The following is a 144,179-nucleotide window of genomic DNA, read 5'->3' as shown; positions in this document are numbered from 1 at the left end:
ATATATACGAAAACCCTATATTTAGTTGAGTTACGGTGATAAACTGATAGTCACGTAAATTTAAACCCTAGCTGGCAGGTACATATATATACATCCTTAGTTCCTTACAGATATGCAAATGCAGTTACTGAAATTTATAATACGTGATGCAGCTCACTCTAATAGATTGTTTCCATGATCGATGTACACCGGTCACCAGGTCGTCAGCTAGTTTGCATCCCTGAACTCTGCCTAAAGCTTCTCCCTGGTGTCTGGATTTCTTGATATGGCAATCGAACACCTAGCTCTGCCGATGACGACGTAAGACATAAGACGGTGGTCCTTCAATCCTTCATTGTATTTCGCTACGTACCTACCGTATATCTCTGGATTTCCTGATCCAGTTACAAACCTAAACCTTGATATAATAAAGTATCATCATCTTATTGTACGTTTTAGGTGTTGTCCCTCTCTTGGATACGCATGGATAGTTATATCTTACTGATCGAAGCATGCGATAACCGCGAAGTAATAACTTTGCAAGTAGAAGGAGATTCATCTGATTCACCGCAAAACAGAGCAACGGAACATTCGGCCGGGGAAACAGAAAGAGAGAGGGAAAAGAGGAAAGGTGCAGCTAGAAAAGTCATAAAGGGAAAACAGAAAGGCCATGGAAATGAAATTAAGCGAAGATGATAATACAGAGCCTTTTGTCTCATTGAACACAAAAACTGACCTTCTGTGTGCTTGTTTCTTGGAGTTTTGGTGTGTACGTATTTGATTATTTCTCTCGACCAACGTACAATAAAATGCTTAAAAGCCAGAACATTGTGTATATATTATTTGTGTTTAATTTGTGCCTCCATTATGGAATCTGTTATTTTCTTTTAGCTTCTGCTACGTACATTGTAGTCGGGCAAAAATATCATATTGCACAAAAGTGTAAAATGTCACCCAATGTCATCTCACTCGTATCTACTAATGGATTAGAGTATAATTATTTCGAGTTTGAGTCATTCAAGACAAAATATGTCTCTTAATTACAATTATTTGTTACAAGGGAACACACTTTGATTCCACTGATAAAGAAACCGATATGAGTTTGTATGTTTTTGTAGCTACACCCAGAATTTTATGATGGATTGTCTACGTACCCTGGAGGGGATCAAACCACTTATAGTTCAAGAATTCCAATGAGTGAATGACTCAATGAAGGGCTTTGATTTTGAATTTGGAATATTGTTTATGATGTGGTTGCATCTAGATTATTGATATGAGCACAAAGTGCTACGTTTATAATGCTTATTTACCTCATTCTAACTCTTGTTTTATCCTTTATTCTTATGTTATTGAGTCATTGAGCAATTTATGTGTTAAGGGAGAGTCTTAACCCGATTATGTGTTATCTTTATGAAAGAAACACAAGTTTAACTTTCCTATTCTTTTCAGGAAAGACAATTCTAATATGGACATGGAAAGATATCTCATCAAGATCAAATAGTGCAAATCGACGTTTGAGATGGATATTTGGATGATAAATTTGTGCAAAACAAATCAGAATTTAAAGGTCAAAGAAGATATGTATTAAAGTCAAATCATACAAGAATCTAGAAATCTGTCAGTGCACGTCATCCAATTTTGACAGACTCCCGAGGACAACTCAGGATGAATCAGAAAACGTGTCATATATGGATAGAAATCTATTTGATTCTAGTTTAATATGCCGTTACAATCACTTCAATAACTATTTTCTAGAGAGAGTTATGCCGAAAATATTACACTGAGGTACTTTGGGTTTTGCTGAATTATCTCAACCATTGATCTTCATTTAATCCAAGGGTTGTGAGAAAAAGTTGGAGTCATATCTTTTCCTTTATATTAGAGCACGAATTCAGAAGAAGGGGGGGGGTCGTCAATCTTGCACCAAAAAGAAGTCAAAGCTCTAGCCTAGACACCATTCTTCCACCACCAAACACATAGGTCGAAACTCCACCATTCTACCGTCTTCTCTACTCTAAAGCTCGAAGCCAAGGACGTTCATTCATAAAAGAAGGAAGCTACTGCATTCTCTTTGCTTGAAGCCTCGAAGAAATATTGTAAAGTGTAACTCTATAGTTTATCTCTTGTTTCGAACCTTATGATATTTGTTGTGTGATTGAGTTTTGTTGTTAGGTTTAGTTCTAAATTTTCTATTACTTCTTATATAATGAATTATTTTCAGATTTGTAAAGTTAGACTTTGTTTCTTATTCAATGATTCATGTATGCCATGAGTTTATCTTTTTATGACTTAATGATTTTCAATCTTGTGCTTATGCTATATGCTCTTCAATGTCCTAAGTACAATTTGCATATAGAATTCACCTTTAGTGCTATTCTTAACGTGTTAGGTAAGCAACATGCTTAATATGTTAGTAATCACTAAGTGATAACCAGAATCAGTTTGTTATCTAAGATAACCTAAGTAATTAGCTAAGAGATTGAATCACAAGTAGTATGATTGAGAATTACATGTTAACGTGTTAATTTCTATGCCCTAAGTAAGAGATTGCATGTTCATGTTTCCATTTAGAGATGCCATAAGTAATCTATTTCGATGCTAAGTTGTTACTTGTAAATTCTAGATTTTCCTCTAAGGCTCGGCATATATGTGTTAAGAATGAGAATGCGTTGTTTGTTTTGTATAATTTGTTTGGTTATTTTCAGGGCCGGCCCTTGGGGAGTGTAGCCAGTGCGCTTACACTGAGCCCATGACAAAATTCAACTTTTTTTTCTTATTTATCAATAATTCAATTGAATATATTTAAAATATATATAATCATCATTTTCAGCCTTCATAATTGAATTGTTCTAAGAAAATCTCACTATTTTCATTCTTTCATCTTCTTATCTCTTAAATTCTTGATCTTATTCCTTAGGCAAATTGCAAGAATCAAAGAGTTTGATTTCATAAAAAAATTGATTAAGGGCCTTTTTTTCCGCACTGGGCTCAAATCCCTCAGGATCGGCCCTGGTTATTTTCTGTATGGATTGATTGACCATGTGTATATATGTATAATTATTTTTTGTTTTATTTTTCTTTATTTCGAAAGCCAAAATGTAAAATCTTTAAACCCAGTCCTTGATACTTAATTTATAGATCTACCCTGGCATTAGATCCATGGCTTGTAACGATACTCTGCTTGCTTATACTACTAATGTTGTTTTACATGGTTTTATTGATGGCTTTAAATACGCTTTATCAATTATTTGATTCTAGTTTGCCTACATACCCTTGCGGGATCAAACCACATGTGGTTTCAGGCTTTTGAGATTCCAATGGGTAGATGACCCATTTACTTGGAATTTGTGTTTTGTCGCATTTGTGAGGGTTTAAAGCCCTTAAGCTTGCTTTCAAGTATTTTTGGAATGATTTGTTTTTTCTAGTGTTTTGTGAATTTGGCTATTGACATCAGGAATTCGGATTGGCTGAAATTGACTGGTGGAGTCAGGAATTCGATTTTGAGATATGTGGTTGCATCTAGTGGGTCGCTAGATTGCCTACGTATCTCTTTGAAGGGATCAAACCGACTGTAGTTCATACATAAGCATTTGAGCTTTCTTGGTTTTGTATCAATAGGAATTTAGGTCTCAATCCATGTTGGACCTTGTCAAACTCTTTAAATGGGCCCAAATTTGAGGTGGGCTTTGAGCTTCAGGCCTGAGGATTTTGAGCCTGAATGGTATAAACCCGGCGTAAGTACTTTCTCCCGAAGTCTTTGTTCCTTTGTCTCGCTAGCTTCTTTTTGTCTTCATTTTTCTTTACCCAAAACTGTATAGGGGGTGTGATCGGAGATGGCAGCTCGCATATGTATTCATCAAACATAACTTCTCACCCATTGAAGCTTGCAATTGGCTTTATTGCTTCTGTGTGAGAATAGATAGGTGCAGACAGTACCCATTTGGCGTCTTAGCTTTGTGCACAACAAAATTGAAGTCTTCGGCCTAGTCTGCCTTGTTGTATGACTCCGAGGTTCCAATATTGATCAATTGAGAGCCTAGTGAGCTTTGTGCAAACACAACAAAAATAGCTTGGGGGCATAATTGCAGAAGTACATAAAAAATGGTGAGCTTCTCCATTTTTCTTTTGCTCGGGTTGCACTCCAGAACACCAACTGATATTGCTTGTCTTATTCTCTTCAAGAGAAAGCGATGATGGTATGAGTCATTATCTTCAATTTATAGAGAGGAAAAATGATGCCTGCCACATGTTCGATGAAAGGCCCAAGAGAATCTCTGCAACATTTCTTTGCTAGACTTTGGCAGAGGTAGCCGTCAATGACTTTCGTTCTTCCTTTGCTGAATTAATTATTTCAAGCTTCGCCCAATTATCTCATTCACTTCCATGAAATTTGATTGAAGTTTCTGAAACAAATAGGATAGCACCGCCCAGGCTTGACTGGGCTGGAGTCCAGGTGAGATTTCAGTCCAGAAACAAAAACCCAACCCTCCATTAAAAAAAATTAAACTAATCGATTGTACGAGGTCTCTCTCACTCTCTCACAGACGTTTTTCTTATGTTCTTCAGCTCTTCCCTCTACTCAACTACTTTTCTTTTAAATTATTCAAGTTTGTCACCACCACTCCCTGCCGCCGTGCTGCCAAAGGCCCGACCGCCCGAAGTTCTCTCTGCTCTCATCTACACTTATACCGTTCTACTGTAGAACTACATGTTTAGCTCGTCTCCAATTCTCCTCTAAGTTATTTTAAAATTGAATCAGATACTGATTAAAATAATTAGATACTGATTATTGAATGATTAGATACTGAAATTTAGTGAGTATATGGGTTTTTTTTTCACTTTGTTGGTTAAACAGATCTTATTGGAAATTCAGAATATGATTATATGAAATTGGGTGTTAGTATATTAGTCTTGTTACTGTCTTACTGAATGGCTGAATGAGATTATGATCAGAGATTGAGTATTTTATTTGCTTATTTGGGTTTGTTAAGATTGTAAGGAATTAGTGTTGGTATATGAGTGTGTTAGTTAAACTATCGATTTAGAATTATTGGGAATTTGGTGGTATGTTAGAGAATTGTCGAATGAGAGATTGAGTATCTGCCTATTTGGGTTTGTCTGTTAGTTAAGAACTTAAGATTATAGGGAATTAGGGAATGGTAGAAATATTTAGGTTTAATTGACCTTTAATTATATGAACTTCATACACTCTATGTTGTAAACCTGGAAAAAAATTTTTTTGCCTTCCGTCAAAGTTGTAGTGCACCCCATAAAATAAGATGCCGCCCTTGAAATTAGCCCAGATGACATTTCAATCCTGGATCTACCACTGATACAACCAAGTGAAGTTCTTTAAATAAATAAAATAGCACCCATGAATATAATTTGGCGGCACATCTTCACAACCTTTTGTCTTGTTGTCTCAATCAATTGTTAATTAAACCTTTTGTTTTATCTATAGCTCAATTAACATTCACATAACGCCCGTAGCAAGCCACCATCACACTCGTTTTTTCACCTCTCTTTAGTTTTGCCTGCTTTGTGCTATAATTCATATTGTTAACTCCGGGGTCTCTCTTCTTTATACAGGTACCAGTGACCATAGTGACATAATCTCACAGCAACATCAGGGCTCATAGTTTTTTTCTGATGGGTGAGGGTCATTATGTATGAGATTATTAGGAGTCCGGGTAGAGGTCTTTTGGCAATGGTGGTTTACAGTAAATGGCATGGTGCTTTAAGAGGGATCATGGATTTTGGGGCAGGTTGTTTGGTTGTGGTGGTTGACAGAGAGTCGGGATAGTGACAATGATGGATATTTGTGGTGTATTTTCTGTGTTTGGTTTTGTTGGATCATGAAAGAGTAACAAGATCAACATCGTGACCATAGAGTCATAGTAATCAGAACCACATAAAACAGAACCCAGAACCATAGTAACCAGTGACCATCATATCGTACCCATAGTGGCCAAGGTAACCAAGAGAACCATAGATTCGTTCGTTAAAAAAAAAACAAAAACAAAAAACCAAGAGAACACTTGAAATGAGTTAATTATATTGCTTGATCTCTCATTCACAAATTACACTTCATTATATAGGCTAATTCTAGCACTATTCTACCCACTAATTTCCACTAATTATGCCATGATTTACGGAGGGAATCACGGGCCATGATTCTCGGCCGAATTCACGCCGACACTCCCCCTCAAGTTGGTGCATACATATCAACCATGCCCAACTTGCTAAGTGAATCATAAAAGGCCTTTTTAGACACTCCTTTTGTGAGCACATCGGCAAGTTGCTCTTCTATAGAAACAAAAGGAAAACTGATGATCTTCGCGTCTAGCTTCTCCTTTATAAAGTGATGATCAACCTCCACATGTTTTGTACGATCATGTTGCACAGAATTATGGGAGATATCAATGGCTGCCTTGTTGTCACAGTATAGCTGCATAGCACATTCAGGCTTAATACCCAAATCTTGTAGCAAACTTCTAAGCCATAACAATTCGCACACTCTCTGAGCCATACCTCTGTATTCTGCTTCAGCACTAGATCGTGCTACCACATTTTGTTTCTTACTCTTCCATGTAACAAGATTACCTCCAACAAAGGTAAAGTACCCTGATGTGGATATCCGATCTGTAATATTTCCAGCCCAGTCTGCATCTGTGAAGCCACAAATTTCGAGGATATTATTGTGATTAGAGAACATTACTCCTCTCCCCGGAGCTGATTTTAAATACCTCAAAATCCTTACAACAGCATCCATGTGGTCCTCACTGGGATTATGCATGAATTGACTCACTACACTCACTGCATACGCAACATCTGGTCTGGTATGTGATAGATAAATTAGGCGTCCAACCAGCCTCTGATAACGAGTTTTGTCAGTAGGGACTTGATCTGGGTACTCTACTAACCGATGGTTCTGTTCAATAGGAGTATCAATGGGAGTGCAGTCCAACATACCTGTCTCTATTAGAAGATCAAGAATGTATTTCCTCTGACAAAGATAGATACCTTCATTTCCCCGGGCTACTTCAATGCCTAAAAAATACTTGAGTGTACCTAGATCCTTCATCTCAAACTCTTTGGCAAGCTGTTTCTGTAATCTATCCACCTCAACAGTATCATTTCTAGTAACTACCATATCATCAACATATATAATCAAGGCTGTTACCTTCTCTTGTTGATGTTTGAGAAATAACGTGTGGTCTGAATTACTCTGTCTGTAGCCAATTTTTCTCATGAATTGTGAGAATCTTCCGAACCAAGCACGAGGTGATTGTTTAAGACCATACAACGACTTTCTCAATCTGCATACAGAGGTAGTTGGAGAAGCGGCCACATATCCAGGCGGAAGATCCATGTATACTTCCTCTGTTAGTTCTCCATGAAGGAATGCATTTAACATCAAACTGCCTAAGTGGCCAGTTCAAGTTAGCAGCGATAGAGAGCAATACCCGGATAGTGTTTATCTTCACAACAGGTGCAAATGTCTCATCGTAGTCTATGCCATATGTCTGGGTGAACCCCTTCGCTACTAGGCGTGCTTTATACCGGCTTACTGACCCATCTGGATTATGCTTCACTGTAAACACCCAACGACATCCTACAGTCTTCTTGCCATATGGTGGAGGTACAAGTTCCCAAGTATTGTTTTTTTGTAATGCTTCCATCTCTTCCTCCATTGCTTTCCTCCATTTTGGATCTCCCAATGCATCCTGCACTTTGTTAGGTACTGATACAGTAGATATTTGATTCACAAATGACTCATATGACTTAGATAATCTTTTGGTAGATATAAAATTTGCCACCAGATACTTGGCTTTAGTCTGAAGGGTAGGTTCATTTTTTTTTGTTGGTTGACCCCGAGTATACCTATTTGGCAAAACATATTGTCTACTATTAGCCCCAATAGAATGACTAACCTCAGATAAGTGATCTTCTGTACCAGGAGAGCATTGGTCAGGGGTATAAACAGTTGTACGGGAGTCATGAGGGGCAGTTTTGTTGTCAGCTTCTGGTGCCTGAATCTCTCGAGTGATGACCTCCGGGGGTGCCTGTATGGCTGACACATTTGTAATCTTAACAGAACCTGTCACCATATCGACTGGCTCACTTGTCTCCCCCTCTCCATGATACAACTCTTCAAAATATGAATTCTCCTCCTAAAGAGCAGTATCAGAAGAGGGAAAATAACTCATGTCTTCAAAAAAGGTAACATCCATAGTGACATAGTACTTCCGGGTAGGGGGATGATAGCACCGGTACCCTTTCTGATGTACTCCGTACCCAACAAACACACATTTAACTGCCCGGGCATCCAACTTAGAACGCTGATGTTGGGGAAGATGAACAAAAGCAACACAACCGAAAACACGGGCAGGAAGATTATGAAAATAGGATAATGAGACATGAGATGCAAGCACCTCATATGGAACTTTCCCTTGAAGGACACGAGATGTAAGACGATTAATGAGGTGGGCGGAAGTAATGACAGCATCACCCCAAAGGTATTTAGGCATGTGGGCACTAAAAAGAATACACCGAGCCATATCAAGTAAATGACGATTTTTTCTTTTAGAGACCCCATTTTGCTCAGGTATGTAAGGACACGTTGTTTGATGAACAATTCTGTGTGTGTTAAGGAACTCCTGAAAGACATTATTCACATATTCCCTCCCATTATCAGAACGAAGAACTTGAATAGTGGCATTATATTGTGTTTGGACAGAGGCATGAAAGGCACGAAAAGCTGGAAAAACCTCATCTTTAGTTTTAAGAAGAACAATCCATGAAAGACGTGTGCAATCATCAATAAAAGACATAAAATAACGCATTCCTGACACAGTTGACTCCTTAGAGGGTCCCCAAATATCAGAATGAATTAATTCAAAAGGAAGAAAACTTTTAGGAGAAGTACTAGGGGAATAAGTAGATCGATGACTCTTGCCCAAAACACAGGTCTCACAACATAACAAAGACTCATCCACACTAATAAACAAAGAAGGCATGGATGTTTTCATAACACTAAAAGATGGATGCCCTAAGTGACGATGCCATAACCAAACTTCACTTAGCTTGTCAGAAGTGGAGAGTAAAGCGGTCCGAGACTGCCCCCCTGGTTTTTCCCCGGCGTATGTCAGATCCAGATGAAACAACCGGCCCCTCAGATACCCCTGACCAATTACCCGTCTGGTGAGAAGATCCTGAAATATCACATACATAGGAAAAAAAGTCACAGAGCACTGGGCGTCAGCGTTCAATTGGGGAACAGATATCAAATAATGTGATAAAGCAGGTACATAGAGTACATTATGAAGCTCTATGGTGGGAGTAATACAAACGGACCCTGTCCCTAACACCGGGAATGCCTCACCATTAGCATTAGTAACATAGGGTACGGGTGGAGGGGACAATACGGTAAAATAAGATTTTTCATAAGTCATATGATCAGATGCACCAGAATCAATAATCCATGTATCAAAACTAACATAGTGAGAAATATTGAAAGCCATACCAATTTGACCATGGCCAACGATGGAGGCTGTAGGTGCTCCTCCAGTAGTATGATGATCATGCCCAACCACATCATAGATATCTGGTTCTGGAACTAATTGAAGAGCTGCCTTTGGCTGTGGACGATGATTAGGCCGTTTAGGCCTAAGGTGTGGATATAATTTCCAACAGGTCGCACGAGCATGGTTAGTATCATGACAATAAGAGCAAGGAGGGCGGGGCTGATTCCCGAAGCCTGGTGGTGGTCCTTGTCGATGAAAGGGAGCGGAGGTGACTTGCGGAAGGGGTGGTGCAGGAGAACGAGCATGGACATTGAGACTGGAAACTACAGTCGGTGCCTGAAGAATACTCTCCTGCTGAGACTCATGCTTTCGGATATAGGTGAAAGCGGTGAGTAGGCTAGGCGGTGAGGTCATTCGGAGCAGTTCGCCTTTCGCACTGGTATGTTTGGCATCAAGACCTTTTAGGAAATGGTGAACTCGTTCAAGCTCCTTCTCCTTTTGGTACCAAACAATATCCTCTTGATTTTTAATCATGCAAGGACGTTTCACATCAATCTCAGCCTAAATATTCTTCAGTTTGGTGAAATAGTGCGCCACCGGTTGCCCATCCTGGTGAATGGCTAAAGCTGTGCACATTAACTCATGAACCTGTATGAAATCAGTCATTAGTATATAAGCCGGCTAGTGTCTCCCATATTGCCTGTGCAGTGGGACAGGCCTCTACCAGATCAATTATCTCATCATTCATAGCTTTCCACAAGACGGACATGACAAGACCATCGTCGTCGTCCCATCTAGTGTAGGCAACAATATCCGTAGGACTAGGAGCCTTAGTGACGCCGGTGACATGTCCCATTTTATGCATGCCTCGAAGATGAGCAGTCATGAGTCGTTTCCATTTACGGAAATTGGTGCCGTTTAGTTTGGCGCCCCCAAATGAACCACTGTCAGAACCCTTAACAGAGACTTCGAATGTCGGAATATCAGAGGTCTGAGAACCATCAGCTTCGTGTCCAGAATCCATGGAAAAGAAAAAGTGTAAAGGAGGCAGGAACAAAAGCACAGAAAAATGGAGAAGAATCTGCCGCCGATGCACTGAAACTGTCTGTGAAGATGCACTGACGGGTCGGGTCAGGTCAAACCGGGTCAGACTGAGCTGGGCTGGACCGGGTCGCACTGAGATGGGCTGGGCCGGGTCGCAACGAACTGGGCTGGGCCGAAAAACGGGTCGGGCAGGAGTATAACAGACCGTGTTGATGAAGAATCGTCGGGGCGGATCGGCGAGTTGCGACGTCGGGCGTGGAGCGGCAATGTCCGGGGAGGAGAGACAGCAGCAGCGGTGAATCCTCGGGGAGGTAGCAGTAGGAGCGGTCGGGGAGGCAGCAGCGGCGCCGAAGCAGCAGTCGGCGACGTCGGGAAGGCAGCGACGATGTCAGAGAGGGCCGGAGGGCAGCGGTGAGGCGCGGTATGGGAGGAGGCAGCTATGAGCACCCCGGTGATAACTGGCCGGAAAAAAAAAACGAGAAAAAGAAACCCAGAAAAACAGAGCACGAAGAGGCTCTGATACCAACTTGAAATGAGTTAATTATATTGCTTGATCTCTCATTCACAGATTACACTTCATTATATAGGCTAATTCTAGCACTATTCTACCCACTAATTTCCACTAATTATGCCGTAATTTATGGAGGGAATCACGGGCCGTGATTCTCGGCCGAATTCACGCCAACAAGAACCATAGTGATCATAGAACTAGTAACCAAAGAACCATAGTAGCCATAGTATCACGTAGCCAAGTAACAAGAGAACTAGAGTAGCCATAGTATCATAGAGAACCATAGTGTCAAGTCACCAAAGAACTGTAACCATAGAGCCAAGTCTCCGAAGAACAATCCGCAAGGGACTAGAGAACAGGAACAGTAACATGGAGCCGGATTATCCACAAGGGATTTGAGTAACCAGAGCAACAAGTAACCAGGTGATCTGCAAGGGGTTTGAGTAACCAAGTAACAAGTAACCAAGTAGCCATCCTCGAGGGATTTGAAAGGCAACAAAGCCTTGAGTATCAGAACAGAACAAGAGCCGGTAGAAAGAAGGAAGTCGTCATTCGAACCTTGTAGGTGACTATCTCCTCTTTTAATATGCTAGCTTTGATGTAGCTTGCGTTGGTGTCGACTGCGTCCTCCACGGTGCTCTGCTCTCCTATACGTCCTTCTGCCCCTTTCTTTTCTTTATGCCCCTTTTTATATAGTGCACAACTGAGCATGTAGAGTTCAAAGGAACTTCTCGTGTCTCTCATGTATTGAAACACTGATAATACAACTTATAAGGAGAACTTTCTTGTATGAATTGTAGTTGAACTCAATAACCTTGTGCGTGTCACAATTATCTTCTCAGCAAGAGTATGACGTGGGCTTTAGGCTTTTGTTCTTTTTTTCTTTATTTCGGCTTTTGTTCTTCTTTTTTTAATTTCATATTTTTTTCGGTTTCAACATACATGAAATACAGAAATGAAGTCAAACTAAATGTCTCATTAACATAACACAAGCTCATGAATACCAGCAAACTACGCCCAATAATGCCGAAGTATTGAAGTATCACTATCGATCATCCCAAATTGGAAACTATACATGGCTTGGACTACTGAACCATGGAATCCTGAACATATCTGGCACAAAATTGAAAACAAATTAGTTTTGGCAGGATGTGTTTGAATTTAGCTATGGTGGTGCCTATATACATAGAGTCCGCGCGTGTCGTCCGTTTTAATATTTCTTTTCACCTGAAGCTACAATCTAAGGCAATTGAATTTACACTCCGGATTTTACCATCCTCTCATTTAATTTAATGATTAAAGTTCTTATAATGACACAAAATGCTTGTTACAAACAGAAGTTAAGTTACTTAAAAAAGAAAGTAGAAGTGTTGATTGTAAAATAAAGAATGTGAATTTCAGTTCCGAAATGTAAATACTTTACGGATTCAAAACCACGATCTAATTAACTCTATCCGTAAAGCGAGTTTTAGAGGACCATACATGCATCATACTTCACACATCGCAACATCATTTCTATGTTACTGTGTCCATATATACTTTACCTAGCAACTTTCAGTACAAAAGGGAACTGAGCAAAGCAAAAGAAAAAGCCATGCAGTTGGTGCAATAATCGACTCCCCAGAATTTCTTGTTACTAATTTGCTTACTTAGTGATGCCTTCTCAAAATAAGCAATAGCCCGACCAAGCCAAGTAGGTTTATGAAAGCTTGATAGGTTTTTGGCTGTGTCAAATCAAAGAGAGTATGTGAGAGGTCCCAACTTCACAAAATTTTGGCTTCTTTCTCTCGCAAAGTAAGCATTTGGAACTTGGAAGCCTTACCCTAGCTTCCTCTCATTGATCTCTTTTCTTCATCAATTATTTTGTTCATCACCTTCATTCCTCCTCTGCTTTACTTCTCTCTCAATTTTCATTATCATGGTTGTTGTACTTCTGCTACTTACTTTAATTATCTCTTTATATTGTTTGTACTATACATGATCATTGAGAATATTCTATTAGGGCACAAGTCGAATAGGCGGCCTTCAAGATGGGGCTGTCATGTTATTGTATTTGTGACATGATTAAGCACAATTAGTGGCATTAGTACTAGTTAAATCATTTCTATATAATCAAAGTAGCTAGTCTATTATCCTAGCTGCCACCTTTGTAGCTTTTGGGATTTATAACTAAATTTGATCCAAGAATCACTATGTGCACTAAACATATTTTCTGCTTTGATTTAGACTTATCGTTTTCTATATAGAATCAAGGTGAGTTTGATCACCACTAATATTACCTTTTATCCACCAAGTTTCACATGGTTGATTTCCTTTGAATTCATTAACCTTTCTCAAATGTTACTTAATTATTTTCAGTGCATCACAACACAACATAAACAACAACATTCCATAACTCTAAAATAACAGAAATTCTTTATAGGTCTCCAAGAGCTTTAAAATTCTTGCAATAAAAAAGAGCAGCCACCCTTTCAGATTCAAACGTGTACATGCCACTGCGGCAACGTTCAGGTTTCTTTATATCTATACCAGTGACACCAGTTGGTTCCCCTTTCTTCCATTACGGTCAAAACCTGCAATCTCTATGTGCCTAATATTAAGGTCCTCCTTAAGAAAAATTCCAAATTCTTCTTCTTCTTCTTCTTTTAGGTTAATTGTGGGATCCAACACCATCATCAACAATTCATAATTGTCATGATCCAATTTATAGACATGAGGAACAAAACTCAGTAGTACGTAGCTAGCTAGTAGTAGTTCACCTTCACCCACCAAATCAAAAGGAGACTCATCAAAATGATCAAAAATATTTTGAAGTGGGTTCCTTTCTTATTTCAAGGTGGCTTCTCTTCTCAAAAGCACAAAACAAAAAGATCCTCAAACTCACAAATAGTAATTAGCACTGATCACATTGTTAAGGTAATAATGTGTCTCTCAAATGAAACATCAATTCCCTAAAATTTGTGAAATATAGCCACACTTGGATTTGATGTGATGTGGATATGAATATGAATATGAAAATGACCCCCCAAGATCAAATCATGCATGGATATGATGGATCCACGGGTTTTGTCCCTTTTTGTTAAGTTGTTGTGTTCCCTTGTCCATCAAGCTACCACCTGCCTATATCAAAGAATTTCATAGCTACTCTACTCAGTGAAAGGAGTAATCCAACTACCTCTTTGTCTCGCTAAATACATCTTCAAAGTAAAACGAGCATGTAAATTATGTTCATAATCCGAGTCCGTCTGATATATTTTCTCAAAAAAATTACCGGAAATCCACCAAAGTCTCAAAATTCAAATTCAAAATTGTACATAACAACTTAATGCTGGTGTTCCCGGTGAGTGAATCTCAAACCACTCCTTGAAATTATGCAGTTGACAATAAATAAACCATGTCTCTCTGAAGTGCCTTAGAATACACCCGGGAGTTCCCTTAACAGTGGATTTGGATTTGGTTCATATAGACCTACATGACCTTTGTTAATCATGGGGGAAAAAGAAAGAACACTTCAAATTTGGGGTCATAGTTATCAAATTTTACTATTATTAGGGGTGTTAAAAATTTGGGCCAAGAAAGAAAAGCAGTAACTATAAATTCGATATTAATATTTATTTAATCTCTGTTCAATCTTCTACAGCTTTGACTAGTGTACTGTTTTTTTTTTCTCTCTGCAACTCTCTCTCGGACACCCCACCCCCTTCCTTCTTTCCTTCCCTAAATTCCTTCTCACTTTTTCTCTCTCCTCTGTTTCCTCCGTCACCCTCTCCGACGTCGTTTCTTCACTTCCCGCCGGCAACTCCAATTTCCAAAAGCTTCTCCGCTCAGCTCTCGCCTGAGCCCGCCGCTTCCAGGTCTGCTCGCAAATGGCGGCGTTAGGGTTCCGGCTAGGCAGATCTGCGAGGCGCGCTGCTGACGAGTGTGCGGCCTGAGAAAGAGAGAGAGAGAGAGAGAGGTGGTGGTGGAAGTGAGGGGTTTGTTGATGGTAGAGTACGGCGGAGGCGAGAGAGAGAGTAGGAAGAAGGTAGATGATGAACGGAGCTCCGGCGAGGGATCGGAGAGGGTGGTGGCGTTACGGTGATTTCACTCACATGGAATGGCAGATCTTGTTAGCTACGGCAACGCCAACCGTGACATTGACCAGGTCTCGAACGCATTTTCTCCCTAGTCTTTTTTGATTCTCATTTCTTCAACTCCTCTGTGTCTTAAATGTGAACAAATTTATTGATTTTTATTTTTCTTTTACATATTAGGTGGAGAATTCTGTACAAATTTAGCTATTTTAGCATCAATTTTTTTATTTACTTTTTGAATTTATAACTCGGAGAAGAGCTGGTTCATCATTTTCTGTTGAATGAGTTCAATAATGGGAGGTTTGTACTTTGTAGATAACAAAACAGGCGTCGATTTTTCGGCTTTGGTAGGTTTTTTTTTCCATGTGCATTTGTATTCACATTGTCCGTGTATTTGGTCCTTGGAAATGTATACTCAGATTTCAGGTCGACATATACCTTAGAATAGGTAGCAGTATAGGTAGTAATTTAGCAGACGAATACCTTAAAACAATGAACTTAGGAGTTGGTAGTCTCGGGACGAGAAGCAGTTAATGAAGAAGATAGTATGTTAGAAAGCTGTTTCGGGTTTGAATAAGGCTGCTGTGTTTTAACATTGTGATTTAAGATGAATGAGTCGAGTTCTTTGTAGTGATTTTTTTTTTCTTCTGAGAATCTTAGTACCGCAGTTTAAAAGATGCTTTCTTTTTTGGTTCCTGTTGTCATAAGTTTACAGCGTACTTAGTTATGTGCTGCCGGTACCTTTCTCATGGTTCTCAGTGATCTCCGAAATATGTGCAGGCAATAATTGCTTTGAAGAAGGGTGCTCAGCTACTGAAATATGGTCGTAAGGGAAAGCCTAAGTTTTGTCCGTTTCGACTTTCTAGCGTAAGTTTGTATCTAAAGCTTCTCTAAGGGCACCTTATTGAGTTTTATCATTAAATGATTTCTCTAGAAAGGGTTTGTAAGAAAACAGGATCTGCTGAAGAATAAGAGGTTAAAACAAAAGTAACCCCTTCCGGATTCATCTTCAATTTTCTATGAAAAATTAACTCCTTTTGATTTAAAAATACTCTTAATGGATAATTTAATCTGTTGGAGCTAATATATAACTCTCCAATACGATATTTTCATGAATTTGGAACCGAAATTGTGCATCTTTTAAGGTTTTGGGCATGTTTAATGTCCATTGCCTTTACCAGTAAGCTAAGTTCTGGATATCTACTTTTTATGTTTTGACATAATGATTAGTTAAAACTCATGTTGGGCCAGTGTGTTGTCATGACTTGTGGTTGTGTCTACTGTAATTTGATCCTCTGTTTACTCTTCAAATGCCTCACTTTCCACTTACAGCTATTTTTCATAATGGCAGGACGAATCATCTTTGATCTGGGTTTCGAGTAGTGGAGAAAGAAATTTGAAGTTAGCTTCTGTCTCGAGAATTATTCCTGGACAAAGAACTGTGAGATCCCATGCCATTTTAAAAAAAATTAATATATTTGAATAATTTGATATATTACTCATATACTTGATGCTTTACTATGTTTGAGTGTTTGACCAATGTGACTTAGTAAGTCTTATAGATGCTCTCATACTATTTGACATTTTCACAAATTTATGACAGGCCGTTTTCCAACGATATCTGCGTCCTGAGAAAGACTATTTATCCTTTTCTCTTATATATAATAACGGAAAGAGGTCCCTTGATCTGGTTAGTGGCCAAAGTTTAATATTTGAGCTGTACCTTCATTGTTGTTAATTCGAGAATTATTAATAAAAATAATAACATTTATTTTTTCTTTTTAGATCTGCAAGGATAAAGTTGAGGCAGAAGTGTGGATTGCTGGCGTCAAATCACTTATATCCTCTGGCAGAGGTGGTCGCTCCAAAATAGATGGATGGAGTGATGGAGGATTATACCTTGATGTAATTTACATACATTGATTGAAACCTTTATCTTTTATACTTTGTATGTTGTTCAGGATTATATGCATAAATATGCTGTTCACGGAACTGTTTAGCTGCAGTTGGGACACATAATGCCTTGGACACTTTTATTAATCAATCTTTTCCCAAAAAGAAATTCACGTCTATCAACTTAATTTAGTAGATAACTGGTTAAGTTGTTGATTTTAGCTCCTCTTTCCTTTTATTATATTTTTTCTTTTCTGAAGTTGCAGATCTCTTATAAATGAGTTTTATCCAACTATCTTTATCTTTATGATGTAGTTGATGTAAGTTGTTGTGGGATTTGCATGAATTGATTTTCTCAACACACACGCACACACTACATATGCATGCAGTTTCTGTTGAAAGTTTGGTTACTGTATGCTCTGTTATATTTTTGTAATCCAGCTGTTAAATAGGTGGTTTCTTATAATGCCCCTTGTTAAATCAATTTCAGGATAGCAAAGACTTGACATCAAATAGCCCTAGTGATAGTTCTATTAGTGGTACACGGGATATTGGCTCTCCTGAGATTTCTGTCAATTTCAAATCACATACTTCACCGAATAGTTTGCTGCCTGACAATTCTCCGGTCTCTGAAAGGTCGCATGTAGCATCAGACCAGACAAATATGCAGGTAAAAGGATCCAGTTCAGATGCATTTCGAGTAAGTGTTTCAAGTGCTCCCAGCACTTCAAGTCATGGTTCTGCACCCGATGATTGTGATGCTCTAGGTGATGTGTACATATGGGGTGAGGTCATTTGTGATAGTGTTGTTAAGATTGGAGCTGATAAAAATGTAAGTTATTCGAGTCCCCGGGCAGATGTGCTTGTTCCTAGGCCATTAGAGTGCAATGTTGTTTTAGATGTACATCATATAGCCTGTGGGGTCAAGCATGCAGCCTTGGTCACAAGACAAGGTGAAGTTTTTACATGGGGTGAAGAATCTGGGGGACGACTCGGCCATGGTGTGGGGAAGGATGTTGCGCAGCCTTGTCTAGTTGAATCTTTGGCAGCTACTAGTGTTGATTTTGCGGCATGTGGAGAATTTCATAGTTGTGCTGTTACAATGGCTGGGGAGCTTTATACATGGGGAGATGGTACACACAATGCTGGGCTGCTTGGTCATGGTTCTGATGTCAGTCACTGGATACCAAGGAGAATTTCAGGTCCTCTAGAGGGACTTCAAGTTGCTTCTGTATCTTGTGGTCCATGGCATACAGCCTTGGTGACATCAAATGGGAAACTTTTTACATTTGGCGATGGAACATTTGGCGTCTTAGGCCATGGAGACAGAGAAAATGTTTCATGTCCGAGAGAAGTAGATTCCCTATCAGGGTTGAGGACAATTGCTGTTGCATGTGGGGTATGGCACACTGCTGCTGTAGTGGAGGTTATTGCAACACAATCTAGTGCCAGTATTTCATCAGGTAAATTGTTTACTTGGGGTGATGGAGATAAGAATCGTCTTGGACATGGTGACAAGGAAGCCCGTCTTAAACCAACATGCGTTCCAGCCCTTATTGATTACAATTTTCACAAAATTGCTTGCGGACACAGTTTAACTGTTGGTTTGACAACATCAGGGCATGTATTTACAATGGGTAGTACTGTTTATGGTCAGCTCGGTAATCCCAATTCTGATGGAAAACTACCTTGCTTGGTGGATGACAAACTTTCTGGGGAATGTATTGAAGAAATTGCTTGTGGTGCATATCATGTAGCAGTTTTGACATCTAGAAATGAAGTTTATACATGGGGAAAAGGCGCTAATGGGAGGTTGGGGCATGGTGATATTGAGGATCGAAAGACACCTACTATGGTTGAAGGTTTAAAGGATAGACATGTGAAATACATTGGGTGTGGTTCACACTATACAGCAGCTATATGTCTTCACAAATGGGTATCTGGTGCTGAGCAGTCACAGTGCTCTGCTTGCAGACAGGCTTTTGGATTTACAAGGAAAAGGCATAATTGCTATAATTGTGGACTCGTGCACTGCCATTCATGTAGTTCCAGAAAAGCAACAAGAGCAGCACTGTCTCCTAATCCTGGTAAACCATATCGAGTTTGTGATTCTTGTTATGTGAAATTGAACAAGGTGTTAGAACCTGGTAGTAATAATAGAAAGAATGTTGTACCTCGCTTGTCTGGTGAGAACAAAGACAGATTGGACAAGGCTGACATAAGATTATACAAGTCTGCTGTACCTTCAAACGTGGATTTGATAAAGCAATTGGACAGCAAAGCAGCCAAGCAAGGAAAGAAAGCTGAGACATTCTCCCTTGTTCGCTCTTCTCAGACACCTTCGCTGTTGCAATTAAAGGATGTAGTTATGTCAGCTGCTGTTGATCTGAGACGAACAGTTCCCAAACCAGTCCTTACAACACCATCTGGAGTAAGTTCGAGGTCTGTGTCACCATTCTCAAGGAGACCAAGCCCTCCTCGTTTTGCAACTCCTGTTCCTACAACATCTGGACTTTCCTTCTCAAAAAGTATCGCAGATAGTTTGAAGAAAACTAATGAGCTTTTGAACCAGGAAGTGCTAAAGTTACGTTCACAGGTATAAAGCTATATTTATGCCGGACTTTTTGTTAATACTTTTTAGTCCTCGGACGATTAGGGCCTTTCATGCTTGAGTCATTATAATTTTTATATTATAACATTTTTTTCCTAAATATATGGAAAGGTTGATAGTCTGAGACAGAGATGTGAACTTCAAGAAGTAGAGCTTCAGAATTCAACAAAGAAAGCACAAGAAGCTATGGCAGTGGCTGCTGAGGAAGCTGCGAAATCTAAAGCGGCCAAAGAAGTTATAAAGTCACTAACCGCACAGGTCATTGCTTTATATACTCTTATGTTTCTGAGTTCATTAGTGGTCTTCAGTTGTGTGATTATTGGGTAAACAGTACATTTAGCTGGTCTTATTTAACTGTTGAATCAAATATAAGTAACTCTATTCAGAGAAGAATAGACATGACTGATATACCCATGGTTTATCTTAAGTTTTCATCTATAAATGAAGCTCTAGCAATTACAGGCCATACATGAGTTTTTCAGATTTGGCGTATACTTTGAACTTCAGATGATTTTTAATATATGCTGGCTGTCGTAGTGATTATCATCTATAATAATTTCAGCTCAAGGATTTGGCTGAAAGGCTGCCACCTGGGGTTTATGATACTGAGAGTATAAAGCAGGCATATCCATCTAATGGCTTGGAGCCAAATGGCATTCATAATCCAGATGGAGATAACCACTCAAGATCAAGTTCAATGAGCAATTCTTACTTAATTTCCTCCATGGGAATTGACTCAAATACAGTAAATGGAAGTCAAGGGCATACTCATTCACCCAGGGATTCCGTAGGCACGAATGAAACCAACCCACAACACAATAGAGAGCTGGTGACCTCCAACGGGATGGTAAATGCTGTAGATAGGCTGTCCAATGGTGGCGGATCATTTCAGTCAGTTAGTAATCTGTCAGTGACTGTTGATGGCAAGGATTCTGGGCCTTCCCAAGATGGGGAGAATGGCACGAGATCCAGGAATCCTGCTTTGGCCGTTAGTGGTAATGCGGTTGAGGCAGAATGGATCGAACAATATGAGCCTGGTGTTTACATAACTCTTGTGGCTCTCCGTGATGGAACTAGAGATCTCAAACGAGTGCGCTTCAGGTAATCTTGGATATCTATTTTATGGTTCATCATCGTTGAGTACCTCTTTGCGTCCGGCTTCTAATCTGATCATTCTCTTGTCTAGAGACCAAGGGTTGTGTGGCCCAAATATAAATTATTTCATTCCTTATTTTCATGAAAAGATTGCTCTAACAATATGTAAACGCATGTGCAGCCGCAGAAGATTTGGAGAGCACCAAGCAGAAATTTGGTGGTCCGAGAATCGCGAGAAAGTGTACGAGAAGTACAATGTCCGTGGATCAGACAAGTCTTCAGTTAATGGCTCAGCTGCACGTAGATCGGATGGAGCTCTCTCACCTGCATCCCAACAACCTTAGCAAGGAGGGAGGGAGGGAAGCCCTCCATTAACACATTTTGTATCATCTGATGGTATTTAAGGGCGGAGCAAGAGTCAGGTATCAAGGGAAGCAAAACACCTCTTTTGCCTTTTTTCTCTTTTTCACATTTTGAGGCTTTCCCATTTCCGCCCCATTTTATTTTTTCAAAATTTATTTCTGGGTTTCTACCCTTCATCACCGGTTGTCTTGTAGTGTATATAAACTCTTTATTTATGAGACAAATTCAGCCAAAGAAAGTTGTTGCTTTCACTTGCCCCTTAATTATTCTTTCTTGTCAATATAATTGTAGGGTTTTGTTTTTACTGTTAGCACTTGTATAATCTATTTGATAAGGTGACATGTATTCTAAACTTGCTGCAAATTGAGACATTATATTGCTTAAAGTTAACAGAGCATCACAGTGAAAAGCCCTGAACTTCCTTTCATGTAAGAAGAAAACGTGAAGGTTAAGGTAGAACTTAGAAAGATGAGCAAGCTATATCCCAAAAATATGGGCAATTTTTGAGTCCTCGTACAAAGAAAGAATCAGTCTTCACTACAGGAGTGGCTATGCCTGCAGTCCTATGCACACAGAATCACTAGCAAGACAACAGTGCTAGACAACCAGTTTGACAGTCTCCTTAGGATTTGGAGGTCAAAGTTTCTCAAACTCTGGAGGCAAAAACCTGAGGAGAATGATACCAGTTTGACGGCACCCAAGTTACACGTCTTTTTCTTCAAATCGATAGCAATTCAATTTTAATAACAAATAGATGACCCAGTAGGAAAACTCTTTTTTCTTAAAATATATGTTTAGCTATAGAATAAAGCGAGTTTGCTAACCTCTACCGACAACCAAAATTTCATGGAGAGTGAAAAGTGAAAATTGGTCAGAATGCTACAGTCACTTCAAGGCGTCAAGCTTCAAATAAATCCTGAAGGGGTCACAACCTTGGACCTATTGCATTTGAAAAATGACGGCGATCACGAGTTCTTACTCTAACTAATATTTCAAGGTCTCACATGACTCTCTCTTTCTTTCATTCCATGGTTGGTTTGAATTTAATGCATGATGTGAATGGCTTAACTAACCTGCTATAGCAACTATCTTATATTGTTGGTTATCCAAAAACGCAGTCACCAAATTAGACTTCAATGCTCGTCTTTGTGTAACTGGAAGAGACTCCAGTGTACTTGAATTTATGATCGATGCATATCTTTTGCATTACAAGTCAAGCGAAATTGGATATATTGTCTTCCCTTGTGTTTTTGAAAATGAAACGTTGCAATTTGCAAATGGAAGAAACTCCAAACATTACACGATAGATCGACCTCTGCAATGCTTCATTTCTTTCCCACGTATATCTAGTTTACTCTTTGAAAATGCATCTCCCTTCCAAAGAATAAGCAAGGCTTCGTTTGATATATAACATTTAACTCATAGAAGTAGGGTTGGTTGATCACTTTAAGAGTCTTCCGACTAAATTTACCGACCACATAAATTTCAGATACTAACTGTGATAAGAACCCCAAGATAAACGTGGTAAGGCAGTTTACAAATCGTATCATATAATTTATACACTCAAATCAGATAATCGAATGACATACAGCGAGATCATGACATGCCACCAATTGTGAGTAGTTTAATTTAAGATCACCTCAATCACTCTTTTCAATAGATTTTGGATGGATTTGCTTTCACTCAATCTTTAGAATATGCAGCAGTGCCAATGGTACATGAATTCAATAAGAGCAGCAAAATATAGGCACTTTACATATTTATTACACAGGTCTTGATACGATTCGATATTTAATTTTCCAATAAATATTTAGTACTATTTCTGCAAGATGGAAACAGACAATTTACGTACAGAAGCATCAGCTTTCGGTCTGAGTATTCATACAGTCTCAGAAGTGTTCCCTATATGTTTCACTACTACATTCATGAAAGATCCTTAGCAAGCTCTATGAAATTTCAAAGACAAAGTAACTATTGTGGGGAAATTACGTATCCATTACCATAAACCATGTACATTACCCTATCATCAATAGGATCATGATGAAGAAATATGATCCGAAGCCAGCTATAGATGAAGCAAATAATGATAAGGTATGAATTATGTATGAGAAGAATACTGATCTTCAAGGTGAGAGCTGTGAAGAGCTCTGTAAGCCAATACCGTTGTGCTCCCTTGAAGGACCCGATGGTGGGATAGGAGTCGACTTTGGCAAGAATGCGAAGAAACTACGGTGCATCACCGACGATGAATTCTCATCAGAGTTGTTGCTGTTGTTGGGCTTCTTCTTCAACACAACTTGGTTAGTACTCTCATCTAGAAGTAGGGCTCGAGAGCTTTGAGTGTTTCCAACCAGAAAGATGAGCATGACTAAAAGCAGCAACCATATCACAACCACAACACGATCACGTTGTTTCCCCATTTCACCAAATATAAGAGAAAGAAGGAAGAGGATCGAGCTGGTTTAAGAATGGTATAAACTACAAAGAATATGTAGTTAAGAATGCAGTATAAATAGAAACACAGCTAAAGCTATATATCTTTGTTTTCTGTTTTCCTTGGATTATGTTCGGTATGAGTGAAGTTATTATGGTAGGAAAATCAGGTGCAAAACAACGAGGGAATGTGGAAACATGAAGAAGTAAATGCAGCTCTAAAGGACTGGATCATGTGCCTTTAGATTTTGCTGTTGGCTGTGAAACTTCTGAGCTAAATTAAATATGGTAACATGGGGTAATAGTCTCTAAACGAGGTAGAACACAGATTTGAACGGGTCTTCAGGAGGTGTGTTTCTGACTCAGAGTCACCAAAGGTGTTGATAGAACGAAAAGGCCGAAAGGGCATGCAAAGAAGAAAGATAAAGAGCAACCAGAAGAAAGAAAAGAAATAAATTTTGGGACTTTGTTTCAGGGTTAGGTGAAGGTGTGGGGGCGTGGGGCTGTGTAGACATAAATGGCCGACTGAAGAACTGGAGGTTCTGTAACAGGCGTCATGTTTCTATGTTGATTGCTCAAGATAAGAACTACTGCTTGTTCCATACTTCCATAGCTATGGTATTGGTCTTTTCAGGATATGATGTCACCAGAAATTTCATATCAGAGAATTTCATTTCATGAGCTCCTTTTGAAACCTCCAAATCCTCACAACGTGTATGTAGATGACTAGTTTATTAGAAGTAAGTGAAAGAATTCACAATGCACTTGAACTATTCGTTCATGAAGGTTTGATTTTACTGAATATACTAAAATTCTGATACGAACTTATAGGAGACAATAGGGATCCAGTCGACAATAGAAAACACTTCCACACAAACAAATATATTACTTCATTCACAAGCAAGTAGCAAACGTACAACTCATGTAGTCATGTTCGATCGAGCAACCTTTCACTATATATATAATGCTATGATGGTTCTCTCTCCCTTTTATATTCCTGAATTCCATCAAACAAGTCTAAACAAGTTATGTCACCCCTTTCTTTAAAACACATTGCATTGTGGTTCTTTTATGTTGGGGTATACATAGCCAATAGGCCAACCATCGATTAGGGCTCACTTATCACTTTTGGGATTTCGACAAATAAATAGAGACAGGGTCTCATGTTGTGTTTTCAATTAACAACATGATAGATTAAGTGGCCCTCACTTCCTGTTTAAGAGTCAGATTGACAGAAAAAAAAAACTGAATCTTAAGTTTTCATTAAAGAGTAGGTTGTTTGTTCATAAGGAGAAGGGAAAACTGACGCAAAATGTATGTATGTATGTATATATACAGCCCTTCTTGGCTGCGGAGGTCCGCACCAAGATTTTGGTGCGGATTTCCATCTTTTTATCACTTTTTGATCAAATTTTCTCATCTCCACCGTTTAGTATCTAGATAATATTGTGTAGATCATCTCTGCAATATTTCAGCCAATATGGTAATCGTGAAGGCCCTTAAAATTGCGTTTTTCTGTTAAAAATATGAACGGTTCATGTTCGACATAATTCGGTCCGTCCATTTGTTATTCGATTTTGAGGGCCTTAACGATTACCAAATTGGCTGAAATTTTGCAGAGATGATCTACACAATATTATCTAGATACTAAACGGTGGAGATGAAAAACTTTGATCAAAAAGTGGTAAAAAGATGGAAATCTGCACCAAAATCATTGGTGCGGACCTCCGCATTTGAGAAAATCCGTATATATATATATATATAAAAGATCACAAGCGGACGCCAGCTCAAAATTGTTCAGATGGTGCAGATGGTGATGGTGATCGTGTGAATACCAAACCAGATCTCTGTCTTGAGCTTCCTCTTGCCAGTGAACTTCCGGTCGATGAGTATGAAGTCGAAAATAAGGAGTTTGAAGTTTCTGGTAAACTTACCGGCCCAGACCTCCGATTACCTCATCTTGGCCTTCACCCTTGATAGTGACGTCGTCCGAGATGTTTGTGGTCTCCGAGGATGGAACCAAAGTTTCCATTTGCACAAGTGGGAGCAATTTTGAGCCGGAGTCCGCACTTTTACTTAGTTGCGGACGTCCGCTTGTGATCCTTCTTATATATGTATATATATATATATATATATATATATAAGGCTATTCTAAAGAGGATGTCAACAACTCTCTTAAAGTGCAGACATCTTTGTTTTCTTAGTCATCATAGTCCCACGACGGCACCTCTCTTGACGGACGGTGTCCAGGCCTCCATTTGAAGATTCTTCTTGATAGTGGGAGCTATTAATTACCAATTTTATATCAGCCTTTGACCGATTTGAAATTTCAATCAAGGTTGCTGCCCAGAACCTTCGAACCTCGATTGAATTGGGTTCCATCTTCAATGAGATGTCTTTTGGGATGCCCATGGCCTCAATCCGGCAAGAGGAGTGTAGCCGTTGGCGCCAAATGCAGCTGAAGAAAGACGTTCGCACTTTTTCGGGTTTGCGGTAGTCCGCTTCTGAACCTCCCCATATATATATATATATATAAAATCCTATTGTACAAACAAAATCTCAAATTCTATGAATGCAAATTTTTTGACTGAAATGCGAATTCATAATTGTTAGCGGTGATATTATTATAAAAATATAGAATTTTAAATTTGAGAAACTTTTTGGTAATTAGTCTGATGTGAGGATACGTACCTAATTTTAGATTCAATCCATGCATCTTCACTTGTCTCCTACTACGTACAACAATAGTCCAATTACAATTTACAACAAAGCAAAAACCAGGTTAAATCCATACAATATTTTGGTTGATTGGAGATTCAGATCATATGAAAAGCGCGCAGTTAGAGCTTGACAATGAAAAAATGGTGTGAGAATTTGATTAGTGGACCTTACTGAGGTATAATGTAGGTTTTAAGGAATGAATGAGAGGAATTGAGAGCTGCATTAGGCTTGAAACAAGGCTCTGGAAGATGTATATTGAAGCAATCTAGTTGAGATGGATCTAGTTGAGGTTAAATCATAATCTCCTCAACGTGAATCCGGACGAAGCAAACTTGATCAGAACATTTCAAGACCTGTACCACTCAGCACGATCATAATTTATTATGAATACCTCAACTTAATTACATTGTTCTTCTTCTTAGGAGATCATCTTCATCTTCTTCTTCTAGCTTCTTCTATTCTTGCTTGGCTTGGAGGGGCAGAAACTGATAAGAGATATTGAGAACAGTTAAACTGACCAAATTATTCAAACTCAGAGTTCCAACATCAGATCTTCTTCCTGCCTCCATTTCTCCTCTTTCTCTTTCTCTTGTAACCCGCTTGACCATGTTGTAGTACTAGAAATATGTGATCATGAAGTCCAATATTGTGTTGGTACCGATTTTTTAGCACCAACGGGTCAACGATTGTTCCGTTGAAATCCAACATGTAAAGTGTTGGGGTTATTTTCTCGTAGTAGGCCTTCATTACCCTTCGATTAGTTTGACCTTATGTGTGATCCGGGTTGTCAACCTTGGGTGATTGAAAGTATGACACGGTGGTATGTGTTGTTTCCTGGTTCTCCAAGGAATGTGATAGGGAGTATGGCATAAGTGAAGTTGTGCCTTCGGCCTCCTTGGATGAGGTTGGCTACTTGGTCTTGAACACTACCTCCCTCACTCTAGTAGTGAAGTATATGAAAGCACAATCATTGTTGTCCACTCTCTTTGTTGGGCGAAGCCGATGTTTAGCCTTGGGCGTCCGACACTCGATGATGGGCATTGACCACTTGATAGCTGAGCTCCTCGACATGGTGTAGGGGTTTCTCCTTTTGATGATGAGTGTCTAACTCTCTTATCTGATGAAGTGGGTAGTTTCGCCTTGGATCTCCATCGACTAATGTTGAGCTTTCACACTCCGTGAAGCTGATGCTCGGCCTTAGTCATCCAACACTCGATGGTGGACGTTGACCTTCCTCGGTAGGTACACTACTGATATGTCCCTTTTTCGTCATCCGCCTGATGATAGTCATCTATCTTTCTCGGTAGGTGTTCTATTGATATCTTTGGCTTTGGTAGTCCCATGCCTAATGGTGCGTGGATCATCCGTGGTAGGTTGATGGCTGATGTGTTGGTCTTGGTCGTCCTCGGCTTGATGATGGGCGTTGATCGTCTTTGGCAAGTGGACCCTTGATATGTTGGTCTTGCATGTCTTCTGCCTGATGATGGGCGTCAATTGTCCTTGGTAGGTGGACGCATGACTCTTGTTGGAGCTTCATCGTGGTTGTGACCTACAAAAGTGAAGAGACGAAACGTCATTGGAAGACCAGCTCTAGGCCGGCCAAATGCTCTACGACGCCCAAGTCAGTGATGTGTTTGAACAATAAATAAAGATGTGAGGAGAAATATGTGATGCTTGAGTAGGGTTGGGTTAGCATGCCTGACTAGAGTGGATGAAGCACCGTCGACATACTGACAATGAAGGAGAGAGAGAGAGAGAGAGAGAGAGAGAGAGAGAGAGAGAGAGAGAGAGAGAGAGAGAGAGAGAGAGCTTGTGCATTTTAGCATGATTTTTGGGAGAGGAGAAGAAGTGGAGATTCAGCCTTAAGGCTTAGTATTTCTAGGAGAAGAGGTGGTTGACTGACGTAAAAAGATAGAGAGCATTGGCTCTTCCTAAAAATCAGGATGCCCGGCATGCTAACCTGACACTCCAAGGATGAGTCTGACATGATTGGTGGTAGGTGAGGACATGTGTCATGCGCTTGGGCCGAAAGTGTCCTTGAATCAAGCTCAACCATGCCTAGGTCCATGCTTGATGTCGGAGGTTGACACGTGGAAGGTTGGCTGATGTCACAATCATGTCGTCATCCTTGGTAGGTGACTGACGTCACATTTATGTTCAAGTAGCCATGCTTTGAGTCAGACTTAGCACATGAAGAAGTCGGTTGACTCTTGGTTCACTTGTATGTTACCAAGTGATTTGGTTGACGTCCAAGAAAGGTACGTTGAGGGTCAATGACCTGAGCTTTAGAGTTCGACCTCCTAGTCTTAATGGTTAACCTACTGACCTTGGAGATTGAGTCTCTAGACTCGACTACGCTCTAGTCTTATCATACGGTGAGTTAATTGCTTGGTGATAGTTCAAGGTTGAAGACTTGGTATATTGAGGATAGAGACGTGTAATGCTAAGCTAGGCAACTCACAATTATTTATTTCTGAGGATTCTCTTTATCTCACGAATAAAGATTTAATATCTTTGAAAAGTCAGAGTGCTACGTGCACTCTTTGACATTTCAACGCATCATACGTGTAATAGGTTAAAAAGTCAAATTTAATTGCCGAACCAAATTATGACATCAACACAATGCACCCTTAAAATTATGAAATTATTTTTTATAATTAATTTACTTTGTCGTGTTTGACTAATTATTAATTAATAATCTAGCTTCAAGCTCAAGATCAAGAACTGTTTTTCTTATTTGTGATGGCAAAAAAAAATATTGGAAACTAAAGAACAAAGCCTCTATTAACTCTTATTCATAGTTGGTCTATATAGAAGGTCGGAGACACATATATGAAGACAATAAAACTAAGTATAAGGAGAAGAGACGAAGAAGAAGAGGAAGAAAAAGTCAAAATTGTGCACATAATTAGCCTCTCTGTGTACTTAACAAAGCATAAAGCTAATGAGTGGAGATTAGTTTTGGACGTACTAATTTGTTTGTGGAATCTCGGAGAAAAGTTGATTGAGATCTTATGTCATAGAAAGGGCATCTACTTTGCTCATATATATATATATATATATATATATATATATTTAAGAATTTGGCATATCGGAGTCGTACCTCTTTATAAGTCATCTTTTCCGAGTGTTTGACGGTCTTCGTAGAGGGGTTGAATCTCTCAGCGCATGGTGTTGTATCCACAATGTTTCGAACTCGAGACTTTGCTTAAGCCACAACAATCTGTTACTACTACTGTATGCATCCGCTTGGTACTTTGCTCATATACTTTAAGTTCCTCATATCTTTACTCGATCCGGTGAATGATATTCGGACGTTGGTTGTCTAGTACGTATAGAGGAAACTTTGACATGTTCTTCGTGACATAATACGATCGATAGTCGATAGACTGCAGCCCATTGATGTTTATTTTGTCTAGTTAAACAACCCTCGTCATATTTTTACCTTGAGAGACAAGTTCTAATCCATACTCATACTGGGAACAAGTCGAACGACAATTACAAACACACCAGCACAGCAGAAAAAAATACACTGGGTGAAGCGAGTCTCCAGCCACAGCATCAAACTGTAAAATATGAATAAGAGATGGCGAAGAATTAACAAACCAGGTAATTAGGTACCCACGCATTTGTCTCTGCCTGAGCTTAAGTGAGCTACACTATAGCAGAATGGTTGATCACAGCCTCACAGGCCAACTTGGCAAAGCAGGGAAATCAACTATCTGAGCTCAAATAACATCTGTCAGAGGTAGTAAGCTCGATAAAATGGGAAGATTCTGATTCCAAACTTTGAATCTGGGCAGGGCGAAGAAGTCGGTAATCCACGAGTCTCTCATAGTCTCATACCTTTAAACTACTCTCAGTCTCTCACTCACTCGGTGCGCAGTCTTTTTTTTTTTTACAACAATTATGAACATAAATAAGTATTGATTTGCTTTTCTATTACTAGAAATTAGGGGCATATTATCAAAATGCCTTCGAGACAAAACCTAGTTTTGTTTGTGGACGTGTAGTTTGTATTATTTAGGTATGCTATTCAAGATCATCTCTGCAAAATTTCATCAAATTCAGTTATCGTTAAGGTATTGAAATTAGATTAAATTAATGAACGAATTAAATTTATTTAACGTAAACCGTTCATGTAAATCTCAATTTTGAAACCTCAAACTATTGTCAAATTGAATGAAATTTTGCAGAGATGATTTTGAATAGCATATTTCAATATTGAATCACTTCTGATGAAAAAATTTGATCGAAAAATGTGTTAAAATTGAAACTTCATTTTATAATTTCAGAGTGAATGTTCACTTTAAAATTGGACTATATATATATATATATACACGGAGAGGATCGAGAACGGACGTCTACACTGCACCAAAAGTGTGGACATCGGCAATTTCGAACACCGACAATAATGATGCGAATGGTGGCGGCTGGAGCTCTTTCGCCGGAACTTGTGAATCCGCCCATTATGGACGGTCCGCTAGCCTATATATATTCTTTCTTTTTTAATGCAAGAGGGGATGTTTACGTCTTTGGTATTATCGCGTGCAAATTAAGTCAGAAAGTAGAACCCGATTTATACTCCACAGTCGACCCCGATCAACAATATTCAAAGGTCTTCACTCTTCAATATTCCAAGATAGAGACGCTAGTAGTACCCGGCCCCTACACACAACTGACACAAGAGACTCGACCTCCCCCAATTACACAAGCAAGACATTGCAAACTCATTGATGTTTCATAGGAAGAAAAAACAATTAATTACACCTATAGTTTCATCAGAAGATTTAGTTTTGTACATAACTTTCAAATGGGTAGCTAATTTGTCCAGTTTGCGAACCAATATGCATAAAAACACTAACCCTGAGATCTTGAATCAAACATTCCCTATCCAAAACAGAATATATAACACAAAAATTCATGGCGATTCAGAGACCCTTAAGAAATCTGATCATGATATTATAGAAGACATTTCACTGATTTCAGAATCCATACAATGAACTATCTAGAGATTTGGGTATTTGGTTGGCAACATCGTGTAACAAATTTGCGGCGACTGTTTTACGAGTTAATCTATTATACATCAATGTATGTTATACATCTTACATCCAACGGTTGATAGCGGATATTATTTTTCTGACCCCATTTACAAAATAATATCGACCGTCGGATGTAAAATATATAACATACATTGATGTATACTAGAATTTTTCCTGTTTTACGCGAAAACAAACCCCAACTTTCAGACCAAAAAAAAAATAAAACAACTTAAATAAGCAACATAACTTCCCACTGCCGCAGGTCCACATTTGACCGACGACCATTACACACGTCTAAGTCAAAACGACGTTGTCATCTCCCTCTTCTTCTTCAAAACCCCAACCTCCCATCTCCGCCATTGTTGACTCCCCCAGAGTCACAGACCGTCACACACAGAACTCAATGGTGAGGAGAGACGAGCAGCTCCACATCAACGTCCCCAACCCCTTCCGCTGCCCCATCTCCATGGACGTCATGCGCTCCCCCGTCAGCCTCTCCACCGGCGTCACCTACGACCGCTCCAGCATCCAGCTGTGGCTCGACTCCGGCCACGACACCTGTCCCGCCACCATGCAGATCCTCCAGTCCAAAGACTTCGTCCCCAACCTCAACCTCCGCCGCCTCATCAACCTCTGGGCCCAGTCCCACGGCCCCATCTCCCCCGCCTCTTCCCCTACTCTCTCCGACCACCACCTCCGCGGCCTCGTTCAATATCTCGCCAACGAGAACCAGAAGTTCAACAAGAACCTCTTCAGTTCTCTCTCTAAGATGCTCGATTTCGCCAAGGCGAAAGACGACAACCGAAGGTTCCTCGCGAACTTCAACGGCTTCGTCTCCGCTGTCTGCGGTGTGTTGAACAGGGAAGGAGTTGGAGTTGAGGTTCTGGAGTTGGTTGTCAGGCTTTTGGATTTGATCTCGTCTCAAAACGGCGTCGTTGAGCAGCTGCAGGAACTGATCATCAGAACCAACCGGAACTGCCTCTCTTCGATTCAGTTTCTGTTGCAGAGCGGCAGTTTGATGTCGAAGATCGAATCAACTAGGGTTTTGGACTCAATCGCAATCGACGCCGACTCGAAACGAATAATTTCCGAGAAGGAAGGACTGTTGGATGTACTGAACCAGCTCTTGAGCTCGGGGACGGATCAGACCTTGCACGAAGTCGTTTTCTCGTGCCTGGTCTCGTTGGCGGTGACTCGGTCAATCAAATCCGAACTCGTCCGGTTCGGGCTGGTCCAGCTCATAACGGAAACTCTCTCGAACCGTGACGTCAGCGGTTCCTTGGTGGAGAAGGCAATGAAGCTGCTGTCCAAGATTGCCACGTGCGCGGAGGGGAGGTCAGAGATAAGCCGGGAGGAGAAGTGCGTGGCGGCGGTGGCGGAGAGGCTGATGAAGGGGTCGAGGGCGGCGACGGAGGACGGGGTGGCGGTTTTGTGGAGCGTGTGTTGCATGTTGGGGGATAAGAGGGCTAGGGAGTGTGTGAGGAGGAGCAATGGGGTGGCTAAGATATTGCTAGTGATGCAAAGTGGGTATTGTGAGGGGCATTTTATGAGGAGAATGTGTGGGGATTTGATGAAGGTTTTGAGTGTTGGGTTGGGGATGGGGTTGAGCTATGACACCATGACCAAACATATCATGCCTTGTTAATTAGCTCAAGTATCTTTGTAATGGTTTCAATTTTTGTTCTTTTTAGTTCACTTTGCTTGTACAGCAAGAAAGGATGGATTAAAATGAGAATCATTCCATTTCACTTCTTCTATGTTATAAAACTTACAGAATCATGCAACAATGATATGGTCAGTTGCATCAATTTCTTGTTTAAGTTTTTGTTAGTTTCGGAAAATGTTAATGAAGAACAATGGTCTATTCATCCCGATCGATACTCGGCTCAAAGATGGTTTCTTTCCTTTGAAATGAAAATGTCTTTGCTCATAGGAGTCTAGGCAAAGAGGGCTTCTTCCCCTAACAACGCAAATGTCTTTGCTGATAGATTAATATGAACAAATGGTCTTATAGCTAGTTTTTTTTTCTGTAAGTTAAATGTTTGAAGCAATCAAATCAATATTTAGTTCCAGTCAAATCCTCAAGTAGTTTGAATTGACAAGAATGTGGGATGAAGAATGCAGCAGTATGCAAGTCATGAGAAACAGAGTTGAACGGAAAGGAATGGTAGCCAAGTTTAAGTGTTCAACACTTGAGTCCTTGATTTGTTTTTCCAGTATAAATGAATAGTTTTAATCTGGGGCTGCATTCTAGTTTAAGCTACGTACTAGAAATTATTGTCTACTATACTATATTCCAAATTTGCCGCAGCGTTATAGCTAGTTTATGAATGTCAACTTTGAGCTTGGAATCTTGAATAGGTTTAATGAATTTTTTCTCACATGTGCTAATTGAGGACTTGAAATTGAAAATGCTTGATACAGATTCCATCTCTCGTAGGATCAGAAGCTATATATATATATATATATATATATATTAAGCTAGGGTATCTAAAGCATAAGAAACTCAATCATGGCTGCAATTTTTCTCTTTCTCCTACTTCTTCTTCAAGTTGCAGCTGCTCAACAAGGGAATATCAGCCTAGGTGCTACTCTATATCCCAATAACAACTCACGTTGGTTATCGAATTCTGGTCAGTTTGGCTTCGGCTTCTACCGGCAAGGAAATGAGCTTCACTTAGGCATCTGGTTCGAGAGAACCAATCCGAAAACAATAATCTGGACAGCAACTCGTGATCCTCTTAAACAAGAGTCAATTCCTAATGATGTTCACTTGGTTGTGAGTGTCCAAGGAGTTGAGCTGATTGTAAGAGACAAGAATGCCTACTCTATACCAATTGCAAATTTTTCACAACCTGTTGCCAGGGCCTCCTTGCTTGATTCTGGTAACTTTGTCCTCTACAATTCTAATTCAAACATCATTTGGCAAACTTTTGATGCTCCAACAGATACGATTGTATCCGGTCAGAGTCTTTTGGCTGGGAAGAAGCTCATCTCCTCCAACTCCAACACAAATCAGGCAAGTGGAAGGTTTCAAGTGATCATGCAGAGAGATGGGAACCTTGTTCAGTACCCACTTGTGCCATTTACATCGCGTTCTGATCAATATGCATATTGGGCCTCTGCCACATTTGGAGCTGGAGACAATGTGTCCCTCAATCTTGATCAGAATGGGGAGCTCTATCTTGTGAATTCCACTGGTTTCAAGATGAAAAGTTTCTATGTTCTTAAAGATCCTTCCATGTATCGTGGCTATCGCCTGACAGTTGATGCTGATGGAATACTCCGGTTGTACTCCTACAGTTTGGTTAAGAATGATCCCTGGTCAATTGAGTGGTCACCAACTGATAATCAGTGTGCTCCTCTTGGCCTTTGTGGCTTAAATTCATATTGTGTTCTTGTGAATCAGGAACCTTCTTGTGTATGTCTCCCTGGTTTCGTCTTCATCGACGAGGGCCTAAAATACTCAGGCTGCAAGAGAAACATGAGTACAGTTGGTTGCATAGGTGAGAATGAAACTTCATGTTCTATTGTTGAGGTGGATAACATAGCATGGGAAAACAGTCCATACTCCGTTCTATCATTGAATAAAACTGCTTGTAAGGAGAATTGCTTGATGGATTGTAACTGTGAAGCTGCAATATTTAGGGACCAGCTCTGCAGGAAACAAAAGCTCCCTCTAAGATTTGGAAGAACTAGCGCACCCGGTTTGGTGACAACCTTTGTCAAAATGGGTATTACTAATGAGACTTCAGGTACAAAAAGGGTGAACAAGGGAAGAACAAAAGTTGAAACAGTCATATTTATATGCAGCATTTCAACTTTAACATTTTCACTTGTTATTATGGCACTTACTGGGGTTGTTATACATAGATATCGGGATGACCGAAAGGTTTCAGATTCAGCTGATGAAGGGCTAATTGAAGATGTTACACTACGGTCATATAGATATAGTGAACTTCAGAAGGCAACCAAAGGCTTCACCAATCAAGTGGGAAAGGGAGCTTTTGGGACAGTTTTTAAAGGAGTGATTGGTGGGAGAGTAGTGGCAATCAAGCAACTGGAGAATGTGGTGGATGAAGAGCGAGAGTTTCGGAATGAGATGAATGCAATTGGGAGAACTCATCACAAGAACCTGGTCAAATTGCTTGGCTACTGTCATGATGGAACAAGTAGGCTTCTGGTGTATGAGTTCATGACCAACGGCTCACTTGCAGATTTCTTTTTCAAATTTAATGGTGGAAGGCCTACTTGGGAGGAAAGAATCGGTATAGCCCTCGATGTAGCTCAAGGTATACTCTATCTACATGATGAGTGTGACACACAAATTATTCATTGTGACATCAAGCCAGAAAACATACTCATGAGTGAGCAGAAATGTGCAAAGCTAGCCGATTTCGGATTAGCCAAGTTGTTGAAAGCTGATCATCAATCCGGGACAAATACTGGCCTGAGAGGAACCAGGGGTTATGTTGCTCCTGAGTGGCACAGGAACTTGACAATAACCGTGAAAGCGGACGTGTACAGCTTCAGGGTAGTATTGTTGGAGATCATATGCTGTCAAAGAGGTATGAATATGGCCATACCTGATGAAGATGTAACTCTTGAAAGTTGGATGTACCATTGCTTGGAGGCTAATGAACTGGATAAGCTAGTCATGGATGATGAGACTGACCTCAGTAAACTACGGGAGATGGTTAAGCTTGGTCTTTGCTGCATCCAAGAGAAGCCATCATTGCGCCCTTCCATGAAGAAAGTGGTACTAATGCTGGAGGGGATATTAGACATACCATCCCCTCCTAATCCTTTCAGTTACAGGGTTGATGACTAATTAGCTAGACAACACCAAGATTAGGCAAAGTTTGTATTTAGCTGATTAGAATACTTGTGTGTTATTTGAGTTTCTCATGTATTATCTGACAGCATCTATGTTTTTTTTTAAGGAAATGTATGAAACAGTAGCAAAAGCTAACAAATTAGCTTACAAACCAACAATCTCAGGAAAGTGGGTACAAAACTAGAACAGAAACAACATCTCCAAAAGAAAACACAACTAAGAAGCTAGTCTCCATTCACAAATTATAAAAAGTAGTATGACTTGGGAGATTGAGGACAATAAATATAGTCAAATATTCCACAATTCTTTTCAACAAAGACTTCCATTTTAGAACTTGTCGTCGTTTCTCTCGCATCATATATAGCCTATACCACAGCTCGCAAAGCTAATTAATTTTCTGATTGGAACAGGTAAAACGTAACATATAACATATAACACAGTGCGAGTCCAAATGCCCTGAGAATAAACACAGTTAATTAGCCAAATGCCAAAAAATGTGAGTCTCATCGATCAGCAGCAAGGCAAAACTAACAGTGAAGGACATCAAGAGGAAACAGACTCTTAGCAACACAATCCATGGTTGATGACCTTCCTGCTCTAATAGCAAGCCACAAGATTCATCTTCATTTTGGAACACTACTGCAAAACCAAGCAGGAAATTGATTGTTTTTTTTTAAATCAATTTAAAGAGAAATCCAATTACCGTGTAAATTGCCCGAATTGACCTTGAAACAAAGGTCTCCCCGGCGTTACTTTATTTCAATATTTCCACCTTGGGAATCGGCCTCTCTCTGAAATTAGGGTTTTCATTGATTCAAATCCGACCGCATTTTGTATACAAATAGAGAGTTGCAGTGTAATCAAATATGGCGGACAGCCTCTGGAACAGGCCGCCTCCTTGTTCCGGTGGCGTTAAACGACCTCGTTCTGAATATTACGGTACCTACACGGCCCACTTTCTGATATTCTTTCAATTGCCTTTGCTGTTTTGTACTCTAATCCCTTTGAATAACATGAATTGTGTGTGCTTCTAGCCTGCCTTGCATTGTTAGTTTTGGTCATATGATGCTTAATGTGGGTTGTTCATTTTTGATTGTGGCCTTCTAATTTGTCGATGTAGCGGTCAAATTCGAACTCTCGGTGATGCATTCTTGTAATTTGTGGTGCAAGACAATGTACTTACTATTAGCTCTTGCAACAAGAAAACATGAAAGAATGTGTCTACTTTACTTACTAGCCAGTTGTATGATATACTTCATTTCCCTCGAGATTTTTATGAAATTCTGAGTAATCGAAATGCAGGGTGTTGGGTTTTTTGGTGATGTAATTGCTTAAGTACTGAACCTCAAGCATTTCATAGAATATCTTGAAAGCTGATTGAATGAGTCATTGTCTACTATTCTTGCTCTACAGCCTAAAGATATCAACATTTACCTAAATTAGAAGAGTTGGTGGCTTCAGCTTAACGGTTTCTCCGATGTTTGGTATCTTTGAATTACAAGTTTGGTCCAAAATTGGATTCCTTGTCAACGTTCTTGCTCTTTGAGGCAGACCATGGACTTGAATCCAAACAGGTACTAAAGAGATGGCTTGCCAGCTCCGCCAATTCTGTGAATTAGATGTTAGTTGCTAGCTATATGTTTAGTCTCTGTTAATTTTCGGTTTTGTTGCTTCTTTAGTTCCTGTTTCGTCTCTTTCTTTCTGTTGTTTCTGGCATGCTGCTTCTGCAGTTTTAGTGCAAGTTCATTGATCAGAAAAAATGTGTCTCTGCTCTATTTTTTGTTATACGATATAAAGGAAATCACTGTTTCCTGGGTAAATAGAGATGCATGTAAGGTGATCGTGTAAGCAATTTCAACATTCTAGTTTGGTGTATCGAGTTACTGACTTACTGTCATTACAATAAATTTCGGAATGGATCTTTTGGGGCTCAAGTCTGTTGTACTGATAGGTTTTAAAATCTTTGTATCCATTATGACTACGAGTTTTGTACGATTTATCTAAGTTTTGGTACACCGTTTTATATAATTGCTATACATCTGTTTTATATGATATTTGGTTTTGATTCTCAATCATGCCTTACATGGGACATATTATAGGTTTCAAATATTCATATCCCGATCTCATCTCTTCCCTACTGATTTACAGATTCTCATATGCTCGTTATATATTGGAGTTCTTACATGCAAAGTTTATTTTTCATATAAAAAGGGATCCGTTGCTGATCGCATGTAAATTGTATTCTCCTCTTTCGGATGTATATCTGAACACTGTTCAGTGTGTAAATTTTATGAGAAGAATACCTAGCGATTTCTGATTGTGTAACGAAGAATTTCATCATAATTGTCAATGATTCTGGTTTTTCTCTCTCTCTGAAATTGTTAGGTATGAACTTTTAATTTCTTTTTTTGAGCATATGTGCCATTCTTTTTTTTTTGTCTGTTGTTATGAATTTGTGGCAATATCCAGATATTTGTGATTGACTGATCGATATATATGTGCCGTTCTTTCTGTCTTTCTATCTTTGTTTGCTTTCATCTTGAAATATTGAACCAACAAACTTTTGTGACACTTATCAATAATAAATTAATAATCTAGAATCATCCTTTTGTATTTTAGTGAATGTTTTTTGCAATTCTTTGCGGTTATTATCTGTTGTGGTAAACTTTCTATCTTATAAGATCCCAAGTACATTGTTTTCTCAAATCAATTGTAAGGAGCGTATAGATTACCTGATTGTTGTATTATTTGTTGGAGTTGGTGGTTTCTGACTTTCTGTAGATATTTTAACTTTTTATGATTCCAACCTAGCATTTTGTAGCAGTTTTTGTGAATGAATGTTATTAAAATATGTTTTTGTGAGAAAAGCTGGTTGAAGGTACTGGTAGTTTTGTTTCTGAGATCTATAAATTCAAAGGTACTTAAGACTCGGCTCTCTCTAGACTTTGAACTCTAAATCGTAATTGTTTATATCTGGGCTCTCTCTCTCTCTCTCTCTCTCTCTCTCTCTCTCTCTCTCTCGTTTATTGACACATTTTGGTCATATACATACAATAGAAAACGTATGAATATGTTACATATTCATATGGATATCATATCCATTTTCCATTAATTTGGATACTAATCCATTATTTAACATGGGTATCATGTCAATAATTTGATTCACTTTCAATTTCGTAAGTCATCACAGGACACATAGTTGTATCCAGATGCTTTGAGCTGTAGCTTGTGTCATGTAATGTTAACCTAGATGAAGTCTTACTGTTCATTGCTTGGCTGCTCATATCTTAGTTAATATATCTTTGAACTAAATTTGATGGCCTGATGCCTTACTTCATTCTGTATGATTTATTATCCATTACATCTGTCTTATGATTTTATTTTATATTTTTTTTAGAAGAATCTGTCTTATGATTTTGAGATCAGTAAGTTCTTGAGTTAGATCTGTTCTATCTGCTGATTTAAATGCAATCTTTATGTGATCAATATTTGCTCGCCTTCTAAACTAAACTAGTTACTACATTTCTGTTTTTTCAAATCCTTTTAGCAGACCTCCCAACATCCGGTCTGTATTCAGGTCATGAGATGCATAGCTATTTAGCACAGGATGAGGATCTTTGCAGTCCTAGGGCTGGAAAGGATACAAAATCAATTGGATCAGCATATGATCGTTATCTTCAAAATGGGGTGACTTCCTTAAGCATTTAAATTATGCTTGTTTTCCTCTTTTTGGCATATCTTTATGAATTTTAAATGAGGTATCTATCCTATTTGTTTTTATGAAGCAACTGTCTTCAGCTACCATAGTTGGAGTTGGATTGGGGAGGCCTATTGGTGATGGATTGGCTGATCATTCTCTGATGGGTCACCCTACGTCTGTAGCTTCGGATTTAATTAGTGGTCGAAATAATAGTCTACCTCAGCTCCCAGTGGATACGATGCCTAGACTAGCACCTGAACGTGAAACAGCTCCTTTACCCGCAGATGCTACCAACACTTTATACATTGAAGGGCTTCCTCCTGACAGCATGAGGAGGGAAGTATCCCGTATCCTTTATGATGTTTACATGCTGTCTGAGAATTATAGGGATCTTTCCTTTCCCATGTTATGTTTTAACTCAGTAGTTTTGTGATTAAAAAAAATTTGTTCACTTCAATATTTGTCCTTTACATCATTTTAAGATATCTTTCGCCCCTTTGTGGGATATAAAGAAGTGAGGCTTGTGAGCAAAGAGTCCAAACTTGTATGTACATGATGTTTCTAGACTTGTTTTACATCTTCTTGATGAGTTAGCATTCTCTATCACATGGTTTTTTTTAATTCGAGAAGCTTGAACTTTTAAATTTATTTAGTAACATTTGAATTTCTCCAAATGCAGCGTGGTGGTGATCCTCTAATCCTTTGTTTTGTGGACTTCGTAAATCCAGCCTGTGCTGCAACTGCTATGAGTGCTTTGCAAGGTGAGTATGAATGCTTGCCCAACCTTGGTTGTTATCTTTATTAAAGAATTTTGATCTCTCTGCTTTTTCATTCCCATGTTCTCATCATAGGTGTAGTTGCAGTTCTATTCTCAGTTAAATAGTTCTAAAAATATTCCATGAACGGTAAGTGCAGAGAGTATTGTTGAGGCCATTTAGGGAAAAAAAATCAAAGGTTAAAGATGAGTACATGATTTTAGTCCTCATTATACTATTCCAAGCTACTGGGTGTTTTGAAAAGCTTGGAGATGCTAACCTTTTCATTGGGATCACAGGTTATAGAATGGATGAACACAATCCCGATTCTAACTACTTGCGGCTGCAGTTTTCTCGGTTCCCAGGTCCAAGGTCTGGACATGGAGCCCGTAGTAAGAGGTGAATAGGCTTTAGGGCATGAGGCCCATATATAGAGAAGCAATGCTGATTGCATTTAGGCATATATACTTTTTAGATAGGATTCTTTCTGGAGTGTGGCTGTTTTACATTTTATACAATACAGCTTGGGCGCACTTGAGATCTTGAGCACTCGAACTGCACATTGTAGCATCTAGGCAGTGAAACCAGGAAGAATTTCATAGAAAAACTTACACCGGATAGGAAAGATTACTTATTTTTACTGGTTTTCTTTCATTTTCTTGTAAACATCACAGCATTTGAGTTCTAACAATAATGCATCATGCCATAAATTGTGTGTCTTGTGTTGGAAATACATATTGGAAACCCCCCCCCCCCCCCCCCCCCCCCACGTCGGGAATAATCATTTGATTGAACAGAAAAAAGTAGTTGAGTGGATTAACTCAAATGCCATGCATGTAGTTCTGGATTCTTGTTCAACAAGTTGCTTTAGATAATGTCTGGGGCTCATAAGTCTACTTTACTGCTCAGGAATTAAGTTCATGTTGATATTTCAGTGTTGTGGGTTTTTATGATTACCCCACAACAAGAAATCATAAGCAATTGAATTATTCAAGTTCTCTTCAAGTTTGACTTCCCAAAAATGTAAAAAATGACTTACTGAACTTACATTGTCAATTTGGAACCGACTTTACTGGGGTCTGTAAGTTCCAATTTCAGTAGATCAATGTCCTTTTGGAACAGGATTGTAGTTTTATCCTCAGAAGTCAGTTGCGGAAGGACAATGCAGGTATGAAATTTAATATTAGTCCCCTTTTTGGAGTAAGCTAGTGGTGCCAACACAGTTGATAGTTATTATTACATTGAAGTTGGGACTAATCTATGCTAATACTAGCACATTGTCACATGTTCTTGAACCTCTCTGTCTCTATTATTCTCAACTTTTAAAACCCAACCTCTTCAATCATGGATGTGTTGTGACCCATAATCCTACACCTCTAGACCTCCCCCATCCCCCTTCCCATTGCCATTTGCTTCTTTCTATATGGCTGTACCCATCTGCATTTGTTGGAGCTGATTTATGAATTGGTCGTCAAATAATATACCAATTTGATAAAGCATATGGCATTTGTGAAATTGAGAACTGTACGATGTATACAGCCTGTGGCGATTTCCAGCTAGGTTTTGGCAACAGAATGAGCATTAGCTCACACACCATGTGTGCTGGTGGGCAGGATTCGGTATTCTTGTTCCTTGTTCTTTATTTTGGAACTGGAATAGAAGGGAGGGAGGCAAAGGGCTAACTGCATTGAGGATTTCTGGAAACAGATTTGTGGTGAAAAAGGACCAAAAACAAAAGAGGGTAGTTACAAAGAGAAAGAGTTAATCTGTAGTACTGTTTTATCTCTATGTAACTTGTACCACAAGTCGGCCTCAGCATTTAGTGGTTTGCATAATTTCAGAATTCAGTCGATAACTGTATGGCCCTGGGTTTGGTCCAAGTCATCTCAAGTCTGCCCTTTCTGTGCGGTAGCTAATAGGTGTTTAATGCGATGTGAATTATTGGATAGAAGACATAGCACCCGTCTTGCTTAATAAGTTGACACTGCAAGTCTCTCCCTGAAAGAGTAATTTCACAAGTCTGTCGAAAAGAGTAACTTTACCAGTTCTACCTGCAGAAATTTTATCAAACACATTAACTCACTCATTTGGCTAATTGTTATTGATCTTCTGTCTGTCTTCAATCTTGCAATATCTTTCCGATGATTTCTCCGTCAAGAATGACTACTCCGGTAGCCTTGGGGTTATGGATCGGATCATCGATTTGTTTTTACGGTTTATTCCTGAAGATACTGTGAAGAGTGAAACTGCTCTGAGAGCCAGAACGTACTGAGGGACTGAGGGTGAAAATAAAACTAGCTAGAAACAGACTTTCTATCCAAATACCATTGATGACATTACTAGTATGCGTCACAAATGCTCTGCATGCATAATACGGTTGTATTTTAGAGAAGAAGAAAAGAGAGCAGTAAAAATGCGAGTCATACCGACAGCAAAACTTAAACAACAGTTCTTCATGGTTCACAGCTTCGAAAGGCCACCATGACAAAGTGAGAGTGAGGACGAAGACGATTAATGGTGGTGGGGAAGAAGATGAGAAGAAAAAATCCGACCTTGGTTGCCATCTGTATCTATAGGCTGCTGTCGTTATCGTTTTTGATTTCAAATAGTTTGAAGGCAACAAGCAAAACTGAAAATGTGAGATGTTTTTGATTATGGAAGCAAGATATCAAATCCTTCATGCAACGAGGGTCCCTTTCTTCATTATTGAAATCGCATCAAAATTCAAAAGCACCCTTCGGCTTTGGATACTCTCTTTTCACTTTTCTTCTTCTTCTTCTTCCTTTTCTTCATGCATATGCAGATAAACGTGTTACTATTACGTCGAGCTATATGGCTAACATGTTCAACAGCATGTTAGGCATATTCATGGCATCTTCATGTTAGGTAATATACCTTTCAATCTACTCATGGCATCTTCAACAGCATATGCCTAACATGTTAGAAACTTAAAATTATGCCATCTAAGATTCTAAGGTACATTGACTACTTTTATAAATAGAGAGAAGAGTAGAAATAAAACCTTTATTTATAACTAAATCAAATAGTTGATGAGTCTTAAGTTATACTGAAATTGACGAATCGATAGGCATTCGGCGAAAAATTGGAAATGTACACTCATTAGTAGAATTGATGCTCAATTAAGATAAACATTAGAGTCTAGAAATTTAAAAGAAATTGCATGAAAGATCGTATACATAGATATCCTAAATATATCACCATAGATAATAATGACTGATGTACATATTTTCTCTTAAGTTATAATTATAGTCGTCCTAGAATAACAACCGAGTGTCCAGATCCTATAAATCAAATCGGATGATATACATTAATGTAGATTATCAGATATTTCTAATGAAAGAATTGAAGTACAAAACAAAATATAGCTATTCATACAAGGGTAAAGTATCTGTGGCATGTGTCGGTAACACTACAGTCTTGATTGCTAAAATATAAATTCTATAATTTAGCTAGTGTCATCTTGATTTAAAAGTTTGTCTGAGTTGATTTTCGGGTGGGGTAGGTGATTAATTAAGTTGAAGGTTTAGAATTTAATTTACTAAGTTAGGACCCGATCGATATTGAACTCATTGGCTAGCTGCCATGAACGGCCACACTGGAGAGACCGCCGAAACACTGCAGAACAGGATCAGTCTGCATCGATCCAGGCATCCAGCACGTGTGAAAATTGAGAGAGTGGCTAGTAGAACAATGTATAGACGACTGTATCGGCATCGGCTACAGTAGAAGAAATTGATGTACTGACAGTGATAGAGAGGCAGATACGTAATTAGTCAATGCATCGTCCTGGTTAATTAATTCATCTCTCAATCGAATCAGTTTACTTGATCTAGTCATGAACTATCGTAGTAATCACGTTGAAAGAAATTTTCAGTTAATCATGAACGTTGAACAATCCTATCTTGCAGATCAGAGAGATTGATTATGCTTGAGAGGAAAATTACAAGCAAGATCAGACACGTACATGGATGGACCAGAGACGTATATACATCCCCGTATTTATATATAGCCCTAGTCTAATCAAAACAAAACGTCTATTTTTTCTTACATTAATTAGATATAAATTCGGACCACTGGTCCCTACTTGTTAATTGTTAATCTGTTTCTTTGTACTAGTCTTAAGACAACTTGGTTCTCTCTTGAGTCTTGATTTCGGTGGCTCATACTTCAGTTCTGTGAGATTTCAAGCTCATATATATATGATGCACAAATTTTTTTATTTTTTTACAAGGGGACCTAAAAGGCCTAGAAACAAAAAACACAGAGACTAAATATTAAAGCAGGTTCATGTGCGCCTATATTTAGCAACACTGGTCAGATCGTCCAAGAAAACCTGCGCAGTATGGGCAGGGGGATCATCAAACTCAATCAACCCCAACTCATGAGAAATATTCTTTTTGGCTAAGGCATCAGCAACCATGTTACACTCTCTAAAAATATGAGAGAGCTTCACATTCTGTAGTTTGGAAATCATAGAAGCACAACTAGCAAGCATAGACCTAAGAGGATGCATAGAAGTGTTATCCCTTTGCATAAGTTGGATGAGAATGGCAGAATCAAACTCTGATAGGAGCACATAGTGTGACGTTCTTAATGTATATATGCCCTATTCTTATGCTTTGTTACTTCTTATTTAGTTGTTTTAGGTTCATAATTGTCATTTGTATGTTCTAAGTAGAGCTATGTTGAATGTAGATGATTTGATGATGAAATCGTGCTAAGTATTAGAATTCCGTATTAAACTAGGATTCCTTACTCGACTAGGATTCTACTTTCCTATTTTCATTATTTCATATTCCTTAATCGTCGATTTCTTTTCAGGAAAGACAAATCTTACTTAGACAAGGAGTAGAGATGTCGTGATGCATTCCTAGTGAGACAAGGAAATCATATCCGAGTTGAAGAAGGAGAAGAAGAGGCCGACCTAGCTATTCCTAGTTGGACAAGGAGAGATGCCGTGCATCCCATATGTGTTCTCCCTATTGGATTTGGTTTCCTACATCAACTTGGATTTGGAATACATGAATCAAAATCCATAACAAAGAAGATTTCAGCTTCCCAATTGGATTTTATCTCCTACAAGGGACGGCATAGAGGGCTTTGTGACTCCTATATATAGAGGCTCGGCCTCCTCATTCATTCATCATCAACCTTGCACACAAGCACAAGCCATAGCTCTGCCGAATCAGTCCCTCATCCACCAAGAAATCCTAAAACCGAAATTCATCATTTTTCCATACTTTGGATTCGAAGCAAGTAGCCTAGGATCTTCGTTTGCTTGGAATAAACCCCGTAGGATTATTTCAAAGTGTAACTCTATGATCTTCATGTTTTATTTCGGTTTTCTATGTTCTTGTTCTTGGATGATTTCTGTTTTTGTTTTGTTAAAGTTTAATTCGATCTTGTCTATGAGATAGTTGTGACTTTCGAATTGTGTAATGATATGAAGATTTCGATTTCTATTCAATGATTTCTGTTTTGATGCCGTGTGTTCATGATCTATGTTCTTGATTAATTTCGGTGTGTTCTTATATTGGATGTGTGATTAAGACAAGTAGTTGATGTTGCATATGTTAATCATTCAAAGTTAGTAACGATTATGATATAAGTAGTGGATTAATTGTTCTTTGGTTTTCTACCGAATTTGATTCTAAGTTCGGCATTGGATAGGTACTTGAAACATGTTGATTTCTCTATGTGATATGTAATTGCATGATGAATTGGTATGTTAGATTTCGTAGCAAGACAAGTAGTTGAGCTCGAATATATCCATGTATTAGGAACCAAGTAGGAACTTGATGCATGATCGCACTTAGTTTGAACCTTGATACCTACGGCATGAACATGATCGATGGCTTTGCTCTTACATGATTTGTTTTGGTGATTGCTTATGTGTTGGTTGGTTGATCACTTGTATATATTAGTTTAGGTTTTATTTTCTATTTTTGATCCGAAACTTATATCTCAAACTCTTTTATATCTTTATGAATTCGTGTTAAGTGTTGGTGATCCTAAGCCCTGACTGGATCCCCGGTTTGTGAACGATACCCTCTTGCATTATACTACTAATGATGCGTACATGGTTAAATATTGATGTCGAGTAATCGAGCATTCATGAAATGGCGCCGTTCCCGGGGATCCATAGAGATGGATCCCTAACTTTTAATGTCGAATACATTGTCTATATTGTACATTTGTATATTCTTTTCTTGTTTCGTTGTACATATAGTAAATATATCTTAGGTTGTTGTTTTGGTGCTTGAGTGAATGATTGTTGTAGGTTGTAAATCGAATGGAATAGTTAAGTCCTTTTTGTTAATATTAGCCTTAACCATTCATGCTAGCTCTCAGGTTTGCATGAGGTCGAGGGCAGCTTTTATTAACACTTGGAGATTTGTCTAACACACAAGGTTAAGTCCAGCTGAGTAAGGGGCACGCTCTCTTATTACTCTGGTGCATGGGACCAAAATTGGATCTCAAAGAACTAATGACTGACATACATCTCGGTAATGGAGTCGATAGGGAGTTCGCTCTCCGTAGTTCAACAAATGAGTCATACCATGTTCACTATCTCTAATTGAGCTACACGGCCTTCTGAAACAAAGACTTGATCTTGTGTCTAAGCATCCATACTTAGGCCGCACGTCCACCTCGGTTTACAACTTAGAATCAATCGATCGTTCAACCATTGAAACGGCAAAAAGAACTTGTGAATTGTATGAACTTTTGTAAACGTAAAGAACTAACTCTTTGTAAACTTGATAATATAGTGACGTGCCTCTTCCATTAGTGTGCGTGTATATGACTAAGGAGGGGCACGATTTTTATGTCTTCATTGTGTATTTTTCAATGCTAACTCTTTAAATTTCGTGTCACAAGAACTATGCATGTCCGAAATATCTAAGAAAACACAAGAACTTAAGGATCGAATTCAAGCACTTAGAGATTTAAACAACTCTTTCACGAGTGGACCCTTAGATTTTGAAGCATCTCCAAGCAATTCAATCCTAAACTCTTCACCTAGATCAGAAGAAGAAGAGGACATTTCCTTCCCCTTCATCTTCAATTCAGAGCTTGACACAATTGCGGACCGTGACATAATTCATGTTGGTGCTCCAATGACACTCAAGAATGTGTTCATCCCCACCATCTGACATGATGCACACGCATCAAAATTTTCCTCTGCTTCGCTCTCTATCTCGAAGCTTCGATAGTAATATCGGTCTCTTCTTTAACGATCTGCTAAATTAGAAACCTGTAAACAAATAATGAGTTAACTGAGTTGGGGTTTCAGTGATGTAGGGGTACTATTGCGATATTAGGTTTGTTATTTTGCGGTTGTCTTCTGCTACAATTTGATGAGTCTCTGTCTCTAAATAGTTCCACCCCATCAACTTTTCACGAGTGTTTCAATTTCATGCTCTTAATCATGTATACAACGTATTGTTATTAGTTTTTTTTTCGTATTTTCTTATCACTCAAAATAGGGATGAAACATAGTTTCTTTCATTTCTACCAATACGTCTACCCCACCAACCTTTCTTTCGTAGTGTTGCGACTTGCGACCAATACATGCTTCGATTTCGCTTTGATTCATCGAATGTATCTAATTTCGGGTTTTGGTGATGCAGGGTGTAATAACCTGAATTTTTTAGTTTAAATTTTTTTAATTTATGGTAATTCGAGTAAAATCACATTCTACACCTTCTCGTCGATGCCCTTACGAAATGATAGTAATTTCGGAAATTTAAGGTTGAAAAACGTTATGTTTTTAGTGGCTCAAGAGTTGACTTTTAATCTGTCACTCATCTCTGAAAACTTCCTTCACGAAAGTTGTATATCTCGTCAATACGAATTCGTAGACATGTGGCACGCCTTAATCGGACATCTTATTTGAAAGTTGTTAGCAACTGAAGTTTGATATCCGATTTTAGAACGTTATAAAAGGACATTTTTGGAAACTTAAAATCAGAAAACCAAAAAGGAAACCGAGTCGGCCCGACCCCGACCCTGACTCCATCTTAGCTGATTCTTTCCTCTCTGGCGATCTTCCTCATTCGGCCACCGATCGGAGTCACACCGGTCCCATTCGCTTTGCCTCTCCATTCTCACTTGATCAAGTCACGGCCCACATCGAGCAAACCACCGAGCGCGGAGCAGCAAGCTCGGAAGTCACTGCCGGCGATTGGCGCCTCTGTCTCTGGTGACTCAGGAGCTCGAGACACCTTCCTTCCGCAGTTTTTCCCACCTCTAGTCCCGATCCCAAGTGATTTAAAGCTCGAATCGAGTTGTTTCACCCCCGATCTCCAACCTCCGATCCAGTTTCTTGCGGCGGCATTTCCGGCGGTCTCCGACCGAAGTGGAGCTAACCGCAGGTATGGTTACGATCTACTCCATGTGATTTACGTGTTTGATGTTGGAAAGTTTGTGATTCGTTGAAGTTTGGGTGGAGATGGTTCTGGTGCGCGTGTCGCCGCCTAGGGTGGCACGTGGGAGGAGGTGTGGCGGTGGAGAGTGGGTATTAGCCCCTAGGATGGTGGTAGGAAGGAATTAGTTGGTTTCGGTGGCCGCAAGCGAGGTCACGCGCGGTTGTTTGGGCTAGGGCGGTGCAAGAACAATGTTTTTCATGAACATTGTTTACTGAACAATAATTCATGAACAGTATTTTTGCAAAACAGTAATTCATGAACAGTGAATCGTAAAAAACCGTGAACAATGTTTTACATGTAATTATTAATCTCCTATTTTCTTTTATGCGGGTCGTTTTCCTAAACACGTTGTTATGCCACTAGGTGACTGACGAAACGAGTGAAGAAATATCTCTTAGTGTCGTAGAAATTGCACGCCGAAAAATAAGGTGAGTAAATCTCACTATGACAAGTTTACCATTGGCGGTGACTTGCATTTATGTTCAGATGCATTGAAGTGAATGAAATATTTTCTTTCAAAATGAGTGAACTGTGACGTCGATATAATATAGTGATTTGTGTATGTGTACTAAAATGGTAAATACAATACATATATATGGTTTGCTATATTATATAACGTTACGGTTTTTATTTAAATTATGCAATTTTATTGTTTTCGATTAATTGTGGCAGATGGAACCGGAAGGGAATAAAATATACCTTCCAGTATAATGGATTATCGGTGTGAGTTGTTATATGTTGTTGTGTAAGAGTCGCTTTGTTTTAGTACATGAACATGTGTGGATTATTATATTGTACGTGATTTTAATAGAGTCTTGTTAAAACATTTTCGGGTCTTCGGATTTGACTAATCCTATTGTCCAGGAGTCATAGTAATATTGATAAAAGCTGGTCGGATATTAATCTCGATCTGATATGAGAACAAACAATTTGTTCGACGAAATTATATTTCGATTATGATGCCGTCAAAAGTTTATCGATTCTTTACTAATAAACTGATCACCTAGAAATGATGAGCTATATATGTTGATTTTTCCTGGAGGTCCTTGTAAGTCTATTCATTTTTATCAGGAACAGATTGAAAGTACCTTCATGTATACCTTCAAGATTAAGGGATCCCCTAAATGGATAGAATTTTGGACACGAATATATATATATATATATATATAGGCCGCTTCAGGTGCGGACGTCCGCACTGTAATAACCCGAATTTTTAGAAACTAAATGTCGAGTATTTTCAAAGTGTTAAACTTGTGAAATTAATTCAAGACGACAATTGGAGGTTTGCGACATTTCGAAAACGGAAACGTTCTCGGATCGTTTAATTAGAAAACGTAACGTTACCGCAACTATAAATCGACTTTTATTCCGTCGCTCGGTTGCGAAAACTTTCTTCACGAAAGTCGTAGAGCTCATCGATACGAATTCGTGGACATGTCATGCGTTCGAATCGGACGTCGGACGCGAAAGTTATTAACGTCGGAAGTTCGTTTCCGATTTTGGAAATAGTATAAAAGGAAGGAGAGGAGATTAAAAATCAGAAAATCAGATTTTTCTAAAAATCAGCTCGGGTATTGTTCACCCGAGCTCGGGCACTGTTCACCCGACCCAAAAACCTTCTCCGGCCGATTTCTCTACCATCCGACGTCGCCTCGTGTCGTGCCATGATAGGAGCACTTTGTGCTACGTTCTTAATATGTTTTTACCTCCATTTGTACTTTGCTTAACCCTTATTGTTGTAATATCGAGTCATTGAGTCACAATAGGAGTCTTGGATGGTTATGGATGTGTTTTTGTGCTTAAACGAGTTTAAAACGAAGAATTGGTCTAGAGTCCTAGTTTGAGTAGGAATCCTTATAGGACTAGGAAACCTAGTTGAATTAGGAGTCTTCATCTTTCTATGTTTTGGTCGCATTGGCGATATCTTGAGAGTCATGATTGCATTAGGAATCCTTGTTAGACTAGGAAACGTACCATTTTGGAAAGTCCTACTTGAACTCAAACTCTTATTACGAAACTTTCCTAAATGAACTTCCTTGTTCTAGTAACTTACTTATTCTAGTAAGTTTCCTTTTTGCAAATAAGAAACTTTCCTAATCTAGTTGAGCTCATCTATTACATGTGTCTTTTTAAGACAACAATTGTCTAGATTAAGACATGAATTTCGAATGAATTATCTTTTACTTATGTTTTTCTTTTCTTATTTTCAGATTTGAAGAGATAATTCAAAGAGGGAATTAAGGAGGCCGTGTACTACATGGAGAAGGAGTTTCAGCCGTGCCTTCCAATCAGCAAAGGAGAGAGCCCAGCCCATGCCATGCTAACCCTAGAGAAACAAGGAGATAAGAGCTTCTTCTACAAGGAAAGCAAGGGCAGCCATTGGATCCAATTAAAAAGAAGAAATCCCAGCCGTGCATACATGGATCAGCCCATCCTAAACCCTAGCAGCCTCCTCCCTTGGTTCCTCTATATATAGCTCGGCCTCCCTTCAGAAAATCCATCTCCATTCTCTCATAAACACAGCCGAATTGCTGCCCAAACACAACCAGAAAATTCAAGCCACAAAACCTTCATCCATCACCACAAAACCGTGCTCATCTTCCTCCTCATCCAAATCCGAATCATCCTTGCTTCATCCTAGAAGGTTTCTAAAGTGTGATTCATCCATGGCTTGTAATTTTTCTTTTGGTTTTCTGCAATTTTCGATTTCATTGTATGAATTCTTGGATGTGATTTTCGGTTTTATATATGAAGAACATAAATTCAGACTTCTTTGGTTTTATGTTTTGATTGTATGAATTCATGAGATTTGTATGTTTGCTGTGTATAATGACATAGGGGCAGTAGGTTTCGAAATAATTTTAGGTTTTATTTCAATTAGTTCCTTGAACTTGTACATCTAAATCAATGCTTGAGGAAGCCAAGGCCATGGTTCTCCTAGGGTTGCGATTTAATTCACCAAAGTGTTCTTCGATTGAATATGCGCTTCGTGTTTCAATTATGGATACTTATATAGGGCTGTGATAGTTCTAGGAATTTGCATGTTTAATCAAGATGAGTGACGCCATGCTTGTGTAACATGTCTTCAATTCAACTTAATGTGCTTATGTGCTAATTTGTTGTTTAACTAGACGCTTTGTTATGTTGAACTCTCTTTAGCATATGTTTAGGATTGAACGCTTCGTTGATTCTAAATAATTAAGAAGTCTTAACGATTAGAAGAACCGCTTCGGACTCTAATTAGAATTGGAATTGAAATGGACTGAAGAAGAATCGAAAATACTTGCTGCCTATATGTTGTTCTATGCATGTCATACATGTTTCTTGAGTAGAATTCGTGTTTTGGTTATGTGATGAGTGGTTGATCAATTGTATATAAGTAATTTAGGATTTATTTTTAAGTTATAGTTTTAGAATCCAAATCAAATCCCCCAATAACATGATAAGTGTTGAGGCCCTTTTGATTCCCCGGACTGAACGATCCCTGCTTATTCTATACTAACGATGATGTTTTTCAGGGTATTTTATAGACGTTCTAAACGAACGCTCTATCATTTTGGCGCCGTTGCCGGGGAATTGATTAATTCTCAATGCTTTGAAGTGTTAATCTTATGTTATATTGTGAATTGTATAAGTGTATATTGGTTTATATGTTTCTGTGAATAGTGATCGGAAATTTGGTTCCTGTGAATAGTAATTCGAAGAATTCCAAAAAAAAAAAAAAAAAATTTTGTGTGTGTGGAAAGTTGTTTTTTGTTATATTGTTGTAGTAGTATGCCTATAGGAAACTTGTTACACATAGTGAAATTTTTTTTTTAGGGAAGCTAAATGTTTATTTATGCGAGGTTTATTGTAAGTTATAAGGTGAACGGAATAGGTAAAGTCCATTTTGTTAATACTAGCCTTAACCCTCCATTTGTACCTTGCAAAGGTCACTTGGGGTTGAGGGCGGCTTTTATTAACACTTTGGGGCCAGTCTAACACACAAAGTTATTCCGAGCTGAGTAAGGGGCTATGCTATTTTCATTACCCTGGTTCAAGGTTTACAAAATTGGATCTCAGAGGCCCATAGACTGACATACATCTCGGTGATGGAGTCGATTGGGAAAGCATCCTTTCGAGGTTGTGGCCCCCGTGGTGTCCAACAAATGAGTCCTGCCTTGTGACTATCTCTGATTCTAGCTATCAAGCCTTCTGAAACAAAGGAATGAGTTTGTGTCTAGACGACGTACTTAGGCCGCACGTCCACCTCACTTTATAACTTAGAAGATAACTTTGTATAAATAGATGTATATAGTTTCAAAAGAAAATGATGTTCTAATTTTTAAGGTATATCGGATAAAGCAAGACCCTTACCTTGGGCTGTTTCAGTCCATTGCACAGTTAGCTCCTCTGCTCCACGTACCTTAAAAGTTAGGATTGTGTGTGAATAAAATCAATTAGACTTAGTTATACCCCTACACTTGTAATTTTCGAAATATAGAAGAAAAGAAACAAAGAAAACGAAAATTGAACATAGATGTAAAGAAGAGTTACGTTTTTGTAAATGAGGGAAACAAAAATTTGTAATTGAAAGGAAGAAGAAGTTTATATTTACTTATACTTGTATTTCATATGTTGTAGAGATACTAATATATATGTGTTCTTTTCAGGCTAATGAATGTCCAAGATTACTGGTTGGTCCGAAGAGATTAGTGCTCGCCTGAAAAGAATTCAGCCTCCATCTCAGTTCGATAACGTATCCATTGAATCAGATTCATTTCACGAAGAGAAAGAGTTTGGGTCCATTTCGCCATTTCCAAGTGCAACAAGTTGTAGTGGGCTCAATCCTTTGTTCTTTGAGGATCCGGAGTTAGAATTGTTGACAAGCCCATTTCCATTAGCCCAGTTGAATTTCGATCTACCCGATCCAAAACTTGAAAACCAAGAAGAAGTAATGGCATCAATTAGAGAACAAAATGGTCAAGTTGAAGGAGCAGTTGGTGGGACAGCGCCCTCTAACATTGCATATCCTGTTCCACAAGAGGGCAAGACTAATGATTTCGTTTTAAAGAGTGGGTTTCTACATCATTTACCCAAGTTTCATGGTCTTTCTGGTGAGGATCCTAATCAACATCTCACCTTGTTCCAATTCAACTGTGAGACTATGTGCCCAAGAGGAGCAGACATTCAGATTGTGAAGATGCGAGCATTTCCCTACTCGTTGGAGGACCGTGCTCAGAAATGGTTATTTGAGGTGCCAGCTGGTAGGATCACTTCTTGGACCACTATGGTGAACGAATTCTTATCCAAGTATTTTCCATCTTCAAGAGTTACTCACATAAGAAAGCAGATCACCGGTATCAAGCAAGGCCCCGATGAGTCGTTTTACAACTACTATGAGAGATTCAGGTCTCTTATAGCATCATGTCCAGCTCATGGCATTAGGGAAGGTCTACTCCTTCAATACTTTTATGAAGGCCTTCTACAAATGGAAAGGGAGTTCCTTGATTCAGCTGCTGGTGGATCGTTCTTGGACAAGAGCAATGTCATGGCAAAAGATCTTTTGGAGAAGAGAGCAATGAACAACCAACAGTTTGGGACATCTGCAAGTGCTACAAGGCAGGTGCATGAGACTCACTCCAGTTCAAACTCTGCTCTAGAGGACAAGGTAGACAAGTTGTCCAAGATGATGAGCCATTTCATGAAGTCTAGTGGAGCTCAAGTGTGTGGAATATGTACGGAGGGGCACCCTACTGATCAGTGTCCTCAAGTTGCTTCAAGTGGAGGGTATGAAGAAGTCAATGCCCTTGGTTATCAAGGAGGTCAGAGGTACAACCCATATTCAAATACCTACAATCCTGGCCTACGTGATCATCCTAACTTTCGGTGGGCCAACAATGAAAATGTACTAAGGCCACATCAGAATCAAATGCAATTTGGGCCTCGTCCGGGTGGTTTGTTTAGACCACAAGCTCCACTACTCAATGTACCACCTCCAAATGTGGCTGCTACTCCGAATTATGATGAGTTGTTGAAATCCTTAGCTGCTGGGCAAAGTCAGTTGAATACCGTTACTCAAACTTTGGTTGTGGGTCAACAAGCAAATAGCAAGGACATTGCGGAGCTGAAAACGCATATGGGCCAAGTAGTGGACTTCATGGGCCGATTTTCTGAGCAAGGGAAGCTGCCTAGTGGTGTCATACCCAACCCAAGAAATGAACAAGCCCAAGCTATCATAACAAGGAGTGGGCTTGAGCTAAAGGAGAGCCCAAATGTTGCAAAAAAGGCCCATACAGCCCATGACCATAAAAGTGACGAAATTCCTATGATGATGGACTTGGAGAAGGATCCAGCTACCTCCAAGAAGGAGATGGTGCCACCCCATGATGCACCCAAAGGTACAATTCCTAACTCAAGTGGTTTAGTTAAAACTAACCCTATTTCGTGTGTACCTTTCCCTTCTAGGTTTGCAAAGAGCAAGAAGGACAAATCTGATGAGGAGGTATTGGAAGTCTTTAGGAAGGTGGAAGTTAACCTTCCTTTGTTGGAGTGCATCAAGCAAATCCCCAAGTATGCGAAATTTCTAAAGGAGCTTTGCACTTCAAGAAGGAAGACTAGGGAGGAGAAGGTAGTGAAGATGAATGAGACAGTTTCAGCTGTCATCCAAATGAAGCTACCCCCTAAGATGAAGGACCCCGGAAGTTTCTCCGTCCCATGCAAAATTGGTAACACGTTATTTGAAAATGTTATGCTTGATCTAGGTGCTTCAATAAACGTTATGCCTTATAATGTTTATCAATCACTAGGATTAGGACCTTTAAAGAATGATAACGTGATTATTCAATTAGCTGATCGATCTAACAAGTACCCTAAGGGGTATGTTGAGGATGTCCTTGTGCAGGTTAGTCACCTTATTTTCCCTGCAGATTTTTATGTGCTAGACATGGAGGTATCACCCTTGGAGACAACTCCACTGCTTTTGGGGAGACCGTTCATGAGAACTGCAAGGACATGCATCGTTGTGGCCAATGGGAGTTTATCAATGGAATTTGATGGAGATGTTATCAGCTTCAATGTTTTTGAGGCAATGAAATACCCAGTTTCTGACCTTAACTCGTGTTTTGCTATTGATGTTGTTGAATCTATTGCGCAGGTTATGTCAGAAACGTTGGAAGCATAGCAATTAGCTATGGAGCAAGGGGCCGGATTTGACAAGCATGGGGACCGTGTCCCAAGAGAGGAGTGGGCTGATCTTGAGCCCAAGATTTTCGAAATTCTTTGTGAGCTTGAAGCTCAACCGTTCAAAAGGTATCCCTCTTTCTTGTCAATTCCCATTTCCACTAACAAATTGTTACCATCTGTGGTTCAGGCCCCAAAGTTAGATTTGAAGCAGCTTCCAGATCATTTGAAGTATGTGTACCTTGGAAAGGATGATACTCTACCAGTTATTGTGTCATCAACGCTGAGTGAGCAGCAGGAAGCTAGATTGATTGATGTGCTTAAGAGGAACAAGACCGCTATTGGATGGACTTTGGCGGATATCAAGGGAATCAGCCCTACAACTTGTGTTCATAGGATCTTATTAGAGGATGGCGCCAAGCCTACACGTGATGCTCAAAGGAGATTGCACCCACCAATGATGAAAATCGTGAAAGATGAGGTGATCAAGCTGCTTGATTGTGGAGTGATCTATCCCATCTCGGACAGTCGGTGGATTTCGCCAGTGCAAGTTGTGCCTAAGAAGAGTGGGGTGACTGTTGTGAAAAATGAAGCGAATGAGTTAGTACCCCAGAGGTTGGTGACCGGTCATAGGATGTGCATTGATTATAGGAAGCTGAATGCTACAACACGCAAGGATCACATGCCTTTGCCGTTCATGGACCAGATGTTGGAAAGATTAGCCGGGCACGAGTTCTTTTGTTTTCTAGATGGGTATAGTGGCTATAACCAGATATGCATTCATCCGGAAGATCAAGAGAAAACGACATTTACATGTCCATTTGGCACTTTTGCATATCGACGCATGCCCTTTGGGTTGTGCAACGCACCAGGTACGTTTCAGCGATGTATGCTTGCTATTTTCTCTGACTTTATCGAAAATATCATTGAAGTTTTTATGGATGACTTTAGTGTTTATGGTAAAAACTTTGATGCATGTTTAGAGAATTTAGAGTTAATATTGAAAAGGTGTGTAGAAACTAACCTTGTGCTTAATTGGGAAAAATGCCACTTCATGGTTAATCAAGGGATAGTTTTGGGACATATTGTATCTGCTAAGGGTATTCAGGTAGACAAGGCTAAGGTTGATATTGTGCATCACTTACCCTCTCCCACAACTGTGAGAGAGGTTCGTTCTTTCCTTGGTCATGCAGGATTTTATAGGAGATTCATCAAGGATTTTTCCATGGTGGCGAGACCTATGTGTACCCTATTGCAGAAGGATATGCCGTTCATATGGGATGATGCATGTGAAAAAGCGTTTGTGAAGTTGAAGGAGTTGTTGACTAGTGCACCCATCATTTGTCCTCCGGATTGGAACCTGCCCTTTGAGTTGATGTGCGATGCTTCGGATTATGCAGTTGGGGCGGTGTTGGGCCAAAGAAGAGAAAAGAAGCCCGTAGTGATCTACTATGCGTCTAGGACTCTTAATGAGGCCCAGATGAATTATTCGACTACGGAAAAAGAACTTTTGGCTGTAATATTTGCTTTAGACAAATTTCGATCATATCTTTTGCATTCTAAAGTTGTTGTGTATTCTGACCATGCAGCCTTAAGGTATTTGATGACAAAGAAGGATGCTAAGCCCAGATTGATCCGATGGATTATATTGATTCAAGAGTTTGACCTTGAGATTCGAGACAAGAAGGGAAGTGAGAATGTGGTGGCTGATCATTTGAGTAGGATCGTGCGAGATGAGGAAAGAGAGCCACTACGTGAGACTTTCCCAGATGAGCAACTCTTTGGGATAGAGGTAAGTGTGCCTTGGTATGCCGATATTGTCAACTATTTAGTTACTAAGGACTTTCCTAGTACACTTTCGCATGCTAATAAGGCTAAATTGAAGAAAATGGCTAGATACTATATTTGGGATGAACCATATTTATGGAAACAATGTAGTGATCAAGTCATTAGGAGATGTGTCCCAGAGAATGAGCATAGGTCGATTCTTAACTTCTGTCATAGTGAGGCATGTGGAGGTCATTTTGGGCCTCGTAGAACAGCTTTAAAGGTGTTGGAATGTGGTTTCTATTGGCCTTCTATTTTCAAGGATGCATATTTGTTTTGTGTTTCTTGTGATAGGTGTCAACGGACTGGTAATATTGGTAAGAGAGATCAAATGCCCTTATCCCCCATTATAATTGTCGAAATTTTTGATGTGTGGGGCATTGATTTCATGGGTCCATTTCCTTCATCTAGAGGTTTCTTGTATATCTTGTTAGCTGTTGATTATGTGTCGAAGTGGGTGGAAGCAAAGGCCACCCGAACTAATGATTCGAAAGTGGTTGCAGGTTTCTTGAGAACTAACATATTTTGCAGGTTCGGAGTACCAAGGGTGTTGATAAGTGATGGAGGTTCTCATTTCTGCAACCGGACTATTGAGGCATTGCTTAAGAAGTATGGAGTAACCCACAAGGTTTCAACACCATATCATCCTCAAACGAGTGGCATGGCAGAAGTGTCCAACAGAGAGATCAAGGGAATTCTGGAGAAAACTGTAGGTCCAACAAGGAAGGATTGGAGTGATCGATTAGATGATGCATTATGGGCCTACAGGACTGCGTACAAGACGCCTATTGGGATGTCACCATTCAGATTGGTGTATGGGAAGGCATGTCACCTTCCAGTGGAGTTGGAGCACAGAGCATGGTGGGCGGTGAAGACATTCAACATGGACAAGGATGCAGCTGGTCTTCATAGGAAATTGCAGCTCAATGAGCTTGAGGAGATACGAAATGACGCCTATGATGCTGCATGGATTTACAAGGAGAAAACGAGAGCTTATCATGACAAGATGATTCGTGGGAAAGAGTTTGTAGTTGGTCAAAAAGTTCTTTTATTCCACTCTAGACTTAAACTTTTTCCTGGAAAATTACGTTCTCGTTGGGTTGGTCCATTTGTTGTTACTAATGTGTTTGCTCATGGTGCTATTGAAATTAAAAGTGACAAAACAGGTCAGACATTCAAGGTGAATGGGCATCGACTTAAGCCCTACTATGAACCTTTTGAGGAGCACACGTATGAGGAGACGAGTGTGAGAGATGCGCCAAAAGATGTATGAGCATGAGAGAGTCTAGGCTGAGAGACTTTAAAACTCAAGCGCTGCATGGGAGGCAACCCATTTCAACCGTACTTGTGGAGGAGTCGACTACGGGAGTTTGCATTTTCTTATCCCTTCACTCTTATGGTTGAATTGTATATGTATTGATGTGTGATCTTAGTCTATACTTATGAATTACATTCTGATTATTGAGCTTACATTGAGGACAATGTAATTTTCTAAGTGTGGGGTAGGGTTGCATGATCATTGTTTGCTGATTTTTGCTTTGATTTCATGTTAAAAAACGAAAAAAGAAAGAAAAAATTCAAAAAAAATGTTAGAAAATTCGAAAAAAAATGTGTTGTTTTGAGTCTTAGGATGCCCCTAAAGTCTAGGATGATTATATCTCTAAATGCATAGATGATGGTTTTGCATTTCATAAGAATTGAATTGTAAGTTTCATTGATAATGTGGATTTGGTATGAACATGTGAGAGTTGATTGAATGCAATATGACATACATGTTTGGTTAGTCTAAGTCCATAACAACCTGTGAGTTTTTGAGCCTATATATGCTTTCTTCTTGAGTGATAATATGAAATTTCGTGGTTGTTTTGTGAACCTCATTATTCTTTGCATATTCAATGACTATGTGCCATAGCTTTTAATGGACTCTAGAATTTACTAGAACTCATCTTTTGTGATTGTTGAAACTTTTAAGTCATAAAATGCTCTGATTTTGAAAGGGATTTATGGATCATTTCTAGGATTACCACCACTTTAGCCAAACAGCCATGTATCCCTATATGTGCCCTGTTTGGGACCCCTTAGTTGAACCCCATTTGAGCCTACATTGAGCCTTTTCTTCATCACCTATATTATCTCCATGCTTAGTATAGTTATCTCTACCTTGTCCTATAGACTTGGCAGAACTATTTTTGAGATGATGTTGTGATGATGCATGAAATAAGTGTGGGGTGGAAGACATGAGAAAAGAAAATATGAACAAGCTTTTAAGCAAATGCCGAAAAAAAAAAGAAAAGGAAAAAATGATGATGAATGAAAAAATGATGAGATCGGCAATACATGAAAAGGAAAGAAAAGATGTTGTCTTCCATTTGTGATTTGGAGTTGAGTTGAATTGAAGGTCTAAAAAAGTTTATTTGACCTTTGTCCATGTTCACTTTGTGGTTAAAATGATGTTTGGGCCCAACTTGTTATATTTGGCCATTGATGGTGTGTGGTGTCATAAGGATGGTGTTTACTCTGCTAAGTCTATAGGATTACCTTTGTGATTCCTTGATATTCCATGCCTTTAGCTAAGCCTAACCATTCACCCTTATCAAATGATCCTAATGATTCTTAAAATGAGCAAATCTTGGTTTGTGGAGACGATCACAAGAGTTGAGCATATGGTTTTGGTCCATTTGTGCACTTAGTTGTTAAATGAGGTTTTCCTTTTGTTATTCACAAAGTGCTTTCATTTGATGAAATATGCAGGCTATTTGATGCTTTATTATCCTTTCTCTTGCATATACTTGTGTGTGAATCATAACCATGAATCTGAGTGAAAAGAAGAGAGTATGCCTTGTGAGGAGGATTGGATTGACTAAACATGTTATGTGCCTATTGTCTCATTTCTTACTTATTCATACTATGAAACATGTTTATGAAACTTGGAATTTATGTGCTTACATTCAAATGCTTAAACTTGAAAGCTATGTGTTTTGAGATTCTGAGACAATCATTTAGGGGCAATAGTGTTTTGTGTTGTTTTGTTTTGTTTTGCTAAGGGACTAGCAAAAGCCAAGTGTGGGGTAGTTGATAGGAGCACTTTGTGCTACGTTCTTAATATGTTTTTACCTCCATTTGTACTTTGCTTAACCCTTATTGTTGTAATATCGAGTCATTGAGTCACAATAGGAGTCTTGGATGGTTATGGATGTGTTTTTGTGCTTAAACGAGTTTAAAACGAAGAATTGGTCTAGAGTCCTAGTTTGAGTAGGAATCCTTATAGGACTAGGAAACCTAGTTGAATTAGGAGTCTTCATCTTTCTATGTTTTGGTCGCATTGGCGATATCTTGAGAGTCATGATTGCATTAGGAATCCTTGTTAGACTAGGAAACGTACCATTTTGGAAAGTCCTACTTGAACTCAAACTCTTATTACGAAACTTTCCTAAATGAACTTCCTTGTTCTAGTAACTTACTTATTCTAGTAAGTTTCCTTTTTGCAAATAAGAAACTTTCCTAATCTAGTTGAGCTCATCTATTACATGTGTCTTTTTAAGACAACAATTGTCTAGATTAAGACATGAATTTCAAATGAATTATCTTTTACTTATGTTTTTCTTTTCTTATTTTCAGATTTGAAGAGATAATTCAAAGAGGGAATTAAGGAGGCCGTGTACTACATGGAGAAGGAGTTTCAGCCGTGCCTTCCAATCAGCAAAGGAGAGAGCCCAGCCCATGCCATGCTAACCCTAGAGAAACAAGGAGATAAGAGCTTCTTCTACAAGGAAAGCAAGGGCAGCCATTGGATCCAATTAAAAAGAAGAAATCCCAGCCGTGCATACATGGATCAGCCCATCCTAAACCCTAGCAGCCTCCTCCCTTGGTTCCTCTATATATAGCTCGGCCTCCCTTCAGAAAATCCATCTCCATTCTCTCATAAACACAGCCGAATTGCTGCCCAAACACAACCAGAAAATTCAAGCCACAAAACCTTCATCCATCACCACAAAACCGTGCTCATCTTCCTCCTCATCCAAATCCGAATCATCCTTGCTTCATCCTAGAAGGTTTCTAAAGTGTGATTCATCCATGGCTTGTAATTTTTCTTTTGGTTTTCTGCAATTTTCGATTTCATTGTATGAATTCTTGGATGTGATTTTCGGTTTTATATATGAAGAACATAAATTCAGACTTCTTTGGTTTTATGTTTTGATTGTATGAATTCATGAGATTTGTATGTTTGCTGTGTATAATGACATAGGGGCAGTAGGTTTCGAAATAATTTTAGGTTTTATTTCAATTAGTTCCTTGAACTTGTACATCTAAATCAATGCTTGAGGAAGCCAAGGCCATGGTTCTCCTAGGGTTGCGATTTAATTCACCAAAGTGTTCTTCGATTGAATATGCGCTTCGTGTTTCAATTATGGATACTTATATAGGGCTGTGATAGTTCTAGGAATTTGCATGTTTAATCAAGATGAGTGACGCCATGCTTGTGTAACATGTCTTCAATTCAACTTAATGTGCTTATGTGCTAATTTGTTGTTTAACTAGACGCTTTGTTATGTTGAACTCTCTTTAGCATATGTTTAGGATTGAACGCTTCGTTGATTCTAAATAATTAAGAAGTCTTAACGATTAGAAGAACCGCTTCGGACTCTAATTAGAATTGGAATTGAAATGGACTGAAGAAGAATCGAAAATACTTGCTGCCTATATGTTGTTCTATGCATGTCATACATGTTTCTTGAGTAGAATTCGTGTTTTGGTTATGTGATGAGTGGTTGATCAATTGTATATAAGTAATTTAGGATTTATTTTTAAGTTATAGTTTTAGAATCCAAATCAAATCCCCCAATAACATGATAAGTGTTGAGGCCCTTTTGATTCCCCGGACTGAACGATCCCTGCTTATTCTATACTAACGATGATGTTTTTCAGGGTATTTTATAGACGTTCTAAACGAACGCTCTATCATGCCACCTATCAAACTGACGGGCTCGACGAGCTCCATCTTTTGGGCTACGTCTTGCACTCCGGCGACAACCACACACGGTGTAGCAACCGCCGGAAGTTACTGCTGTGGCGGCGCCGCCTCCTCCGGCCACCATGGCTCGAGATTCTTGGGGGGTTTTGCTTGTCTCAGTCCCAGCAACATTCCCACAAAAGGAATCAAGCCAAATCGAAGTGTAAGTACTCGAATCAAAATTTCAATTTCTAGGGTTTGTGAATAGTGCCGATTTTGTGTTCTTCGTTGTTTGGACTGTTTAGACTCGGATTTAGACCTTGGTGTCAACTAGGAAGTTGTTGGAAATGTTGTTTAGGTTGTGGTGGTGAAATTTGGTGATGATTGGTGGCGGTCGGTGAACAGTAACGCCGAATGAATAGTGACTGTGAATAGTAACTCCGCATGAATAGTGATATGTAACAGTAACTGTGAATAGTGATCTGTAACAGTACTGTGAACAGTGTTATGATAAAACAGTAACTGTGAACAGTGTTTTGGTAAAACAGTAACTGTGAACAGTGTTTAGTAAAAACAGTGATTAGTAAACATGAACAGTGTTCTGTGAACAATGTTTTATGAACAACATTTAGCTGTGCTGAACTCGTCACCTGATATTTTAAGTATCATTTTCTAAGCATTTATCGTGCTATTAGGTGACTGACGAAACGAGTGAGGAAATTACTTTCAGGGTCGTGGAAGTTGCACGCAGGAAAGAAGGTGAGTAAAATCTCACATATTTACGAATCTACCCTTGCGGAGATTCAAGATTTTACAAGAGTTTTTAATATTGAATTATGACATGTATACGATATAGTGGATTACATATATATTGTATAAATGGTAATAAGTACATATATATATATATATATATAGTTTGCTATATTATATACTGTTATAAATTCATTGGGATTTGTCATTTCGATGACGAGAATTAAATATTGAGCATGTGATTTAATTTGTACAATATGAGGTGTGATTATTGTACGTGGTTTTAACATGGTGTTTGTTAAAACGTTTTGTCTTCGGACGAATTTTGTTTTCGAATGAGTTTTGTCTTCGGACGAGTTTTGTGTTCGGACGAGTTTTGTCTTCGGACGAGTTTTTGTCTTCGGACGTGTTTATGAAATATGACATGTATATGATATAATGGATTATATATATATATATTGTATAACTAGTAAATATGTACATATATATATAGTTTGCTATATAATCTACTGTTATGATTTTATCGTGATTTATGTCATTTTGATGACGAGATTTATATATCGAGCATATGATTTTGATTTGTACAATATGATGTGAGATTATTGTACGTGATTTTAACATGGAGATTGTTAAAATGTTGATTTGTCTTCGGACTTGATTTTTAGTACAGTATGATGTGAGATTGTTGTACGTGATTTTAACATGGAGATTGTTAAAATGTTGATTTGTCTTCGGACTTGATTTTTGGTACAATATGATGTGAGATTATTGTACGTGATTTTAACATTGAGATTGTTAAAATGTTGATTTGTCTTCGAACTTGATTTGGTACAATATGATGTGAGATTATTGTACGTGTTTGGCAAGTCGGAACCTAGCCTTTGGCCGGGCGAAAATTACGATACAGTTAGAGCTCTAGTCTGTCTGCCTTAGTACTGCATGTGAGGTAACGGGTGGTTATCTGCTCATGGGTACTCAGATTGTTTGGATGTTGGGTAGCGGGTGGCTATCCAATATCGGCGGTGTATTACGAGAGGGGTAACAGATGTGTACCAGCGTTCTTAGTACCCGTATTATAAATGTATTTGGGTAACCAGAAGGGTTACTTAATTTCTCATGAGCGCTTCTTTTCATATTTCTTTGGGACAACCAGATGGGCCGTCCATTAACTCATGAGTGCATTTATATTTGTTTGATTTATGGATTTTCGTATATATATTAATATGCGAGTTATATTTTCATTTTACTCATACGAGCTGTAAAGCTTACCGGGTTTGTGTTTACAATCCCGGTGCACCAATTCGATGGTGTAGTGGATAACTCCGCAGGTGTGGATTAGCGGGAATTGACGGACCGCTCAGAGGACTTGAAGTTATTTATCTCCAGCTTGTGTGAGGATTTTGTGTGACTATCTTGTGAGTTTGTTGTGAGGATTACGCAATTCTATTTGTTATAATATTGAATTATAATTTGGGTTGTAATAATCAGTTTAACTGAGTTGTATTTTGAACTCAGAGATGATCTGCTGTGGCATTTTAAATGATTTCGATTCGTTGAAATTGTTTGGTGTTTAACGACTTTGAAATTTTGAGTTTTTAAGCTTGAAATTTTGGGGTCGTTACACGCACCGTGCGGATTCGCCGATTCCGGCGACGGCATGCCGTAACGGCGCGGCGGACCAGCACAGCCGCACTACCCACCTCCCGGCGATCCCGTATGTGCCGGCCGGAGCTTCATCGGTGGTCCACGGCGGCCGGAATCTGCAAAAATCAAGTTTCTGGGCAGATTCCGGCGATTTCGCGATTCCGGCCGCCGTGGGTCTTCGATAGAGCTCCGACCGGCACAGACGGGACCGCCGGGAGGTGGGGAGTGCGGCTATCGTGGTCTGCCCCGCCGTTGCAGCTTGTCTTCACCGGAATCAGCGAATCCGTACCTTACGTAAGGTATGGACGTCCGCACCTGAAAATTCTCCTATATATATATATGTACAACAGTACAAGAGCGACGAAGAACATAGATACAGAATAGGAATTGAATATTGTAAGACTTAATTAACAGAGAGGGATTGATATAGGTCCCCGAGAAAAGAGCCAAACCCCGAAGACCTGCAAAACTACACACGCGTACGTCTTCATAGATCAGATTAAATCTCAACTTACTTTCCTCATCTCCTTAATTAATCAATGGGACAAAGGAGGAAGCAATTAGCATAATAAAATTCCACATATATATATATATATATATATATCAACTTGGCAAACAAAGGATGACTAGAAGAATGCAAATAAGTAAAATAAAAACAAGTAATAAGTTTGGTAAACAAAACAATAAATTACTGGAGGACCAACTCTCAATGGATTTATACGGTGCACATGTATAAATCTATGTTGAGGGATTAATTTTAAGCACAAAATAGTGTTGCATTATTGACCGATTTCCATGATCATATTCACACCTCCATTATTGTACTATGATCAGATGAAAATGCTCCAGATGCTTGGCTCTCAGCTTTCCACCTTCCTTTTCAATTCAGTCATCTCGGGCGAGCTTCTTCTAGATTTAAATCTGTCTACAATCACACGCGCCAACTCTTCTAAATTCGAAAGCCAATTTAGTGTTTAGAAATTTCCAACTATTGTTTTTTCGTTCTTTAATTCTAATCTCACCAACTCTCATCAACTGCAATTTTTATATATATGTTCACAAGCTTTTGTCAAGATCGGAAGGACTACTCTTCGATGCAGAACTATTATGCAAAGCAAAATATAACAAATTCTTTAAGGGGTTTGACCACATTATGAAATTAGTACGCATAGCCGGCATAAAAATTTACCCTAACTACACTACTAACTTAAAGATAAGCGACCACGAAATCTGACTGTCAATTTTTTTTATTCAAATACGTATACAAATGGAATCTGTATCTGTACGGAGTTCCAATTCATACGTACAATATTTGTGTTACATGTTATAAATCGAAAACCAAAAAGTCTTAGCAGCTTGTTGAGAGCTGAGATCGACGTCCTTCCTTTTCAATCTTCTTGTTGGTAGCAGCTAGCTGTCTTCTATCTTCTTTTTCCACACTTACTGTTTTCCTCCTTCACAGAAGAATCGCGAACCAGTCAAAAGCCTATTATTGTTTTGAATCTTTTCATTGTTTTATTTTCTCTGCCATAAAAGAAAGAGAAATTTTAGGCTCAGTGTTAACTAACCTGCTACTACTACTCTACGTCTCTACTACAACTATATCAGAACGTAAAGATTTTCCTTATTGATAGCAACACTTTCGATCTTGTCATCTTGACCATAAACCTAATTCAGAAAAAAAAAGATGAAGAAGTTATATATGTCTCTAATTCTCTCTATATATAACACCATTATCATCAATAGCTAAGTTGTTGTGCGTACTGATCGAGTTGTCAATTTAGCTCTGTCTATGATTATGATTTATGACGAACTTGTAGTAAAAGAGACTTGTAAAGTACGTAGAGTCATCGGCTTGTAGCTAAGAACGTGAAAAGAATGCAAAGGCAAAGATGAAGAAACTGATTGGTTATCATTATCATGGTAATTGTGGTCCTCCTATTAGGTGTAATAGTCAAGTAAGCCCAAAATAACATGATTACGAAATGTTAACATTATTTTTGGGAAGATATTCTATGAAGACTTTATATCATTTACCATGTGTGATTATAACTAATTGTTACTTAATTCAACCAAACATCCGCCCATCATGTCAGATATTCGACAACGTACTACGTTCACCCTCTTGTGATATAGCTTCTTAGTTAGGTACTATTTGATCTAATATTCCAAGTTTGTTCGCTTGGTAAATTTTAGGTTGATCTAGATCGATCTTTTACTTCTCACAGAATGACAGAAAAGTTATTACGTGCAACTGTTTGCATGAAAAGATAAAAAAAGATGAAGTGATCACGAAAAATTCTATGGTGCAGTGATGCACGCATGCAGCGCCTCTAATCCACCATCTATACACCCCACAAATCTCACGTGTATTTCAAGACACTCTTTATCCACAGTCTGATTCGGTATGTATGGTATGCAGCGTTGCACCATAGACGAATCCAAGTGATCACCTGCTTAATTTCTTTGATCTTTAATTTGTTATATATATATATATATATATATATATATATATATATCCTACAACTTCATATATATAGTCTTCAATGCACACCAAATTATGTCGATCTCACTACTCGATCATTAATAACTCAAACCTTGGAACAAAAGGGCTAGGGTTTAATGATTGTCCTCCTGCGTACGGTACAAAAAAAAACGTAAAAAAATTTAGGTTGAAATAGCTATCACTATCATAGTTCTATGTTTTGTTCTTTTTCTACGTACAATAATTACATGCGTATCGGGACGTAAATGGGCAAGAGATGCATACCAGTCTTGTATAATTTGACTGGATCGAACCGAAGCTAAGCCATGAAAGCCATCCCTAGATTCTTAACATTAATTAACATTATGATCCGAAGTTCCGAACAGCTCACATCCGTTTTCATGCTTGGAGATGATTAGCGCATTTCAATCTTGTCTAATCAATTAATCATTTTTCTTCTTCAAGAAATTGTTTCGATCTCACGATCGAGTCTTTGTTAATGGTCTTAACGAAAATTCATATTAGTTTATAGTAATAGTTTGGAGCAACAAGTTAAGAGTTTAGACAAATATCTAGTGAGCATTGATTGCAATTATGAAAGTTAGTTCGTCCTTAAATATGATTAATTAGTGATCAGTGATAAAACACATTTGATTACAGCAAATAGGCTCTTGACTATCTGTTATCTTCATCCTTTACAATATAATCAGAGAAAAAAACTCGGGTAATGCCATGGAAAATGTGACTGTGACAGATGAACTCTGAGAGAGAGAGAGAGAGAGAGAGAGAGCAAAGTCGCCTGGTCCTCTGCACAGCAAGAATCAGAGAAAGTTAGGCAACCACACACGTCTTCAAAGCTCGTTCTCTTTCTCATTGATTTACGTAAAAAATAAAAACAAAACAAACAAACAAAGCTATTAAAAATTTGCTGTATTTGATAGTGTATTGTACGTAATAAGTAGCTAGGTTTTATTGAGTTCCAAGTTTCGCATGCAGCTTCCATTCAATCAACAAAAGATTAGTCAATATTTGCTGGCCTCCCATCTGTACTTTTCTTTCAGTAATCTTGTTTTTTCACCAAAGACAAAGAGGTTTGATTATCGAGCATGTAATTTTCGGCACATAATATATCGATGATTAATAATTTACCCTAGTTTGATTAGATGGGTAAAGACCAAAGCTATATAAAGGGAGTTGGGGCTTTGCATATAGAGCAGAAAACCAAATCCCATATCTTAACCCAAAAGAATGGGAACAATGGGGGCCTCTCTAGTTCTCAGTCTTCTAGTGGCAATACTCGCTTTTGCTTCGCAAACCTCGGCAAACTACCCTTACTCCTCCCCTCCACCCCCTGTTTCTCCTCCTTACTACTACAAGTCACCGCCGCCGCCAGTGCATTACGCACCACCCCATCATCCTTACTATCCTCCCAAGTCACCGCCTAAGCCTCCGGTGTACTCTCCACCAAAGCATCCTTACTACCCACCTAAGTCACCACCCAAGCCGCCGGTGTACTCTCCTCCTAAGCATCCGTACTACCCACCAAAGTCGCCACCAAAGCCTCCGGTGTACTCTCCTCCTAAGCACCCCCATTACCCGCCAAAGTCACCACCCAAGCCTCCGGTGTACTCTCCTCCCAAGCATCCTTACTACCCACCAAAGTCACCACCAAAGCCTCCGGTCTACTCACCACCCAAGCACCCCCATTACCCGCCAAAGTCACCACCCAAGCCTCCGGTGTACTCTCCTCCAAAGCATCCTTACTACCCACCAAAGTCACCACCAAAGCCTCCGGTCTACTCACCACCCAAGCACCCCCATTACCCTCCCAAGTCACCACCAAAGCCTCCAGTATACTCACCACCTATCTATCACTACAAATCTCCACCACCTCCATCACCACTACCACCACCACCAAAGAAACCTTACTACTATAAGTCTCCTCCTCCTCCACCACCAAAAAAGAAGCCCTACCACCCACACCACTCACCACCACCACCCAAGAAGCCATACCACTACGCTTCTCCCCCACCACCACCACCATCTCCTCCACCACCAAAACCAGTCTACTCACCACCACACCACCACCCATACATTCCCCCCAAGTCACCACCTAAGCCACCAGTGTACTCACCACCCAAGCATCCTTACTACCCTCCCAAGTCACCGCCCTCTCCAACACCACCAGTATACTCACCACCCAAGCACCCCCATTACCCTCCTAAGTCACCACCAGTGTACTCACCACCTAAGCACCCCCACTACCCTCCCAAGTCACCACCGAAGCCTCCGATGTACTCACCACCTAAACAACCCCACTACCCTCCCAAGTCACCACCTTACCACTACAAGTCTCCACCACCGCCTTCTCCTCCTCCTCCAGTCTACTCTCCACCTCACATTCCATACCACTACAAGTCACCACCACCACCACCACCAGTGTACAAGTCTCCTCCTCCACCACCACCACCGGCTTACATCTACGCATCACCTCCTCCTCCTTACCACTACTAGATAATGAGCTAGCTCACATGCCTCCTGGTAATTAAGCTTAATCTCTATTGTCAATTTAAGTTCATTAACTTTCTACTGTGTCTTGTTAATAAGCCTATCTTAACCTGTGCTGATTAATTAGTTCAATTAATTACAGGTGTGAAGAAGAAGAAAAAGAAGAATAAAAAATGGGTTTGTCCAAAGGAAGGAAACCTATCAATCATGCACACGAGCAAGAGCAGAGAATAGCTAGCGAGTCTCCGCGTGTGATGTGAATGTTCTTAATAGTTTCTATTATTAATTAGGAGAAAAATTTCAACATCAATATTTTCATTTCCATGCACCCGACAGTTGTAGTGCACCATGCCATCTTCGATTAAAGAGATAAAATCTATGTCGTTTGTTTCACCCTTCTTCCCAATGGAGACGTTCGTGAATAATAAAAATACCATTTCCGAAATGTCCCTTTCTCCTATTTCTGGCTTATTCTCCTTTATTTGCTTTATCCTGGTACGATTGGGACATATGCTTAATATTTTACGCGACTTTCATCATATATACTCAGAAGAAGATATAAAGCAAAAGGAAAATGAGCTACCCTCTTTTTTCTGAAATAATTTTCGATTCTATTCTGCTAACGGTGTGAACCTCCACGGCGGTAATTTTCTCAGCGCGTGCTTAGCACGCTTCGTTTGATGTTAAATCTTTACTTCACTCAATCATCAATCTTCATAGCAAGAGCACCCACTTGGTTGGAAACTGAGTATGTTATATCAATATATCTAGATATATGATATCGATAGAAAGAAGCCCAAGAACTCATCTGGGTTAGCTACATATGATATAAATTTATGTAAACAAGTTACCTAATATTGGATTGACTGCCGATGTTGGAGTTGCAGGGTCTTAGTAGAGAAGAGACATGGTTAGTGAACTGAATCTGGGTTCATACAAGGATAGAAGGAACTGAAGAGCTTTGTCCATTCTAGAGAAATAAACATAATTGTATAACTGAGATATTATGATTGTTGACTTCCCTTCTTGACTTGCTTCTTCATTTCACTCTAATATTTGGCAGAGATTGAAGAAGGAACAGTCGTGTTCTGGGTTACGGGTAATTCTCAGAGACGATCAACCTCCACGACTGTTCCTTTTAATTTGGATTGATACACGGATCGGGTGGATTCCACTCGACTGCTTTTAGATGGCGATTTTGGCAACAAGCGCACCAAGAAATCGTCTCTGTGTTGCGGGTTTCATGGCGGAGATTGAAGAAGGAACAATCGTGTTCTGGTTTCCCACACGCAGATGAATTTTACTGATTCTCCTTGGAGTTTTATTAACCAACCACTGGATGCCACGTGTATGTTTCCTTTGAGGGAATAATTTTCTTTTCACATGAGGGCCAGAATAAGGGACCCTTCATGCAATTGGAAATCTGGAAACAAAGAAAACGTGTGACGTGTCACCAAAAGGATCAAATATGCTTACATGCAGATCCACCATCATTCAGTGATCCTGGAATGGATTAGTTATGCCATGAATTTTAGCTTTTTTATGTACCCCTCTGGCCTCTCTGCATATAAAATCATATGCAGAAACCCATCGTCAACATGCATTCGTTAAAAGTTAATAATGTGCGCTTAGATTTGTGTCTGGAGGAAAGTGTTGTAATATATTTAGACAAAAAAAAAAACAACACTTGTCTGATGGAGCAATACATGAATTCTGTAAGAATAACATGGACTTCGATATGCCTAAAATGATATTAAAAGTAATCATCGTTTTCCCTATGCAGATATTCAATACACTTACACTACTATGTCATGTTTTAGTGGCAGTGATCATCATCGTCATCATCTAAAAACAACAGCTTCAGTTTTCTACCCAAATTTGAAAGCAGCAGGTGTTTTTACCCAAGGGCGATAAAAATAGGTTGTCCATTTAGAGCGAACCTAATATAAGGGTGCCTAATATAAGAGAGTGAATTAACAGTCTAAGGTAAAAGGCTGCAAATAATAATGGAAGGCACAGAAATTAAGCAGGCAACTGTGGCCTGGCCTGAGTCGCTGACATGAGTCAGTCAGTCAGTCTTATTTTCTACCGTAGAAGAGTATGGACCATCGACCACAGCTAGCTTTGGCCATGGCCATGGCTCTATACCAAGTCAAGATCAAAACTCCAGAGTCGAGAAGATTGAAGCATGCCATGCATTATTCTCTGCAAGCTTAATTGGCTAGTTGCCTATTAGAGCACGTAGAGCACGTACGTACCATTAGAATTTTCCTCAAGTTAAACACCAAAGTGAACATTATTCGTGCTCATAACATGCAAGGAGGTCATTGCTCTTGGAAATTATCTTCATAAAAACTGGACAGAGATTCAACTCGATCGTCCCCCTACTAGATTGCCAAGGTCAGTTTTCGCTATATATGTCAATATAATAATTCCCGATAGAATTGCAGTAAGTGACATTATTACTAATTGCCGATCGATTATCCTCGATCAGTCAGCAATTAGGTAGGCTTCAATATCATGCATGCAACTAATCTTCAAGTGTGATTAGAAGAGTGCACATGTAGATTCTCTCCCTTGTACGAGCAGCGGCTAATTTAGTTCCTAATTCTGTCCTTGTGTTGCTTTAGGGTGCTTAATTAACAGTAAAACCACACCCTATTTTTTATTTTTTTAACAATGATTAAAAAGAATTGGGCAAATTAGCATATCAGACGAGGTGATTTCGAAGAGAGAGGTGTTTATTAATGTCGAGAGGAGATCTCTTATGTGTAGAGGTTCTCAATCTGACATGATCTAATTACATGACTCCTTAATTATTTGATTTGATTAGTTAATTTTCATAACTTTTTCTCAATAATATTCATGCAGTCAATCAAAGACAATACGAATTAACTTCGCGCCACATATATTTTCTCCCCGAATTGAGTGATGTCGACCATAATCGGTTTCCATTTATTGACTAGTTGTTGGATAGTGAAATTAGCTGAATATTATCCTCATTTTCTCTTCTTCTTTATAGTTTAATTGCTTGGAAACAAATCGTTTGGTGATTGATTAAGAATTGCACTTGCATGGGACCTGGCGACGATCTGATATGGTAGGCCTCTGACGTTCTTAATCAAATGGTCGGGACTCTGGAGGGACCTAATGACTTTAGAGAGATCTTATTGGTTTTTTATGAACTGTGGGAGGAAAATCGGGGCATTCCTAATAACCTGTTCACTGTCACTGTGATGATATATAACATTATCCCCTTTAAAAAAGAAACATTATTATTAAAGAAATTATCAATAATGTCTGCAAATCAATAAACAAGCTAGGCCACCTATAATCAATTCTTTTCTGTTTTATTTGGTTTTTTATTTTTGTTCCCACGAATCCCACCCTCCCTCTTCGTTACAAAGTCAAGCCATCTATATATCCTAGAATCCAGCTTTGTTAAAGCAAGAATTAATTACCAAGATAGTGATTTCAATCAACTAGACAAATACATACTACATCAATTTTATTATTTGTTGACTGGATAAAAGTATAGTGTTGTAACATAAGAGGATCATAATGCAGATGCAGATGTTAATTAACTTTACAGCCAGAAGGGTTCTTATAAAATTCTCACCCAAGTTTGTAAAGTCAACTTTGTTAATGTTGACTATAGTGTTACAATTAACAAACTTGCATAAAAAAACTCATTTCACCACTTGATGACTAATGAAATAATTAAAAACAATTACCACATTTAAGACTGACATCACTAATTTGAGGACTTTTTTCAATTTTAGCGCACCCTTTTTTTTTTTAAGGCAATTTAGCGTACTTATATATAGTTGTACACATGTGCGTGCATCATCGAAGAAAAAGTATGCATGTTAAAATCTTCCATAATGATGTGACCACGTACTGTATATACGACGTCGATTTATACTTTGCTATAGATGCGTTTTTTTATTTATTTAGAAAATACACATTCGAATTGGATTATTCTCATCGTTGTCGAGCTAGTTTCAAGATTCCTTCATGAATTGGAGATGTTGTCATTTATGCATCTACTTGGGGCTAGAGTAGGTGCATTCTCACGACCCACAACAAAGACATGCATGCAAGTGTGTAAGTAGCAGGGCTGCTTTACATAGACGAAAATGTTTAGAAATGAAAAAATTAAAGAAAAGGCTGTGCATTAGTGAATTTGGAAACTAGCTTTCTGGCTTTCGCTGCCAAAGAGACTACGTAGCTATTATCATCGTTATATTTAGAAGAATTGAGTTTTTATTCATACCCACTCGGACCTCCCTACTAATTAAATCTCCATTTTCCTTTTACAAGTAGCTAGAAAATGCTATTTAAATCTCCTTAATTTTCCCAAAATGTCCATATTTGAATAAAATCAATATAACTTTATATATCTTACATCAAAAGTTTAATCAGTTGGTTCAAATGCTATTTCGAGTCTCTCATGTGGGTTCAATCAGAATCACAGTATAAGTAGCAAATGAAATTTATACGCAATTTATTACAGTAAAATGTATTCAAACAGGCAGAACACAATAAATTAGAAGAATAAGAATCTAAAATTTTTAAAAATAAACATCTACAAAGTGAGAGAATAATTTTGATAGGAGCATGTGAATTGTTGGAAACAATCATATCATAGTTTAACTAGATGAGAGAGGAGTCCATTTGAAAGTATTACAATAAAAAAGAAGATTGAGAAATCAAACATATTGTATTGAACTTCGTTTACTCTTATACTTTTTTTTTTAATTTCACATCTGTTAACAATGTCAATACTAAAAAAAAGGTGTAAGTAATGTTTTAAAAGGTACGAAAGAGAAATGATAAAAGTAAAAGAAAAAGGCCATATGAATAGAACCAGAACAATACTCAATCGGTCGTTTGTCAAATTTGATGGCAATCGATCGAAAGAAGGTCCACACGTAATTAGATTCTTCTACTTTTCTTTCTCTTCGTTTAAATTATTAATTTATGTGAAGAAAAAATATATTAGAATTTAACTAACTAAATAGGTACCAATTAATATAATTCAGCTATTGCGCCGCTAGGGTTTTTTCCTTCGACGCCACTAAGCTACGTCGTAGCAACTATCAGAATCATGCTGGAAGACAATATTATCATGTGGAATTGCCGGGGAATAGTGAGTTCTGAGACTCAGAAAGCTCTAGCCGATTTGGTTTTTCAGAAAAAACCAGTTCTTATCTTCTAATCGGAGACTTGGGCACAGAGGAACACATCGATGCCCTCAAAATCAAATTAGGTTTTGCTGGTAGCATTTGTATTCCTTATGATGATCGTGAGGGCTGCCAAGGTTTAGCCCTTCTGTGGAGCCATGACATTCAGGTCTGGCAGCGCACATACTCTACACATCATATTGATGTATAGGTTAGGGTTTCGTCTAGTGAGAGCAGATACAGATTCACAGGCATCCATGGCAGTTAATCAGGGCACTGGGCAATGAGGACTGTAGTCTTCCTCATATCATGGGAGGAGATTTCAATGAGGTTTTATGACGAGCAGATAAGTCGGGAGGCCGACCTAGGGCTGCCGCTGCTATGTTAGCTTTCCGTGAGGCCATGGCAGATTGTGCTCTCTCAGATATGGGCCGGGGTTTGTGGGGAGTCGCTTTACATGGTCAAACAAGTTCACTAAAGAGAGGCTTGATCGTTGTTTTGAGTCTCTTCCATGGAGGAAAGACAAGATTTAGATGTTGTATACATCTCTGTCCAATGATTTGTTTTGTTGTAGAATAGACATTTTATTTTTCAATCACCTCAATTCAGATTACTAATAGACATATGTTATATACTAGTTATGGGTTATCCTCCTGCCTATGGATACTGTGCGTCTTTGCCTATCGATACTGTTAGTGGATGAGTATCGATATTGTTAATAGATGAGTATGTAATGACTATTCTAACTTTTAATGATATAAAATTATTGAAGATTTTTCAAAAAAAAACTAATATTATGGAGGAACATGGTTTCGAACCACTTAAAAAAATATTATATATATAACCTATACGGTCCTATATATGTCAGTTAAACAAAATCAAGTAGGTCACAGCCGACGAAATTAGTCACACTTGATCGAGCTAATTTTCAGTTCTCGATCTGTTGCCTGCTGGCTGATGCCATCGTTTCAGCGTTTGTGCCAGAGACTCTTTCTCATGTTTTATATCAGTACGTTGTAGAAGTACTAACTTTTCTGTACGTTTCTTAATTAGTGCTCTGATATGCAGTACGTTATGAACCCTCTCAAATCTCAGTAATACAGACCTATTAAGGTACTTCGAGCAAGAGACTGCAATCAAGATCATATCGTAACCTCGTGCATAAACCAAAAACAACAAGTCGATCGATTTACCGGCAAAATATACATGCACGTATAAATTTTGGATGATTTTGTAGAAAATTGAGAACTACTTCATAAGAAAATTAAAACCCAGGCATGCATGCCAATCACTGATCGAGACAATAAGCTACTGCCAGTGCCACATGAATTTCGGTCATAAGAAACCCAGGTGCATCAGTGCATGTGGTGTTCATGTGCTGATGAACGACTACTGGGCATAGTTCTCACTCCCCTAAAACCGAGGTACCACATATATTGCACATGCCTATATAAGTATCAATCGGGTAATATATTGATTGAAAATGGGACAACATATAGATAACTTTGATTATAAACTTGAATAAGAGTACTTATTAAAGTACGTACATGTGTTCAAGCAAGCATTAGCAAGTCAGAACCTATGGCATGTTTACTTACTTGGATTCCGCTGGAATCAATTCCATTCCGACGTTTACTTGCCAAGATGAATGGAATTCGTGGTGGGACCCACCTCCAAAATTCATTCCGATTCCGGAAATGTCATGGAATTGTAATACCAAGGGGGAGGTGGGAATGGGAGGGAATGAACATTTCTTCCAAAAATATCCTTACCCATCTACTTATATTAGTTGTGTTTGGTTAGCCATAGGTACAAAATGACCTTAATAAACCTCTACTTAATTAGCCATAGGTACAAAATGACCTACTTAAATACATATTTTGATCAAGTGTTGTAAAGGAAACACTAAAGAGAGAGTTTTTTCCTATTTGTAAAAGGGTATTTTGGTAATTAACTTAAATTTAATTCTGATTCCTTATTACAAGTAAACAACAACAATCGTAACTAGTTTCTTTCCTATTCCTCCATATTATTCCATTCCGTCTCTCATTCCTTCCGATTCCTATTCCATATTAATTCCATTCCGAGTAAGTAAACGTGCCACTAGATCGATCTGACGTCGTGTCCACTGAACTATGGAAAAGGAATCAATTCTTCTATTCTAACAACTTCATCTGAAGTGTCAACTTTTGTATCTTGTTACCAAACTGTATAAGCCGATAGTTTAATTAGTAGGTAGTTTCTGATATCAGTGACTTGTATAAATCAATTAAGATAATCACCAAAATGTGTCGGTTATTTAACAATGCAATGATCACAATAGTGTGTGAATCCATCTGTAAACGGAGACTTTACATATATATGATTTTGTTTACCCAATTAAACAAATAGATGCATTATACATGTCTCTAAAAGTTGAATATATGTGGCTCGAATGTTGGTTATGTTAATTACTTGTTTCATAAGATGGATGATCAAAGTATTGTTTTTTTTTCTAAGAAAAAGCTGTATCATGATTCATGACCAACATGTCAGCCACATTCAGTTCAAACAGCAAACTCATGTATTTAATTTATTCTATAGAAAAAAAATCTTCAACGTGATTAATTTAGTGCTGTGAATAAGTAATTGTATTAAAGGATCTGAATTAGAATAAAATGGCAACCAAAAAGAAAGACTTGTTTTGTTATTTCACTACTGTCGTAATTGAGTAAGGATTCTCACCACTTTCATATTTTTGGTATCCAGCTGGTAATGCACTATTGATATGGACTTTCAGAGTTGATCTTGATTGACTGATACGAAGTTTTATTCCATTTTGATGGAATATAGATCAAGACACATATCGGAAAGCCGCATATATAGCATTGTTCCCATAATTGACAAAGGCAGATATAGGGTTTCATCTGAAGAGCTCATCCCATCCAATCGGCGGCCGGTCCTGTATTCGTCAGAGGACTATAAGCGTTGATCTGATGGTCGATCGGACAGTGTATTTTGTTTTACCTATATTGCAAATAGTTAACAGTACACTTTAGTTTAAGGTCAAGATCAAGCTTACGCTAGAAATTCTAATACTGTTTCCCTATACCTCTTTGTTGCCAGATATGGGTGCGAATGATGCTCCAATAAACTACGATTAAAAAAAAAAAAAAAACAGTCTTAACTAAGGAAGAGTCTATCGATAGATATGAAAGAACTAGCTGCACATTAGTTGTATGCATTAGTTTATGTTTACCATTGAACAAATTTGATCAAAACAAGAAGTTAACAACAGCGACTATTATTCTTAATTTTGAGGCAAAAGAGTCAGAAGGGGACACTATAATTGACTGTTCGTGCAAGTAAATGGTCTGAGTAAATGTATTACGTACTATATGTCATCATCTTAGTTTGTCGAATATGAAATGTTGTTGAAGTATATGAGTAAAAATTGTTGGCAGGACAATTTGTTCTCGAGGGGCCAAGTAGTTTCCACCAAACATGCATATATGGAGTATCCAATTCATTTTTTGTTTTTCTACTTTGAATTTTGCTGCTAAAGCTATGAAGCAGCTCGAGTCAATGTTTGAAATTACACTAAAAACAACCCAAATTGGTGGACTAATTTGTACGTAATAAAGTACGAAGTAGAAAAGGGCACTTTCCCGGACAGCACAAACAAGAAATCCAAAACAAGTGGTTAAACGGCAAACAAATCCATTTATCTTTAACTTGATTTGATATGACTATATACTGTATTTATAAAGTCAAATCACTTAAATGCAAATAGATAGTGATACTTACTTGAAAATGTACCAAATATTTGTTCTCGACTTATCATGGTAACATCTCGAAATGATTTATTTCACGACGCGTTTACTAAATTTGAATGAGATCGGTAAACTCTGGATAAAGACACGAGAGAAAAATAAAAGACGTGTGAAATTTTCAGGCATTGTCTAAGATGAAATCGTTTTTTTTTTTTTTACAATTATGTGACGAAAAATTACACAATACCACTGAAGATGAAATGAAAATGTAAAATCTGATTTTGTGAATTGTTTTGGAGCAAGGATGGAGAGATGTACGCCTTCAGCATCTTCGAGGCTAAAAATTGATGCTGTATTTTTCTCCTATATGGGCGGTAATCTTAGGAGAGGCGAATGAGCAAGCTCATTCTGCTGCTTGTTATGTTGCCCGAAACCAAGAACGGATTAGTTGGTTAATTAGAGGTTGAGCCTCTAATGCTCCCGAAATTAGTCCAGTCACTTGGACATTAGAGTTGAGTCACTTTGTGATATGGTAAACTATGAGGTACTAAAGTGTTGATTGAATTTGAGGCAATATTGTGATAGTTCTCGAAATTGAGATACTAATTAAGTGTCGATTGGCTGAAAGTAACTAGGAAAACTAGGATGCTATAAATATGAGTGGCTTCTTGTTTCAGGTTTCTCATTCTAATTTTACGATTTCAAAGATGAAAGAAAAGTGTTCAGAGCTCGACTAAGTTTCCAAGAACAAAATTGTTACCGTCACATTAGGTGTTTGTGTGTCTTTGCACTCTAGCGCCTCATATATCCAAGGCAGATGGCTACAAATATGGATACAACTTGTATTTTCTATACGATCTGACTCTTATACAGTGTATCTCATTCCCATCACCAACTAACAACTCTTCCAAAACAGAACTTGAAACAACTACAAGACAATCGGCAGTCATGTCACCGCACTTGGATTTGATATATCGATGACACCCTTCCTGCAATGCACTGATCTTCTCATATAATGTACAAGCAAGCACCACTGCTGCATCTGCAATCATCAGTTCACCTCTTAGCTTCTTCCCAGCTGTGAGCTTCTCGGGAATGTAAACGACAATTCTACAAACTCACTCATCGTGGTTCACGATCTGTTACTTAGTACTTGGATATTATCCCAGACTTTGTACTCAATGTCACGAAATTGATTAAAATGCATCGTTAGTTGTATATTTCCTGAACAAGAGGCTCTTGATTGTGATCACACCGAGCCTCGCCATAAACCGGTTGGGACTTCGTTTCCAACCACAGAATTAGGGAGAAGAATTCCTTGCTTTCACTTCAACACCCAAATCACCGAAAAGAACCAACACTAAGTCACTCAGTAGACAGAAACTACCAAATTACAAAATAGATGACACATACAAAAGAAGAGGTAGATTTACAACTATTAACACAATGGAACATCGTGCTGGGATTTACCTTGACACCAAACTTTTCATCTAACTGCCACTCGTATGATATGTAGTGGAAAAGTATATGTTTCCTTACTCAAAAGCACATATTACATTAAAACATACTTGCGAGTTTACAACAGACCAGAAAGGTATTCAAACACCTCTCTTTTCTCTGCGTGTACAATATACCTCTATATTCCTCTGAAAACCTGCCAAAAAACAAGGTCCTAATCCAACTCTGAAACATCTAAATTGAACCGGTTGGAATGTCGCAAAAAGAGAAGATGGACATTCTCAGAAATTTCTGAGATGCACACATCTTAGAGCTGAGCTGAGTCTCTCATGTTCCATTTGCAGCTTCTAAATTATCCTGAGATTCCATGAAACAGACCAGTTAGTTCAGGAAAGATTCTCCTTTCAAACACAAGAAGTTCAAGAAGATTATGGAACAATGAGGCCTGAGAAAGGAAGAGTAGAGATGGAGATAGCCCTACCTGGACTTCTTGGGCGAGGGTCTCAAGTTCTGCTGCTATGTCAGAAAAGGCTGGCCGGTTCAAAGGAACCGCATCCCAACATCTTTGCATCAAGTCTAACAGTTTGGGGTGTGCGTTAGTTGGAAGTTCTGGTCTCAGTCCCTGAATAACAAAATCGAAAACATAGTATTAGGAAGACAACTTATAATATCATTGACTGAGTCAACAGATTACCCCCATTCTCAACACCTTTGACAAAGCTTACAAAGCCATTGACGTATGCCTTGGCATATCATCAAGAAATGAACAGATACCAACACAAATCTGATATTCTTTGCGTTTCTAACCCTTGCTTATGTCATTAACATAGTATATGTTGCAGTTTTGATTAAGCGGAAAGCTAATAAATAGGACACGATTCAAAATGGAAGACCAGATACTCCTAATCTCCATTTGATGCATATAAAGGACCTCCACAACACATCTTACAACACCAAAATGCTACAAGTCTAGAGTTGCAGTCATTTAAGAAGGGGGTTCTCAGTTAATTATTATCCATGATAGCTCTTCTCTTGACAGGAGAGCACATGATTTTTCTTTTTGGGGGTAGAATGCCCAAGTCTTGTGAGGGTGTATGGTGGGTCCCCTATTTGTATGTATTTGGCTGGAGGAAATGAAGACGACAGAAATTCAGAAGCACTTAGCAAACATTGAGAAGTCAAGCCAAGTCTATCTTTCAAAAAAAATATTAAAGAGAGGAAAAATAGGTAAACAGATGAAAGGATAAGCATGTCAAATGTTTCTGTGACAGCTAATTAATTTAGTGAATCAAGCAGTTGTCACCGAGAAAATGCAAAAGTTCAACCATGACATGATGGCTTATGAGAGTTAACATGCGTATGTCACTACATATAAGTAAACAAATATATATTCAGATGAACCATAAACCTGTCTAACTCCCAAGGCAGCTTGTAATGGAGTCATTGTATCATATGGAACCTGCAACACCAAAATCATTTACTGGTTAGACTCTATATTCTGCATAAGCATGTGATTCCCCATGCAGACACACATAGAAAGACATATGAGTATTGCAACACATACTTTGGCTGTCACCAGCTCCCAAAGTACAATGGCAAAACTGAATATGTCCGCTTTCTGATCATATGGTTGATGATTAATAACCTTGCGAAATTGTATGAAAACACTTAATTAGTGAAATGTATGAAAACAATTAGACCAAAGCATATAGGCATCCACTACCTATTGAAGCAGTAACTGTATGATGTATGGAAACCAGAAAGTCGAGAAATTGAAACTTAGAAGTTCCGGAAGAAAAACAGATTTTAGATTTAGTAGAGCCAGACCTCAGGTGCCATCCATCTATAGGTTCCCGTCTCTGCAGTCATTACTCCCCCTTGTGTTTGAAACCGAGCAACACCAAAATCCGCCACCTTTACAACCTTAAGGAATTTCAAGAAAGTGTTAATTATTTATGGCAAAATGGAGAACATTTTCTCATCCTGAACTGAATGTTAAAAAGTTCTTTTGGTAAGGAATACAAGAAAGACAAATCAGATAGATACAAGGGAAACATAATACGAAAATTACGATGAGTGGACTAGAAAAATCTTTGAATATATTGTTCACAGATTTCAATAGGAGTAAGAATCACATCAGTCAGAACAGTAATTATCCAAGACTAATATGGTCAGCTACTGCTGGATAGTTCCTATTATACATGGAATAAATATCCAATAAGATAAGTTTTTTTAATTCTCGGTTAAGTGTAACAGGGTTTAAAAAGGACAATAAGAATGATTCAAATAAATATCATTGGAAAACTGGAAATATTTTAGACTCAGATAGTCTTTCAATATTCTAAAAGAAAACGACAATAACTACAACATATTGATTGCAGAGGATAATAACAAGTTTCTACTGTACTTCATTACAACAGCCAAACACAGTACAAAATTCCAATTTTCAAACAATACGGTCTGGTTAGCAGTTAAATTGCTCATCTTTTATTCTTGGTTGAAAAGTTCAACTGTTTAGAAGATCATTCTAGCTGTAAAGTAGCAAAAGTGTACCACTATGAATGTGAAGCCAGAATAAGGTCTGATTCTTACTTTGTTGGTGTCCATTAGCAGATTTGCTGTCTTCAAATCCCTATGGATTATGTCATTGAGATGCAAATACTCCATTCCTTTGCAGATATGAATTGCAAACTTTAGCAGTTCGGAAAGCTTCAAGACGTTACGACTTTTGTGCAAATAATCATAGAGACTTCCACCAGGCATGTACTCTGCCAGCAATATATATAAAGATCATTACCATGATTAAACGAATGGATACTCAATTAAACGACTACTGAATTCTCAATGTTAACCAAATCACAATAAGCAGAAGAGTCTAATGGACTTAATGGAGGCAATTTGCTAAAGAAGTACAAAGGGTAACACAAAGTTACACAGACCAGATAACTTAAAGCTACTTGGGAGAAGTTAGTTCCAATACAAGGAACCATTCTATTAAAATTGCTTTTGAGTATTAAAATTCATAATATCTAAGAAGAAAACCACCAGTTCAAAATGATCTAAAACCGAGGTATCTGCAGATGAGGTCCTGACTCCTGCTTTGGGGTAAGCCTCCTAGCCCAAATGGTACGGGCAAGGGGCATGTGTAGATGGTTTGTTGCTTTCCTTCATCTACATGCTCCAAGGTTATTTAACATTTTGATAATGATTCTATCTGGAGAACAGCAATTGGGCGCCTTAGTAAAGGGTATTATCTATATAGTTCTCTTTGTTTGAAATAGTCTTTGAGCAGTGTGGATTCAAAAAAAAGTGAGACAGAAAACTTTAAGTGGGGATGGTCCAATTTCACCAATTCCGAGAATCTGTATGGTGTCATCCTCGTCTGTGATTTATTCTATTTAAAAGAAATGATGTTGTTGAAAGAAAAAAATAACACTACCACATTATATATGTATATTATATTCTTTTCTAACTAGTTAGCCTTGCCGTCAAGTTTGAAGCCATCTAAATCCATACTTTACAGTATTGGAACCTGTTCTATGCCTCAGTACCATTCGTGCAGGTGATGAATGACTAATTGCAACACGGTAACTGAACTAAGGGAATAGCTACAAACGACCAAACACAACAAAGATAAACATGTCCAAAAAAGAAAAAAAACCAAATTTAATACAATTGGCCTTGGTAGCAATTGACACCAGCCTAAAATCACACATCAGGCCTGTTCACGCTCTTGTTGAAAGTATATGGACCATTTGGTCAATCAATATGATATCCACATTGTTAAGCAGACAAAAACAAGTGAAACCTAAATTTTCGTTACTTGAACTATCGATTGAATAAAATTACTAGAGCAGAAAAGTCGAGCATCAAGATAACCACTGTAAGTTCAAGAACTTATTTAGGAGCTGAATCACCATAAAGTTTTATACTGTGTAACATGAGGCCACAGGCTATATGAGGGCTTGTTAATCAACTTACTGCCTATTGGGGAGGGCTAATAGGCCTGAGATCCAAACAGCTCACTAGCTCAGAGAAGATAAACTATAGAGCAAAATAGAATTATCCTTGAATGCAACCGACTTTGGATTAACTTTATCAACTAATGCTGGTCCCCTACTTATAAAGTGGTTGCTTTCCGGAGACTTAAAATTTTACTGTTGCCTAGATTCATCCTGGTAAATCGTGGAATTTGATGTGTCAATTTCCCTCACTTAACCTTTGTTTTTTTTTTTCCGTTGGCCCATTTCATCTATGGTAATCACATATCTGAAGTTCTAAACCTAATATAAAGATCATATGTTTCAAATCTCATCTCTATCTTTTTCCAAAATCTCAAATGCACTCCAAAGACATCTCGAATTGAAAGCATGAAAAGTGCAGCATTTAAAAATCTGGAGGAAACAATTAGAGGAACTCTGTACCTGTCACTATGCATAAATGTGGTGACTTCGTGCATGCGCCAATAAAACGCACAACATTTCTGTGATGGACCTCTCTGCAATCATCGGTGGACTAGTTATCAGCATTATATGTATATGCAATTGTGTGAGAGATTTACTGATGAAAAGTACATCAATCATTTATTTTGAACCAACTTTAAAGCCATGAGCATGACAACTTGACCAAAATAGAGCGAGTCCGAAAAGCCACATACATCCACACAACTGACACAAGAAACATAGGCATTTACATGATAAAAGGCATTCGGAAATGTTCCAGTTCTCATGCATGGAATAAATAACTCTTTGACAATAGTAACAGCTCTGGTATTAAGGAAGAGAACTGATTTGTCAAATTACTAGCTTCTTCATTCAATTCTATTAATACACTTGCATATTCTTCCAAAAGCATCATGTACCCTATCTAGACCGTCAACAGATTGGGTCAGCCTTAATCCAATCTGATCTAATAATCCGACTGATTATTAAAACCAAATCCATTAATCCTCAGTTTCACTCATATTAACGATAAGATTATATTGCAGTGAACTATTACCCTCCAAATGCAATAAGCAATTTAGAATGAATAATATAATTTAGAAAACAGACTACCAAAGATCACATAAAATCATCAAATTCATATCTTGTCCTAGCTTAGCTTGTCAGCATAATCAAATTATAATGGATTTGTGAAGAACCAAATCAATCTATTCACATGACCACCAGATCCATTCACACACCCATCCTCTAGATTATTTGACCATCTGTTTTGCTGTCCTTAAATTTGCAGATAAACATGAGCTATTTTCTCCAACACCCAACCTGTTACACAGGCTTCTAAGTAAGTATCTATAAAGTTACAGTCCAATTCCAGCGTTGCTGAACTACCCTTGGATCTAAATACAATGTTGGAGAATAAAGACGCAAAGTAATTCCTGCCAATGGAAGCTACCTCATTCTCCAATCTCCACCCTTGGATTAAATCCAATGAAAGCTGAACAATGATGGTTTGGTAATCAATTGCATACCTGAATGGGACTCTATAATTATATCTTTATTCACTGGGTAGAGTAAATTCGTATTTACATAAACAGCATAGCTTTACCAGATATATGTCTCATTTCACTCTGCACTTGTATTACTGATTTCAGATCTTCTCTTACCTGAATATGAATGCGATTAATTTCTTCTCTAACTGGGACAGTAATTCTATGACGTCCAGAGAGTTATATGGCAACTTACTAAATATATAAGTGTTGTAATGCAGATACACAGCTATAACTCTAACCTCAAAACAACACGAAAATGTACATATCTGTCTTTTGGACTTGAAAATACCATCCAAGCCATGACCTCAGTTTTTTATTGTTTGGGAGAAACTAATATGAAGTTATTTATCTAATCACAAAGAGCGGATGAGATTTAGGAACTAAATTTAAGAACTGCTATCTTCTTTCTAGTCAGCGATGATATGGATGTTTACAAGTGAGGGAGAAAAAAATTAATTTCAGTTTACCCCTATAAACTTTACACCTAAAATCAGTTCGCCCCTTAAACTTTGATTTTAATCAGTTCACCCCCTATACTTTCAAATGACATCAAAGAATGACAAAATTCAGATTTTTATATGGATTATATCGATAATTATGCTACGAGACCTAATTTTAAAGCTTCAGTGTTGTCATATTATCATGAATTTTGTTTTAGTCTTGCATATATGATTTGAAGCCTTCTTTTGATAGTTTTTGATCGGATTTTAACCAAGAAAATCTGAATTTTATCCTTCTTTGATGTTATTTGAAAGTATAGGGGATGAACTGATTAAATAAAAACTTTTAAAGGGTGAACTGATTTTAGGTGTAAAGTTTAGGGGGATAAACTGAAATTAATTATAAAAAAAAATCAACCCACAAATCTAGAACTGCAATTTCATGTGAATTGCAGGGTTAAATGACATAACCATAAAACTATGGCATTACTTACCTAAGAATGGCAACTTCATGAGCAAATTCATCCTCTTGAGCTGCACTTAAATGCTCAGATCGTAAAATCTTAACAGCAACATCTTGACCAAGATAAATTCCACGGTGCCTGCAAATGAACATGAGCTAAAGTTGAACAACAGAGAGCCAAAAAGGAAATAAAGATTGCCAGCAATAAACCCTATCTTACAAATCTCCACAGGATCCAGATGCAATTCTTTCTCCTATCTTCAATAGTCTCCTGTCTATTTCCCAGCTTCCAGGTTTCTCTCGTGCCAATATAGTTTGCTCTCCAGCTGAATGAGAATGGGATGATCTTGACCATGATCCCTGTATTATAGAATAACATGTGTAAATCACAATTTACTGCCTTTCTAAAATCAATTTAATCAAGCAGGAGATTGCACAGGAAAACTATTTAATTTCAACTGGGCTCAGGATATGACAGTACAATTTCTCAAAAGCAAGGGAAACAGCTGCTTCCAATACTACTAGACAGATAGATTTAGCACCAAAAGATAAAAAATAAAATCAAATTCCCATATCGCACATCATCTTACTTGAGAAGAACATTCGTAAATTTTATTCTCCAAAATGTAATAGTAAGAGCAGACATCTAACAATCACTGGGTATATCTTCATTCATCTCCATATATTCTAAGGTTACAAGGGTAAAGTACAAAAAAGAGGACTGGTTATCAGAAGGTCTAGAGGAAACAGAATTGAAGAAATTAGCTCTTCTTAACTAATGTATGCTCCTTCATATTTTAGAACGAATACGATAGAGCAGCAGTCCTCATCAAGATACATTTATATAGCACTACCAGAGACACTTCAGAAAAGAAACCAAACAACATTCAAAAGTTTTAAAATATGATGTAGCTCACCTCACTTCTAGCAAGTGCTTTTTCCATAGCTTCATTTAAACCATCTGTATCCTGGCCACAAGATTGCAAAGTCAGCAACATTTGGACTCAGCACAGTTCCCTGTCATAAAAGAAATATAATCACACTGCCCCTTAATATATTAGAAAGACATTTCCCTTGGATAATTTGCAGCTTCATTAAACAAGTGATTCCATATAACTTAAGAGTCGTAACAAAATAATATGAACAGTGCTATCTTAGAGAACAATCTTTATAATAATTTATGCAGGTGCAGCTTGAAAGACAGATGAAACACAGACTCAAAAGCGGTCGTCAAGCATGCAAAAGCATGAAACAGAATATTTTACAGTACTATTCACTCAAATATAATTATATATTACGTTACATATAATGCCAAACATCAGTTCAACCATAACCAACAAAATAAAACTCTTCCTTCAAGGGTTTCAACCTGTATTGTCAATGTTTAGCAATGATTATAATAACAAATTAAGATGAAACAGTTTCAAGATACAGGGAGCGACAGTGTACGATGAAAAACATATTAAATAGTCAGAAAGTACCTCAAGAGGCCATCCATCCACCACAAATACATCCAAAGAGTAGCCATCAGTAGTCGAAAAGACATGTGCTTCACGGATGTTAAGTCCTATATCCGAAAGTAATGCAGAAAGCTACAGGAAAAGAACATCTGTTAGGAAGCTGTTTGCTCTCAAAATGAAACTTGGCGATTCTCTAAGGGTTTCCAACATAATAAAAATGTGATTGTAAGATTGCGCGATTCACAAGAAGGTTACAATAAACAAATGTACAAAAACAGGAAAAAGAAAATGGGTGTTGCCATTCTGCCAGTTTCGCAGAACACAAAGGTTATATTGACACAAAGTAATCATGTGAGCCTTTAATCCACAACTTACAAAAGATAGAGAGCTTCTTGATGCAAATGTCCCTCAATATATCTATAATATTCAAGGTTTGGTGTTGAAAGGATACAGATAACCATCAGGGAAATAAAACATAATTGCAACTGCATAAAAGACTCCGTGTTTTTTTCCCCATAAACAAATTCAATAAAGGTTTCCACAATGCAACGCCATTGTGGATAATTTCCTTATCACAAAAATACAGACAACATGAAGAGCAGCATGCCCACATGCCTACTCTACGGTTAATTATTTCACATGGATAGACCCATATTTTGCCAAGCTGCTGTTTTATCAAGGCTCAGATGATTTCCCTTTTCACCAAATTAACACAACTGGATTGTTGCTATTCCTGGATCTATAGGTCCCATCCTATGTCCAGCCAAGCGGTCGCTCTCTATAGAGCAAACTACTGCAGACAAATAACCTATGGATCCTGATCTATCCTACAGCGCCATTGGAAATTATGGACGTCATAAGTCAACAACTCGTGCTGCAAGTCATCTATCAACCTTCTTTTGTACACTTACAAAACTTCTTTACTTTTACACTCAGTTAAAAAAACATTTTACTGACTTCATCAGGAGGTTGTGATAGCTTATCTAGACAAAGAATATAGGCTAGAGTTGCTTTCCCGAAGGGACAGTCAATCTTGAAACTCGGAACTCCCTGTGATGTTGGCTAGAAGACAATATTATAGCCTCATATCACCTGACAGGAGTTGAGTTCTTATCACCAATGGAGGATATTGCACTACTGCATATATTTAGGAGAGTACTTTAAACATATATTATAGTCATTACATAGAGTACATCTATTTTAGTACTTTAATTTGTAAGATCATCGGGCATTGTTAATTGCACTTGTGGATGAATAAATTATAAACAGTAAGCATTGCTATAACCTTGATTGTCCCTCTCCCTCTGATTTTTCAAGCTGCCTCTCTACAGATATCTCTTTCTCATGCGTATTTCTTATAATTATTGACCCCTTCTTGATGAAATCGGTCCCACTTGACATATGTACCAGTTTCATTCTTTTCCTAATAGAATTGAGCAGCACATTTTATCAGATTGCTGCGACTTCTGACCAGTGTCCAAATTGTCACAACTGGATTTCCTAATGTTGGACCTCTATGTCCTATCCTACCATAAAGCTGTCTCTCTTTATTAGAATTCAAGGATTCACCGGTCACATATCTCTCCTATGGCATAAACCCATTCGAGCTTACAAACTTTACGAGTCAACAATGTTGCAACTCATTAATGCACCATAATTTGGGCAAAATCTCCAATTTTCTTTGACTTGTCCAGCAACTGTTATACAGCTCCATGGCATTGATATTGACAATGTGATTGTGAACACGAACACGACCTTCACAATACTTGCATTTGTTCTTACCTAACTTTACTCGTCAGAGTCAGAATTTTTGTCACCAACAGAGAATGATGCCTGACCAGATATATTGACATATCCTGCTTACAATTATTGTTCAGGGTGCGAATACGGAATATCTTAGTACTCTAAATATGTAGGGTTCTTGTTTCTTGAATTTGAGCTTCGTAATCATCATCAGCAGAATATAATTGATTGACAAAATTAGCATTGCTTAAATCTTGGTTATCCCTCATCCTCTGATATCTCTTCTTGAATCTATATCCATTTCTTATCCCATTCTTCTATATTTTCCATTTTATACTCCCAACTGGAGATAGATAGGAACTTGAATGGATGAATAAACTTGGCAATGCTTAATATTGGTTATCACTCATCCTAGGTAGAGTGCTCTGAATCTGAGCACTGTGATTGTCATTGACAGAATACAATCGATCGACAAAATTAGCATTGCTTGAATCTTGGTTGTCTATATCTTTTTATGGCTGCTCTTTCATTATCCCTCATCTACTGATATTTCTTGCTGAATCACTATCTATTTTTATCTCATTTCTTCTATTTTCTCCCCTATTTAATTTATTTTATAGTCCAACTGGGGATAAATTAGAACTCAAATGGATTAATAAACTGCGCGTTGCTTGAATCTTGGTTATCAATCATCCTCTAATATTATTCCTGCATCAATTTCCTCCCCTCAAAATTCTAGTTTATATCCCAATCGGGGCTACATTAGACCTACTTAGTAAAGAAAATGTAATGGCTCTGTAAATAAACAGCAAAATGATGGGAGACGAATAAGAAAAGGCCTATATCATTAATCTTTCCTGTACTTTGAAGAAGTTTCTATGTGTAAGACAGAAAAAGTAAGGAAGTACTCTCAATTAATGCAAAAATTATAAATATCCTTCTTTGGGGTACTAATGCAACTAAGGAATATAACACTGACTTTATGTATAAACCCAAGTTAAAGAAAAGGCTCAGGCCCAATCCAGTTTAACAATATCCTCGCCTACACTGACTGATATAAGCATGCTATATATTTTCACAGACAGACTACAATCGGCTATAGTCTGCCAAAAAAAAATTTAGAAATAAAATTCATATAGCAACTCCAGGTGCTAATACAGATTTAACAGTAAATAACTTAAGCCTCTGAATAGTACCTGGCTAAGAAGCTTAGGCTTGTCAATAGATGAAAAAATTACTTCATGAGTGAGTGTGCGTGATATATCTTGCCTGCATCATAATCCCCATGGTCAAGTTAATTCTAAATGTAATGCCATTAAAAATATGGCCAAAGTTCAGCTCTAAACACATTCATGGACTATCATAATACAATAAACGAACTCAATGACACAATTAGCCCTTAGGTATTATCTCACGGCCTCATGCATAATCATGTGATTCATGTCACATAACTTCAAACATGAATTTCTTTATAAATTAAAAAGAAAAAAACCTTCATACATGAATATACAAAACCATGCATGCATGCATACAACACAATCATGCAGGGGTAGAAAATAATATCTGTTCAGGCATATATTGACATATAAGCATGCAGGCATATGTATATGGTATACAACTAATAGAAGCATATATAGACTATGTGGTATACAGTTCTATATCATATACGGACAAGTGTGTTTACAAAAATGCTTGAGAAAAAATAAAATTTGTAGAATTTAAGACATCTGAAGATATATTAGAAGGACGGTAACTTTTTATTTATCAGTTGCTCTGCTGTAATATGTGTTCTTTACCATAAATGGACAAGTGCATATGCATCTGAAGATAAATTAAAAGGACGGTAACATTTTTATTTATCAGTTGCTCTGCTGTAATATGTGTTCTTTACCATATATGGACAAGTGTGTATGCAAATATGCATGAGAGAAAAAAATAAAATTTGAAGAATTAAAGACATCTGAAGATATTCGAGGATAGAAAACGGTCATTTATCTAATTTATCAGTTGCTCTGATGTAATGTGTTCTTTATAAAATATTGGTAGAACAAGAAATTCGTACCAAATCAGAAATACTAACAAATCAAAGAGAGTACAGAATAGATAACACATATTAACATTTTAAACAGATGAGACTTGAAGCATCACATGGGAAACCTTTTTACTGAACAGAACATCCTTGTCTTGATAAATAATAGTTAGTCCCTAGCCTTTTAAGAATCACAGTGAAACAAACAAAAAATTGTTGAGTACCTTCTGGGAAATCTCCCCAGCAGATCTCCTTCATTAACATCCTGAGTGTTCTTTCCAACATCCAAATTTAGGTCTTCGAGCCTAGAGCAAGGTTCAAAGTCAACAGCACAATTCCTAGTTTTACGCAGAAGAGCAACCCAGACAAGAGCAGATAACAGCAAAAAATCAATATTTAAGACTGAAACAATTGAAAGAGTATATATGGAATTGAAGAAATAGTGTCCAGAGGAAGACTGCAGAAAAAAGCATACCTGTTATGTGGCTCTGCAGATCCCTCATTGGTGTCCTTACATGAAAGCCTTGAGGTTGAAACACTACTAGTGAATTGTTCATCCTCCTCGTCATCTGTCCCTGCAGAGATACTCTGACGAGATATACACATAAGAACCATGGAAAGATGTAAAATGAAAAAGCTGAAGGAAAAAAAAAGTAATCTAAGTGAGAATGCGTAAGGGAATAAATCATTTAGGGTTCTACTTTGCATGGCATCCAAATTTCACATTCTTTAGCAAACAGAATTGAGTATGGCACAACAATATGTAGTGGAAAACAGGTTACCATATATATAGATATAGTATATAAAAATATGTAACGCGTTTTTCAGAATAAATATGTCTAAATTATAACATTTCCAGCACCATTTAATGCAGCCAATCTAAGAAATTGGATTTCATACACAACACAGGCTAATACTCGGTTTGCATAACAGGAAACAAACTAATTCTCAGCAGCAGAAATTAAACAAAATATTTCCATAACTCCCATAAGAGACTGAGTAAGATGAAAGGTAACACCTCCAAAAACCGTGTATGATAAACAGGCCGTTTCTCCGGATCCTTTGCCAACTCAAGAAGCTTTTGATGTACCAAAACGTCTTCCACTCTGTCCATGTTAACGTCAAGCCCGTAACTGCCCAAGCAACAATTTCATTATAACGTCAGAATTTTGCCACTAGTTTCATATAAAAGCACACAAGGCATATGTAACCTCTTTATAGTAGTCACACTACTCAAACCAGTAGCATTTACAGTAATATAGTCGAAAAAATACAAACCTAGCAACCAACATTTCCTAATCAAAACATCAAGAACACTAAAAGCGCATGAAACTCCCGTCACTCCTCACCATACACACCTAACTATTCCAAAACTCCTAACCGTTACTTGAATTTCCTTTCGAAAACTAATTTCGCAAGCAAAAGCAACAATAGCATTTCATCAAGAACACTCCTCAGTCCTCACCGTAACTGCTTAACAATTCCGGAGCTCCTCGGAATCCCTAACCGTTACTCACACTCTCTTTCGAGCTTTTGCAGTTTCGAAAACTAATTTCGCAAGCAAAAACAGCAATTCTAACTCATCAAATCGTCGGAATAAGCAATAGCACATACCTAGCCGGCAAGCGATTGAAGTGAGCGTCGAGCTGGTCACGGAAGTCCGGCTCAGTCAAAGCCAAAGGATGACCGCTCTCCACCAGTCGGTTAAAGACGTCGTTCCTCACATCGTAGTTATTGAAGCTCCCGAAGCTTCTCGGCGGCGACGAGCTCTCTCCGACGCCCTCCGTCAAATCCATTAGTACCGCTTCAACTCTCCGTCGCCATAGTGGTGGTCGTCAAGACTGGTATTACCATGGGAGAAGCTTTGTCTGATCAGCACAGAGGATCTTTGACCGTTGGGAGAAGAATCTGGAGGAGAAGAGGACCGGTGAGGGGTAGTTTCGTCAGATAAATTTTGAACTGTAGCAAAGAAGGAAGAGAGACGGGGGGGGGGGGGGAATGTGGCAGGTTTAGTAGAAAGTGAGGGACCTGATCCGACTTCATTTTATATTTTTATGTTTTTTTTTTAATGTTGATGATATGAATGATATCTCTATCTCTATCTCTATTACAATAAAACATAAAATCAAATTATGAATTTTTGAATCTGTCCTAACTCCGTATATTACAAACTCTTAGGCCCCATTTGGTTAACAGATAAAGCGAGCATATAGAGTTTTACCAAAATATGAACTTCTGAATCTGCCCCTATATCATAAACTCTTAGGCTCTGTTTGGTTAACATAAAATACTATAAAACAAGTATATAGAGTTTTACTAAATTATGAACTTCTGAATCTGACCCTATATTACAAACTCTTAGGCCTCATTTGGTTAACAGATAAAGCAAGCATATAGAGTTTCACCAAATTATGAACTTTCGAATATGCCCCTATATCATAATTCTTATGTCTCGTTTGGTTAATAGGAAATAATACTATGGAAAATGAATTCATTTCAGTTTTCATCTCTATGTGTTGTTTGTTGTCATTTGATATTATAATGGAAATAAAAAAATGATTTGATCGGACATTGACTCATTCTTAAGGCTTGAAATGAATTCTCTACCTAGGGGTGATATTTTATTTTCATTCTCATCGATAAAAATTAATTTCTTTTTCAATTGTATTTTATTTCTTTATAAAAAAGTTTTAATAAAATTGTTATTAAATATTTAATTCTAATAACTTAACAAAATAATTCTAAATTTTAGATTCATATCTACCAAACACTCATATAGAATCAACAAAACATTTGCTATTTTCATATGAGGGAAATGAAATCAAATTATTTTTCTTTTTTCTCACATTCTATTTATACAAAAGGGGCCTTAGAGCATCTCCCACCATAAGGTAAAATTGGTAAGCTATAAGTGATATATGGCTTACCACTTTAGTATATTCCTAGCATCTTTTTTGCCTTTTATTTTTAAGCTCCCACCATAAGGTATAAATGGTAAGGTATACATAGGGTTTTTGGATGACAACGGCTATTATTTGAATCATGATTGAAAAAACGGCTACTATTTTTTTTGTCAACGTGTATAACGGCTAGTTAACGGACATTTTTGAAAATTCTATATATTCTTTTAATATTTATGTATTATTTAGTTATTTTACTTTTATGCATCAGTGTGTATGGTACTTTTTCCGAGCTCAGAGGTCATCTCCGAGAAAGTTTTAAAGAGGCCGTTAATTATCGTTTATAAATCATAAGTTATTTTTATACATTAAAATAATTTAACTCAATCATATTCAATATTGGGATCATATGAAAGAGCTCACTGCTAGGTTCGTGATGGTACAATAGTTATTTGTAAAAAATAAAAATAAGTATGGTATTTATGGAGAAAACTAATATGTAACTAAAATTAAAATGAATATAATTAGAATATTAGAAAAAGTATGAGGATAGATTGGGAAGAAAATGAAAAAATAATAAAAAATATATCTCATTTACCTTACGAAATGGAATGCCATAGATAACATTCTACTATTCACATAAGGCAAAAAAAATTTTGGGGAAATGGGGGATAACTTATGGTGGGAGGTGGTGGTAAGGTATATTTATGGTTTTACTGGTGGGAGATGGTCTTAATAATAAACAACCAGTGATATCTCTATTTCTAATACTATAAAGCTAGCATCTAGAGTTTTACCAACTGTCATTATATCACAAACTCTAAAAAAATAAACAATCAAGAGATGGTAAAAATAAAAAATATATATTTTATTTATTTAACATCCAGTAATCAGTAACCACCTACTTTTCCATGTGGGTGTGCAGTTTCTAGTCATTATTACAGCGGAGTGGATAGGATTGGGAAATGGTGGGGGCAAAAGTTATATAATTGTAAAACTGGTGTGGCTAGAATACCCTCGGGATTGGAGAAATTTACGGGTTTGTTATTCGCATGCCATAATTGGAGGTGGATCATGCAAGTAGGGTGTGATATGATCGCGAGGGTTGTGCGAAAACACCATGAACCGGAACACGTGGCTTTAGGGCTTGTTCTTTGGATTGCAAATCGTATGCATTTCAGATTCATATGTTTTCAAATCTTGAGGATTTGAATTTATGATTTCAAAACAAATGCATGTATTTCATGTAAATTCATTATATGATTACAAAAAAAAAATGCAAGCGATCAAGTACAACTCAACAACTGTTTATACAAAAAAATAATTGTGAACATTGAACCAAAATTCGGAGAAAGCCGTACAAATTATAGTAGTTAGAAACTGTCCCTACATATACACAAGTACAAACTAAATAGATTGCAGAGTTTAGAATAAGCAGCAATTTCTTCATTAGTCATATCATTGATTCACTAATTTACCAAGCGTCTGCTACCCGTTCGGTCCTCTAAGAGAGAGAAAAGAAACAATGCTACAATTTCTCTACATCCATGGCTTGAACCAAATCTCCGTAGGACCTCCATCTCTATGAGAGTACAATCACATCTTTTATATGCATAGAGCCAGAGTATAGAAAGTTCCAAAAATCACCTAATCATCCTAATTGATTTTAATTTATCATTGAGAAGTTTTATATACACACCTCATTTATCTTAATGCATACTCATTTCTTAATACACTACCAATTTAAAATTTCATGTCAAGTCTTCTCAAAATGCACACCCAAAGTACCAAAATTACCTTATATCTATATATAATGAAATATTTTATTATATAGTATAACAATGATTTAACTAACAATCTAACATAGATATTTTTTCAAATCTTTCACTTTTTTGTTAGAAACTTATTATTAAGTAGTTAAGTCTTGTAACCCAACGTCTCTACTCAACTATGTCATTTGTATAAAAAAAATTTCAAATATGTCATCAATCAGTTTGAAGATAGAACACATAGCTCAATTGAATGATTCATATAAAGTCCTTCATATAATTATCTTAAGAGAAAAATTCACTGACAGTTCTGAACTCTTGTGGCATGGTTAGTTTGATCTCTGACTTTTAAAATTGATCAAAATGATCTCTAAAGTCTAAACTCATGTTTTGCTATCAACTAGATCCATCCAACCAAATTTCATCATTGTTATGTTAATTTCATAACATCAATAAAGTGTGGGCCCTCACAAAAGGGGCAAATGATGTTTGTAACCCTCAGTCACGATCAAAATCAACTTCCCGCCAAATTTGAAGTTGACCGAACGAGTTTGAGATTGAGAAATTGAGGACCCGATTATGAGGAATATTTGAGGCGCTCATTTACCCCTTTTTATGGGGCTCCTGCATGATCCACGTTATAAAATTAAGGGGAAAATACCCAAAATGATATTTGAAATATCGTAAAAGGTATTTTTTGGTAAATACGAATTTTTGTTACCCGAAATGGTACATGAACTATTTCACTGTTACCCAATATGATACCTCCGTTAGTTTCTCTGTTAAATTGATGATATCACATGTATTTAGAAGGACAAAATGATCTATACACAAATTTTTTTAATTTCCTATCTTTTTTAAAAAAAAATCTCACAAATTCACAAAACTGACTGAAAATTTGTTGGACTTGAAAATCATATCTATATTATTTGCAAATTTATTTACAATATTTTTTTATAAAATTTGTCATTTTAAGAGGAAAATCAACTCTTATATCACAAAACATAACACAAGTTTTAGTATATATATTTGTTTAGCAATAATTTTAAAATTAATTTTAAAATTATTATTTTTCCTATTACTTACAGTAAAATCTCTATAAATTCATAGTCTCAGAATTGATAAAATTTATTAATTTAGTGATATATTAATATATCAATAAATTAATAATCTATTAATTTATTTATAACTTATTAATTTATTAAGATATAATAAATATTTTGTTTCATTTTGTTGAAGAAAAAAGTTTTTACTTACATTGTTTAATTTATTACGTATACCTTATTAAATATACTATTTTTATGTATAACGTTGTTCAAAATATTATATTGTTTGATGATGATTATGTTAATTAAATTTTTTAATGAAATGCTCATAAATTTAAAATTTATTATATAAATTATGACAGTAATAATTTATATATTTGATGGGGTCTAGCTAAATAAATTTTCGAACTTCTATTATCTTATAAATTTAGTGAATTATTAATTTAACACGTTGACTCCGAGTTGAGACCAGAAAAAAAAATTATTTTAGCGAGGTTATTATTTAATCGGGTATTATTTAACGAGGTTTTACTATATTTAGTAAAAAAAACTCTAAATACATGTCACATCATGAATTTAACGGAGGTACCATATTAGGTAACGGTGCAATAGTTCAGGTACCATTTCGGGTAACAAAAATTTATAGGTACCAAAAAATACCTTTTACGATACTTCAGTTATCATTTTGGGTTTTTTCTCTAAAATTAACAGAACAGTGACAAAATTTAGTTAGATGTATCTAGTTGATAGCAAAACAAAAGTTGATGGATCATTTTGATCAATTTTAAAGGTCAGAGATCAAACTGACCATACCACAAGAGTTCAGGACTTGTTGATGAATTTTTCTCTTATCTTAATAATGGATTCTAATTACACCTCCCAATTTGCTATTTTTACCTCCTATAATTTTTGTAAAATTTAATTTCCTATTTTACCCTCTTCAAAATGTTCATTCATACAATCTGAGGTTAAAAGCCTCCACCTCTCTTTTGCATACACTGTTTGCACTTGTAATCATCAATTGATCAAAGTACCAACATTTTTTCTTAATCTTTTTGCTTGGTGTTTTCCTATTCATTCAATTAATCCTCTCTCTCTCTCTCTCTCTCTCTCTCTCTCTCTCTCTCTCTCTCTATAACAATCCCACCTCTGTGTATCATTGTATCCGATCATCAATGGCTTTCATGAACTAACACATGGCTAAAGATTGCTTGATTTTTATATTGAAGACTGAAGTCTATGGCCATATCGATGTTTATATGGAAGAACATGGAAATCGGATTGAAATTTTTAATTGGACAAACAAAATGTAAAGAGAGGAACTGGTTGTTGCACATAATCAATGCGAGGAGAGATTACATTGCTTGCTGGTTTTGGGTGGCATCGTTGCACAGATGAAAAGGTAACAAATGGAGAAGAAGTTGCTCGAACTTGATATTTCTACTATAGCAAAGCCATTAATTCTGATAATTACTTGTACGCTTTTATTTTGTTAGAGGGTAAAACAGGTAAAATAAATTTACAAAAATTGAAGGAGGTATAGATAACAGATTGAGAGGTGTAAATAGAATCACTCATCTTAATAACCAAAACTCAGTTCATGATTTATGGAGAAGTGATAGTATAGAACAAATTCAACAAAGATGTATGAGGTATGATAACAAAGACGTCTAAGTAAATTCAGTTTTGATGTAGAATGAATAACTGTATCTTTATTGAATGATATGAGGGCTTATATATAAGCATTACATAACCACAATCTCGTAAGATTAATAGGAGCACTTTGTGCGACATTCTTAACATGTTTTTACCTCTAGTTGTACTTTGCTTAGCTCTTGTTATTGTACTATTGAGTCATTTAGTCGAGTTAGAAGTTTATGGTGGCGTTGGTTGCATTTTGGTGCTAAAACAGGTTGAAAAATACAAAAATTGTCGAGAATCCTATTTAAAGTATGATTCCTTGTGTAACTAGGAAACATAGGTAAATTAGGAGTCTTCATTAATTGGCATTTCTATAAAAATTTGTGATAATTTGAGAATCATATTTGTATTAAGAGTCATTTTTAGACTAGGAAACGTACTATTCATGAAAGCCATACTTGAACTGAAACGCTTAATACGTAACTTTCCTAATCTTACTCTCTTATTCTAGTAACTTACTTGGTCTTTTTATATGAATTATGTTGTCTATATTCTTGTCTTTTATTATTTTCAGATTTTAAAAGATGAGATTGTATAGCTACAATGAAGGAAAAAAATAGAGGAAAAGTCAAGCAAATGAGGAAAATAAAGAAAAAATGAGACACAAAAAGGGGAAGAAAAATGAATTGATCAAAAGAGATTGCACCCACCAATGACAAAAATAAGTGAAAGAAAAAGAGAGAAAGAAAAAGGAAGAGAATAAAAAGAGATAATGCAAGAGAGAAAGAATGAGACACCTAAAATGAGAAAATAAAGGAATTTATCAAAGGAGATTGCACCCAACAATGACAAAAATAAGTGAAAGAAAAAGGAAGAGAATAAAAAGAGATAATGCAAGAGAGAAAGAATGAGACACCTAAGAATGAGAAAAATAAGAAATTTATCAAAGGAGATTGCACCCACCAGTGACAAAAATAAGTGAAAGAAATTGAGGAGAAAAAGTCCAAGCTATAATATTCAAAGAGCCAAAACTCTTCTATAAATAGCACATCATTCACAAAGAAAAATAATCACTTCTCCTTAGCATTTAAGAGCTTAAACTCTACCAAAACACCACCATAAAACTTCCCTCACAAATCACTCAAGCCGTTCACCCCAAAACCATCATCATCTCCACCAAGTTTCACCTATTGCAGCCGTACCTCTAAGGTTCGTACAACGTGTGATTCTCGCAACTCATTTCCATGGTTTCGCTTATTTGTGTTAATCTACAATTCTTTGTCTATGAAGATTGTAGTTTATTGTTTATGTGGAAGTATTGGTTTTGTATTTATTTTAGAATTTTCAGATTGTATTTATATGTTTTTGAGACTATGCCGAATCTATGTTTTTATAATTATTGAAGTGTGTATTTCTATTGTTGTGTTCTACTCTTCTTTTACTTGCTCTTAGATTATTTTCAGATATGTGTATACGAATTTAGTGCTTGAATGCAGTTCCTAAAATTGTATTTGAGCGCTATCTTCATCATCCATATTGACACAAATCGAATCATGCCCTAAGTAGGTTTTGTTTGTGTTAATTAAAGTGAGAAATTCTAGAAATTTACATGTACCCCATGGTGAGTGACGCCACAGTGAAGCATGTCTCCAACAAAGATTTGGTGCTTAAATGTAATCTTGTTTGATTTCTACCCTAAGTGTTGTTAAACTTGATTACATGCAATTTAGGTGAGGCCCTAAGTCAACCTAAATGTCAATAGAAATCCTGCATGATTAGATGTTCTCTTAAGACTCTAATTGTATTGGTGTCTAAAAGTATGTAATCAGATGAATTAGAATGCATGATAGAACCAAACTGTAATTATGTGGTGCATTGGTGAATTTAGTTTAGTTTGGTAAAGAGAAGTCGAACATGTAAATAGTAATTTAGGTTTTATTTTAGTAGTTAATAATCAATCTCAAACCCCCCATTATTTGTTAACACTAAAAATTTAGAGTTCCCTTCAATTATCTGGACTGGACGATCTCTGTTTATTCTATACTAACGATGACATTTTACATGGTTAATTATGTGACGCTCGCGCGTCCCATCAATGATTCAGAGTCTTAATATATTACATAGATGCGAATCTATTTCTAACATGAAACCTAATAAGGCTAAGACATACACAAGAGTAGACCAATAATTCTCCCATAACAAGTTTTTAATAATAATATGCCTATTATGGTCATTTAACCTACTTAAATCAAATTATGTAAAAATTAAAATAACGGGATTTGTATTAAGAGATATAGAGTGTGTATTTAAAATCTCTCTTTATCATTTGATTTCTTAGGTCTCAGATTCTCAATTTTAGAAGAAAAAAGAAACGAGAATGAAAAGTACAAAAAAAATTTAACAAAAGAAAAAGGATAAATTAGTCATTTAGTTCATTTCTTGTATCAACGTGTCATGTTTTTTTTTTGTAACAACTCCATGAAAAAAAAAGATTTAAAAATGACTTTTATCATCATATTAGTAGCGAAACATGATTTCAGGTATCATTTTCGTAGAATCCGAGTATGTCTATCAAGCTGATCGAGACACAATGGTTTAGACATTTGATAGTGAATCTTTCTCTTAATTTAGATAAACTTTGATGGTGTCCTTTCTTTAATCGGAAAAGGTTACGTTGGATTTGTTATAAAGAAGGATAAATTCCTCCTATGATATCTGATGTTTGGCTACTTGGACAATTTGGTACTTGATGTATGAAAACGGACAATTTAGTACCTAAAGTTCTCAAATTTAGGTCATTTTGGTACTTATGTTAATTTTGACCATATTTTTCAGAGTTATTTCCGTCATCTTATCTCTACTTTACTTCATTTTTTTCATAATACCTTCAAATTGCCTTTAAATTATCACTAAAAATTTGATAACTCATCCACTTCGTATCTGTGATGATTTATGTATATAATTTTTCATAATGTAGCTATCAATCTAAATTAATTTTAATTATAAGTAATTTAAAATATATATTTTAATAAAAATACAATTACATAAAGGCAATTTATTTCCTTTACAAAAAATAATTAGGATACAATAAGTATATTAAGAAAAAAATTTATTTTTAATATATGAGAAGTAGATGCTAAATTGAGTAGATATATCAATTTAATTATCTCCAAATAAGCCACAATTATAGGAAAAAATGAAGAAAAATGTGAATTTAATGAGTTTAGGGCTAGAATGACGAAAATAACCTTAAAAATATGATCAAAATTGATAGAGTTACCAAAATGGCTTACAAATGAGAACTTCAGGTACCAAATTGTCCAAGTAGCCATACTTCAAGTACCACATGAGGAATTAACCCAAATCATAATGCTAATGCAAGCTGGAGATGCTACTCCCATTGGTTTTGCCTCTGTCATGCAAGCTAAAGCAATTCGTTTCAAACAAATTTAGTGAGCCAATTCCGCCAAAAAAATGTACCAATCAATAGGATGGTTTGGCAAAGTATATATCTTTCAGCACACAAACCATTGGTGACTTCATCGATCAGGTGTTTTGGAACCTTCATATGCATGCTGCAGTAACTAATGCAAAAGCCAAACTCGAAAGGGCAAAAGCAAAATGATGCTACGCCCATAATATTCAAAGGAAGTGTGACATACTCATACTAGTGGTGCGAGTGTTATCAAGCGCCAAATAACCAAATACTTGTTTCCCACACGAGAAAAAAATTTGCTAGTATCAATCGCTCATACCCATCAAGAATGTAAAGTTGCTATGTAATCGAAAACTTGGTCGAGCGTTGCTTTCTTCGCAGGTCATGAGTGCCTCCGCTAGCAACCCCAACTGATTAGATAGAACGTCACTTCAAAATCCAGAACTGGAACTAGGCTAATGTATTTTCATGGATGTCAATTGAAAATTTTCCATATAGATAAGACCCTTCTCCATTCCATTGAGGTTCACTTAATTAGGGAGAAAACTTTGGAGAATAATGGTCCTATTATGATACTTGCATACTCTATGATGGTGGAACTGGTCCAGTGTGAGGTAACACTCCTGACACTTTTACTAATGTGGAATGATATTGAGAATATAAAAATTGATTACGGGATAAAAGAATTCCGTCGTTTGATAATACATATGAGAATTGGAATGATTGTGGGTCTTACATCCTGATCAGGAATCGATTCATGCCAAAACCTCTAACTTGATACACAAGGGGGGAGGTGAGTATCAGAATCAACTCCTTTATCAGTTCGGATATCATTTTTTGTTACCTAAACTACCCTAATTTAATTGAGAATATTTCTAAATTGTCTGACCCAAATTGAGAATATATATATATATAAATAGTATTGTTAAAACCCACAAATAAACAAACATATATATTTTACGGAAATACTTAAGGCCATATCTTCTCTTTCTCTAATAATATTATCAAATTTTTTTATTTACATAATTTATGATCGATAAGTGAAAATTCGTTGGAATTAGATTTGTTTTATTGGGTGTTTAAGGAAAAGAAAAATGGTTGTAATGACATTTGTATGTCGTTCTGATGGTAAAATTAGTGTAGCACAGTAGCACTATTGATTGGTAGAGGAAATAAGTGACTTCTGTTACGGGAGAATTACTTTTCTACCATTGTGTGTGTCTTAGTCTTATTAGGTTTCCTGTTAGAGATAGATTCGCATCTTTGTAATAGATTAGGACTCCGAATCCTACGGGATTCTGGTTATGTAATGTCTATAAATAGGCCCCATTATTAATTAATAAAGGGTTACGTTATGTTCCATTACGTCGTTATTATTCTCGTTTTGTTCCTCCTCAAACACGTTATCATGCACTTTGTTCTAAAGTATCTGAGCGACGAGGCCACAACTTGAAAATTAACCATAGTCTTGTAATCCCATGTTCCGGTAGCCTTTTCTTTTTGGCATTGCCGGAAAATTCAAAGCAATTCTCGACAATTTGTTGTCGGCAACAGAAGCACAATAGGGACGAATCTGCTATGGGCACACAGATCTCTTTTCTAGGCACCCATCCTTTTCCTTCGACCTTCAATGGTCACCCCAGACGGCACCGCCCCTGCTCCAAAGCTGCACTACTGCTCTCGCACGCCGGCGCTGTGCCTTGTGCACGTAGCGGCAAAGCCGACGAAGGACGACAACGACGGCCCAAGCCTTGGAGCCATGATTGCTCCACGCTGGCGAACCTGCAAGATCTGCTCCGACTGGTTATTGGCGGCATCGCCAACCATGAAAGGTGCGTCGAGACCTCTCGCTGACTAAAGGACATCAGCTAGCAACTTTTCTAGCATAACGATAAATTTGAAGACAATCTCAAATTAGTGCGGTCTATTTAGCAGACCAACAAGTATGTTTTTCTTAAAGTTGTTGTTTTTGAATATATATATATATATATAAATATATAAATTATCGGGCGTTATTAGTCTTCTTTATGTTTCTTTTCTGGCCTTTCTTATAACGCCGATGAGACCAAAGAAGGATATGATTCCCCTCTTGGTCAACATTTTTCGTGTGACGGTCCTAGGGGAGTTACATCATTATTTAAAGGGAAGAAATCGATTTCGTGTGGTCGCCTGAGTGCACCGCTGTTTTAGGTGCAATCATGAGAATCGCCGATATGCATCGATTATTTTGTGACCATATACATCACAACCTTTCTAATTCCGGTTACATACTTGAATAGTTTCGATTATTCGAAACTTATACATCCATCATTTCTTATGGATGCGTCGTCATCGCGACTGTTATTTGAATGTTTGAGTTTTCTTAAACTCATGTCTATAAATGATAATCCCAAGGTCTACGTACTCATTTATTTGAGTTGAAATTTATTACTCTGATGCAGCACTATTTGCTGATAAAAGATTCAAAAATAAAAAAATTCCATGGGACACGCATACTTAACGTGATTCAATAATCGTCTATGACGTTGTATTACCAGAATTGACCTTGATGCATGTTCCACATCCAAGAAACCCATGCCATTTTTAGCACTTGTATCTATTTTTTGAGAGAATTTTGGAGATGGAAACGTAACATTATTCCATTCTCAAGTAAGCAAATGTTTTAGCCTTAGGCTAAGGCTCCGCCCGATCTGATATGCAAGATTTTGTTGCTACGGACTTTTAATTAGTCAATCTATTTTGACTATGTTTTCTGCTTACTATTTTTCAAGTATGACGTTGACATTACCATGTTTCTTGCTCGACTTTAGCTTAAGTCGTCTATTGGAATTGCAAAATTTTTAAGGTGACGTCAGTGAACCCTATCCAATCGATTCGTTCATCCTCAAACAACTTCATAGATATATAGGGGTATTTCAGTTATCAAATTAATTTTAATTCTGATTTCGATAATAAATAAACAACATTATTCGTAACTAATATTGTTTATGTTATAATTTCATGTTGTAAGTAAACAGTTCAATATAATTGAAATCTCCACATCCAAAATTCCGTCTCATTCCTGATGAGTTCCATTTCAAGTTAGTAAACGTGTCATCCATGACTTTAGAATCTCAAAAGATGGTCATGGAATTACAGGCAAATTAAAGATTGAAAGCGAAGAAGGCAAAAGATTCATAGATAGCAAAGCATAGTTATAATAACCAATGGAGAGCTGCATATCAAGTTATCAACGATTGATGGTGACGAACTGATTTTATCAAGTGTGAAGTTGGATTAGTATGGCAGATTAGTTAGAGGGTCGGGAACTATTGACTCAATTGATACAGTAGTATAGAGCCTGAGGCTTTCGATTGATGCAATAAAATGACAACTATAAGTCAAATATACATACCAATCCATTCAATCAGTTTGAACAACCAGAAAGACTGCAAGACGAATCCAGGATGATCACGATGAATCCCAAGTTACAAGTATAGGCAAAAGTGGAAAACCCGAATTACATATCTTGATAACAACTGAGATTCTTATAGAATTAAGATGAACAATTGTAAAGAAATTGAGCAGCTCAGATCATAATTGAATACTCCTTTTAATAACTAGAATGAGAGGGTCCCTAGTAATTTAAAATCTACAGAGTTTTGCATAATCAGAATATGTATCAGTAGATTACCAATGAACAAGAGATACCTACAGTTGAAGTTAAACCTGAGGTAATAAAACGGGGCTGTAGAATCACCTAACCTAGCCATATGTCATAGACTATCCCGGTGAACTCATGCCAAAAGAAAGAAGAGGCAGGTTATAGAAGCTGCATAGCATGTTGGATCAGTGACTTGTTCATTATAAGCTGGAACCTGAGTTTGACATGATGTAATTGATGTTACCAGCATTCTTACGGCATTATGTTATCCAAATAAAGTAATAAAAAACGGCAGAACAGCAAATAACATTGAAGCTGAGGAAACATATTCGTGCTCTATAGAGTCGCCTAACCTAGCCATGTATATTTCTTCTTAACAATCTATATTAGCTATACCAATGAACTTTCACCAAATGAAAGATGAACCAGCTAATGGGAGCTGCATTTTTGAGGTGAAGGAGGTCAGAATTCTCATGGGAGCTCATAGCATGTTGTGTGGTGTTTGTTATCTACCCGAGGTTTGGTAGACTGGTTGATCAAGGAATACAATTCTACACTAGTTCTATACCCATTTTACTTACAAAAATAAATCTCAAAGCAAGGACCATAACATACTACAGAGAAAAGACAAACCAAACACACGGGCTCTGATATCAAAATGCTTTATCAGTTCATAAGCAGAAATTCTGATAATCCATCGTGAAGAGTCGTAATCCATTCAGTGGGTACATCAAGTAGATGAATGAAGAATACAAAGCATAAGACCACACTCATAAACTCACAGTTAAACAAGAGCAAAAAAAAAAAAAACATGTTCTATCATTTGCACATTGAGTTCAAACATTTTATAAGTGCTACATTCAGAAAAGAAAAAATTATGCACCAGATTTTAGCCATTCCAATCCAGTTTCTCCCAATATTAGCATCATGTCCACTAGTATATTAGATTGTGATGATGGCGCACAACCATTTACCTAATACCAACTCACATAACTGCAGTGTCATTAAAAAAACATAACTATATTGAGTTGGGGCAACTTCAATACCATCTATTATGACCCATGGCCTCCCAAATGCTGCTTCAATTAGCATCTGAATACTAACTAAAGCCTCACTTAAGTATCCTTAACAACTGTAGCACATATCTATATAAGATTTCAGGGAATTATGTGAGAAACACAATTGTCACTCCATCAACTACTGCAAAGTAAGGCACCTTACGGCACAACTCGAGAATCAGACTTCAGACAAGCACTGAATCTGACAGTCTATAGCTCCATCGCAAAAAAGTGATAATGACATAGAAAAACAGACCAATTTAAATAGGTGCTCTATATTCTGCATAAGAACTAAACTCCTAAATACAGTGGCTACATAACATTCACAACCTATCTAATTTGACTCAATCAATGAAACACGGATGCTGGTTGAATCTAGCGTAGGTGAGGTGGATTGATAGCATTCCTACTAGGGCTCTAGGATGCTGCAACCTTTGTTGAAAGTTAAAACTAATAACAAGCCCACACTCATGCACTTACAGATTTAAAGTGCATAGACGTTGTGTAAACACAGCAGGGAATTAAAGGATAAATCATTATTAGCGAAGACACACTGAACAGAAGTAGAATATAAAGTTAACTAATTTTAGCAACATGAATTTCTTCTTTCATAAGTCTTATTTACTTAAATGTTTCGCACAGCTACAGTTAGGTCATTCGCCAAGCTAATTGCATAAAAGAAAAGCACAGTATTAAAGCTAATAGCTGATGAGACAAAAAGTTAAGCTAATACAGAATACATACATGTAACAACTTCGCAACCATTTGCTGAGACATAATATTGTGTAGATGTGCACTAAAAGAAATTCAATCAAATAGGTTTATTATATAAACTGTACTGTGTACCAAATGCAGTCATGGATAGCCATTAAATTGAAGCAGGACTCCTTCCAGAGGAGAAACAGGCTAACTTGACCAAATTATAGTATAATTGCCTGTGTCTGCAGGATGGTCTGAGTTTAGCATGTGGGGATGAAACCCAACAATTCATGGCAACACAAAAACATACAATTCTGATCATCATATTATTCAGCTTCCAGGTTTCCAGGAAAAGAGTTACACAACTTATTCTATTATTAGATATATTGGGTCCTAAGTCTAAATGTTAAGTTAAGATCTTCCCAGCGATATCTGATATGAGACTTAGTTTTCCCTCCGTTATCCCATGTTAACCATGCTAGGGAAGGAATTAAATTTACTAGTGGACATATTTTTCTTACGACAGGTCACGACCAAGAAAAGAGTTGCACAACTTATTGATGCAGAACCTAGTTGCAACATTTTACACAAGTCTGCATGAAGATTTACACTCCTCGCCTCTATGGTTATATCATCCTGAACCTATCCAATTTGACTGATTCAATAAAACTAGGATGCCAGTTTAAATAAGCAGTGACGAGCAGACCTATAATAATGCACTATAAGTTTAAGATGCACTAACATTGAATAAAGATTATACATACGAAAGGATTGATCGCTAGTAGTAGACTTAGCTTGTCCTAATGTGACATTTTTATCAATATGTATTTTTCTCATCTTGAATGTTTCTCAACACTAAAGCTAGGTCATTCACCTTGGTTTCAGCGCAAAGGGAAACAGAGTACATGACACTAATAGCTGAGACCTAAAATGGAGCTAATATAGAAAACATACAAGTGAAGTAACAACCATTTGCATTAAACGAAATTCAAATAACAATACAAGAGCTTCTCGAATTCAATGACAATAAAACAACAACAACAACAACAACAACAACAATGGGAGTGTTTTTCTCTTTCAGTAAACAAATACCAACCTCTAAAATGAGCATCAAACCATCACCGGACTGATCAAGGTAACGGAGTGAGCCTGGCTTCGAAAACAAAGCCCCTGCAAAGCCCATCACCACCCCCAGGAAGACCCTCAATCCACTGCCACTCTCCTTTCCCTCCAACATTATCCCACAAAGCCAACTTCCCCAACCTCTTGGCCGAAAAACACACCCTGTCGCCGCCACCAAACACCTTGAACTTACTACACTCCTGAAAACACTTAAACATCTCCACGGGCATCCGCCCCGCCTCGTCCCACTCCCAGCTCTCCAAGTCCAGCCTCAGTATCAGAATCGTCGAGCACACCGAGTTGAGCGAGAACGAAGACTTCAGTCCCCCAACCATCAGTATCTTGCCGGCGTTGCCCTTCACCAACCTCGGCCGTTTCAAGATGTCGAAAACGTCCCCCCATGCCGGCTTGTCGAGCGTGGTCCAGGTCTGGGAGCTCCGGAGCTTGGAGATGGTGCAACAGAAGAGCTTCCACTGGCTGCGCCACGGCGAGCCGACGTCGCAGAGGGCGAAGACGGAGTGGGAAGTGAGGATGGGGCTGCGGGGCTTGGAGGGGAGGTTGGAGGAGAATTTGAGCCATTTATTGGAGGGGGAGGGGGAGGAGGGGGAGAAGTAGAGGGCGGCGAGCTCGGTGAGGACCATGACGTCGGAGGAGGAGGAGTCAACGAGGACGGAGCCGTGGCGGGACCAGGCGGAGCCGAGAGGGGGGAGGGGGCGGAAGAGGCGGGTGAGGGGGTTGCAGAGGAGGAGGGACTTGGAGGAGGAGGGGGAGTCGGCCCAGAGGAAGAGGAGGCCGGAGGAGGAGGCGGCGACGGGGTGGGGGGAGCGGAAGGGGAGGAGGAAGTCGAGGGGGAGGCGGAGCCAGCGGCGGAGGGAGGGGTCGAAGACGTGGAGGGAAGGAGGGGAGGAGGAGAGGTGGTGGTGGTGGGGGCGGAGGGCGAGGAGGGGGAGGGGAGGAGAGTGGGAGGGGGAGGTGAGGAGAGAGTGGAGGTGTTTGCTGACGCAGCGGCAGATGATGATCTGGCGGAGGGGGAGGAGGGAGAAGATGTGGTGGAGGGCGTCGTGGGGGAGAGACTCCATGGATGGCCGGAGGAGGAGGAGGACAGGATCGGAATAGGGAGAGTGAGAGAGGAGAGATGAGATGAAGACCTTGGTTGACTTGGTTTCTATTTTTGTGTCCGCCGGGCCGGAGTGAAACAGAGTCCAGAGAACCTTCTTTTCTTTTCTTTTCACTTTCTTTTTATTTTTTCACCTAAATTATGTTACTTCTCGTCATACTGACAACACAAGTTGAGAGCGACCGGACAAGGCATAATAACTGAGTCGGTGACATAAGTTAATAAAAATAAAAAACACACGTACAAAACCAGACTTAGAACACCTCAAACGGGTCGTTTCTATTTTTTAGTTCGAATTTTCTTTTAGTTTCAACCTCGATATATGGGTTTTGATTTCAATCCATTGTTTATGCGAATTGTTATTTACATAGTATAGCCAATGTATATTATTGCAGAATGCAGACCCCTACCCATTCAACTGGAGGGGCGGACTAAGCGTATGATAAGGTGGACTCAAGTCCGCCCACATTTTGGAAAAAAAAAAAGAATCTTTTACTATATTATATGTATGTATAGTTGGGCTTCTAGAGTTTTAGTTTATATTCGTAATATTAATAATGTACAAATGATCTTACATATTTGACAAAAAAAGCCATTACTCTCTTTGGTCGATCATGATGGTGCCTATTGCAATGACGGACTAGTGAACTTGTCACTCTTTCTCTTGACCTCAATCTCGCTCTCTTTCTCTCTTGCATTTTGTCTCATTGAGTTTCTTTAATTTCAATTGTAAACATTGGAGTAAATGACTTAAGATAGGATAATATCTAAGGTAAGGCATTCATTGGTTTATTTATGTGTATATAGCAGCGCATGTAACATGTTCTAGTAGAAGATTGAAAATTTATCAAACCGTAGAGTTAACTCTTGTATTTTGTTGTATTTGAATGATTAGCTCTTACATCACTACCGTAATTATGTTTATCTTTCTTTATTTCAATTAATAAACTCCTCTAGTACTGCCGCAAATTTTTTAGTTATAAAGTTAAGTCCACCCAATGTTGGATTCCTAGGTCCACCACTCTTCACCTGGTACTTAAGTGAGCCTATACCGTGAGAAGTCCTACAAGTGAAACACGCCTCATCATGCCTCCTCCACGGCGCGGTCTTTTACACCAATTACTCAGAGTACAGATCCACCAAGCAGTGATGAAGAAGTTGTATAGAGGTAGAATGAGCTAGTCGGAAGTTTGGGTTGCACTTTGTGGAGTTGAAGAACTTACATGGTATAAAGGTGGTGAAACCGAGAGCGAAATGCAAATATTGTCCGCGGACTTATGCTCGCTCTTTCATGAGCTACAGAATGATAACAAGGGACTCACATGTAATGCTAATGCAGGTAGTGTCACGCATACATCCCATCAAAGAAATGCTAGCACTTCTTTGATAAACATAAGCTTGCCCGTGCTAGGATGATAGCTAGCTAGTTAGAGATAAATTCTCAGTTTCATGTTCCTAGGATTCCTAGCCATATTTATTTGTCTGGAAAGGAAAAAATCAGGGAGTTTATTGACTATGCGCGTTTATCATCAAACATAGTAATTATTATGTGTACCCGCCACATCATCACTGTCATATAATATATTTATCTAATCATATTACGACATGATATGATTAACATGCACTTGGTGAAAATAACAAAAATGTATTTACATATAAGAATCAATTAAAAACAATCACAGTAAAAAATGGACCAATAATATTAAAGAAGTACGTCACGTGAAATATATGACGAATATATATAATAATTTCTCATGACTAACAATAGGGTTCCACTTACCACTGATGCCTTAATTAAGAACGGTCCAATTATGATTAGAGGACTCATTTAATTTCACAAAGGACACTTCGAATTTGCATAAGAGAATTATTAATTTCACTATCCTTCCTGATCATTAGAGAAAGGTAAATGTTCTATCAATAGAGTCTTGATTGCTGAATTGGAGTATCGAGACCGTGTTCGGCATTGTGGTTGATAATGCCGCCTCTGATAACATGATCCTAACTCATGCAGCGATTTAGGGTTGTGTTCGAATAATTTAGTTGTTATTGTTCTTAATTAATTAGTATACATATTCTTCTAGTTAACCGCGAGGATGCATGGAGGCATTGAAATTAAAATTCCAGTAGTTCAACTGCAAGCAATATTACATAATCATTGGCCAGAAATTTGATAATATAACATACATAACTGTGAACCAGTACCACTAGCACCAGCTAGTAGTACGTTCATTTGCTTTATTTTAGCGTCACTTATTCAATACAAAGATGCAGATACACACATAATTGGACTTCAAAAATCAAAAGTACGTGTACATAGCAAAGTACGTTAAGTACTATTAATAGGATGTGACGGTATGATCATGGGGAGTGAAATGTGAGAGTCGTGTTTCTCCCACAGCTCGAAAACACCATTAACGAAGTCGTAGTAACCACCTCTAAGTGCTAGCTTCCTTTCCAATGACGCCTTCCGAACGTAAGGATAAGTTAACAGGTTTGCTAGAGACACATTGACAGCTTCCTGCAATTATTTGCTCCGGTTATGGATGGTAATCGTAGAGCTATTACAAAGAGATTCATATTAGCTAGAATGATATATATATATATATATATATATATATATATCTTACCCTAGCACAAGCATCATTCCCTTTTCCTTGTGCTTTAACTTTATTCTTGGCCTCTACGGCAATGTTAACCCAGTCATCTATGAAGTCACTGCAAATTTCAGTAAGATCGGTGAATCAAGAAATTAGACGCCATTAAGAACGTCGCCGACGAATAAATTAACTGTGAAAAACAAGATTGCTACACTAATGATAGACTTACAAGGGAACACTGCCATCTTCTGGATGCTCCATAAGCCTCTTTATCCCACCACAGCTACTATGCCCAATAACCAAAATGTTCTCCACCTACAGAATTTTCTTCTTATTGTCAGCTAGCAAACATCAATACATAGTTTGATGATAAACACGCATAGTCAATAGATATATTGAAATCGTATTGCAATTCTTACCTGAAGATGGGTTACAGCATATTCTATGATTGCTCCCGTTCCTGAGTATCTTAGCTGTGAATTCATATAACGAATTAAGATGAGTACATACATATTCTTTACGACTGATTTTATGAGTGATTAATAACTCGATCAGTTTAGAGACTACAGTAATTAAGTACCTGGTCAAATGCAGGAACCAAGCTAGCAATGTTGCGGACCATGAAGGCCTCCCCTGGTTGGAAGTTAAGGATAATAGAGGGGCTCACTCGAGAGTCTGAGCATCCAAACACCAGAAACTGCATTCAAGTATATTTTAAACATCAATCAAGTTGTTGATGATCACTTCAATCATATTATTAAGGCTGGCTTAATCTACTAGCCAGTAAACCGCTGATAATATCATACTTTGGGCCATTGTCCTAAGGCAAGCTGGTCGAACAGATATGGGCATTTGCTGCAAGATAAGCACGAAAGGATTGTATAAATATCTGTATATAGCTAGAGATCAGAAATGTAGTGTTTACTTGAAGATGCATAGATGCATTACTTACTCGAATTTGTGGATCTTGAAGTCCATGAAGCCATCTATGATCCTTTGAACTGGATCGAAATGATGATCAACAGGCTTTATTTGCAATTCAGCAATTAGCTTGTCAATCTTGGCAGCAGCGACTGCATCCAAGTCTTCCTTCTCACTGAACGCAACCAAAAGTAGTAAAGTTTAATAGTCTACCAAGTTTACTAGTCTAAGATAAATCTATGCTCGATCAATAGTAAACCATTAATTGGTTCATTTAATGATCTGAAATAATAATTTCGGTCGATCACCATTCGTTCTAGTTCTAGTAGATCCACGAAAACATTTAGGCCAGTTTTAATGCGGTTTCTAGCTATGAATACAAAGATACTATATCTCATGTCAACTTAATTAAGTAATATATCGAAAATGCTTATTGTAGCTGGCAATCCCGGCATGCATGCCCTAGCTAGGTATACCTGAGAAACTTGTTCAACCGATGAATTGCCAACTGGCTAGCCATTTCGTCTACTCTCTCAGTTTTTCTGCAAGGAGGAAGAGATGAGGGAAACGGAAATACTAAAATTTGTCACTACAATTGATTATTTGATCTCTAATTGCAAATACGATTTAGAATGCATGCGTACTATGAAAATTAACCAAGCAAAAGAGTAACATGTTGATTGTAAACGAACATATAGACAGTTGCTTTCTCTATCTACTAATCAAGTAACCAGAAAGAAATATAATCATACGTACGTTTGAAGGATTATGCTTCTCTATGAAAGATTGAATGTTAAATAAGAGCGATCGGATTTGTGCATCTTTGCAGCCAATTAAGGGACTATTTATACACCAGCTACCTACAGTAATTACGTACTATTCTTCAATTACATGGAGAGATTTTCCTCTTTGAGGTGGATCATATGATAAACAGAAAGCCTCGAACCTTCTAATTAATAAATGAAAACCAAGTCAACAACAAGGTGAACGAGTTAAATTGAACGAGTCAAACCTTCTTGATCCCAAATGCTTTATTTCTATGAACCAAAACCAAAAATAGCACTAGCTAGCTTTAGCCCGTCTAACTTTATTACTCCGTTGATGTTTTTTAATTTGATTACTTTTTTTTTTGGATCAAACTCAATTTGATTACTTATTACTTAACTAAACAAACCACGTATTCATGTCAATGAAGTTAAAACTCATACTTCATTGATTTTAATTAAATTACTTAACTAACCAAACCACGACTTCGCCCCAAGTCAAGTCAAAGTAGGCCCAAATCTAGGGCTAAAAAAAAAAAGACATTTTTTTAGATTTACATATAAAATATCCATAAAAAATTAATATGTAATTAATTATTAGATTCAGAACTAACTTTTTCTTCTCATATTCTTCAATTATTTATTGAAATAATTTAATAAGTACTTTAATTACCAGATTTTATGGGCTCGAATTATCATTAAGTATGTTATTTTTTCTATATTTGTAAATATAATATGATATTTAGCTTTTGAAATCATAAATTTAGTTTGAAAATAATAAATTACATTTCATATCAATGTGAGGATCTTGATTTTTCTGGTAATTAGTTATTAATATATTTTTTAAAAAAAAATTCGTTTGGGGCCTTGGTAAGAAGAGAGCCGGCCCTGCACGGCTTACGTGCGGATAGAGTTTTGCCTTCTCGATCGGCCATGGCTTCAAAACTCATTGCCCACAAGATAAACGGATGTGACTCATGCACGCAACACCACATGCATGCAACCAACAAAAAAAGGAAAGAGAGAATACGTGCAACCACGAGATCAGACAAACAAATTCAAAGAGTATAAATGTTAAATCGACATCATACATGAAGAACAACTGACTAAAACACCTCGACGTTGATCCAATTCTCTTTGTTTATGTCGACCGATTGAAGGATGTGGGAATGTTATGGAGAGCATGTAGTCTCATGGTTTGATCGACTGGATCGGTTTTTTTTTTTGGTTTGAACATGCCCTAATAATAAGTGCTAAAACTGTTTGGTGGATTTTCTCTTTAAAGTTTAAAGATCATTAGTGTTCTTCTTGGTTTAGCTAATTGACCTCTTCTTCTTCTTCTTCTTCTTCTTCTTCTTCTTCTTCTTCTTCTTCTTCTTCTTCTCAAAGCTACTTAATTGACCTCTTCCATTTTTTTCAGCTGATTTGATCTGTATGCAAAGATTAGTTTCCAATTTATAGTCGATAGCTTTTACCCTTTAGTAGGTTAGAGTGGTTGGACAATTCGTTCTATTTTGTTTTCTATTTAACCTTTTAGTTGCCTGTAACAAAATGTCAATGAGAAGAATACATCGAATCCATTCATCATCTTCATCTTCTCTCGATTTTCCCATGAGTTGAAATTTCTTCACGACCACAGGTCCACAAGCGCACTATATATAAAGAATTAAAGATACATACGTATGCCTTATTCTACTGAAGTTTTCATTTGGAAAAGCAAAAACTTTTGGTCGAAGTCCTGGCACGGGGAGATACATATATGACCTGATTTTCCACAACACACACCCAACTATTGGACACGTGAAAAATGACTAATAATTAATAAGGTGCCAATTACCTCTATCAGGACAATAATCAAAAATATCTTATTCATTTGATATATAGTTTGTTCGACTTGAAGCTAAGGATTGCATTTGGGATCGACAATTACACAAAAGAAGAATTAATTTCTTCATATCTATAACCCTAAAACCACCTGTAACTGATCTGCTATATCTTTCTTTCTCAGGTGACTCCCCTACGTATAGGAAGGACTTTTCTTTTCGGTTTGTGACTCTGTCGGTTATGCGGTTACTGACTTGGGTGCCCTGGAGAGAAGAAGTTCAATGATACAGATTGAACTTCCTATGAAACAAGAAGGCTGAAAGCCACATGCATTAGAGTCGCAACGTACTTTCAAGTTTAGTGACAAATTAGTGTACGTAGTGTTTATACTTCTATAGTCAGAGATTGATTTAGCCTGTTTCAAGGCCAACCAGTAATGCGATAAATACAATCTCATAATGGAGATCTATATATGGTTGAAGCTTCGATAATGATTTTATCAAGGCACATGAATAAGATTCTCTCCTTTTTCTTTAATTTTATTTGCAATTTTAATAGAGGATAGGGTGATACCGTGATAGTGTGATACTACGTAACTATGTATGCTTTTAACGAATTTCGCATAAAGCGTCTATGTAGCCCCCCTCTGAAGATATTACACCCGAAAAACTCACTGCCCAAAAGTGGTTGTGCGAAGCATGCATGAAATATGCAATTGTTTAGATTAAGAACGCCGTGATCAATATCGAATTCTTCTTCAGTAAAATAAAAGCCACCTGAGAACTACTAAAGGCAATTTGTATGTGGTTAGGATTCATGATCATGTTTGGTGAAATAATTTAGAGAAAATAGCTCATAATACATCAAGTTTAAATATATCATGGCGCGCTGCTTCATTTTCCTCTGATAGACAAGACATAATTAGCTAATATTGAAGTTATGACTGAATGATATAATATTACTTAATTCCATATAATACATGGAGGAAGTTTCCGCGTGTAAATAGTGATTACTTGAAGACTATATCTTTGGTTGTTAACTTGAGAAATTGGAGAAGATCAATAGTTTCAAGAATATAAATGTAACTAGTCTTCGCATTTGTTGTGATTTTAAGGTCGAATTAGAGCATGGACGCTCTACTGTCTCACCCCTATTGAATGAGGCTTTTGACATCTTTGGATAAAAAATAAAAAATACATCAAAGTTGGACATTAAATGATCTAGATTTCAAAATATCATCAATCAAGCTCGCAATGATGTGTTAAACGGTTAAACCCAATTCAACTGCTACGAATAAAATGTGTTTTCAAAAAAGTTTTGTTTGCTTTTAGGTAACACCAGCTGACATGTCTTCCAAGTGAAAACTATCCATCTCGATCTCATTGTTCTTATACGATTAATTAGATTCACACCCTCATATTTGATGTTGAGATTAAATAGAGAACGAAAATAATTGTTCTTATGCCGATTAATTTAGATTCACACCCTCATATTTGATGTTGAAATTAAATAGAAAATGCAACATCTGGCGGAGATAGATAGACGATAATGGTTGCTTCATTTACTTCTTGTTTAACTTCTTGTTTTACTCGGTAGAACCTTGAAACCCAGTGTCAAGCTTCAGGGTTTGACTCATATAAGAAAGCCAGAAACCACCCTTGCATGCATATGGTCATCCAGTGAAATACATTCACAAGGAAACCATCAGATATAAATACAACTGTTTCTTAGGCCATGGAGTGGGAACCTTATTTGCCACACTCGTGTGTTTACTCAGTCAATGCTCGGGCTCTATGAGGAAAGCTTGCCCTCAGACTAAGCAATCGATTTGCGCATTGTGTACATGCATAGATTCAACAATAACGCACTAATGCACTGCCCACTCTTTACATATTTGATATTACAGCAGCATACACCAAAGTTTCAAACCCATTGACATAGAAGTGTTCTGACATGTAGATCATAGGGCTAGTGCCAAAATACAAAATAACAAGAGCAAAATCCTCCGAACAAGTTTTAGAGCACATTACATTTTCATTCCTTGTAATCAAGAGATCAGTTACCTCCCACCTGCCTCTTCCAGGAATCTTCCACAATCAGCTCATCAACTCCATCCCCAGTCTTCATAACTGAAAATTATACATACCCATAAACATTTGGTTTTCAAAGACACATAAAATCACAGTATACAGAGAATTTACAAACCCATGGTGCATAATTGTAAAACTCATTTAGTAGATGCTAAAGTAAATTTCAATACATGAACTGAAGCAAAACTAAAATCAGAATCTCACCTTCCATCAGGCAGGTAGCGGCGGATGGTAAAGGGTATCTTCCGCTCACGAATCTCCTTCATAGCAATCTAAGTAAACCAAAACTCAAGAAGATCATACTTGTGTAGAATAAGGAAGCAACATTTAACATATATATGATAATTAAAGCTCTCACTGTCTCACATGTCAATACTTTTTCTTTGATTTTTCTTCAACAAGACTTGCTGGTCAATTTATAAGCCATACAAACTTTGCAGTTTGCACTAATGAAAACATAACATTATAAGAAACGAGAGTTTCTTTCTGCTACCAAAGAAATGCCACTAGAAGAATAATAGAGCTAGCATCTAAACGTACTATAGAGTTTAGGGTTTAGTTACTTAACAATTGACAAACCAGATATATGTTTGTATATTACACCTCTCATGCACTGCCAAGATGCACATACTCACAACACACCATTTCTCTTGTTGATGGCATTATGCAAGAAATCTAAACGAGGACGGAGGAGGAGGAGTCAACGAGGAGAGAGTGGATGTGTTTGCTGACGCAGCGGCAGATGATGATCTGGCGGAGGGGGAGGAGGGAGAAGATGTGGTGGCGGGAGTCGTGAGGGAGAGATTCCATGGACGGAGTTGAGGACTGGATCGGAATAGGAATAGGGAGAGTGAGAGAGAAGAGAGGGGGGAGAGAGAGAGAGAGAGAGAGAGAGAGAGAGAGAGAGATGAGATGAAGACTTTGGTTGTAATGAAATGGCTTGACCTGGGGCAGAGTGAAACAAATACATTTTTTCCCTAGCGATCCCGAAATTTCGAGCATAAAAACTCAAAATTTCAAAGTCGTGAAACACCAAAACAATCTCAATGAATCGAAATCATTTAAAATATCACAGCGGATCATCTCTGAGTTTAAAATACCACTCAGTCAAACCGATTATTACAAACCAAATTATAATTCGACATTATAACAAATGGAAATGTATAATCCTCACAAGAAAATCGCACAAAATCCTCACACAAGCTGGAACTAAATATCTTCAAGTCCTCTGAGCGGTCCGTCAATTCCCGCTAATCCACAACTGCGGAGTATCCACTACACCATCGAATTGGTGCACCGGGATTGTAAATACAAACCCAGTAAGCTTTACAGCTCGTATGAGTAAAAACAACAATAAAACTCGCATATCAATATATACGAAAATCCACAAAAACATCAAATATAAATGCACTCATGAGTCGATGGACGGCCCATCTGGTTGTCCAAAATATGAAAACGAAAGTCCTCATGAGAAATCGGGCAACCCTTCTGGTTACCCAAATACATTTATAATACAGGTACTAATGAACGCTGGTACACATATGTTACCCCTCACGTAGTATACCGCCGATATTGGGCAACCTCCTGCTACCTAACATCCAAAAATATGAGTACTCATGAGCCGATAACCACCTGTTACCTCACATGCAGTACTCCAGCAGACAGACTAGAGCTGTAACTGTATCGTAACTTTCGCTCGGCCAAAGGCTAGGTTCCGACTTGCCAAACACGTACAATAATCTCACATCATATTGTACAAAAATCAAGTCCGAAGACAAATCAATATTTTAACAATCTCCATGTTAAAATCACGTACAATAATCTCACATCATATTGTACAAAAATCAAGTCCGAAGACAAATCAACATTTTAAATCTCCATGTTAAAATCACGTACAATAATCTCACATCATATTGTACAAATCAAAATCACATGCTCGATATACAATCTCGTCATCAAAATGACATCATCACGATAAAATCATAACAGTATATTATATAGCAAACTATATATATATATATGTATCTATTTACCATTTATACAATATATATATAATCCGCTATATCATATACATGTCATATTTCATAAACACGTCCGAAGACAAAACGTTTTAACAAACACCATGTTAAAACCACGTACAATAATCACACCTCATATTGTACAAATTAAATCACATGCTTAATATTTAATTCTCGTCATCGAAATGACCAATTCCAATGAATTCAAAACAATATAGAATATAGCAAACTATATATATATGTACTTATTACCATTTATACAATATATATGTTATCCACTATATCGTATACATAACATAATTCAATATTAAAAACTCTTGCAACATCTTGAATCTCCACAAGGGTAGATTCGTAAAAATATGTAAGATTTTACTCACCTTCCTTCCTGCGTGCAACTTCCACGACACTGAAAGTAATTTTTTCACTTGTTTCGTCAGTCACCTAATAGCATGATAAATGCTTAGAAAATGATACTTAAAATACCAGGTGACGATTTCAGTATAACTAAATGTTGTTCATAAAACATTGTTCACAGAACACTGTTCATGATTTATTAATTACAGTTTTTTACTAAAACACTGTTCACAGTTACTGTTTTTTTACCAAAACACTGTTCACAGTTACTGTTTGTCATGACATTCTTCGCTGTTACTGTTTCGCCAAAACACTGTTCACATTTACTGTTTGTCATGACACTGTTCGCTGTTACTGTTTTGCCAAAACTCTGTTCACATTACTGTTGCAGAACACTATTCACAGTACTATTCATGCGGCGTCACTTTTCAGCGACCGCCACCAATCATCACCAAATTTCACCACCACAACCTAAACAACATTTCCAACAACTTTCTAGTTGACACCAAGGTCTAAATCCAAGCCTAAACAGTTCAAACGACGAAGAACATAAATTCGGCACTATTCACAGACACTAGAAATTGAAATTCTTGATTCAGGTACTTACACTTCCAGTTGGCTCGATTCCTTTTGTGGGAATGTTGCTGGGACTGAGACAAACAAAACCCCCCAAGAATCTCGAGCTATGGTGGTCGGAGGAGGCGGCGCCGACACAGTAGAAACTTCCGGCAGTTGCTGCACTGTGTGTGGTTGTCGCCGGAGTGCAAGGCGTAGCCCAAAAGATGGAGATCGTCGAGCCCGTCAGTTTGATAGGTGGCACGACACGAGGCGACGTCGGATGGTGGAGAAATCGGCCGGAGAAAATTTTTGGATCGGGTGAACAGTATCCGATCTGATTTTGGAAAAAAACTGATTTTCTGATTTCTAATCTCCTCTCCTTCCTTTTATACTATTTCCAAAATCGGAAACCAAACTTCCGTTACTAACAACTTCCACATACGACATCCGATTAAAGCGTTCTGCGCGTCTACGAATTCGTATTGACGAATTCTACGACTTTCGTGAAGGAAGTTTCCTGAAAAGAGTGACGGATTAAAAGTCGACTCTTGGGTCAAATGAACTTAATCAAATAACACACTTTTGGCTCTTGAAACCAATTTCTACTTCGAACAACGACAAAATAAAAGGCGTAAAATGTGAATTTAATCAAATTACCATTCTCTTAATTTTTGATAAATTAAAAGAAATGGTATTGAAAATTTGGGTTATTACACTCATCATATTGACAAATTGAGTGAAGGACAGAAACCGAACCGGGAGCCAAAATCGGCCAGACTAAATCATAATAACTGAGTTGGTGATAGAACTGAGAAGCACCAAACTAACAAAAACCGACCAAGAACGCCTCAAACGGGTCAAAAATTGGTCTTGCCGAGTCGCTTCTCATATTCATTTAGTTTCAATTTTCAAGGAAATGGGGTTTGATTTCAATTAATTGTTTATGTTATTTGTTATTTATAGAGTACCGAATGTATAATGCATACGCCTATTTATATTCCTCCTGTAATAACCCGATTTTTCAGAACGATTTATTGGGTTGTTTCTAAGTTTATAATGTTTGTGTAATTCATTAAACGTGTTTGGTTCACTTTGCGATGTCGGAAATCGAAAACGTTATTGGAAATGTGATTTAGAAAAACGTTACATTTCAGCGACGTGAGAATCGACTTTTACTTCGTCGCTCGTTTTTGAAAACTTATTTCACAAAAGTTGTAGAGCTCGTCGATACGAGTTCGTGGACATGTCACGCGTTCGAATCGGACGTCGGACGTGAAAGTTATTAACGTTGGAAGTTAGTTTCCGATTTTGGAAACGAGTTTAAAAAAGAAATTTTTGAGATTAGAGTTTCCATTTCAGGAAACCCCTCTCTCTCTCCTCACCCCGCCTCCCTCTCCTTCTCTCTCCCCGATTTCTCTCTCTCTCTCTCCTTCAGAAAACACACGCCGGCGATCTCCTCCCTTCGGCCGTCCATGACTCTCACCGCCGGCCCAGGAAGTATCGTACGGCCCTCCGCAGTCGACCCCGAGGTCGACGCACCTTCTCGCGCCGCCGTGAGCCTTCGCGCTCCAACCCGAGAGCGCGATTTCCTCCGCCACAGTCGAGCTCCATCTCTGGTGATTTCCGGTGGTTCTCGACCTTTGTCGAGGTAAGGGTTTGCTTGTTTGTTTGATTGGTGTGGTTGTTTATCGATTTGGTGGGGTTTTGGTTGTGGATCGGAGGAGGAGGAGCGGAGGAGGAGGGGGGGGGGGAGATATCGCCACCGTAGGCGGCGCGTGAGGGAAGGTGAGGTAGCCTAGAGGCGGTCTGAGACCGAAGAGGGTAGAGGAGGAAGAAAGGAAGAGTTTTGGGAAGGCGGTGGCGTGTTAGGCGCCGGTGTCGCAGTCGGCGCATGGGCCCCACGCGCAGTCACAGTGAGCGGTGCGTGAACAGTAATTTTGTAAAAAAAAACATTTTACGTACGGTAAATGTAAAAGTGATTTACGTATGGTAAATGTGAATTTATTTTACGTATTGTAATTGTAAATGTAAATTACGTACAATAAATATAAAATTAATTTCGAAAGGGTAAATCGTAATTATTATTTACTGAGACAGTATTTACGATTGAATAGTATACATATGTACATCAATACATAAACAGTATGTACATGTACATAAATACGTAATGGATATGTATTTGTATAGAAATACATGAATAGTAAATACGTAAAGATTAACTACGTGCACAGTAATTTCGTAAAAAACCAAAAAATGCTGAACGGAGAAATATTATTATTATTTCGGCATTTAAGGTTTTACGCAATGATTCTAAGTTCACTTCTTATTTTTTCAAGGTGATCGATACTTCAAGTAAAAGATTTACGTTCGGAAACGTGGAAATAACGCTCGAGATTATAAAGTGAGTAAAATCTCACAATGACGAATCTACCCTTGCGTAGATTCAGGAATATGCTAAAGTTTAAAGGATGAACTATGATATGTATTTGATATAATAGATTGTATATGTGTATAAATGGTAAATAGGTACATATATATGGTTTGCTATATTATATACTATTGTAATTTCCATTGTGAATAAGTTCATTTTAGTGTTGAGATTTATATATTGAGTATGTTGATTCGATTTGTACAATATAATGTGATGTTTATTATATTTGGTTTTAACATGGAGTTTGTTAAAACGTTTTTGTCTTCGGACGTGTTGTTGTCTTCGGACGTGTTTTTGTCTTCGGACGTGTTTATGTCTTCAGACGTGTTTTTTTGTCTTCGGATGTGTTGGCATGTCGGAACCTACCCTTTGGCCGGGCGAAAGTTATGATACAGTTAGAGCTCTAGTTTGTCTGTCGGGGTACTGCATAAGAGGTAACAGATGGGTTATCGGCTTATGAGTACCCATATTTTTGATATTGGGTAACATGAGGTTGTCCAATGTCGGCGGCGTACTAAATGAGGGGTAACAGAGGTGTACCAGCACTCATGAGTATCAGTATTATAAATGCATTTGGGTAAACAGAGGGGTTGCCCAACTTCTCATGAGCATATATATTTTCACATTATTAGACAACCAGATGGGTCGTCTAATGAGTCATGAGTGCATTTATAATTGATGTTTTGTGGATTTTCGTATATATTTTTATACGAGTTGTATTTATTGTTTTTACTCATACGAGCTGCAAAACTTACCGGGTTTGTGTTTACAATCCCAGTGCACCTATTCGATGGTGTAGGGGATAATTCCACGGGTGTGGATTAGTGGAAATCGACGGACAACTCTGAAGACTCGAAGTCATTTATTTCCATCTTGTGGTGAGGATTTTATTTGGATTTATGTGAGGATTTTGTGAGGATTTATACATTTCCATTTGTTATAATGTCGAATTATAAATTTGGTTTGTAATAATCGGTTTGACTGAGTTGTATTTTGAACTCAGAAATGATCCGCTGTGACATTAAAATGATTTCGATTTATTGAGATTGTTTTAGAGTTTTTCATGACTTCGAAATTTGAGTTTCATACTTGAAATTTTGGGATCGTGACACATCCACTTAGTCCGAGTGAGTCTACCGTGAGAACTCCTACAACAGAATCATGCATCATTGGAGGACGCATACGGTATTTTATACAAATTACTCTGAGCACGAATCCACCAAGTATTGATGAAGAAGCTGTAAAGAGGAAGAATCAGCCGGAAGTTTGGGTTGCACTTTGTGAAGTTGAAGAACATATATGGTATAATGTATAAAGATGGCGAAACCGATCGAGAGCAATATGCAAATATTGTCCGCGGACTTATGCACGCTATTTCATGAGCTACAAAATGATAACCAGGGCACTCACATGTAATACTAATGCAGAAAGTGTCACGCATACATTTTATCAAAGAAATGATATCACTTTTTCTTTGATGCTGCTGAAGGAGGAGGCAATCTAAAACCTCGATTTTATGATCCCAACAAAACATTGCAAGTGCTAGGATGATAGTTAGAGATAAATTGTCATTCACAATATGATGTTCCTAGCTAGCCATATTTGTCTGGAAAGGAGAAAATCAGGGAGTATTTGGCTTTTGATCGGGTTATGGTTTTCAGACCAAAAAATAAAAGATCGGGTTATGGTTCTCGGGAGGATTGAAATTTTTTTTCTAACAGTAGGGTTCCACTTACCACTAGTACCTTCATTAACATCGGTCCAATTAATTATGATTAATAGTACTCGCTGCCCATTAATTTCATAAAGGACACTTGGACTTTGCATAAAAGAATTCCTGATCATTTGAGAAAGGTAAATGGTCTAACAATAGAGTCTTGATTACTGAACTGGAGTATCGAGATCGCGTTCGGCATTGTGGTTGATAATGCCTCTAATAACATGATGGAGAAACTAACAAGATCCTAACTTATGCATCGATTTAGGGTTGTGTTCCAATAATTTAGTTGTTATTGTTCTTTAGTACATTTATTCTTCTAGTTAACCGCGAGGATGCATGGAGGCATTGAAATTAAAATTCCAGTAGTTCAACCGCAAGCAACATTACATGAACATTGGCCAGAAAATTTGATAATATAACATACATAACTATGAACCAGTACCACTAGCCCTAGCTAGTAGTACGTTCATTTGCTTTATATTAGCGTCACTTATTCAATTCAAAGATACAGATACACACATAATTGGACTTCAAAAATCAAAAGTACGCGTACATAGCATAGTACGTTAAGTACTATTAATAGGATGTGACGGTATGATCATGGGGGGTGAAATGTGAGAGTCGTGTTTCTCCCACAGCTCGAAAACACCATTAACGAAGTCGTAGTAACCACCTCTAACTGCTAGCTTCCTTTCCGATGACGCCTTCCGAACGTAAGGATAAGTTAGCAGGTTTTCTAGAGAGACATTGACAGCTTCCTGCAAATATTTGTTTCGGTTATGGATGGTAATGGTAGAGCTATTACAAAGAGATTCATATTAGAATGATATATATCTTACCCTAGCACAAGCATCATTCCCTTTTCCTTGTGCTTTAACTTTATTCTTGGCCTCTACGGCAATGTTAACCCAGTCATCTATGAAGTCACTGCAAATTTCAGTAAGATCGGTGAATCAAGAAAATAGATGCCATTAAGAACGTCGCCGACGAATAAAATTAACTGTGAAAAACAAGATTGTTACACTAATGATAGACTTACAAGGGAACACTGCCATCTTCTGGATGCTCCATAAGCCTCTTTATCCCACCACAGCTACTATGCCCAATAACCAAAATGTTCTCCACCTACAGAATTTTGTTCTTATTGTCAGCTAGCAAACATCAATACATAGTTTGATGATAAACACGCATAGTCAATAGATATATTGAAATCGTATTGCAATTCTTACATGAAGATGGGTAACAGCATATTCTATGATTGCTCCCGTTCCTGAGTATCTTAGCTGTGAATTCATATAACGAATTAAGATGAGTACATACATATTCTTTAGGACTGATTTTATGAAGATGACTCTTTTATAAATCAAATTCAAAATATCTGAGGATTTTATGAGTGATTAATAACTCGATCAGTTGAGATACTACCAGTAATTAAGTACCTGGTCAAATGCAGGAACCAAGCTAGCAATGTTGCGGACCATGAAGGCCTCCCCAGGTTTGAAGTTAAGGATAATAGAGGGGCTCACTCGAGAGTCTGAGCATCCAAACACCAGAAACTGCATTCAAGTATATTTTAAACATCAATCAAGTTGTTGATGATCACTTCAATCATATTATTAAGGCTGGCTTAATATACTAGCTAGTAAACCGCTGATAATATCATACTTTGGGCCATTGTCCTAAGGCAAGCTGGTCGAACAGATATGGGCATTTGCTGCAAGATAAGCACGAAAGGATTGTATAAATATCTGTATATGAGTATATCGCTAGAGATCAGAAATGTAGTGTTTACTTGAAGATGCATAGATGCATATCATACTCGAATTTGTGGATCTTGAAGTCCATGAAGCCATCTATGATCCTTTGAACTGGATCGAAATGATGATTACCAGGCCTTTGCAACTCCGCAATTAGCTTGTCAATTTTGGCAGCAGCGACTGCATCCAATTCTTCCTTCTCCCTGAACGGAACCAGAAGTAGTTAAAACTTAAAAGTGGGCCAAAAAAGTTTAATAGTCTACCAAGTTTACTAGTCTAAGATAAATCTATGCTCGATCAATAGTAAACCTTTAATTAGTTCAATTAATGATCTGAAATAATAATTTGGGTGGATCATCAATCGTTCTAGTTCTAGTAGATGATTGACCACGAAAACATTTAGGTTATTATGCGGTTTCTTTGAACAAGATATATACTATATATCATGTCATATAAGTAATCGAAAATGCTTATTGTACCTAGCCGGCCGGCAATCCCGGCATGGATGCCCTAGCTAGGTATACCTGAGAAACTTGTTCAACCGATGAATTGCCAACTGGCTAGCCATTTCGTCTACTCTCTTTCAGTCTTTCTGCAATGAGGAAGAGATGAGGGAAACAGAAATACTAAAATTTGTCACTACAATTGATTATTTGATCTCTAATTGCAAATACGATTTAGCATGCATGCGTACTATGAAAATTAACCAAGCAAAAGAGTAACACGTTAATTGTAAACGAACATATAGACAGTTGCCTTTCTCTATCTACTAATCAAGTAGCCAGAAAGGAATATAATCGTACGTACGTTTGAAGGGCTTCTCTATGAAAGATTGAATGTTAAATAAGAGCGATCTGATTTGTGCATCTTTGCAGCCAATTAAGGGCCTATTTATACACCAGCTACCTAGAGTAATATATATCACGTACGTACTATTCTTCAATTACGTGGATAAATTTTCCTCTTTGAATAATCGCACCACGAGGAACTGAATTAAAACACCAACAATGGACCACAAATCATGACAATGGTGGAAAACAAATTAGTCGTATTGTTGTAATCCTACGTACCATCTTTTACATGTTTTGTTTTTTACGATGTTTTTTTTTTTTTATGAATTAGAATGCATGGACTGCATATTCTCGTGTGTGTAATTTGCTTGGCAACTTCAACATTAGGCTAATTGGTTGAGATTAACGGTCTCACTCAAATAGACTTATATATGTTTCAATTTGATTAGTGGTGTTTTTTTTAAAGGGATTTGGTTCCAGTCTAGTTGGGAGGCTAGCCTCACGTCCAGTTCCTTTTATTATATTAATAGTAGAGTTTAAGTGGCGCTTAAATTAAGTAAATAGTCATAAACTTCTAATACATTTGTGATTTTAAGTGGTGTTGAGGTGGATCATACAACCAACAGAAAGCCTCGAACCTTGGAAGTAATAAATGAAAACCAACGTCAACAACGTACAAGGTGAACGAGGCAAACCTTCTCGATCCCAAATGCTTTATTTCTATGAACCAAAACCAAAAGTATAGCACTAGCTAGCTTTAGCCCGTCTTAAAAAAATTATTAAATAACTCATAACATCAACATTTTTAATTAGGTTACTGAATTAACCAAACCACGGCATACGCGCGGATAGGCTTTACCTTTCTCGATTGGCCATAGTTTCAAAACTCATTCCCCACAAGAAATACGAATGTACATAAGCTCTTCCACTCATGCATGCAACCAATTACAAAAAAAGAAAAGAGAGAATACGTGCAACCAAGAGATCAGACAAATAAATCCAAATTGTATAAATGATAAATCGGCATCATATACATGAAGAACAACTAACTAAAACCCTTCGACATTGATACAATTCTCTTTGTTTTTGTTGACCCCTATTGAAGGATGTGGGAATTTTATGGAGGCATGAAGCATCGTATATATATGGTGACCATGGTTTGATCGACTAGATCGGTTTGGAAGCAATTGTGCCCTAAGCATTTAATGCTGGAACCCTAGCGTTAAAAGCTAATTAAAACTGTTTGTGGATTTCTCTCCAAAAATCAGACCAGTTTCTTCTTGGTCAAGCTACTTGACCTCGTCCATTTTTTTCAGCTGATCTGTACAAAGAGTAGTATTTTAATGTATAGTTGGTAGCTTTTTTCCTTTAGTAGGTTAGAGTGGTTGGATACTTCGATAATTCGTTCCATCTTTTTTTCTTTATATTTAACCAATTAGTTGCGAGTAACCAAATGTCATTGAGAAGAATACATTGAATCCATTCATCATCTTCACCTTCTCTCCATTATCTCAGTGTAAATTCCTTCACGACCACAGGTCCACAAGTGTACTATATATAAAGAATTAAAGAGATATACATATAACCCATATGACTTAATCAATCTACTGGAGTTTTTATTTGGAAAGGCATAATTTTTGGTCGAAATCCTGGGGAGATACACATATATGACCTGATTTTCCACAACAGGACTATTGGACATTTGAAAAATGAACTGCATATGTGTATTAGGTATTAGTTGTGCCAATTACATCTCATCAGGACAATCATCAAAAATATCTTATATATTTGATGTATAGTTTGTTCGACTTGAAGAATTGCATGCACATGTTTTAGCATTTACACACCAAATATAAATCATTACAAGATCAATCAAATCAAATGAAATTGTGATCTATATGGTATATATATTGGCGTGAGATGGATACATTAGAAAGACTTACTACGTACTATCAACCACATAGGGGATTATATATAGATAAAATGATAATGCGATAACACAATTTCCTTGGGTCAAGGATGATTAGTATTTTACTTGAAAGGATAATTAGTAAAACCTACACAATTTTACTTAATTACGAAGACTTCTTTAAAATGTATATGCATGCATTAAAGGTTCTATGTTAGTACGTGTAGCATGTGTGCATATATATATATATAGATATTGGATGGTGGAGATGATCTATACGTTATAGCCTAAATATTGGACGGTGGAGATGTGAAAACTAGATCAAAACGTTGGTCAAAAATGAAAATCCGTACCTTAAGCTAAGATAAGGGCCTCCTTACCTGAAAAGCCCCGTATATATATATATATATATATATATATATATATGTGTGTGTAGATTATTCATACAAAATTTTATTTAATTTGGTGACCGTTTGAGTTTTCACAATTATGATTTATAAGAACAGTTCTAGTTGAACATATCAGTTGGTTCATAGATTTAATAGCGTTTTGATACCTTAACGATCACCAAATTTGATGAAATTCGGTATGGATGATCTACACATACATATCTAACTACTAAATAGTGGAGATGTGAAAAAATGACCGAAAACTAGTCAAATAAGAACCTCAACACTTTAATTTCAAAACGAAGTTCCGTTCTAGAAAGAGACTGTATAATATATATATATATATATATATATATATATACATGCATTTTATTAACAAGAACAAATTAATCCACAAAAATATTTTCTTTCGATCAATGTTCGTTATATATGGAGATGGTGAAACCTAAGGATTACTCACTTTTGAATAAGAGGCTTTCTGGCTGATTGTCGTTCATTTTCAGGAGACCGATCTGTGCTTGAATAATGATTATTACCCAACTGATCGACTTGATGATCAAATTTTGATTCGCGTGATAGTGCACGGCATGGAATGGTTCATCTGAAGCATCAACAATATTATTCATCGACTCTTGGAGCTATCAAAGTGAAACTAATTGAAGCATGTTGGTAATGAAATTAATATAAGTACATATTGTTCCAGATTTCTGCTTAATCAAGAGACCATGTGGGAATCCTAATGAAATTGCAAATAAAAGGTCTCTTTGTTGCGTACATGGTTCTCGTAAGTAGTCTCTTCTTGATCCTAGCTAGCTAGCCATGCAGCTGTACGTTATAAATGGATAAATGATCCATCTCAGCTAGCTAGGCTGGTTCTTACTTCCAAGTTAGCTCCATACTACATTCACAGACTCATAGTTAATTGGTGCAATTGATTAAAAACAAAAAAACAAAAGAAGCAAATTTCTTCATATCTATACCCTAAAACCACCTAGCATGTGCTAGCTATATGTTTCTTTCTCTGGTGACTCCCCTTTGTATCTTTACCATGCCGGGAAGGACTTTTCTTTTCGGTTTGTAACTTTGTGTCGGTTATGCGGTTACTGACATGGGTGCCCTGGAGAGAAGAAGTTCAATGACACAGATTGAACCTCATGTATGAAAGAGAGTTTTTCCAATAAGCACTATCTTATTGAGAACTAGTTAAAGATCAAAAATTTAATTGTTAATTAGACTTATTTTTTAATTAATTATATTTTTTCATCTAAACCATTTTAGATTTTAGGTATATATAAGTAGATTATTTGTACAAATTTTCAGCTAATTTAGTAATGATTAAGGTATCAAAGTAGATCAATTTAGTGAACGGACCAAAATTGTCAAACATGAACCATTCAAGTTTTTAATGAGTAAATCAGATTTATGAATGTCTTAAAGATTTTTAATTTGAACAAAAATTTACAAGGATGATCTACTTATATGTATCTATAAACTAAATGTCGAGATTTAAAAATAAGATCGAAGAGTTCGTGAATCTCTTTGGTTCTCAACTAGTCCTTAAAAAGATGATCCTCATTGGAAAAACTCCATATGAAAGAAGAAAAGAAAAGCTAAAGCCTAAAAGCCACATGCAACTCTCAAGTTTAGTGACAAATTAGTGTAGTGTTTATACTTTATAGTCATAGATTGATTTAGCCTGTTTCAAGGGCCAACCAGTAATGTGAATTTTTTGCCAATACAAATATATAATCATGTAAACTGTAGACGTTGGTGAGTCTTTAAAATTAAAAATAAGTGTAAATGAATGTAGAACAATATTCTTAAAATCAGAGACAAATTAAAATACTCCAACAAATTTTGTTCGCAAAATGATTAGATGGAAATGTAAGAACTCATATTTGCAATTTCAAATTTAATATATAGAGTAATAACTAACAAAAATATTAGAAGAGTTCTACTTGGTAATTTTGAATAATTTAAGAAGAAGAATAAGGTAATGTAGGAGAAATGCCTATAAAAAATCTAATTCTATATATATATAAATATTGTTTTTTGGCTAACACTAACATACATATAGTAAAAATTTTGGGATGAAAAATCTTGCATAGGCTCCAACTCACGCAAGCCTTGGGCTGGATCCGCCCTTGCATAACACATGAAGTTTTGGGATATATATATATATATATATATATATATATATATATATATATATGATGGTTATAGAGCGGACGTCCGCAATGCATCAAAAGTGCGGACATCGATGATTCCAGCGACCGGCGATGCGCAACGATAGCGCGGATGTTGCCCGCCACATTACCCCCTCTCGATACTCCTGTCTGTGTCGGCCGAAGCTTCAGCGCTGGCCGAAATTTTTCAATTTGTGGAAATTTACAAATTCCGGCAATAAAGCTCCGGCCAGCACTATCCGTGCAATCGTTGCGCGTCACTGGTCGGCGGAATGGGCGAATCCGCACTATGCGGACGTCCACTCTTGATCTATGTATATATATATATATATATACATATACCATTAGTGGCAGATCCATATACAGGCCAGTCTAGGCGCTTGCCTAGGCCGAGTTTTTACTTTTTCTTTGATTATACGAGTTAGTGGTATGTAAGTCATGAAAAAATGGCAGAAAAAAAAAAGGAAAAAACCAGTTGAATTTGGGGAAGAAAAAAATTCCCAGTGTTCTTTTGTTCACAAACTATAAGAACCACGTCATCTTATTAAATGGTAGGTCAATTATACTCCTTTTAGAATTCAATTAGAGAAAGAAGAAAAAACTTTGACATATTTATAATTGAACTCTTCCACGAGAAATTATTATGTGTGCCCGGAACACCACGTGGTATACCTAGTCAATCATATTATGTCATGGTATGGTAAACATGCATGTGGTAAAAGGAAAATAATTATTTAAATATAATTAACCAATTAGAAATAAATACAGTAAAAATAGACCAATAACATTAAAAGGGAACGCCACATAGACTATGTACTGGTACATACAATAATTTTTTCTCTTCCACTTAATTAGCAAACACATTTGTAATTGAACAGGACTCAGAGTAAAAAAGGGCTCTGCCTAAACCGGAATCACTCTAGGGTTTCAAAGAAAGAAAAATCAGTTTCGTCAAACGACGCGTCCACCAACGTTGTCGTCAGATGGGAATTAGGGCGGGTCAATCGGTGGCTTCGCTTGAATGGTTGCTGGTGGTGGGTTGAGAGGGGGTAGCTGTTCAGATGCGGGTTGAGATGTTGTTTGATTCTTGTTTGCACGGCTTGCTGCTCGACGGTGAGGCCATGGAGGCGCTCTAGGGTTGCAGATTGAATCTCGTTGGTAGTAAGTTGACGGTTGGTTCGGGGATTCAATCCGGTTTTATTTTGGATGGGTGGTTTGCTTCTCCTCGCCACAGATTCAAGGTGTGGTTTCAGGGCAGCCTCCAGTGGTGTTGTTGGGCGAACGATATTGTGATCGGAAGACGCGACATGTCGATGGTATCTCCAGCTGGTCCCTTGAGATTCGATGAAGGTGGGCTTGGGCCATTTGGGCCTAGGGTTGGGACAATTAGGGTTTTTTAGGAGGGCTTGGGCCTTGTTGTCCAAGTTTTGGTGTTCTATTTTTTTAAAGGTTTTTTTTGCCTTAGTCGTCCCTCTTCCTTGAGCGAGGGTTAGGGTATTGGTAGGTAGGTTGTTGGTCGTGCCGTTGGGTGCACATGTTTATGGTGCATGTCATTTTCATGGATTATTTAAAAGTCGGTTCTTTCTGGGTGTCAATGTATTGGGAGGTTTGTCTCTGCAAATATGTTAGATGTTTTGGTATGTGATGCTATTAGAGCAGTTTTCTTCTTGAGATTGACGGCAAGTATCGACTACTTCTGGAATTGGTTTAATTGGTTCGGGATTATGTATTCTTGGATCATGTCTATTGTTTTTTTTGGATAGTCTTGTGACTAGCCGTCTTGGTAGGAATGAGTGTGTGAAATCTAGTTCCACCACCGAGTGTTCCACCTGGTTGTGATCTTTTTACTGCAATATATATAATTTCTTTTTCTCAAAAAAAAAACACATTCGTAATTGAGCCCTAGCTTCTACTCATTTCGCATATGTCCATTTAAAAAAACAAGAGGAGTTGCAAACCTCAATTTTTATGGTATTACATTTAGATTTTTGAGTTTGATGAATCTAAATGAGGACTTGGATTGCCATATTAAAAAAATTCCTTTATTAGTTGTTGCCTTTTCTTTTAATTTATTTTTAATTAATATTATTTTTAATTTTAATATTTTACTAATTAGTATGAGAATTGTCTTGACTAATCGAAATTTCTAGATCTGCCACTGTATACCATGGTTGTTTCATTTTTCTCTGATAGACAAGACAAAATGAGCTAATGAAGCTATGAGTAATTGAGATGATATTACTTAATTCCATATGATAAATGGAAAAATTTTCCACATGTAAATAGCGAATTACTTGAAGACTATATCGTTGGTTGGTAACTTGAGAAATTGGAAGAAATTAACAAAAAAATGTAAATCTAATGTGGTCTTAGCATTTGCCTGATTTTAAGATAGAATTAGAGCAGGGATGCTCTTACGGTGATACGGTCTCACTCCTATTGAATGAGGTTTTTGACATCTTTGCGTTAACAAAGTTCGAAATTAAGTGATCTAAATTTCAAAATATCATCAATCAAGCTCGCAGTGATGTGTTGAACCCAAGTCAACTTCTAGAATAAAACGTGTTTCACAAAATAAGAAGTTTTTGCTTGCTTTTAGATAACACCAGTTGACAACAGATTTTGAGTTTATCTTACACATGAAAACTATCCATCTTTCATTGTTCTTATACATTGATAAATTAATTTGATTCACACCCTCATATTAAATGTTGAAGTTGAATATAGAATGAAATAATGAGACAATGCAACTGGCGGGGATAGATAGACGATAACGAACTAATTATGCTGGCTAAGCTTCAGGGTTTGACAATAAGAAACCCAGAAACCACCCTTGCATATGGTCGTCCAGTGAAATACATTCACAAGGAAACCATTAGATACAAATACAACTGTTCCTTAGGCAGCAGAGTTGGAACTTAATTTGCCACTCATGTGTTTACTTAGTCAATGTCGGGCTCTATGAGAAAAGCTTGCCCTCAGACAAAGCATTCAATTTGCAGTTTTGCACATTGTGTACATGCATAGATTCAACAATAACGCACTAATGAACTGCCCACTCTTTACATATTTGACATTACAGCAGCATACACAAAAGTTTCAAACTCATTGACATAGAACTGTTCTGACATGTAGAACATAGGGCTCGTGCCAAAATACAAAATAACAAGAGCAAAATCCTCCGAACAAGTTTTAGAGCACATTTTGCTTCCTTGTAATTAAGAGATCAGTTACCTCCCACCTGCCTCTTCCAGGAATCTTCCACAATCAGCTCATCAACTCCCCAGTCTTCATAACTGAAAATTATACATACCCATAATTATTTGGTTTTCAAAGACACATAATCACAGAGAATTTACAACTCTATGGTGCATAATTTTCAAACTCGTTGAATAGCTACCGACGTAAATTTCAATACATGAACTGAAGCAAAACTAAAATCAGAATCTCACCTTCCATCAGGCAGGTAGCGGCGGATGGTAAAGGGTATCTTCCGCTCACGAAGCTCCTTCATAGCAATCTAAGTAAACCAAAACTCAAGAAGATCACACTTGTGTAGAATAAGGAAGCAACATTTAACATATATGATAATTAAAGCTCTCACATGTCAATGCTCTTTGTTAAATTTTTCTTCAACAAGACTTGCTGGTCAATTTATAAGCCACACAAACTTTGCAGTTTGCATTCTGAAAACATAACATTAAAAGAAACGAGAGTTCTTTCTGCTACAAAAGAAATGGCACTAGAAGAAGAATAAAGCATCTAAACTACAGAGCACCTCATACAATTTTTTCTCAATTGTAATATCGCATTTAATAGAGAAAAAAACTGAGAATATAGTTACTTAACAATTGACAAACCAGAAATATGTTTGTATATTGCTAATCTCATGCACTGCCAAGATGCAAATACTCACAACACACCATTTCTCTTGTTGATGGCATTATGCAAGAAATCTAAACATTTAATTTTCTGATATGATTGCAACATGGATTTCTAACATTCCTCATTTTTTACATCTTACTCAAATTTGGGGGGGGGGGGGGGTAAAGAAAACAACAAATGAAAACCATAGAATCTCTAGTTTGTGCAAAAGAAGTAAAGCTAAAAAATATCACATCAAAAAGGAGATGCAATTTTAAAATTACATGATATTATGAGGGTTAAAAAAATTCAGTAATAGGAGTTAAAAAATCAATGTATGTAAGTACAGAGGGGTAAAGCATAGAAGGTAACAACATATACAAGAACTGTCGGCATTCAGAATAGCTTAGAAAATCTAATACCTCAAGTGGATCGGTCTCACCCTCCAACTCAACCATGACAGGGGCATTCATGCTGTTCATCCAAAAAATAGATTTTAAAAGGTCAACCAAAATTAATCAACAAATTACCAGACTAATAAGATTTTATAGTACCTAATCTGCACAGCACGGGTACCCAAGATTCGAGCGCGTTCATATTTGGTCATAAATTTTGATGTCTTGCGAGGCCGTTCCACAGGTACTTGTTCTTCCTTGTCATCAGTTTCAATGGCATCTCCAGCAATATCATCATTGTTATCCACATCTTCCTCCTCTGCACCTTCCTGACCATTGATATCCCATCAGTCTTAGCAACTTTTCTTACAAAATTGAAAAATAAAAAAGATAATAAATGCTTACTTCTATTTCTGGCTCTGCAGGCTCATCCTCATATCTGTATTAAAAAAATCATTAAGTCACTATTGGAGTTGCTTCAGTGTTAAACTCAGTAAAACATTATTTTTAGGGTCCCCTATTTTTAACAACAATGCTGAAATTTGGTAGTCAGACATATGAGGGAGGGTGCTGTCTGTGTGTGTGTGTGTGTGTGTGTGTGAGAGAGAGAGACCCAATATCCATCTCATTGTAATCATCATCAGCCATTTTTAATTGGTTAACAAGCCTCTTTTCCGCTCAAAATATTACTCAGTTTCCTGCAGTTCCAACAAAAAAAATCATCAGAACAAAACCATTCAACATCAAAGAATCAACTCGATTATAAAACCAAATGTAGCAAATAGTTAAGACACTCCACAACGATAGGCACAACATCTAAATTTTTCAATAGATCACATTAGAACTCAAAAACAAATACTGTAAGGTCAATCCATTGGACATACTCTAGGATCTACGAACGCTAATCCAAAATAAGTCCATAGGATCGACTGTTGGGGAAATAAAGTTGTAGTGTTGTTTCCCAATCAGCTCCAGTACAACACTTGAGAAATTCTCAAAGAAACAAGAATGTAGTTGCCCAAAGGAATAATAAATTGCAAATAATCCACAAACCACAAAAACTAACAAGAACAAAAAAAAAAAGAGCAAAACAACGACAAAGCTCCAAGCAATTTAGGACTTTTTGTAGCTAGTAACTAATAATCCCAGACTGAAAATAGTTCCACACATGAAAATTTACATGAAGTTATGAACTCTTTCTCGACACCAACAGAAAACACTTCACAGAAACTCGACGTGAAAATACTCAAGCTGGCCTTGGATCCAAAGGGCAACAAAATTCCCAATATCGACAAAGACACCGAGAATACTAAAACCCACATGCAGATGACACAAACACATTCATCAATCCCCTTCAAATAAAGAAATAACTAGAATGTTTCCAAAAACCAAAGACATCCTCTCAAAAGCTAAAACCTTTAGGTACCCATCATCTCAATCAAAGCGAAGCCCAAGCTCTGGGTACTATACATCTTCGCATAATGATACAAAAAGTTTAATCTTTGTTATAAAATTTTGGGTTAGAACTGGTTTGTTGCTTTGTCATCTATGAATTTCAATGGCAGCGAACCTTAAAATTACTATAAGAATACATCGATGAACATATTTACAACAATGCAATTTCAAATATTCGAATTGGGTTTTGATTAATCTGAAACAAAGTGCGGGAAGAGGATGTTCCATCCAGAAGAAATTTTGGCGAGAGTTACCTGAGAATCAGAAGCCCTAATTTGTTTTGGTGCGCAGAAATAAAAACCCAGGAACGCAGAAGAGGGCGAGGTAGGGTTTTAAATACTTGGATTTTTACCGAAAAAATAAAGAAAATCAGTCACTCATATTTTGGCGTATTACGTGTCAGTTTTTGATTGGATTATTGGTCGATTTTTCTTACCTGAGTAAAATTTGCAAAAACAATTGGTTACTCATTTAAACCCAAATCGTGGTGATTTGGTCCGGTTTAAAGGTCAATTTGTGATAAACTGCGTTTAAAGTCCTCAACAATTTAGCCTTCAATGGAAAAGGCTCAACTGTGTAGATAAGTTGATATGGCAGACTATTAGCTATACACATTTATTTAGTCGTTATCATTAGGTGTTTATCTATTTTATGTCCACTACAAATATTGAAAATTTAAAATTACTGTTGTAGGAGAATCATCTCATATTCATATTTGGTGTATTTTGTCATAATTAGTATAGCCTAGTTAGATAAGTAATGTTAGCTATTCTCTTATTCATCAAGATCTTTGTTGTAATGCTTATATATAAGGCTGTATGCTATCAATAAAATCACAATTATTTCTCTCGAATTCATTCTAATGTTTCACGTTATCAGCACGTAGCTCTAGCTCTGAAAACCATAGGCCTAGAACCCGAAAAAAAAACCTAAAACCCTAGTTTTTTTTCCGACCAGCTGCACCTTCTCCTACCGCCGCCGGCCTCCTCCCTACCTCTCTGTCCGGCCATTGCCTCTCGGTGGCCTAACCCCCCTTTACCGCAACACCAAGTTGAAGACAAAGCTTCAAGATTGTTGTCGAGCTAAGGAAAGGAAAAGAAGAGAATAAGAAGAAAATTCAATATTTTTACAATTCACGGTAAATTTATAAATTAAAATTCATACTTTTAATGAAATTTACTTTGATGAGATAGACTTTCAAACTCCATTTTCTTGTCAACCCGATTCTTCGGCTTCTCGGGTGATACACAGAGATATGACTCATCTGGTATCGAGTTTTAGGAGTGCCGCTGTTACCATTTGTTGGTGTAACTTCACACGGTCATCCATTTTTCAAAGCCAATAGACATGTGAGAACCCCACAAGCCGTGAATGATGCTAGCATGGCTATGGCACCTGTGTCCAGCCATGGCTCGGCCTCTCGGCCTACCAAGGCTTTCCCACGGTCCTATAAGGCCGTGATAGAGCCCAAGGAGTTATGCGATCCATTTTTCGCGATCTCTAATGCCCATAAATCATTTTGTAAAGCTTTTGCATTCACAAAGATGCAGGCAAAGCCTTCCTTTGCAGTTGATAATACACAGAACATTCCATTCTTACAAAGGATCCAAAGTGATATATGTGGACCAGTACATCCAGAATGCGGACCATTTCGATACTTTATGGTTCTGGTAGATGCATCGACACGCTGGTCACATGTCAATCTATTGTCCACACGCAATGTTGCATTTCTGAAGCTCCTTGCTCAAATAATTAAACTTAGGGCTCACCACCTTGACCATCCAATTAAGTCTATTAGACTGGATAATGCAGGAGAATTCACTTCGAAGACATTTGATGATTATTGTATGTCCATCGGGATTGATTTCGAACATCCTGTACCCCATATTCATTCTCAGAACGGACTGGTAGAAGCGACAATTAAGCAGTTACAGCTTATAGCTCAGGCATTGATTATGCATTGTAACTTGCCCATAACTGCTTGGGGATATGCAATCTTGCATGCAACTATACTTATTCGTTTCAGACCCACCACCAAACAACCTTTTAGTACGTCCCGGTTGGTAACTAGATATGAGCTTGACATTTCACATTTACGCACGTTTGGTTGCGCGGTTTATGTGCCTATTACACCTCCACTGCGTAAGAAAATGTGTCCACAGAGATGAATGAAAATTTATGTCGGATATAAATCTCCAACGATTATCCGCTACATTGACCCTCAGACAGGAGATCTCTTTACTGCTAGATTTGCAGATTGTCACTTTGATGAAACACACTTCCCACATTTAGGGGGAGATAAGAACATATCCATTAAAGATAAACGTCGAGAATTGACGTGGAATACCCTCACTATGTCTCATTGGGATCCCCGCACATCTCACCTTGAGATTGAAGTGCAACGTATTTTGCAGTTACATAAGGTGGCAGATTCGATGTCTGACGCCTTTAAGGATATTACAAAAAGTGACGAGATCAAGTATACCTGCTAGAAACTGTCATGCGAGGTTAGAAGTCCCAAACTTCACGCAAGATGCCGCCGTACCGGGGTAAGGCTCGGCCAAGCCTACCCTAGGTGGAGGCACGGCGACGGTCACGGCTCCTCCCAAGAAGAGGGGGAGGCCGAAGGGTTCCACTGACTCACAGAGTCACAACCAAGAAAACGAGCTAAAGTCAAGGCACAAACTAATCCACTCATCATAGACTCGGACAACCCGAGCTTCGAGATTATCTCTGATTATAGTTATGTCCATGAATCAACACTTGATGATCTGAGGGACGCTTCAAACTCATTGTTGATATCAGAGAACAAAGAAATCTCATTGAGCGAGTTAAATGCTCTAGAAGTCATGGATATGAATTCCATGCGGATAGATGATGTGTTTGATTATTCCGTCGCTCGGGAAATCATCGACGACGACGACATGGAACAACGCTCGGTTGAAGAATGTTAACGAAGAGTAGATTGGCCGAAATGGAAGGAATCAATCCAGACGGAACTACTTTCTGAATAAAAGGCAAGTTTTCGGTCCGGTCTTTGAAGTACCGCCGAATGTTAAGCATGTTGGACATAAATGGGTCTTTGTTCGCAAGCTGAATGAGAAAGGATAAGTCCTGCAGTATAAAGCGCGACTTGTTGCTCAAGGATTCTCTCAGCGTCCTGGTGTTGACTATGAGGAGACGTATTCTCTGGTTATGGATATCATTACCTTCAGATATCTGATAAGTCTGGTGGTATTTGAAAAGCTAGACATGCAGCTGTTAGATGTGGTGACCACGTATCTTTATGGGGATCTAGATACGGAGATATACATGAAGGTTCCTGATGGACTTCAAGTACCCAAGTCAAGTAAGCCATGCAATGCCTATGCTATTAGGTTACAACGCTCACTTTATGGACTTAAACAGTCCGGAAGAATGTGGTATACACGTTTGAGCGAATACTCGATTGGGAAGGGATACAAGAACGATGAACTGTGCCCTTGCGTGTTTATCAAACGCAATAGTTTTAGTTTTGCTATAGTAGTTGTATATGTCGATGACATGAACATAATTGGATCTCTTAATGAGATTGGTGAGACGATAAACTACTTGAAAACAGAATTTGAGATGAAAGACATAATAAAGACTCGGTTTTGCTTAGGTTTCGAAATTAAGCATAGAGTTGGTGGAATCCTTGTACACCAGTCTGCATACGTCCAAAAGATGCTCAGGCAATTATGTATGGAATTTATGCACCTTCTAGTACTCACATGGTCTTAAGATGTCTGGATACCAAGAAATATCCATTCCGTCCGAAAGATGATGATGAAGAGATACTTGGTCCTGAATATCCATGTTTGTGAAACATGTGAAATGCATTGGCTTGCGTCATCTATCAGAGCTCAAAGATTGAGTTAAAGATCAGGGGGAGCGGTTTTGTAGACATCAGGGGGAGTCTACATCACATGTATTAACCATTTATAGTTAGTGCGTTGTTCTCTTTTTATCCTTCGACCAAAGCTTTTAATTTTACCCAAGAAGTTTTTGTTTTGCTTAGCAAGGTTTTTACCGAGGCAACAATATTGCACTATGTTACATTAGGATCGCGATACAAGGGGGAGTGTTGTAGGAGAATCATCTCCTATTCATACTTGGTGTATCTTGTCCTAATTAGTATAGCCTAGTTAGATAAGGAATGTTAGTTATTCCCTGATTCATCAGGATTTTTGTTTTAATGTCTATATATAAGGCTCTATGCTATCAATAAAATCACAATTATTTCTCCCGAATTAAATCTACTGTTTCAGTTACTTCATTAAACGCAGGCATTGATGCAAAAATCACCTTTGGGGCTAGAGTTCATTGGAAGGTATGCTCAGAAATTTCTTGCCTAAGCAGTTGTAACGCGTTCGTCTTTGTACATTGATATTCATTTGTGTTTGAATTCTTTTGCAGCATTAACCAGGAACTTGCAGGCATTGTCATTCGACTGATCATCACGTACTGGCCACAGTTATTTTGTATCAAATTGATCGAACCTTCTATTTGTTTATCCCGTTTAGCAAAAATAGTTAGGTTCCCCACTGGGGCTAAATGTCGATGAAGATGTTTCATTATAAACACACCTTCCCCCTGCACACTCACATATAAAGATAATGTCCAACACTCACTGAGCGAGCCAGTTTATTTAAGGTTCTTCACCCTAGCCCATTCAGTTTAATTTTGCTTACAACCATTCAGTGCATGCCTAACCAAATAACTAGACAATAATGAGTGCAAAGTTCCTTATACGTAGCTTGATTTTAAGTCATGTTTCAACGTAACAGATTGATGATCGATACGTTCTCTGCTAATGAAATTTTGTACCGGTAAGTTAACGCCGGTTTGTCACTTGATCTAGATGCATGCTTATAGGCGTGTACCGGCCAACATATGCAATTAACATCTTAATATATAGACTATAGTGGCATGGCTCGGTAACATAGGGTGACAATAATAGTCGTGACTTGAATTACTCAACCCAAACTTGAGTTTGAATCTAAGCAGGACTTTACATTAACCTCTAGCTACCGAGAATCGAGAAGAAAGTCAAGCTGTTACTTAAAAGAGAATAGTTGTACCATATAAATGACTGGTGATCAGAAACGTAGAGTTGAACCCGGCCTCGACGAAAACCAACCTCTCTACCAAATACCAATGCTAGTCAGGAGAAGAATAGAAGCACCACAGCCCAGTGGTAGCGTTCCTTGCAGCATATATGTCGAACCATATATATCATCAAAATGGCATCATTTTTACACTGCAAAACACACTACGGCACTTTGTGTGTATATATAGTCTTTCTTGCTGCTGAGGTCC

General features: G+C 37.5%; 11 protein-coding genes across 15 annotated transcripts; 5 read left to right on the top strand and 6 right to left on the bottom strand.

Moving 5' to 3' along the window:
• Nucleotides 1–14,792: 14,792 nt before the first annotated feature.
• On the top strand, nucleotides 14,793–21,381 carry LOC126783720 (PH, RCC1 and FYVE domains-containing protein 1-like). Its single transcript, XM_050509237.1, has 9 exons — nucleotides 14,793–15,205; nucleotides 15,915–16,001; nucleotides 16,486–16,575; nucleotides 16,738–16,824; nucleotides 16,920–17,039; nucleotides 17,518–19,623; nucleotides 19,750–19,896; nucleotides 20,201–20,739; nucleotides 20,915–21,381. Exons 1-9 carry the CDS (start codon nucleotides 15,158–15,160, stop codon nucleotides 21,075–21,077), a joined length of 3,387 nt encoding a protein of 1,128 aa, XP_050365194.1. The 5' UTR covers nucleotides 14,793–15,157; the 3' UTR covers nucleotides 21,078–21,381.
• Nucleotides 21,382–23,219: 1,838 nt separating this feature from the next.
• LOC126783985 (protein IDA-LIKE 2-like) lies at nucleotides 23,220–23,516 on the bottom strand. Its single transcript, XM_050509503.1, has one exon. The coding sequence runs from the start codon at nucleotides 23,514–23,516 to the stop codon at nucleotides 23,220–23,222; it is 297 nt and encodes a 98-aa protein (XP_050365460.1).
• Nucleotides 23,517–31,600: 8,084 nt separating this feature from the next.
• LOC126783732 (U-box domain-containing protein 28-like) lies at nucleotides 31,601–33,045 on the top strand. The gene has a single exon (XM_050509251.1). The coding sequence runs from the start codon at nucleotides 31,696–31,698 to the stop codon at nucleotides 32,935–32,937; it is 1,242 nt and encodes a 413-aa protein (XP_050365208.1). The 5' UTR covers nucleotides 31,601–31,695; the 3' UTR covers nucleotides 32,938–33,045.
• A 759-nt stretch (nucleotides 33,046–33,804) lies between these two features.
• LOC126783984 (G-type lectin S-receptor-like serine/threonine-protein kinase LECRK3) lies at nucleotides 33,805–36,123 on the top strand. The gene has a single exon (XM_050509502.1). The coding sequence runs from the start codon at nucleotides 33,805–33,807 to the stop codon at nucleotides 36,121–36,123; it is 2,319 nt and encodes a 772-aa protein (XP_050365459.1).
• A 797-nt stretch (nucleotides 36,124–36,920) lies between these two features.
• LOC126783745 (RNA-binding protein 2-like) lies at nucleotides 36,921–41,302 on the top strand. Of its 3 annotated transcripts, none has more exons than XM_050509265.1 (6): nucleotides 36,921–37,068; nucleotides 39,677–39,816; nucleotides 39,915–40,176; nucleotides 40,312–40,373; nucleotides 40,509–40,590; nucleotides 40,884–41,302. In XM_050509265.1, the coding sequence occupies exons 1-6, from the start codon at nucleotides 36,996–36,998 to the stop codon at nucleotides 40,985–40,987; spliced, it is 723 nt and encodes a 240-aa protein (XP_050365222.1). In that variant the 5' UTR covers nucleotides 36,921–36,995; the 3' UTR covers nucleotides 40,988–41,302. The 3 variants fall into 3 exon arrangements, with proteins under 3 accessions (XP_050365222.1, XP_050365223.1, XP_050365221.1); XM_050509266.1 differs by having other exon boundaries at nucleotides 36,922–37,068; nucleotides 39,680–39,816; XM_050509264.1 differs by having other exon boundaries at nucleotides 36,973–37,068; nucleotides 39,644–39,816.
• Nucleotides 41,303–69,069: 27,767 nt separating this feature from the next.
• Nucleotides 69,070–70,805, top strand: LOC126783731 (extensin-2-like). Its single transcript, XM_050509250.1, has 2 exons — nucleotides 69,070–70,393; nucleotides 70,503–70,805. The coding sequence occupies exon 1, from the start codon at nucleotides 69,101–69,103 to the stop codon at nucleotides 70,364–70,366; it is 1,266 nt and encodes a 421-aa protein (XP_050365207.1). The 5' UTR covers nucleotides 69,070–69,100; the 3' UTR covers nucleotides 70,367–70,393; nucleotides 70,503–70,805.
• Nucleotides 70,806–80,704: 9,899 nt separating this feature from the next.
• On the bottom strand, nucleotides 80,705–94,368 carry LOC126783726 (serine/threonine-protein kinase STY46-like). Its single transcript, XM_050509245.1, has 16 exons — nucleotides 93,997–94,368; nucleotides 93,401–93,515; nucleotides 92,858–92,970; nucleotides 92,607–92,720; nucleotides 91,550–91,622; nucleotides 88,632–88,742; nucleotides 88,068–88,118; nucleotides 87,371–87,510; nucleotides 87,182–87,289; nucleotides 85,181–85,254; nucleotides 83,349–83,524; nucleotides 82,584–82,679; nucleotides 82,321–82,401; nucleotides 82,165–82,215; nucleotides 81,238–81,378; nucleotides 80,705–81,113 (listed from the first exon to the last, which is right to left on the bottom strand). Exons 1-16 carry the CDS (start codon nucleotides 94,176–94,178, stop codon nucleotides 81,084–81,086), a joined length of 1,656 nt encoding a protein of 551 aa, XP_050365202.1. The 5' UTR covers nucleotides 94,179–94,368; the 3' UTR covers nucleotides 80,705–81,083.
• Nucleotides 94,369–108,751: 14,383 nt separating this feature from the next.
• LOC126783737 (SKP1-interacting partner 15) lies at nucleotides 108,752–110,864 on the bottom strand. The gene is made up of 2 exons (XM_050509256.1): nucleotides 109,671–110,864; nucleotides 108,752–108,810 (listed from the first exon to the last, which is right to left on the bottom strand). Exon 1 carries the CDS (start codon nucleotides 110,773–110,775, stop codon nucleotides 109,705–109,707), a length of 1,071 nt encoding a protein of 356 aa, XP_050365213.1. The 5' UTR covers nucleotides 110,776–110,864; the 3' UTR covers nucleotides 108,752–108,810; nucleotides 109,671–109,704.
• Nucleotides 110,865–112,928: 2,064 nt separating this feature from the next.
• On the bottom strand, nucleotides 112,929–115,148 carry LOC126783742 (carbonic anhydrase 2-like). The gene is made up of 9 exons (XM_050509262.1): nucleotides 115,091–115,148; nucleotides 114,811–114,876; nucleotides 114,366–114,509; nucleotides 114,220–114,268; nucleotides 113,994–114,110; nucleotides 113,833–113,886; nucleotides 113,643–113,728; nucleotides 113,444–113,531; nucleotides 112,929–113,334 (listed from the first exon to the last, which is right to left on the bottom strand). Exons 2-9 carry the CDS (start codon nucleotides 114,852–114,854, stop codon nucleotides 113,143–113,145), a joined length of 774 nt encoding a protein of 257 aa, XP_050365219.1. The 5' UTR covers nucleotides 114,855–114,876; nucleotides 115,091–115,148; the 3' UTR covers nucleotides 112,929–113,142.
• A 3,658-nt stretch (nucleotides 115,149–118,806) lies between these two features.
• LOC126783753 (DNA-directed RNA polymerases II and V subunit 6B-like) lies at nucleotides 118,807–139,153 on the bottom strand. Of its 3 annotated transcripts, XM_050509280.1 has the most exons (8): nucleotides 139,094–139,151; nucleotides 137,998–138,082; nucleotides 137,790–137,823; nucleotides 137,544–137,713; nucleotides 137,412–137,463; nucleotides 136,578–136,645; nucleotides 136,367–136,421; nucleotides 118,807–118,992 (listed from the first exon to the last, which is right to left on the bottom strand). In XM_050509280.1, exons 2-8 carry the CDS (start codon nucleotides 138,030–138,032, stop codon nucleotides 118,978–118,980), a joined length of 429 nt encoding a protein of 142 aa, XP_050365237.1. In that variant the 5' UTR covers nucleotides 138,033–138,082; nucleotides 139,094–139,151; the 3' UTR covers nucleotides 118,807–118,977. The 3 variants fall into 3 exon arrangements, with proteins under 3 accessions (XP_050365237.1, XP_050365238.1, XP_050365236.1); XM_050509281.1 differs by lacking the exons at nucleotides 118,807–118,992; nucleotides 136,367–136,421 and adding an exon at nucleotides 119,012–119,051 and having other exon boundaries at nucleotides 139,094–139,153; XM_050509279.1 differs by lacking the exon at nucleotides 118,807–118,992 and having other exon boundaries at nucleotides 136,086–136,421; nucleotides 139,094–139,150.
• On the bottom strand, nucleotides 126,439–128,722 carry LOC126783744 (carbonic anhydrase 2-like). The gene is made up of 9 exons (XM_050509263.1): nucleotides 128,658–128,722; nucleotides 128,375–128,442; nucleotides 127,913–128,053; nucleotides 127,759–127,807; nucleotides 127,533–127,649; nucleotides 127,323–127,376; nucleotides 127,133–127,218; nucleotides 126,933–127,020; nucleotides 126,439–126,851 (listed from the first exon to the last, which is right to left on the bottom strand). Exons 2-9 carry the CDS (start codon nucleotides 128,416–128,418, stop codon nucleotides 126,660–126,662), a joined length of 771 nt encoding a protein of 256 aa, XP_050365220.1. The 5' UTR covers nucleotides 128,419–128,442; nucleotides 128,658–128,722; the 3' UTR covers nucleotides 126,439–126,659.
• Nucleotides 139,154–144,179: the final 5,026 nt, after the last annotated feature.

This window comes from Argentina anserina, chromosome 2, assembly GCF_933775445.1.
Source record: "Argentina anserina chromosome 2, drPotAnse1.1, whole genome shotgun sequence".
NCBI lineage: Eukaryota > Viridiplantae > Streptophyta > Magnoliopsida > Rosales > Rosaceae > Argentina > Argentina anserina.
The sequence above is the reverse complement of the archived record's forward strand: the minus strand, read 5'-3'. Positions and strand labels throughout refer to the sequence as shown.

What these genes read in the sequence shown, in the direction of transcription:
- LOC126783720 (XM_050509237.1), top strand. Translation starts at nt 15,158, where the DNA reads ATGGCAGATCTTGTTAGCTACGGCAACGCCAACCGTGACATTGACCAG. An exon ending in TTATTCCTGGACAAAGAACT is followed by an intron (nt 16,576 to 16,737) that starts GTGAGATCCCAT and finishes AATTTATGACAG; the next exon opens with GCCGTTTTCCAACGATATCT. An exon ending in CTCAAACGAGTGCGCTTCAG is followed by an intron (nt 20,740 to 20,914) that starts GTAATCTTGGAT and finishes ACGCATGTGCAG; the next exon opens with CCGCAGAAGATTTGGAGAGC.
- LOC126783985 (XM_050509503.1), bottom strand. Translation starts at nt 23,516, where the DNA reads ATGGGGAAACAACGTGATCGTGTTGTGGTTGTGATATGGTTGCTGCTT.
- LOC126783732 (XM_050509251.1), top strand. Translation starts at nt 31,696, where the DNA reads ATGGTGAGGAGAGACGAGCAGCTCCACATCAACGTCCCCAACCCCTTC.
- LOC126783984 (XM_050509502.1), top strand. Translation starts at nt 33,805, where the DNA reads ATGGCTGCAATTTTTCTCTTTCTCCTACTTCTTCTTCAAGTTGCAGCT.
- LOC126783745 (XM_050509264.1), top strand. Translation starts at nt 36,996, where the DNA reads ATGGCGGACAGCCTCTGGAACAGGCCGCCTCCTTGTTCCGGTGGCGTT. An exon ending in ATCGTTATCTTCAAAATGGG is followed by an intron (nt 39,817 to 39,914) that starts GTGACTTCCTTA and finishes GTTTTTATGAAG; the next exon opens with CAACTGTCTTCAGCTACCAT. An exon ending in TGAGCAAAGAGTCCAAACTT is followed by an intron (nt 40,374 to 40,508) that starts GTATGTACATGA and finishes CTCCAAATGCAG; the next exon opens with CGTGGTGGTGATCCTCTAAT.
- LOC126783731 (XM_050509250.1), top strand. Translation starts at nt 69,101, where the DNA reads ATGGGAACAATGGGGGCCTCTCTAGTTCTCAGTCTTCTAGTGGCAATA.
- LOC126783726 (XM_050509245.1), bottom strand. Translation starts at nt 94,178, where the DNA reads ATGGATTTGACGGAGGGCGTCGGAGAGAGCTCGTCGCCGCCGAGAAGC. An exon ending in TTCAATCGCTTGCCGGCTAG is followed by an intron (nt 93,516 to 93,996) that starts GTATGTGCTATT and finishes TTGCTTGGGCAG; the next exon opens with TTACGGGCTTGACGTTAACA. An exon ending in TGCTAATGGACACCAACAAA is followed by an intron (nt 82,680 to 83,348) that starts GTAAGAATCAGA and finishes AAATTCCTTAAG; the next exon opens with GTTGTAAAGGTGGCGGATTT.
- LOC126783737 (XM_050509256.1), bottom strand. Translation starts at nt 110,775, where the DNA reads ATGGAGTCTCTCCCCCACGACGCCCTCCACCACATCTTCTCCCTCCTC.
- LOC126783742 (XM_050509262.1), bottom strand. Translation starts at nt 114,854, where the DNA reads ATGGCTAGCCAGTTGGCAATTCATCGGTTGAACAAGTTTCTCAG. An exon ending in CGGTTGAACAAGTTTCTCAG is followed by an intron (nt 114,510 to 114,810) that starts GTATACCTAGCT and finishes GGTTGCGTTCAG; the next exon opens with TGAGAAGGAAGACTTGGATG. An exon ending in GGAATGATGCTTGTGCTAGG is followed by an intron (nt 113,335 to 113,443) that starts GTAAGATATATA and finishes AAATAATTGCAG; the next exon opens with GAAGCTGTCAATGTGTCTCT.
- LOC126783744 (XM_050509263.1), bottom strand. Translation starts at nt 128,418, where the DNA reads ATGGCTAGCCAGTTGGCAATTCATCGGTTGAACAAGTTTCTCAG. An exon ending in GAAGATGGCAGTGTTCCCTT is followed by an intron (nt 127,021 to 127,132) that starts GTAAGTCTATCA and finishes TGAAATTTGCAG; the next exon opens with TGACTTCATAGATGACTGGG. An exon ending in GGAATGATGCTTGTGCTAGG is followed by an intron (nt 126,852 to 126,932) that starts GTAAGATATATA and finishes AAATATTTGCAG; the next exon opens with GAAGCTGTCAATGTCTCTCT.
- LOC126783753 (XM_050509280.1), bottom strand. Translation starts at nt 138,032, where the DNA reads ATGGCTGATGATGATTACAATGAGATGGATATTGG. An exon ending in GTGAGACCGATCCACTTGAG is followed by an intron (nt 136,646 to 137,411) that starts GTATTAGATTTT and finishes TGGTTTACTTAG; the next exon opens with ATTGCTATGAAGGAGCTTCG. An exon ending in CGCTACCTGCCTGATGGAAG is followed by an intron (nt 136,422 to 136,577) that starts GTGAGATTCTGA and finishes TATAATTTTCAG; the next exon opens with TTATGAAGACTGGGGAGTTG.